General features: G+C 42.6%; 1 long non-coding RNA gene across 1 annotated transcript; it reads left to right on the top strand.

Annotated features, from left to right (window-relative positions):
* The first annotated feature begins 13,394 nt into the window (after positions 1-13,394).
* On the top strand, positions 13,395-96,693 carry LOC142740406 (uncharacterized). Its single transcript, XR_012880647.1, has 4 exons — positions 13,395-13,776; positions 16,932-17,022; positions 17,385-17,460; positions 96,261-96,693. It is a non-coding gene; the product is annotated as an uncharacterized LOC142740406 (long non-coding RNA).
* Positions 96,694-124,277: the final 27,584 nt, after the last annotated feature.

The following is a 124,277-nucleotide window of genomic DNA, read 5'->3' as shown; positions in this document are numbered from 1 at the left end:
GTGATGTGTGTATTATGTTCGTGTGTGTTCGTGTTATACTTTCAGCTTAGCACTGTATCTAATCCTCCTACATTGTGCATTCGCTCAGAAAATAGCGGCACACAGTGTAGGAGGTTTGAAGATGCAACCCCCTCCTTCTCCCGGCACTAGCCAGAATAAGGGAGGGGGGATTGTGTGAGGACACTAGAGAGTGTGTGTCTACCCCAAATTTGCAGCATAAAGCAATGAGGTTGCTTTACCACATTGACCATGCTGCAATTTTGGGAACTGCTCCCTTTAGTGCCCAGCATATCGAAATTTTATAAATTAGAATCTAATTTATAATATTTCCTGACTTGTGAAACAATTAAAAAAATTAAAATAATGTGTAATCACTCAAATAATAATTGTTTAACTAAAAAAAATAATTTCTAGCGACACATTCCCTTTAAGTTTAAACCTAGCACTATTATTATGGCAGTGTAGCCTTATAGTAATGTAGTATTATTATTATAGTAATGTAGTATTATTATAGTAGTTCAAATAACGAATTCATTAACAATAATTTTGTATTGTATCAAATTTGAAAGTAATGCGGCCCGTCATCTTCACATTTTTTCTATATGTGGCCCACTTACCCGGCCGTGTTTGAGACCCCTGCTCTATACTACACCACACAGGAGAGCTGACTGATCCTCTATACTACACCACACAGGAGAACTGACAGCACCTCTATACTACACCACACAGGGGAGCAGACAGATCTTCTATACTACACCACACAGGAGAGCTGACTGATCCTCTATACTACACCACACAGGAAAACTGACAGCACCTCTATACTACACCACACAGGAGAGCTGACTGATCCTCTATACTACACCACACAGGAGAACTGACAGCACCTCTATACTACACCACACAGGGGAGCAGACAGATCTTCTATACTACACCACACAGGAGAGCTGACAGCTCTTCTATACTACACCACACAGGAGAGCTGACACATCCTCTATAATACACCACACAGGAGAGCTGACACATCCTCTATACTACACCACACAGGAGAGCTGACACATCCTCTATACTACACCACAGAGGAGAGCTGACACATCCTCTATACTACACCACACAGGAGAGCTGACAGCTCTTCTATACTACACCACACAGGAGAGCTGACACATCCTCTATAATACACCACACAGGAGAGCTGACACATCCTCTATACTACACCACACAGGAGAGCTGACACATCCTCTATACTACATCACAGAGGAGAGCTGACACATCCTCTATACTACACCACACAGGAGAGCTGACAGAACCTCTATACTACACCACACAGAAGAGCTGATAGATCCTCTATACTACACCACACAGGAGAGCTGATTGATCCTCTATACTACACCACACAGGAGAGCTGACAGATCCTCTATACTACACCATACAGGAGAGCTGACAGATCCTCTATACTACACCATACAGGAGAGCTTACTTATCCTCTATACTACACCACACAGGAGAGCTGACAGCTCCTCTATACTACACCACACAGGGGAGCTGACAGATCCTCTATACTACACCACACAGGAGAGCTGAGATGTCCCCTATACCACACCACACAGGAGAATTGAGAGATCCTCTATACTACACCACACAGGATAACTGACAGATCCTCTGTACTACACCACACAGGAGAGCTGACAGATCCTCTATACTACACCACACAAGAGAGCTGACAGCTCCTCTATACTACACCACACAGGAGAGCGGACAGTTCTTCCATACTACACCACACAGGAGAGCTGACAGCTCCTCTATACTACACCACACAGGAGAGCAGACAGATCATCTATACTACATCACACAGAAGAGCAGACAGCTCCTCTATACTACACAACACAGGAGAACTGACAGATCCTGTTTACTACACCACACTGAAGAGCTGACAGATCATCTATACTACACCACACAGGAGAGTGGACAGATCCACTATACTACACCACACAGGAGAGCGGACAGCTCTTTTATACTATACCACACAGGAGAACTGACAGATCCTCTACACTACACCACACAAGAGAGCTGACAGATCCTCTATACTACAACACACAGGAGAGCTGACACATCCTCTATACTACACCACACAGGGGAGCTGACAGATCCTCTATACTACAACACACAGGAGAGCTGACACATCCTCTATACTACACCACACAGGAGAGCTGACAGATCCTCTATACTACTCCACACAAGAGAGCTGACACATCCTCTATACTACACCACACAGGAGAGCTGACAGATCCTCTATACTACACCTCATAGGAGAGCTGACAGATCCTCTATACTACACCACACAGGAGAGCTGACAGATCCTCTATACTACACCACACAGGAGAGCTGACACATCCTCTATATTACACCACACAGGAGAGCTGACAGAACCTCTATACTACACAACACAGAAGAGCTGACAGATCCTCTATACTACACCACACAGGAGAGCTGAGAGATCCTCTATACTACACCATACAGGAGAGCTGACACATCCTCTATAATACACCACACAGGAGAGCTGACACATCCTCTATACTACACCACACAGGAGAGCTGACAGAACCTCTATACTACACAACACAGAAGAGCTGACAGATCCTCTATACTACACCACACAGGAGAGCTGAGAGATCCTCTATACTACACCATACAGGAGAGCTGACACATCCTCTATAATACACCACACAGGAGAGCTGACACATCCTCTATACTACACCACACAGGAGAGCTGACAGGGGGGAGCTAGCTGTATATGTTTTTATTATGCTTTTGCCAACATCAATTGGAGCTGTATGTATGTAGTGAGCTCCCCTTAATGTAGGGGGATCTTGTATTTTTTTTTATGTAACTTTTGACTGTGTGAAGGGTAGTAGGTGATTTTGAGCTCTGTAACAGAAAAAAAAGAGCTCCGACCCCTTATGAAGCAATATAATGAAATTAAACAGCATACATACTGCAGGCAGTATATCTATCGTCAACCTGCTGGCACTGTTTATTAAATAATTCTAATGACACTCTAAATAGCAGCGCTTAAGCTTTTGTTATGGTGTGGGGCCTATACTTGAGGGTAGGGTTTACATTAAAAAAAAGACCACAACTCTAATGCAGTCTCTCTGAAAATGGTTATTAAAAGCACTCATACTACTAAGTATGACTTAGGCCGAATTCAGACAAATGTAGAGTACGTCCATGTGACGGCCATTAAAACAACGGCCGTCAAACGGACACATGTATTTCAATGGGGCTGTGCACATGGCTGTTGTTTCAACGGGCCGTGTGAAGTATGTCACGATCCGTGGGTATATGGACCCACTGGGCCACACCGCCGAGTAGCAGCTGGCCCAACAACAGTGTAACAAGTCAATATAAAGTCCAAGCACAAGGGTACCTGTAATAGTACAGACAGTAGCAACGGCTTAGGTATAGATGGGACCTTGGCGGCAGGTAATGCAAAACATGGCGGATGACACCACACGTGGTGTAAGTCAGCAGTCGTTTTAGACGGCACAACACGACTCCAACACTAGAGATGGCACAGGAACAGATACAGTACGGGATACGGGATACACATAACAGGGCACGGGAACACAAGGAACAGGATACGACTAAGGGACCATTTGCAAGACTAACATAAGAATACAAACAACGCTCAGGCAAGGATTGAAAGGGTAGAGCCCCTTTTGTAGTCCAGAGTGATTAATTCTAATTTGTAACATTATTCATGTGGAAGTGAGTGCTGGCGTCTCCTGGGGAGGAGATGCAAGCCAGTACTCACAGATCCATTGCCGCGGCCATCGAGGGGTGAGTCAGAACGTCGGTCCCCGGCTGTGGACGTTACAGTAGCCCCTCTCTTATGCCCCCTCTTCGTGGGACCAGAGCGAGAGAGGAATTTCTAAATCAGGGTAGGAGCATGTGGTTCTTCTCTGGCTCCCAGGACCTCTCCTCTGAACCAAAACCCTTCCAATCCACCAAATAAAAAGTTCTTCTTCCTACTTTCTTGAAGTCCAGTATCTCCTTTACCTCGAACGGAAGAACAGCTGGGAGCAACTGCAGGGCTAGGAGTTTTAGAAACATGAAAAGAGTTGGGGATTTTGAGGGTAGGAGGCAGCCAAAGCTTATAGGAAACAGGGTTAATCTTTTGCATTATCTCAAAGGTCCGAGGGACCTGGGAGCAAATTTGTATGAAGGCACCTTCAGACGGATATTCCTTGAGGACAGCCAGACTTTGGTATCCGGAATATACTGAAATGTGATCGACTGACAGCAGAATAGAGGACCGGGTCTGCTGCCAGGTTTGTAGAAAGTCCCCAAATGCAGAGTCAGCTGCGGGTACCTGAGATGTAGCCGACACAGGAAGAGGGATTCTAGGATGTTGACCGTACACAATGTAGAATGGTGTGGAAGTGGTGGACTCACTTGTGTGGTTGTTATACGAGAATTCGGCCCAGGGAAGAAGCTGTACCCAGTCATCATCCTGCATGGAGATGAAGTGGCAGAGATAATTCTCCATGAACTGGTTAATCCTCTCAACTTGACCATTGGACTGGGGGTGATAGTCTGAGGAAAAGCCCAATTTCATCCAGGAGTTTACAGGGGGCTCTCCAGAATTTTGAGGTGAACTGAACCCCCTGATCAGAGAAGATGTGAAGGGGCAAGCCATGCAAGCAGAAGATGTGCTGAATAAAGAGATTTGCCACTCGAGGTGCAGAAGGGAGGCTGGTCAGCGGAATAAAATGTGCCATCTTCGAGAGCCGGTCCACCACCACCCAGACAGTGTTACATCCTGCTGAGGAAGGAAGATCAGTGACAAAGTCCATTGCAATATGCTGCCAGGGAACATTGGGTACAGGCAGAGGTTGGAGCAGGCTGGCAGGCTTGGTGTGGGCCACCTTGTTAGAACACACACAGTGCAGAAAGAGACAAAGTCCATAATATCTTTGGGCAGCGTCGGCCACCAGAAATGATGAGCTGTCAGGTCTCGAGTCTTACGAACACCAGCCAGTTTGGAGCTGTGTCCCCAGCGGATAATTCTTCTCCATTCTGCCAATCGAACAAAAGTCCTCCCCGGAGGGATGTCTCTAACTTGCAAAGGATTGTCAGTGACAATGCCAGACGGGTCTGTGATACATTAAGGGGGCTCCACAATGTCCTCTGTTTCAAACGACCTGGACAGGGCATCAGTCCTCACATTTTTGTCATCGGGACTGTAGTGGAGCACAAATTGGAAACGGGTGAAGAACAGCAACCACCTGGCTTGACGGGGGTTTAGCTGTTGAGCCGACTGGAGATAAGTGATAAGTAATAAGTGGTTCTTGTGATCGGTGTATATCAGGATGGGGTGATCTGCATCCTCTAGCAGATGTCTCCACTCCTCCAGAGTCAATTTGATGGTCAGTAACTCCAGATACCCAATAGAGTAATTGCGCTCTGCGAAAGAAAAAAGTCTGGAGTAATAGCCACATACTACTGCCTTTCCTTTGAGGCTTCTCTGGAACAGAAGCTTCAATAGAAGAAGCAGCCACTTCCAACGAGAACTTCCGAGACACGTCAGGATGATGGAGGATCGAGGCTGAAGTGAAGGCATTCTTGAGGCTATTAAATGCTGATTCTGCCTCTGAGGTCCGCACCTTGGTGTTCATACCTTTCTTAGTAAGGGCAGAAATGGGGGCCGTCAGTGAAGAGAAAATTTGCGATAAACTGCCGGTAGAAGTTAGCGAACCCCAAAAATCGCTGTATGGCCCGCAGGCCCTGAGGACGTGTCCACTCCAGGATGGACTTTACTTTCTCAGGATCCATCTTGAGACCCTGATCCGAGATAATGTAGCCCAAGAAGGGCAAAGAATTTTTTTCAAAAGTACATTTCCCCAATTTGTTATATACAGCCAATTCTCCCTTAATCGCAGCAGGACGGACATGCCTCTGATGTGTCGTCGGATCTGGGGAGAAGATCAAAATGTCATCAAGATAGACTACAACACAGACATAGAGGGGATCTCGGAAGATATTATTGACAAATTCTTGGAAGACCGCCGGAGCGTTACACAGGCCGTAGGGCATCACCAGGTATTCATAGTGCCCGTCTCGAGTGTTAAAGAGGCTCTGTCACCAGATTTTGCAACCCCTATCTGCTATTGCAGCAGATAGGCGCTGCAATGTAGATTACAGTAACGTTTTTATTTTTAAAAAACGAGCATTTTTGGACAAGTTATGACCATTTTTGTAGTTATGCAAATGAGGCTTGCAAAAGTCCAAGTGGGTGTGTTTAAAAGTAAAAGTCCAAGTGGGCGTGTATTATGTGCGTACATCGGGGCGTTTTTAATACTTTCACTAGCTGGGCGCTCTGATGAGAAGTAACATCCTCTTCTCTTCAGAACGCCCAGCTTGTGACAGTGCAGATCTGTGACGTCACTCACAGGTCCTGCATCGTGACGGCCACATCGGCACCAGAGGCTACAGTTGATTCTGCAGCAGCATCGGCATTAGCAGGTAAGTCGATCTTACCTGCAAACGCTGATGCTGCTGCAGAATCAACTGTAGCCTCTGGTGCCGATGTGGCCGTCACGATGCAGGACCTGTGAGTGACGTCACAGATCTGCACTGTCACAAGCTGGGCGTTCTGAAGAGAAGAGGATGTTACTTCTCATCAGAGCGCCCAGCTAGTGAAAGTATTAAAAACGCCCCGATGTACGCACATAATACACGCCCACTTGGACTTTTACTTTTAAACACACCCACTTGGACTTTTGCAAGCCTCATTTGCATAACTACAAAAATGGTCATAACTTGGCCAAAAATGCTCGTTTTTTAAAAATAAAAACGTTACTGTAATCTACATTGCAGCGCCTATCTGCTGCAATAGCAGATAGGGGTTGCAAAATCTGGTGACAGAGCCTCTTTAAATGCCATCTTCCACTCGTCACCTTGACGGATTCAGATAAGGTTGTAGGCCCCACACAAGTGTAGTTTAGAGAAGATGTTGGCTCCTTGTATGCGATCAAATTATTCTGAGATCAGTTGCAGAGGGTATTTGTGTAGTGTCCCACAGGAGCACTACTATGAAAACTATGTTTGTCTTCATGTGTTGTGTTATGCTGCCATCTACAGGTTCAGAAATGTTATGACATTGTGTTTCAGCCTATGCGGAGTGGTTTTCTATAATGTAAGAGAAGCTGGGAGGAGTTAATTAGGGAGTGGTTAGAGTGAGTGAGGGCAGTGGTGAGCTAGGAGTGGATGCAGCAGGAAGCACAGGGAAGGTGCTCCTGAGTTCAGCCATTTTCGGATTACAGAGAAAGACAGGCCTAAAGAGATTTATTGGAATAACAGCTCAAGGAGCCAGAAGAGTCCAGAAAGAGAGACTGTGAGTAGAGAGATAATAGCACTCCTGCATTTAGCATTGGGCTACACTGATTGAGCTGAATTTGGATGACATATTTGTATTGTACAATCTCCATCTTGAAAAGTAAAAGTGTGCTGCGAGCTCTCCTGATTAACTGCCACCACCGTCTCCTGTCTTCTATTTGCACTCTACACCAAGGGCACCCCAAATAACACCAGACAGGAGTCAGCCACCAAGGGAGTGCCCCGGGGGAAACAACAGTCATCATCATCATCTTGTGCAACCCCCTCATCACTGTGTGTGTGTGTCCCTGGGAGGTGGGAAGGCCTGCAAGGCAAAATACCACCGTGACACAAGACAGAGAGCCCAGTATCCACCATTTTGGGTTCCTGCATTCCCCGCCACCCACGGGCCACCACATATAATTTTGGCATCACGAACAGGATATCTATGGCCTCTGTGCCTTATGAACTAAGTCAGCGCTGATGCGCCACAGCCGGAGCAGAGTTACAGACATTTCGCTACAGCCGGAATAAAAGTTTCCCGCCAAGTCGCCGCCATATTTGAAGTGGCAAGGAGCTGCGCAACAGAACCCGCGAAAACAGCGGAGCAGCTAAGAGAAAGCTGGTGAGTGCCTGAATAGGCCAGTAAATGAGATTTAAAGTAAAAAGTGGCAGTTAACAGTGTAGAGACACCGGAAAAGATATCCGGAAAAGAGGCTTAGTGCATAGCCTGAAATTGAACACCCGTTGCTAAGGGTTACTGTAGGACTTATTGCAGAAAATGTCTGATGACGGAGATAACGGCTCTCCAAGCCCCAGTGGGTCACCTCCAACTGCGCAAGTGATGCCACTCACTATGCCCTATTACTTTGGAGCACCATGGCTTCCTCGCTACAAAGGCGAAGTTCATTCCCTGAGGGAATTCAAAGAGAAGATGCTGTCCATGTTCCGTTTGTATCCTGTCTCAACAGACCAGAGGGTTGAGATATTGATAGGACAACTAGAGGGCGCAGCATTAAGAGAAGTGAAATCCTGGCCCAGAACAGAGAAAAAAACAGTGGAACAGATACTGGACCGATTGCGTGCCACATTTGAAGTAAGGACTGTGGCAGAGCTCAAGATGAGATTCTTTGGAAAGAAGCAGCAGCCCGGTGAGTCATTGAGAGACTTTGCTTTATCCCTGCAGGAGGCCCAGCGGGCAATTATGCAAGTAGAACCCTTAGAGGCTGCTGAGGCTGACAAGGCCTTAAGGGAGCAGTTTGTTGAAGGAGCTGCATCTGAAGCTCTTAAAAGTCAGCTCAGAATGTTGGCCTCCCAGAACCCAAGCTGTATCTTCTTGGACTTTAAAGAGCTCGCAATTAGAATCCTGGGGACTGAAGCCGCAGCGGTTCAAGCCAAAGTTTTCCCCTATTCCATAGAGACTCCTACGGAGTCGCAAGTAGATCATCCTACAGCAGCGGGAAGTCAAGTTGCACTAGCTCAGTGTGCTCACATGCAAGCTCAAGATCCAGTTGGTGAACTGAGGGACCAAATTGCTGTCCTCACCAAGAGCCTCAGTAAAATGTGCCAGAAAATGGAAGATATGGAGCAACGCCAGAAAGAAAGCCGCCGCTACTCCAGTAACAGGTTCAGTAACCGATCAGAAGGGGGAAGTTACCGGAATTGGGGTAGACGCTCTTCTGACAGATTTGATACCACCGGAAGACCCATTTGTCGTAGGTGTCAAAGAGCTGGCCATATTGAAAGAGAATGTCGTCAGTTAAACGACAATCCCCCGAGGCAGAGGACCGCCCCTTGGGAGGAAGACCAATAGGTCCCACAACACCAGAATGGATTCCCCGGTACATTGGGCAGTGTCCAGTGATTACGATCCACCTAAATGGGATCCCACTGTCGGCCTTACTGGACACTGGCTCTCAAGTCACCACTCTGCAGAGAAGTTGGTTTGAGAAGTACTGGGACCTCGACCAGCTGATACAACCCCCAGACACGTGGCTTAACATTGTAGCCAGTAATGGACAATCGATACCCCATCGGGGCTACTGGGAACCCACGATCCAGATGGGAGAAACTGAACTGCCCCAGCAAGGCGTAATTGTAGTGAACGTCTGGGATGATGACTTTCCACCAGTGGTGCTGGGCATGAATGTTCTCAGGAATTGCTATGAAGAGATGCTAGATGCCCTACACCGAGCACTTTCTACAGTCCCTGTCTCCAATCAAAATGCAATTCAGCATGCTATCCGTCTCTTGTATGCCCAACAGAGGTTCACGAATGAAAAGGGTGAGATCTGCCGTGCCCGCATCATGGACTCACAACCAGTGACTCTGGAACCAGAGACGGAAACCATTCTGTGGTGTCGAGCTCGTCCAGGTTTGCAAGGTCAAGATTACCAGGCCCTTGTGGAACCTCTTCTTCTGGAAGATCATCCGACCGTGCTAGCAGCCAGAAGTCTAGTGACTGTTTCTAATGGGAGGGTACCTATTCGCCTCCTGAACATTGGTGATACGGCTGTGGTACTGAGTAAATACCGTCCAGTTGCTAAGCTCTCACAGGTCTTCTTCCAAGATGTCTGGAGCCCTGAGACTACAGTGTTCCAGCAAGCTACCCAGAATCAAGTTACCCCTGAGATGACAACAAAACCCTGGTGGACCGAGATCCATGTTGGCGATGCTAATACTACCGAAGAGGAGATCGAAGGAGCCCTGATGGTGGCCAAAGACAATCAACAAGCCTTCAGTAAACATCCTATGGATTTTGGGAAGGCTACTATCATTGAGCACACCATCCCTACAGGCGTCCATCCACCCATCAAAGAAAGGTACCGTCCCCTTCCACCAGCCATGTACCAGCCAGTGAAGAAAATGATTCGGGAGATGAAGGACGCAGATGTGATTCGGGAGAGCTACAGTCCATGGGCTGCACCCCTAGTCCTGGTGAAAAAGAAGGATGGCAACATTAGATTCTGCGTGGACTACCGCAAAATCAATAATATCACTCACAAGGATACGTATCCCCTGCCACGCATTGAAGAATCCCTGACTGCTTTGGGGTCTGCTGCCTACTTCTCAACTCTGGATTTGACCAGCGGGTATTGGCAGGTACCTATGGCTCCCGAAGATAGGGAAAAGACTGCTTTCACTACTCCCATGGGGTTGTTCGAGTTTAATTGTGAGCCCTTTGGGCTATGCAATGCCCCAGGAACCTTCCAGAGGCTGATGGAACGCTGCCTGGGTCACCAAAACTTCGAGACCGTCGTCTTGTACCTGGACGACGTAATCATCTACTCAAAGACTTATGAGGAACACCTACAGCACCTGGCAGAAGTCCTCAAAACCCTCATCAAATATGGCCTGAAAGTGAAACCCTCCAAGTGTCATCTCCTGAAGCCGGAAGTCCATTACTTAGGCCATGTCATGAGTGCAGAAGGAGTGGTTCCTGATCCAGGCAAAGTAGCAGCAGTAAAGAGCTGGCCAGCCCCTACCACAGTCAAGGAGGTGAGAAGTTTCTTGGGATTTGCAGGGTATTATAGACGGTTCATCCCACACTTTGCCCAGATTGCAGAACCCCTCCAGGGATTGTTAAGAGGTCACTCCAAGGAAGCTATGAAGAGAAGGATCCCGATTGAGTGGGCTGAAGCCCATGAAGCCGCTTTCCAGAAGCTGAAGCAGCTGTTAACCGAACCACCTATCCTGGGATATCCTGACTACAACCAACCCTTTAGGCTGTATACTGATGCCAGCCAGAAGGGATTGGGGGCCGTCCTGTCGCAGGTACAGGACCAGAAAGAGAGAGTCATCGCTTATGCCAGCAGAGGTCTTCCAGGCGCTGAACGGAACGACCAGAATTATAGTTCCTTTAAGCTGGAATTCCTGGCCCTTGTGTGGGCAGTGACCGAAAAATTTAAAGATTACCTGGCTGCAACACCCTTCATCGTCTTCACGGATAATAATCCGCTGGCCCACTTGGATACAGCGCGACTGGGAGCTCTTGAGCAGCGATGGGCATCCAGACTGGCGAATTATCAGTTTGTGATCAAGTACCGGACTGGTGCGTCCAACGTGAATGCCGATGCCTTATCCCGTTTGCCTGTGGGTGAAGAACCGGTCCGATGTAATGATGAATGGGAAGAGGTAGAGATGCCTACATTCTATGCCCAGTTTGCAACCCAGAATTCGGTGATCGCTCAGAGGAAGCGAAACGAACATCCGCAACCAAATGTTCCTGACTGCTCCCAAGATTCCAGACAGTGGGCTAGATTCCAACGGGAGAGTAGAAACCTACAGGAATTGCAGACTTCCCTTCTTCAGAAGAGGACTCCGGACCGAATACGTAGAGGTCAAGCTGATCAGGAATTAATTTGTCTATGGAGACTGAGGAATCGACTTTTCGTGTCCAGAGGTCTACTACAGAGGACTGCCCTGGATCCAGTAACGGGTGAGCGTCTACATCAAATTGTGGTACCCCGGCGAGATTCCAAATCCATCTTGGAAGCCTACCATGACAGATCGGGACACTTTGGGGTTCATAAAATGGAAGATACCATACGCCGACGATTTTACTGGATTGGCATGAGAGACGACATAGAGAAGTGGTGCCGAGAATGTCCCACCTGTGCTCAGAGCCGAGGAGAGCGTCATGACCAGAGAGCCCCACTTCACCCCATCATCAGTCATAGACCGCTGGAACTGGTAGCCATTGACCATGTCAAGTTTGAACCAAGCCGCACTGGGTATGCTTATGCTATAACTATAATTGACCACTATACGAAGTTCGTGGTAGCTATGCCAGTGAAAGACCTGACTGCCAAGACCACCGCTGCCATCTTTTGGAAGAATTTCGTACTCCCCTATGGCTGTCCGGACAAGATCCTGACTGATCGTGGTTCCGCATTTGAGTCTCAACTGTTCCACGAGTTGTGTTCCCTCTATGGCTGTCAGAAGCTGAGAACTACCGCTTATCATCCACAAGGTAATGGCTTATGTGAAAAGATGAACCAGACTCTTATTGGGATGTTAAGAACTGTTCCGTCCCAGAAGAGGGCTGATTGGCCGACTCTCCTGCCAGAATTGGTGTACCTGTATAACAACACTGTGCACTGCTCCACAGGGTACACTCCTTACTATCTCCTGTTTGGCCGTCAGGGCAAATTGCCTTCGGACTTGGCCATGGATGTCGAAGTTCCAGATACTATCAACCCCCTGCCAAACACAGAGTGGGTGAGTGATCACCAGCGTCGCCTGGCTGAAGCCAACGAGATTGTGGAAAGACGGATGGAAGATGCTCGTCAAAGGCAACAAGCAGGTTTTGATCAAAAGGCCGAAGCAGAACCCTTCCAAATTGGAGACCGTGTGTGGCTGAAAAACAACCATCGTTCAAGTAAGTTGGACAGCAAGTGGCAGAAAGAACCATACACAATTAAGTCCATCCCGCACCCTGGGACTGATGTCTATGAGATTGTGCGCGAAGGCCGAGATTCCCAAGTCGTCCACCGTAATCGTCTCAAGCTCTGCCTAAAGGAAGAGGTACCAGCAGAACCACAGACAACTGAGAAATCTCCTGCAGCTGAACCGCTACCGCCAACAACTAGTATGTCCCCTCTTGATTGGCTGTTCCAACCTTGGCTGTCTATTTTTGTTCCAAGAACTGTTCTTGATCCCGGCGAAGACCAAGTGACCTCGTCATCCGAGTTCCGGCCTGGTCCAGAGGAATCCAGGGACCCTGAAATTGCTATAGAGGAGCCCCTGAGGAGATCTGATAGAGCTACCCGAGGTAAGATGCCAGCTCGATATCAAGATTGAACTGTTGAATCTGAGACTTCATTTTTGGATTATCCTTCACCAGAGACATTGTATTGTTTGCATCCCAATTGGGTAACAAGCCCTTCATTTTCCCCAGTTCATATGACAAGGACTCTTGGACATTTTCCCTGTTCAGCATTATATCCTCATATTCCTCAGAGACTGTATGGACTCTTAGTTTATTATTGCAATTGTGATTAACCTTTGTTTTAGGTTAACCTGCCGCCTGGAGAGTCGGACGCCGAGGACGGCTTTATTTAAAGAGGGGGTGTATGTAGTGTCCCACAGGAGCACTACTATGAAAACTATGTTTGTCTTCATGTGTTGTGTTATGCTGCCATCTACAGGTTCAGAAATGTTATGACATTGTGTTTCAGCCTATGCGGAGTGGTTTTCTATAATGTAACAGAAGCTGGGAGGAGTTAATTAGGGAGTGGTTAGAGTGAGTGAGGGCAGTGGTGAGCTAGGAGTGGATGCAGCAGGAAGCACAGTGAAGGTGCTCCTGAGTTCAGCCATTTTCGGATTACAGAGAAAGACAGGCCTAAAGAGATTTATTGGAATAACAGCTCAAGGAGCCAGAAGAGTCCAGAAAGAGAGACTGTGAGTAGAGAGATAATAGCACTCCTGCATTTAGCATTGGGCTACACTGATTGAGCTGAATTTGGATGACATATTTGTATTGTACAATCTCCATCTTGAAAAGTAAAAGTGTGCTGCGAGCTCTCCTGATTAACTGCCACCACCGTCTCCTGTCTTCTATTTGCACTCTACACCAAGGGCACCCCAAATAACACCAGACAGGAGTCAGCCACCAAGGGAGTGCCCCGGGGGAAACAACAGTCATCATCATCATCTTGTGCAACCCCCTCATCACTGTGTGTGTGTGTCCCTGGGAGGTGGGAAGGCCTGCAAGGCAAAATACCACCGTGACACAAGACAGAGAGCCCAGTATCCACCATTTTGGGTTCCTGCATTCCCCGCCACCCACGGGCCACCACATTTGTTTTTGACCGAAGATCTGGTTGAGACCACGGTAGTCAATGCAGGGTCGAAGAGATCTGTCTCGTTTCTTTATGAAGAAGAACCCTGCGCTGGCCAGGGAGGAGGATTTTCGTATGAATCCCCTCGCCATATTCTCCTTGATATAGGCTGACATGGACTGAGTCTCTGGCAAGGAGAGGGGATATATGCGTCCGTGAGGAGGTGAAGCATCAGGACCAGTTCAATCGGGCAGTCATACGCTCCGGTGTGGGGGAAGCATCTCAGCCTCCTTCTTGCCAAAGATGTCCACAAACTGCGCAAAATGAGTAGGTAGTCCTGTCAACAACTGAGGCATAGGAGGCAGAGCAGGATGAACCTGTAACAGGCAGTAGTGGAGACACTTGGAGCCCCACTGGAGAACCTCTACTTCTAGTCCAGGACCGGGGCATGAAGCCTGAGCCAGGGCAGGCCCAGCAACACTGGATTGATGGTTTTGGGCAAGACGAGAAATGTAATCTGCTCGGTATGAAGAGCTCCCACTTGGAGCTTCAGTGGCTTGGTCTCGAACATGATGGGATCAGGCAGAGGAAGACTGTACACCGAGGCAACAGCCAGGGGTGTCTCCAAGGGAGCCGTTGGCAACTGGAGCTAATCCACTAGGTCCTGTTGGATGAAGTTTGCCATGGACCTGGAGTCTAGGTAGGCAGAGACCCTGTGAAACTTCTCACCAGACACTATGGTCACAGGAATGGACAATTTGGGAGAGAGTCTTTTGTTTAGCGCCGTTCCGCCTTGGTTTGTCTCTCCAAACAAACCTAGGCACTTGAGTTTTTGGGTTTTTGGGGGCACAGACGCACTTAATACCCTCTAAGGCCGCAATACAGACAGAATCCCGAAGTGCGTCTGCGTTGTTTCTCTTGGGCACACAATTTGAGGCGGTCTACTTGCCTAGGCTCCTCAGGTGGAGCAGCTGATGAGGGCAACAGTGGTTGCTAGAATGTAGGAGCCAGCCTAGGAAGTCTTCTGGCCCAGCAAAACTCTTGAGACCGTTCCTGAATCCTCATATAAATCCGGGTAGCTAGAAGAATAAGGTCATCTACGGTAGAAGGCAGATCTCAAGTGGCAAGCTCGTCTTTGATAACAGTGGACAGACCTGCGAGAATGTGGCCACTAAGGCATCATTGTTCCAGGTCAGTTCTGACGCCAGGGTACGGAACTGAATGGTGTACTCGCCCACAGAGGTGTCCCCTTGGCGCAGGGTCGGCAGGGATGCAGCTGCTGAAGAGACTCGTCCAGGTTCCTCAAATACTGTGTGGAAAGTTTGTAGGAAACACTATAAGTCACGGGTCTCTGATACCTGATGTTCCCAGATGGGATTTGCCCATGCCAGGGCCTTGCCAGTAAGGAGAGACTATGAATGCGATCCTTGCGCCTCCGGAAGGAAATGCTCTGGCATGTAGACTAAAGTGGATATGGCACTGGTTCAGAAATCCCCTGCAGGTCCTCGCGCAATAAGTGGTATTATGGAGCGTATTCTCATCTAGAATGGAATCATTGCTTCAAGGAAATAATACATTGCTTTACATGGGCACCATACGACAGCATATGGTGCCGGATAGGAGGGTTAGTGAAGTAGAACGGGGTAGGGGTCATGTATCATTTTAAAAATCACAAAGCAGCGCTCTGTCAATTGGATGCTATGCTCGCTGCAATAAAGAATAAAACTAAATATAAAGACTCAGCAGGTTAAGTGACAAGTTAGGTGCCACTGGCAAGTGTCTGAGCACCTCTAATATATAGTTATATTATAGCAAGCTTCATTACATCATTGAAAGACTCTAAGAAACAGAAGCCATTGCGCCACAAAAGTTTAGGATATAATTGCAAATTTTATTGGGACATACAACATAAAATGACATATATATAAAATTTAAAGGGATCTAAAAGAAACAGTGTGGTTGCTTCAAATTGGTTAAATCCAGAGTGTCCTGCATAAAGGGTTTCCAAGCAGCTGTGCAAGCCTTACAAAGACCAACGATACGTGTCTAAATCATATCGCATAGGCATGTACGCAACTATATGTAAAAATGAAGGTACAATGTAAAGGGAGACAGAAGGTTAGAACGTATAACCATATGTTTCTAAGTGTCCAACCTCAAAGGGTTGCGTAACCAAATATGCCGTAAACAATTGATCAAAGAAAGAAAGTCAGAGTCAGGCAGGCACAGCAAAGAAGGAGTTGAACATCCAAAACATTCATGAAACAGAGGGAATCTGTTAATGCACGGTAGGCATTAGAGCAGGCTTACCCATGGAGATGAATGTGAAGATAGCCCCACACTGCAGCCTGATATGGTAGCGCCCCGACGCACGTTTCGCCAATCTAGCTTCCTCAGGGGGTAGTGTATTAAGAGTTGGCATTGTCTAGTTTATATATGACTGGGTGAGTAGTGTCAATTCTGTTCCAGTGTCTGTCCTCTGTTCCGGTCCCTCGGCGCATGCGCGAGAGTCCGACATGAGTCGCGAGATCCCCGCTGTCCGTCGTCACGTCCGCACTGTGCCTGCGTGCCCCCAAGGACGCGTGTCCATGGAGACAGGGCAGGCGCAGCGCGAGCGTGGAGAAGACAGACAGCCGGGCGAGGCTCCCAGACTCACCAACACATGCGCGACGCCGGCACAGGAGGATATTGAAGTGAGTGTAGCAGAAGCATTTACTTTCGGGCCTTATCAGGGATAAAGAGCTAACGAATGCTATATTGTATCCCCTATTACAGAAAGTGAATGGGTGAAGAAAAGAGCAGGGAAAAGAAGAGAAAGGAAGAAAAGGAAGGGGGGGAAAAAAACAACAAGACAAGAAATAATGAGGTAAGTGAAAACAACCATAATAAACACTCCACATTCGTTATTACAGTCACATAGATGTGTTATTAATACAGTAATGAAGTGGGAAAACGTTACATTATAATACAATAGAGCTAATACTCATAAACGGATAATAACCATGGACTTATGAGTTGTATATACATATTAAAATACTGACAAAAAACATGTGAAATAAAGATAACATAGTCAGCATGTATCGAGGATGCAAGCGAAAAAATGCTTGCAATAAGTGACATTCGCAAGAGCATAGGAGGATGTTCAAATGAGTGTGGCAAGAGCAATTACTTTCAGGTCTTATTGTGAATAAAAAGCTAACAAATGCCATATTATATCCCCTATTGCAGAAAGTGAATGGGTGAGAAGAAAGGGACGAAAGAAAAAGAAGAAAACAACAAAAAAAGAAGAAGAAGAAGTGATGGGGTAAGTAAAAGTAACCGTGAATAAACGTAAATAAACGCTCCACATTTGTTATTACAGTCACATAAATGTGTTATTAATACAGTGATAAAGTGAAAAGGCTTTACATTATAATACAATCGAGCTTGTACTCATAAGGAATTATGACCATAAAATTATGAGTTATATATACATGTTAAAATATTCACAAAACACATGTGAGTAAGGATAACATGATTAACATGTATCGAGGACGCAAGCAAAAAAATGCATGCGATAAATGACATTCACAAATAATAATCAATATTAAAGGATCATACAAATATAAGACCGTAAAGAGGGGGGGACAATGACAGAATGTTACGTCATACTCGATAACAAGAAGACCATTGTTTAAAAATAAAAACAAACAAAAATAAAAATAATAAGTATAATGAGTTACTTCTTGTCCTTGATAGTTGGTCACTGTGTCCAGCATGTAATCGGGGAATATGTCAGAGGAACAGCGAAATAAAGTCACCCAGTGATCTAAACATGACAATGCGAGAAAAACAGGCATTATTAACAAATAATAACATTTAAAATTAAAGGGAATATTAATAAAAAAGAGAGACCTTTCCTAAATAGATAAGGCAATATTCAGACAAAGAGGAATTGTTATAAATAAGCCGAAAAGCTCAGGTTCTCATTAAGACCCTGAGGGGTCATGGTACCCAATGTGACGATCCACCTGCACTCTTTTTGTGCAAGTGTCCTCTTGACATCTCCACCTCTGACACCGCGATGTATTAGATCAATACCACGTACACGGAAAGTTTTGGGGTCACATCCGTGTTTTAACTTAAAATGTCTGGGGATAGTTTTTAAAATCGTCAGATCATCTATATCTTTTGCTGCAGATATGTCACGTACATGTTCCCGGACCCGTAATCTTAATTGCCTAGAGGTTAAACCCACATACGCCTTGGGGCAGTCGCATGTAGCATAATATATCACGTGAGTAGTGCTGCAGGAAATATACTGCAGAATTTTGAAACGTCTATCTGTCTTGACAGAGTCAAAGGTTGTAACACGTAATATATTAGGACATGCCACACAGTCGCCGCAGGGGAAACACCCCTGAGCAGGGCCTCTGGCCGAGAAAGGGTTTTCTCGTTTGGGAACGTAGTGACGTAGTGACTCTGTACCAGTATGTCTCTTAGGTTCCTACTTCTTCTCTCTGTCATTTGGGGATGAGGAGATAGGGCTGGGGTTAGTGTTGGCTCTAATTGCAAAATAGACCAATGTTTCTGCAATATATCTCTCATGATCTGCCATTGGTTATTATGAGTAGAAATGAACCTAATCACCCCTCTCCCTAAAGCGTTCTTTTAAATCCTGTGCTTGGTTTTCAAACCTAGTATCTGAGGAACAGATCCGCCTCATCCTCAGAAACTGACCAACCGGGACAGCTTTAACTGTGGAGTAGGTGTGTGTGTTGATGTCGCATGTAAAAGGCAATTGACCAAAGTCTCTTTCCTAAAGACGTCGGTCTGTAGTCTCCCTTCATTATCTGCCTCAATAGACACATCTAGAAAGTCCACTTTTTGCCTGTCATGGACAAACGTCAGCTTTATGTTCCAAGTATTTATATTCAGATTATGCATAAAGGTGACGAGTTGTATTTCTGTACCCTGCCAGATGATGAACACGTCATCAATGTAACGTAACCAGCACTGCACATGGTTCGCGGCGTAGGCGCCGTCACCATGCACAACCTGCCTCTACCAGAGGCCCAGAAACAGGTTGGCATATGACGGCGCACACGCCGCCCCCATGGCAGTGCCTTGTTTTTGGACATAAAAAGTATCCTTAAAGACAAACAGGTTGTGAGTCAAAATGAACTCCAACAGCTCAATTATCAAATCGCACAGCTGGCTGTCCCGGTTGCTCATCCCGAGGAAAAAGCGGACCGCCTCAATACCATCCTGGTGTCTGATGCAAGTATAAAGCGACTCCACGTCTGCTGTGTCCAGTAGCATGTCCTCCTCAAAAGATATTCCGTCAATTCTCTTGAGTACCTCCGTGGTGTCCCTGACATATGATGGCAGGCACTCCACTAGAGGTTTCAAATAAAAATCGATGAACTTGCACACTGGTTCACACAGACCTCCAATCCCTGACACTATCGGTCGGCCTGGGGGTCCCTAACGTTTTTATGAACTTTAGGGAGGAGATAAAAGGTTGGGGTCTTAGGAAATTCAACTATGAGACCATCTAGTGTTTTTTTTAGGGATAATCCCTTTTTCGAACGCCCTATTTAAGATTTTTACTAACTCCACAGAAAAGGAGCCTAGGGGGTTGTGACTCAGTTTGTGATATGTTTCTATGTTACGTAATTGGCGGTAGGCTTCTTTTTCGTATTGTTTGACTGGCCAGATCACAATGTTGCCCCCCTTGTCCGCTGCTTTGAAAACCACATCCTCAAGTGATTGCAAGGACTTCAATGCCGCACGTTGTACAGCTGTGAGATTGTCATATTTCTTGTTGATGGAGATTTGTTTAAAATCCTCCATCACAAGTTTTGTAAAAATTTCAACTTGTGGACACAGGGACAAGGGGGGGGGGGGATCTTTTGTATCTGGGAACCCACCTTGCTCTGAGGGAATTTGTTCCCGCAGAAGTTCCTCCAGGGCCGACAGGGTTTCTTGTTCTAGGGGGCTATACAAGCCCATATGGCTGTCACCCCTCCCATGGAGTTTTCGCAGTACCAACTTCCGTGAGAACAGAAACAGGTCTTTTACCGCTGTGAAAAAAATCGAATGAGTTACTTGGGGAGAATGTGAGTCCCTTACTCAGAATATCGCATTGCGTGTCAGAGAGGATGTGTGCCGATAGATTAATTACCTCTAAGTTCCTTGATTTTTTTCCCCCAGAGTAGGGAGATGGTGTCTTTCGTTTGGTTGCTTGCCTTTCCCTATTTCTCCGAGGGAGGCTTAGATCTTGTCCAGGTGCTGTGTCCCCATTCCACCTTATTTCTGTTCGTTCATCATTAGAGGCTTGGGAAGAAATAGACCCCGATCTGGATCGAAATCCAGAACGTGATCTACCATTCCTCCACTTGTAGACCCTACCTTGTAAGTAGTCATTGTTATCCCTCTGAAATTTCTTAGTTTTAGTAGAGCAAATCTCTTTTTCCCACTTTTTGAATTCTATCTCCAAATCACTATTCAACCTTTCCAAAGCCTCATTCGAGAGGTCTTTTTTCAGGGTCACATTTATATCATCTACTTCTTTCTCTATTATCCTCAACGATGCATTATTGGACTGGATCAAGAGCTCCATATAGCCCCGTGAGCAGGTGGTGGAAAGCTGCTCCCATTTGTCTATAAAGGTCTCTTCCTCGCTAGGGAAGGTGGGGAATACCTGAATCCTCAAGCCTCTCGGGATAAATCCCTTAATCCCTGTTTCTTAGAGTCTTTCAAAGAATAAAACATACAGATATTAGTACGAGCACCAGTCGGATATATATATATATATATATATATATATATATGAAATAGTAAAAAAGTAAGTTGTAATATCATAATCAAACTGAACCCACTGGGAGTGTGGTAAGGAGAATTGTCCCTGACATTGCACAGAAATCTGCGGATGAGCAACCTCTTCATAGATTTTACTGCAGTAAATATTGTCACTGCTTTCTATACCCAACACAAAAATCCCTGAAGGCAATAAAGCGTCATAGCACTACAGGCAAAATTATTCCTGCCCTTTACATAGTCGATACAAGTGAGATAATGTGGTCGCGGTGTCGAATTATAACACAAATGATGTTATCTCATTCACGCCTCAAGCTTAAAGGTGAAATTACATATGAGAAAAAAAAAAGAAGTAACATCCGAGTTTTTTTTTAGCCCGATCCAACACAATAGACTATTAATGTAGACACATGAAGCGACGCTCTCCTCACATATGTCTAGGTCTTTAGGGGACAGTATTATAGTGGTTATATTCTTGTATATAGGAGCAGTATTATAGTAGTTATATTCTTGTACATAGGGGGCAGTATTATAGTAGTTATATTCTTGTATACAGTGAAGGAAATAAGTATTTGATCCCTTGCTGATTTTGTAAGTTTGCCCACTGTCAAAGACATGAACAGTCTAGAATTTTTAGGCTAGGTTGATTTTACCAGTGAGAGATAGATTATATAAAAAAAAAAAATGAAAATCACATTGTCAAAATTCTATATATTTATTTGCATTGTGCACAGAGAAATAAGTATTTGATCCCTTTGGCAAACAAGACTTAATACTTGGTGGCAAAACCCTTGTTGGCAAGCACAGCAGTCAGACGTTTTTAGTAGTTGATGATGAGGTTCGCACACATGTTAGATGGAATTTTGGCCCACTCCTCTTTTCAGATCATCTGTAAATCATTAAGATTTCGAGGCTGTCGCTTGGCAACTCGGATCTTCAGCTCCCTCCATAAGTTTTCGATGGGATTAAGGTCTGGAGACTGGCTAGGCCACTCCATGACCTTAATGTGCTTCTCTTTGAGCCACTCCTTTGTTGCCTTGGCTGTATGTTTCGGGTCATTGTCGTGCTGGAAGACCCAGCCACGAGCCATTTTTAATGTCCTGGTGGAGGGAAGGAGGTTGTCACTCAGGATTTGACGGTACATGGCTCCATCCATTCTCCCATTGATGCGGTGAAGTAGTCCTGTGCCCTTAGCAGAGAAACACCCCCAAAACATAATGTTTCCACCTCCATGCTTGACAGTGGGGACGGTGTTCTTTGGGTCATAGGCAGCATTTCTCTTCCTCCAAACACGGCGAGTTGAGTTAATGCCAAAGAGCTCAATTTTAGTCTCATCTGACCACAAAACCTTCTCCCAATCACTCTCAGAATCATCCAGATGTTCATTTGCAAACTTCAGACGGGCCTGTACATGTGCCTTCTTGAGCAGGGGGACCTTGCGGGCACTGCAGAATTTTAATCCAATACGGCGTAATGTGTTACCAATGGTTTTCTTGGTGACTGTGGTCCCAGCTGCCTTGAGATCATTTACAAGTTCCCCCCGTGTAGTTTTCGGCTGAGCTAACACCTTCCTCAGGATCAAGGATACCCCACGAGGTGAGATTTTGCATGGAGCCCCAGATCGATGTCGAGTGACAGTCATTTTGTATGTCTTCCATTTTCTCTTCCATTTTCTTACTATTGCACCAACAGTTGTTTCCTTCTCACCCAGCGTCTTACTTATGGTTTTGTAGCCCATTCCAGCCTTGTGCAGGTCTATGATCTTGTCCCTGACATCCTTAGAAAGCTCTTTGGTCTTGCACATGTTAGAGTCAGATTGCACATGTTAGAGTCAGATTGATTAATTGAGTCTGTGGACAGGAGTCTTTTATACAGGTGACCATTTAAGACAGCTGTCTTTAATGCAGGCACCAAGTTGATTTGGAGCGTGTAACTGGTCTGGAGGAGGCTGAACTCTTAATGGGTGGTAGGGGATCAAATACTTATTTCTCTGTGCACAATGCAAATAAATATATATAATTTTGACTATGTGATTTTCTTTTTTTTTTTTTAATATAATCTATCTCTCACTGGTAAAATTAACCTAGCCTAAAAATTCTAGACTGTTCATGTCTTTGACAGTGGGCAAACTTACAAAATCAGCAAGGGATCAAATACTTATTTCCTGCACTGTATATGGGCAGTATTATAGTAGTTATATTCTTGTATATAGGGGCAGTATTATAGTAGTCATATTCTTGTATATAGGGGCAGTATTATAGTAGTTATATTCCTGTACATAGGGAGCAGAATTATAGTGGTTATATTCTTGTATATAGTGGGTAGTATTATAGTAGATATATTCTTGTATATAGGGGCAGTATTATAGTAGTTATATTCTTGTATATAGGGGCAGTATTATAGTAGTTATATTCTTGTATATAGGGGCAGTATTATAGTAGTTATATTCTTGTATATAGGGAGCAGTATTATAGTAGTTATATTCTTGTATATAGGGGTAGTATTATAGTAGTTATATTCTTGTATATAGGGGCAGTATTATAGCAGTTATAGTCTTGTACATAGGAGGCAGTATTATAGTAGTTATATTCTTGTATATAGGGGCAGTATTATAGTAGTTATATTCTTGTATATAGGGGCAGTATTATAGTAGTTATATTCTTGTATATAGAGGTAGTATTATAGTAGTTATATTCTTGTATATAGGGGCAGTATTATAGCAGTTATAGTCTTGTACATAGGAGGCAGTATTATAGTAGTTATATTCTTGTATATAGGAGCAGTATTATAGTAGTTATATTCTTGTATATAGGGGCAGTATTATAGTAGTTATATTCTTGTACATAGGGAGCAGTATTATAGTAGTTATATTCTTGTATATAGGGGCAGTATTATAGCAGTTATAGTCTTGTACATAGGAGGCAGTATTATAGTAGTTATATTCTTGTATATAGGAGCAGTATTATAGTAATTATATTCTTGTACATAGGAGCAGTATTATAGTAGTTATATTCTTGTATATAGGGGGCAGTATTATAGTAGTTATATTCTTGTATATAGGGAGCAGTATTGTAGTAGTTATATTCTTGTATATAGGGACAGTATTATAGTAGTTATATTCTTGTATATAGGGGGCAGTATTATAGTAGTTATATTCTTGTATATAGGAGGGAGTATTATAGTAGTTATATTCTTGCATATAGGAGCAGTATTATAGTAGTTATATTCTTGTATATAGGGGCAGTATTATAGTAGTTATATTCTTGTATATAGGAGCAGTATTATGGTAATTATATTCTAGTATATAGGTACAGTATTATAGTAGTTATATTCTTGTATATAGGGAGCAGTATTATAGTAGTTATATTCTTGTATATAGGGGTAGTATTATAGTAGTTATATTCTTGTATATAGGGGCAGTATTATAGCAGTTATAGTCTTGTACATAGGAGGCAGTATTATAGTAGTTATATTCTTGTATATAGGGGCAGTATTATAGTAGTTATATTCTTGTATATAGGGGCAGTATTATAGTAGTTATATTCTTGTATATAGAGGTAGTATTATAGTAGTTATATTCTTGTATATAGGGGCAGTATTATAGCAGTTATAGTCTTGTACATAGGAGGCTGTATTATAGTAGTTATATTCTTGTATATAGGAGCAGTATTATAGTAGTTATATTCTTGTATATAGGGGCAGTATTATAGTAGTTATATTCTTGTACATAGGGAGCAGTATTATAGTAGTTATATTCTTGTATATAGGGGCAGTATTATAGCAGTTATAGTCTTGTACATAGGAGGCAGTATTATAGTAGTTATATTCTTGTACATAGGGGGCAGTATTATAGTAGTTATATTCTTGTATATAGGGGCAGTGGTATAGTAGTTATATTCTTGTATATAGGGAGCAGTATTATAGTAGTTATATTCTTGTATATAGGAGCAGTATTATAGTAGTTATATTCTTGTATATAGGGGCAGTATTATAGTAATTATATTCTTGTACATAGGAGCAGTATTATAGTAGTTATATTCTTGTATATAGGGGGCAGTATTATAGTAGTTATATTCTTGTATATAGGGAGCAGTATTGTAGTAGTTATATTCCTGTATATAGGGACAGTATTATAGTAGTTATATTCTTGTATATAGGGGGCAGTATTATAGTAGTTATATTCTTGTATATAGGAGGGAGTATTATAGTAGTTATATTCTTGTATATAGGAGCAGTATTATAGTAGTTATATTCTTGTATATAGGGGCAGTATTATAGTAGTTATATTCTTGTATATAGGAGCAGTATTATGGTAATTATATTCTTGTATATAGGTACAGTATTATAGCAGTTATATTCTTGTACATGGGGGCAGACTCGTAGTATTTTGCACTAATAGAGTAAAGCCATTCATCTTGGCTTTTCAACAGCTGAATGATCCTGTCTTTGTGATTCTTTCATTTGGATTTTACAGAATTACAGCTTGTGTTGTTTGCATTTTCTAAAAATAAGCTTTGCTGATAGAAACTGTCAGAGTTTTCTTTTATATATATTTTTTTCTTTCTATTTAGAAGAGACTTTATGTTATTTCTTATGCAGAATAAATATGATGTTTTGGATAAAAGCCCTGCACCGAGCAGTTTTGTAATGGAAATGTTTTTGTAATGTTGTTGTTCCTAAAGGTAATTTACTTCTGCTCAGAAACTGTTTGGTTCACAAAAATAGTTCTTCTGAGTCTATTCTGCTCAATGTATTATTGTAGCCTTTTTTTTCTTAATGATTGTAGATTATCTATTACAACACCTTTTATACGCAACTCTTCTGTATTGTCTGCAGAAGCAACAATATCTTCCCTGGCTTCATTACATCTGAAAATTACTCAATCACTAAAATTCTCTCTCTCTCTCTCTCTCTCTCTCTCTCTCTCTCTCTCTCTCTCTATATATATGTATATATATATATATATATATATATAGCAGACAAAAAATGGCGACAGCACCCTGCGAACACTAATGCCACCTAAACCACTAAATATAAATAAATATGCACTAAAGCTAAATCTACTTACAAATAGGGAGGTTCTTAGTGCACATTTTGATCAAAAAGTGTTAGCCCACCTGCCACGACAAGGCGACCTCTGTAAGGTGGGAACCTACGCTGCACATACACCCAGAACTGGGACTAAGCCTACATATATACCTGGGGATGGTAGGATCCAGCATTGAACTGATTAAAATCACCCAGGGCAGAATGGGAGGAGTGCAAGAACAACAAGTGGAGGCAGTCACTAACCCCACATATATGGATCACATAAACACAACAAAAAGTTGAACAGCACATTCCAACTAAATGATACAAAATGTATGCAGGTGCAAGAACACCTGTGACTGCAGAAATACAGCAGACAAAAAATGGCGACAGTATATATATGTATACACACACACACACACATCTATATATATATATATATATGGGTATGTCAACTGGCTTAAAAAATTTGAGTTTCTGCTGTGTGAAACGGGGCATGGCTTAAATGTCCTGCTTTTTGTTTTTTCCTTATTGGTAAGTAAGATTTATGTATTGATCTGTACATTAATCATTACTGGGTTTTTATCCATCTGTTACATGGACTCAGTGCACTAAATTAATTGCCATCACAAAAGGGGAGTAAAGGAGGGTGGGGCACCTGTTTTCGACAAAATGCCAGACTATCCATGCCATTGCTAGGGTAGGAAATGGTAGCCACAGCAGAAGCAGTTAAGTTAGGGGCAGAGTAGACCATTGTGGGTTAGTATTTGTCTACAGCTCCATTACCGAGACAGAGGGCCAAAAAATAATGGAGTGGGTCACAAGTTCGGGGCACTTGCAAGACGCAATTGATTCTGTAACCTACTTTTATAGCCAACAATCTCAGCTTAGCACCTCCTCATGCCTTATAAATACTTTACACCACGGAGTAAGTTTTTCCTCTGCAACATCATCACTTATGTCCAAATTTGCTGCTGACAACGCTAAACTACTAAGAGGTGGAGGAGAAGTAGGTGATAGTGTAGCAAAGGAGGACCCATGCTAACCCAGAAGGTTGACCAGAAGACTCAACAATTGGAAAGTGATAGTTACATGGTTACATCACAATATCTGGTGTCAGAGTTCCATAGTCTCACTGCTCTTACAGTAAAGAATCTCTGGCTACGATGATGGGGAAAACTTTTTTGTGCTAGACATAGAGATTGTCCCCTTGTCATGGCTACAGGCCTAAGTATAAAAATATCTTTAGAAAGATCTGTATACTGTCCATTCATATATTATATTTATACATATTAATTAGATCACCCTTTGCTGTACTTTTCCCAAACTGAATAACTCCATTTTGATAATTTTTCTTGGTACTGCAATTAACCCATTCCTTTACGCACCTTGGTCATCCTCCTTTGACTCTTGTGCAGCTATATCCTTATAATGTAAAGGTAGTGGTACCTGTCGCCTCCTCAGGACTTTTAAAGAGGACCTCTCACCTCTCCTGTTTTAGCAAATAATTGTATTCCCCATGAAATAACAATTCTGGAGCATCTTTTCTCCCACTAGTCTTGAGGGGAGTGGCGAACTAAGTGCTCACAAATGTGCGATAAATGAGTGTGAGTGTTAGTGTAGTGCTAAGGTGTGAATGGTAAAAAAGAAATGTGTATGTATGAAAGTGTCAGAACTGTGTGATAATGTAATAAAAATAAATAAGTGTGATGAATAGGGTTCAGTGCTGTGAATAGTACATGGGGTGTCAGTACTATGTGTAATACGTGGAGGGATAATGTGCTAGTCGTAAGGCATAGCATACTTTGCCGTGGGAGTGGCTATCACTATTTAACCCCTTCGCGCCATTTCACGTACAGTTACGTGATGGGAGATGGTCTTTTCGCGCATCTCCACGTAACTGTACGTGAAACAGATGGAGCTGGCTCAGGAGCTGAGCCAGCGACATCACCGCCGGGTGACAGCTGTACGTTATAGCTGGCACCCTGAGGTATCGGCCAGGACCGGAGCTAGCCTCCGATCCGACCGATTAACCCCTCACATGCGTTCAATAGAGATCGCAGCATGTGAGGAGTTTATAGCCACCGGCACCCCAGCAACGTGATCGCTGGGTTGCCGGTGGCTGCAAAGGCGATCGGAGGGCTAATACTTACCTCCCTGTCTGCCAGTAACGAAATCCTCCTATGCCCCGTCGTCGGTGGGGCCCAGAAGGCTTCCGGTACCATCGGCAAGATGGCGCCGGCTCAGCTTCCGGCTCAGAAGCTGAGCCGGCGTCATCAGCAGTGGGTGTCCGCTGTATGTTACAGAAGACACCCCGATCTATCGGCAGGAACCGGAGCTTGCTCCGATTCCTGCCATTAACCCCTTCAATGCAGCGATTCAATGCAATCGCTGCATCAAAGTGGTTTCTATGAAATCGGCAGCCCTGCCATACGATGGCAAGGCTGGTGACTGTTACTATGGCAACAGGATGCCTAACAATGGCTTCCTATCTGCCATTACGTTAGCCGATTAGGCCCCGCCCGGAGGCGGAGCCTGATCGGCTTGCTGTCAGTGAACAACTGACAGTTCTAATACATTGCACTACATAGGTAGTGCAATGTATTAGAACATCAAACAAACAGTTGGAACTTCAAGTCCCTTAGTGGGACTAAAGAAAAGTGTAAAAAAAAAAGTGTAAAAAAAGTAAAAATAAAAGTTGTAAAAAATACAATAAAAGTTTCAAATAATATCACAAAACACAATCGCCCTTTTTCCCTTATCAAGTTATTTATTATTGAAAAAAATTATAAAGCCATACATTTTTGATATCGCTGCAACCGTAACGACCTTAACTATAAAAATATTATGTTATTTATTCCGCACAGTGAACGGCGTAAAAATAAAAACTAAAAAATACTGACATAATTGCTATTTTTTGGTCACTTTGTCTTCCAAAAATTGAAAAAAAAAGTGATCAAAAAGTCGCATGTACCTAAAAATGTTACCTATAAAAACTATAACTCATTTCGCTAAAAACAAGCCCTTATACAGCTCAGTCGACGAAAAATGTAAAACCGTTATGGCTCTCACAACTTGGCGACAGAAAAAATCCATTCTCTTTACAAAAGTTATTTTATTGTGCAAAAAGTTGTAAAACATAAAAAAGTGCTATAAATTAGGTATCGCCGGAATCGGACGGACCCGCAGAATAAAGTTAACATGTAATTTATAATGCGTGGTGAATGCTGTATAAAAAGAACTAACAAAATATGTCAGAATTGCTGTTTTTTGGTCACCTTGCCTCCCAAAAAAAAAAGGATAACAAGTGATCAAAAAGTCACATGTACCCCAAAATGGTACCAATAAAAACTACAGCTCGTCACACAAAAAAAAACAGCCCTCATACCACTACGTCTATGAAAAAATAAAATTAGTCAAGGCACCAATAAGCCAGGAAATAAAAATATGCAGTTGTGCCGGCCCGAGGGGAACGTTTCTTCTGTTAATTCTGTAAAATGAGGGAACCAGGAAGGGGAGGGCCCAAACATATCTGCTGGAAGTGAGGGTGCCCGTATTATACCAGGACAGCACTTTCCCAGCAAAATTCCCCAAACTTCAAAGGTGCCGAGTGTGGACCAAAAGGGGAATAAGTCAAGACCATTTATTAGTGCGACAGCGGCCTGTGCAGAAAGGATTGTGTCACAGCGTAACACACATCTATGGATTATTGTATTGTTTTTTTTTTACCCCACTATACCACCTGACTATGCCCCTTATATACTCCGCCCGCCTTACATGTAACCCCACGTTATAAACTGAAACACCAGTTAGACTCAAAACAAAACTACTACATGCAAAATCCACGCTCCAAAAGCCAAATGGCGCTACCTCCCTTCTGAACCCTACAGTGTGCCCAAACAGCAGTTTACTTCCACAGATATGGCATCGCCATACATGGTAGAACCCTTTTAACAATTTTTGGGGTGTGTGTCTCCAGTGGCACAAGCTGGGCGCCACATATTGGCATTTCTATTGAAAAACCATTTTCACTCTGGCAGAAATTGGTGTGCACTCGATGTTGCAATCACCTGTGGGGTTAATATGCTCACTACACCCCTAGGTGAATACGTTGAGGGGTGTAGTTTCCAAAATGGGGTCACTTCTGGGGGGTTTCCACTGTTTTGGTCCCACAGGGACTTTGCAAATGCGACATAGTGACCAGAAACCAATCCAGCAAAATCTGTACTCCAAAAGCCAAATGGCGCTCCTTCCCTTCTGAGCCCTACTCTGTGCCCAAACAGCAGTTTATGACCACATATGTGGTATTGCCGTACACAAGAGAAGTTGCTTTACAAGTGTTGGGGTGCTTTTTTTCATTTATTTGTTGAGAATATGAAACAGTTTCATCTAAAACTACGTCTTATTGAAGAAAAAGGATTTTTTTTTATTTTCACTGCCCAATTCTAATAAAATCTATGAAACACCTGTGGGGTCAAAATGCTCACTACACACCTAGATGAATTCCCTGAGGGGTGTAGTTTTGTGAATGGAGTCACTTTTGGGTAGTTTCCACTGTACTGGTACCTTAGGAGCTTTGCAAAAGTGACATGGTGTCAAGAAACCAATCCATCAAAATCTGTGCTCCAAAAGCCAAATGGCACTCCTTCTCTTCTGATCCTTGCCGCAGTGGCGTAACTACCGCCGTAGCAGCAATAGCGGCTGCTACGGGGCCCGCGGCATGAGGGGGCCCGTGTCACCCGCCGGCACGGGCCCCCACCATTGCCGGAGGCTCCGCTAGCAGCCGCTATGGCTGCTACAGCGGGACGCCACTGAACACTATGGCAGAGCAGGGAGGTATCTCCCCGCTCTGCCATTAAACAAAAGACATGTATCCCCTATCCACAGGATAGGGGATACATGTGAGATCGCTGGCAGCGATAGGGAGAACAGGGGACTAAAAGTACCCTGAAGTTCTCCATCACAAACCTCGGACTTCCGGGGTCTGTGTCGGCAGCTCCGTAGAAATGAATGGAGCGCCGGTCGCGCTTGTGCGCAATGCGTGACCAGCGCTCCTTTCATTTTTAGTGAGCTGCGCAGACGCCGGAAGTCCGAGGTTAGTCATGGAGAACTTGGGAGACTTTCGGTCCCCCGTTCTCCCTATCGCTGCCAGCGATCACACATGTATCCCCTATCCTGTGGATAGGGGATACATGTCTTTTGTCGGAAAACGCTGTAGGTCGCATTTTTTTGGGAGGGGGGACGCTGTATGGCGTTCCCTACAGGGGGGACGACACACGCTGTAGGGAACGCCATACAGCCCCCCCTGTAGGGAACGCCATACAGAGCCCCCCCCTGTAGGGAACGCCATACAGCGGCCCCTGTAGGGAACGCCATACAGAGCCCTCCCCCTGTAGGGAACGCCATACAGAGCCCCCCTGTAGAGAACGGCATACAGCCCCCCCTGTAGATAACGCCATATAGACCCCCCTGTAGATAACGCCATACAATCCCCCCTGTAGATAACGCCATACAATCCCCCCCCTGTAGATAACGCCATACAGTCCCCCCTGTAGATAACGCCATACAGTCCCCCCTGTAGATAACGGCATACAGCCCCCTCTGTAGATAACGCCATACAGCCTCCTCGCTAAATTTTGGTGTTTTTCACAATTAAATACTTAATGTATCGAGCAAATTTTGCCAGTAACATAAAGTCCAATGTGTCACGAGAAAACAATCTCAGAATCGCTTGGATAGGTAAAAGCATTTCGGAGTTATTACAACATAAAGTGACACGTCAGATTTGAAAAAACAGGCTGTGTCCTTAAGGGGTTAATGCACCCTCCTTCTGCAGCATTTTTGACCTGTCTGCGTCCTGCTGGGAAACGGTTTTTCACCCACCCACTTAGTAAGTATGGCCTTTTTGTGGTTTTGAAGTTATCCATGTCCAATTTTTTCTGCTGGTGTTTTAAAATTATGACTGAAAAGTTCTAGTTAGGGACTCGCAAAGCACTGGGGACCCTTGACGTTGGGTTGCGACCTTTGTGTATTTTGCCCAAAATAACAACTAATACCCCATGTTTCATGGATATTTTTACTATGTATACTACTTTTTTTCAGGACGCAGCCAGGTCTTATATGCTGGGAGGGCATAATGTGCTGGTGTTTGGTTTGGCATGCAGAGCAGCCCGCTTTAACTAACAGTAGCGGCGTTACAAATAGGCTGTGATTCGGCAAGATATGCTATGCCTGACGACCAGCACATTATCCCTCCACGTATTACACATAGCACCGACACCCCACGTACTATTCACCCTGATCATCACATTTATTTATTTTTTATTTACATTATCACACAGTTCTGACACTTCTATACCATACACATTTCTTTTATACCATACATTCACACCCTAGCACTACACTAAGGGCTTATTCAGACGAACGTGATATACGTCCGTGCAGCGCGCGTGATTTTCTCGCGCCTCGCACGGACCTATATTAGTCTATGGGGCAGTGCAGACAGTCCATGATTTTTACGCAGCGTATGTCCACTGCGTAAAACTCACGACATGTCCATTCTTTGTGCATTTTTCGCGCATCACGCATCCATTGAAGTCAATGGGTGCGTGAAAATCACGCGCACCACACAGAAGCACTTCGGTGCGAACAGCGTGATTCGCGCAACAGCAGTGAAAAGTATGAATGAAAACAGAAAAGCACCACGTGCTTTTCTGTTTACAAACATACAAACAGAGTGTCATAATGATGCGAAAAAGCACGCAGCCGCGCATCATATGGTGATGACACACGGAGCTGTTAAGTGCCTTTTGCGCACGCAAAATGCCACGTTTTTTGCGTGCTCAAAACGCACATGCTCGTGTGAATCCGGCCTAACACTGACACTCATTTATCACACACTTGTGAGCACTTATTTTCACACCCCCTCAAGACTAGTGGGAGTGGCTATCACTATTTAATGCACTCTCCTTCTGCAGCATTTTTGACCTGTCTGCGTCCTGCTGGGAACGGGTTTTCACCCACCCATTTAGTAAGTATGGCCTTTTTTGTGGTTTTGATTGAAAAGCTTGTCGACAAATACCCCCAAATAGTTTAGCTGAGCTCCTTGATGGCAGGGGGATGCTTTGTCTTTCTTATATCAGATTACAGTACTTTCCAGAATGTAGTTCACTAGAGCACGTTGTGTGCAGACATTGAGATTACAGCTCTGAAGCATGCAGAATTATGAATACATTTCTGGACTTAGGAACATGCCACATTTTCTACAGACATCACATATTCAGACTCTTAAAAGTTGCCCTTACCATCCAAGTTGTGAAGACTTTCGATTTTCTCATTGACAGCAATGAGCATTTTGCCATTGCCAAATGTAAATATTGGATTTGGCATTGTGGCAGTATTTGCATAAACCGCAATAATACCCAACGGATCTGGTTAAGAGAAATGACTCATGAACTATTATACTGGAAGGACTGTGTGTGGCAGAGGTACAGGTAGGGGAAGAGCTGGCGTGGCATGTGACGCCAATTTTGGGTGTCAGGTTGGGTGCCACTAAGTCTTGGCCAGGGTATTTAAATACAGATTTAGAGCAGTGAAATTAATCTTTTCCCTCGGTGAAGAAAGGCACCTCAAGGGTGAACTTAACCTCTATGTGGAGGGGCTGGTGCTCATGTTGTCATCTATATCAAGGGAACACCGAGTCACCGAATCACCATATAATCTATAAGATAGTACAAAATTGATAAATTCTGAGTACTGATAAAACCTGCCACTCTCTGAAGTATTTGCCCCTCACCACTCATGAGCTATAACTTTACAACAGAAAAGCAAAGTTGTTTTCGTCATTGCTATCATTTTGTTCTAGGCTAGAAGCTGATGTGTCTAAATCATGTTCCACATTTAAATCTATATCTCCTGATGTTTTCCTCGCCGTAGATTGTGCGTCCTGCCACAATTATACCCATTATGAAGCGAGTTCTATAAAAGCTCAAAATTGCAGTATTTGCTTCTCAATCCGAGATCTATACCAAATTCATCGATTCCGTCCCGAGCTCCTGAAACGTTGAATAAGAGAGGAACATTTTTGTAAGTACCATTAGTCCCTGGTAACGCCATAGGATGCAAGGTTTCTATTCAGGATGATTTCAAGGCTTTGCGAGTTAAAAGCTGTCATGTTTGTCCAGCGCATCGCTCACACCAGTTCGTAACAATGCTTCGTGTTCAGCTTCCTGAGAATTAAAGTGCACCTGGAGAGCAAATGAATTTTGTCAAAGGTAAATTTGTTCCCATAAGTTCCCCTGTGTCACTTATCGTGAGCCGTACAAAGCTGTCTGATTATATAACATACATTACAATGACTATGGTCACAGCTACATCCGCTCAAGATAAGTAACTACACCATTCCTCTAGAGAGCAGCTATCCAAGTGTGATTATGACAGGGCCACTTGATACAACATTGTGTGCTGAATTTGATTAACTAATTACTTCCTCTAGTTCTTTTTAAAAAAAAAATTGGACCAAGAGCAACACGTATGGTAGGACCCCCTCACGTTCTGTAAACACACATATACACAGATACATATGCAAGTTTAACTTTAATGTTTATACCCAAATTATGCCAAATGTTTCCAAATAATGCTCATAAAATACAGACATTCAGTGCCTAAATAATACCTCCATACAATGCCTAAATAATACTTCCATACAATGCCTAAATAATACCTCCATACAATGCCTAAATAATACCTCCATACAGTGCCTAAATCATACCTCCATACAGTGCGTAAATACCTCCATACAGTGCCTAAATATTACCTCCATACATTGCCTAAATAATACTTCCATACATTGCCTAAATAATACCTACATACAATGCCTAAATCATACTTCCATACATTGCCTAAATACTTCCATACATTGCCTAAATAATACTTCCGTACAGTGCCTAAATCAGAGGTCTCAAGCACGCAGCCCGCGGGCCGCATGCGGCCCCTGGGGCTGTCATCTGCGGCCCGCGGGACACAGAGCCGCTAGTATCGGCTCTGCTCTGAGACTCTGGAATTCCCTGACCTCGCTGTCCACATGTGAACAGCGATGTCTGGGGCATCCCCAGAGTCGGAGTCCCGTGCAGAGCGCTAGTACAGGCTCCACTCCGGGACTCTGTGGAATTCCCTGACATCGCATCCATATATGGACAGTGTGTCAGGGTCTTCCCCAGAGCGGAGTCCCGAGCAGAGCGCTAGTACAGGCACCGCTCCGGGACTCTGAGGAATTCCCTGACATCGCTGTCCATATATGGACAGTGTGTCAGGGTCTTCCCCAGAGCGGAGTCCCGAGCAGAGCGCTAGTACAGGCTCCACTCCGGGACTCTGTGAAATTCCCTGACATCGCTGTCCATATATGGACAGTGTGTCAGGGTCTTCCCCAGAGTGGAGTCCTGAGCAGAGCGCTAGTAGAGGCTCTGCTCCGGGACTCTGTGGAATTCCCTGACATCACTGTCCATACATCAACAATGATGTCAGGGGCTTCCCCAGAGCAGGAGTCCCAGTGATGTCAGGACCACAGCTGGAGTCCCAGGAAGAGCCTACTTGCGCTCTGCCCGGGACTCCAGCTCTGGGGTTGTCCCTGACATCTCTGTCCATATATAAACAGTGTTGTCAGGAGCAGAGCTGGAATCCCAGGCAGACAGCCCCTGACATCACTGTGGCAGCATCTGCGGAGGGCACTGTGGCAGCATCTGCGGAGGGCACTGTGGCAGCATATGCGGAGGGCACTGTGGCAGCATCTGCGGAGGGCACTGTGGCAGCATCTTCGGAGGGCACTGTGGCAGTATCTACAGAGGGCACTGTGGCAGTATCTACAGAGGGCACTGTGGCAGCATCTACAGAGGGCACTGTGGCAGCATCTACAGAGGGCACTGTGGCACTATCTAAAAAGGGGCTGCCCAATCTTGACATGTGTGTCTGCAAACGCTGCCAACTGAGCCGCTGGACTGCATTTAGCGACACAAACTGGAAAACTGGATTGTTGAAATAAGCACGTGGAGAAATATCTCAAACTTTAAACCTAGCGGTATTATTATAGTAATGTAGTATTATTATTATAGTAATGTAGTGTTATAGTAGTTCAAATAAGTAATTTATTAACAAAAATTTGTGTTGTATCAAATTTGAAAGTAATGCGGCCCGTCAACTTCCCATTTTTTCTATATGCGGCCCACTTACCCGGCCGAGTTTGAGACCCCTGGCCTAAATAATACTTCAATACATTGCTTAAATAATACCTCCATACAGTGCCATATACTTCCATACAGTATACATTATAGTGGCCACATATCACTGCCATATATTTCCCACACAACACTGCCATTCATAGGCCAAATAAAACTTCCATTCAGTATCAAAATAATACTACCATAAAATGGTACATGGGCAGTGGCGTAACTACCACTGTAGCAGCCCTAGCGTCTGCTACGGGGCCCGCAGCATGAGGGGGCCCGTGCCACCCGCCGGCACGAGCCGCTATGGCTGCTACAGCGCGACGCCACTGAAGGGCAACAAGAGAAACTGTCAGGTGATCGTGCATCACTGACAGCTGAGAACCTCACACTACGAGAGGCTCTGGATCACGTCAGCGGCTCATATCACTCACACAGCCCGGGAACTTCATTCTCTTGCTGCTTGTCGCTCCTCCCGTCTCCGGCAGTGTGGAGGATTTGACATTGACTCAGTGGCTGCAGCACGGCGGCGACGACACTGATAACTAAGTCAGTGCGTTCCTCGTGCTCACAGCTGCTACACCTCCTATACAAGGGAGCAGCTTAATTTGACATGACCTAAAACTCTCTAACTCAATGTCACTTTGTGTCTATAATAACAGACACAAATAAGGGTCTAAGCAGGTTTCAACTAATATAAAAGGGAGACATTCAGACATTGATACGATCTTCCCGTGCAACCTGCACTGATACTCTTGGCAGAAATATTTATTGGTTGTTTTACACTAATTCACTGCCAGATAGCAACATTGAATAACACACAATTTATGAGGCAAATTGTGTCCTTTAATAGTGTAGAATTGGGGGTCATCTGCACTACAATACAATTGGACCTGCGTTGGATAATTTTAAATATTCATAATATTTGTTTAGAAATAAAGTTGTTTTTTTTCAATTGTTCAATTGAATCACAAGTCTTTCCCTTCTTTCCCCTTCCACAATTAATACTTGTTCCTACAAAAGACATGCATCGCCTATCCACGGGAGAGGGGATACATGTGGGATCGCTGGGACGCCCAGCGATAAGGAGAACAGGGGACCGAAAGTCCCTTGAAGTTCTCCATGACAGACCTCGGACTTCCGGGGTCTGTGTCGGCAGCTTCATAGAAATGACTTGTGCACCGGTCACGCTTGTGCGCATGCATGCAAAGGAGCTTTCATTTTTATTGAACTGCGCAGACGCCGGAAGTCTGAGGTTTGTCATGGAAGAACTTCGGGGGACTTTCGGTCCCCCGGTCTCCTTATCGCTGCCATCGATCACACATGTATCCCCTATCCTGTGGATAGGGGATGCATGTCTTTTGTAGGACAAACTATAGGCCGTTTTTTTGGGGACTGCATGGCATTACCTACAGGGGGGTTTAGGGCTGTATGGCGTTATCTACAGGGGGGCTGTATGGCGTTATATACAGGGGGAGGGCTGTATGGCATTATCTACAGGGGAGGGCTGTATGGCGCTATCTACAGGGGGGCTGTATGGCGTTATCTACAGGGGGGCTGTATGATGTTATCTACAAGGGGCTGTATGGTGCTATCTATAGGGGGCGCTGTGTGGCGGAATCTATAGGGAGGCACTATCTACAAGGGGGGGGGGGGTTGTGTGATACCCAGGGGAGGGGGGGCCCCAGTCAAAAGTTTGCTATGGGGCCCAGTCTTTCCTAGTTACGTCCCTGTACATGGGTTAATGCTTTAGTCCCTGGTGGTCTAGGGCAATGAGGGAGTAACTTCTTAATCGCCTTTCCAGACTCCATAACAGGAAGCTGAGAGAAGTCAGCCGGTCCCAAACTAATCACATTCAGCAGAGCAGGAAACATAAAAGACTACTCCACACTCAAATTGCTCCTGGAGATCCAGTTGTCACCCTGGGAAATTGTGACCCTGCTCCTCCTGCGCTGTAACCTGATGCCTGTCAAACTGCCTATTCCACGTGACCATTTTCCTATAACTACGTTGCTGCCAGCACACATTTTCTATTTAACCCCTAACAGTAACATTAAAATGAGAAAAACCTTCTCGAAAATGCTAATTTATTTCAGCGTAGACTTTCAATTTTGTCTTAAAAGCAATTGTTTTAAATAAACGGAATATTTTATCCGATTTGAACCCCTTGAGCATACAGCCAGTTTTGGCCTTGTGGACACAGCCGATTTTTTTCAAATCTGACATGTGTCACTTTATGTGGTAATAACTTTGGAATGCTTTTACCTATCCAAGCGATTCTGGGATTGTTTTCTCATGACACATTGTACTTTATGTTAGTGGAAAAATTGGACCAAGAGCAACAAGTATGGTAGGACCCCCTCACGTTCTGTAAACACACATATACACAGATACATATGCAAGTTTAACTTGAATGTTTATACCCGAATTATGCCAAATGTTTCCAAACAATGGTCATAAAATACAGACATTCAGTGCCTAAATAATACCTCCATGCAGAGCCTAAATATCACCTCAATACAATGCCTAAATAATACTTCCATACAGTGCCTAAATAATATCTTCATACAGTGCCTAAATAATACCCTCATACAGTGCCTAAATAATACCTCCATACAGAGCCTAAATAATACCCTCATACAGTGCATACATAATAATTCCATACAGTGCCTAAATCATACCCTCATATAGTGCCCAAATACTTCCATACAGTACCTAAGTAATATCTCAATACAGGCATAAATAATATTTCCATACAGTGCCTATATATCACCTCCATACAGTGCCTAAATAATACCTGCACACAGTGTCTAAATAATACTTCAATACAGTGCCTACATAATACCTCCATACAGTGCCTAAATAATACCTGCATAAAGTGCCTAAATCATACCTCCATACAGTGCCTAAATACCTCCTTATAGTGCCTAAATATCACCTCCATACATTGCCTAAATAATACTTGTATACAGTGCCTAAATATCACCTCCATACAGTGCCTAAATATTACCTCCATACATTGCCTAAATAATACTTCCATACATTGCCTAAATATCACCTCCATAGAGTGCCTAAATAATACCTGCATAAAGTGCCTAAATCATACCTCCATACAGTGCCTAAATACCTCCTTACAGTGCCTAAATATCACCTCCATACATTGCCTAAATAATACTTGTATACAGTGCCTAAATATCACCTCCATACAGTGCCTAAATATTACCTCCATACATTGCCTAAATAATACCTCCATACAGAGCCTAAATAATACCCTCATACAGTGCATACATAATAATTCCATACAGTGCCTAAATCATACCCTCATATAGTGCCCAAATACTTCCATACAGTACCTAAGTAATATCTCAATACAGGCATAAATAATATTTCCATACGGTGCCTATATATTACCTTCATAAAGTGCCTAAATAATACCTGCACACAGTGTCTAAATAATACTTCAATACAGTGCCTACATAATACCTCCATATGGTGTCTAAATAATACCTCCACACAGTGCCTAAATAATACCTCCACACAGTGCCTAAATAATACCTCCATACAGTTCCTAAATAATACCTGCATAAAGTGCCTAAATCATACCTCCATACAGTGCCTAAATAACTCCTTACAGTGCCTAAATATCACCTCCATACATTGCCTAAATAATACTTGTATACAGTGCCTAAATATCACCTCCATACAGTGCCTAAATATCACCTCCATACATTGCCTAAATAATACTTCCATACATTGCCTAAATAATACTTCCATACATTGCCTAAATAATACTTCCATACATTGCCTAAATAATACTTCCATACAGTGCCTAAATAATACTTCCATACAGTGCCTAAATATCACCTCCATACAGTGCCTAAATATCACCTCCATACATTGCCTAAATAATACTTCCATACATTGCCTAAATAATACTTCCATACATTGCCTAAATAATACTTCCATACATTGCCTAAATAATACTTCCATACATTGCCTAAATAATACTTCCATACAGTGCCTAAATAATACTTCCATACATTGCCTAAATAATACTTCCATACATTGCTTAAATAATACCTCCATACAGTGCCATATACTTCCATACAGTATACATTATAGTGGCCACATATCACTGCCATATATTTCCCACACAACACTGCCATTCATAGGCCAAATAAAACTTCCATTCAGTGTCCAAATAATACTACCATAAAATGGTACATGGGTTAATGCTTTAGTCCCTGGTGGTCTAAGGCAATGAGGGAGTAACTTCTTAATCGCCTTTCCAGGCTCCATAACAGGAAGGTGGTAATAATAACGTTTAAAAAAAATACAAGGACATAGAAAAATATTTTATTGAAATAAAAAGACACACGCAACCCTCATTAACCATTTTATTGAGAATCAAAAAACTGCTGTTATTGAAGTAGTCCTCGAATCCGACATAGTCCAACCACCGAACCTGTAAAATAACAAACACACAAAAATAATTAGTAACACATAAAAAAGCAAAACGATTCTTATACTTACCTTTCCTGGGTCGAGCACTGGAACCGCAATGTCAGCGAGCTGGTCCCTATATCTAATCCTATCATGTGTGATACTGTCTGTTGAGCTAATGTATCTAATCCTATCATGTGTGATACTGTCTGTTGAGCTAATGTATCTAATCCTATAATGTGTGATACTGTCTGTTGAGCTAATGTATCTAATCCTATAAAGTGTGATACTGTTTGTTGAGACACTGTATCTAATCCTACCATGTGTGATACTGTCTGCTGTGCCACTGTATCTAATCCTAACCATAGTTTATAGGGTCGTAGTGCTATAGATTTGCTATTTCCTATACACACACACACACACACACACACACACACACACACACACACACACACACACACACACACACACACACACACACACACACACACACACACACACATATGTTCAGGAGCATAGTGTATGGTACTATTATATTCAGGAGCACAGTGTATAGTACTATTATATTCAGGAGCACAGTGTATAGTACTATTATATTCAGTAGTACAGTGTATAGTGCTATTATATTCAGGAGCATAGTGTATGGTACTATTATATTCAGGAGTACAGGTTATAGTACTATTATATTCAGGGGCACAGTGTATAGTACTATTATATTCAGGAGTACAGTGTATAGTACTATTATATTCAGGAGCACAGTGTATAGTACTATTATATTCAGGAGCGCAGTGTATAGTACTATTATATTCAGGAGTACAGTGTATAGTACTATTATGTTCAGGAGTACAGTGTATAGTACTATTATATTCAGGAGTACAGTGTATAGTACTATTATATACAGGAGTACAGTGTATAGTACTATTATATACAGGAGTACAGTGTATAGTACTATTATATACAGGAGTACAGTGTATAGTACTATTATATTCAGGAGCGCAGTGTATAGTACTATTATATTCAGGAGTACAGTGTATAGTACTATTATATTCAGGAGTACAGTGTATAGTACTATTATATTCAGGAGTACAATGTATAGTACTATTATATTCAGGAGTACAGTGTATAGTACTATTATATACAGGAGTACAGTGTATAGTACTATTATATACAGGAGTACAGTGTATAGTACTATTATATTCAGGAGTACAGTGTATGGTACTATTATATTCAGGAGTACAGGTTATAGTACTATTATATTCAGGGGCACAGTGTATAGTACTATTATATTCAGGAGCACAGTGTATAGTACTATTATATTCAGGAGCACAGTGTATGGTACTATTATATTCAGGAGCACAGTGTATAGTACTATTATATTCAGGAGTACAGTGTATAGTACTATTATATTCAGGAGCACAGTGTATAGTACTATTATATTCAGGAGTACAGTGTATAGTACTATTATATTCAGGAGTGCAGTGTATAGTACTATTATATTCAGGAGTGCAGTGTATAGTACTATTATATTCAGGAGCGCAGTGTATAGTACTATTATATTCAGGAGCACAGTGTATAGTACTATTATATTCAGGAGCACAGTGTATAGTACTATTATATTCAGGAGTACAGTGTATAGTACTATTATATTCAGGAGTACAGTGTATAGTACTATTATATTCAGGAGCGCAGTGTATAGTACTATTATATTCAGGAGCACAATGTATAGTACTATTATATTCAGGAGTACAGTGTATAGTACTATTATATTCAGGAGTACATTGTATAGTACTATTATATTCAGGAGCACAGTGTATAGTACTATTATATTCAGGGGCACAGTGTATAGTACTATTATATTCAGGAGCACAGTGTATAGTACTATTATATTCAGGGGCACAGTGTATAGTACTATTATATTCAGGAGCACAGTGTATAGTACTATTATATTCAGGGGCACAGTGTATAGTACTATTATATTCAGGAGCACAGTGTATAGTACTATTATATTCAGGAGTGCAGTGTATAGTACTATTATATTCAGGAGTACAGTGTATAGTACTATTATATTCAGGAGCACAGTGTATAGTACTATTATATTCAGGGGCACAGTGTATAGTACTATTATATTCAGGAGCACAGTGTATAGTACTATTATATTCAGGAGTACAGTGTATAGTACTATTATATTCAGGAGTACATTGTATAGTACTATTATATTCAGGAGTACAGTGTATAGTACTATTATATTCAGGAGTACATTGTATAGTACTATTATATTCAGGAGCGCAGTGTATGGTACTATTATATTCAGGGGCACAGTGTATAGTACTATTATATTCAGGAGCACAGTGTATAGTACTATTATATTCAGGAGCACAGTGTATAGTACTATTATATTCAGGGGCACAGTGTATAGTACTATTATATTCAGGAGCACAGTGTATAGTACTATTATATTCAGGAGCACAGTGTATAGTACTATTATATTCAGGAGTGCAGTGTATAGTACTATTATATTCAGGAGCACAGTGTATAGTACCATTATATTCAGGAGTACAGTGTATAGTACTATTATATTCAGGGCACAGTGTACAGTACTATTATATTCAGGAGTACAGTGTACAGTACTATTATATTCAGGAGTACAGCGTATAGTACTATTATATTCAGGGGCACAGTGTATAGTACTATTATATTCAGGAGTACAGTGTATAGTACTATTATATTCAGGAGTACAGTGTATAGTACTATTATATTCAGGGGCACAGTGTATAGTACTATTATATTCAGGGGCGCAGTGTATGGTACTATTATATTCAGGAGTACAGTGTATAGTACTATTATATTCAGGAGTGCAGTGTATAGTACTATTATATTCAGGAGCACAGTGTATGGTACTATTATATTCAGGAGTACAGCGTATAGTACTATTATATTCAGGAGTACAGTGTACAGGGTGGGCCATTTATATGGATACACCTAAATAAAATGGGAATGGTTGGTGATATTAACTTCCTGTTTGTGGCACATTAGTATATGGGAGGGGGGAAACTTTTCAAGCTGGGTGTTGACCATGGCGGCCATTTTGAAGTCGGCCATTTTCTATCCAACTTTAGTTTTTTCAATGGGAAGAGGGTCATGTGACACATGAAACTTATCGAGAATTTCACAAGAAAAACAATGGTGTGCTTGGTTTTAACGTTACTTTATTCTTTCATGAGTTATTTATGTCATTATGGGTGTCATGTCCGAGCATTCCTAGATGAACAGTTTCCTGGAAAGTGGATTGGTCGTCGTGGGCCAGTTGAATGGCCCCCTAGGTCTCCCGATCTGACCCCCTTAGACTTTTATCTTTGGGGTCATCTGAAGGCAATTGTCTATGCTGTGAAGATACGAGATGTGCAGCAACTGAAACTACGGATACTGGAAGCCTGTGCTAGCATTTCTTCTGCGGTGTTGCTATCAGTGTGTGAAGAGTGGGAGAAGAGGGTTGCATTGACAATCCAACACAATGGGCAGCACTTTGAACACATTTTATAAGTGGTCAGAAACTTGTAAATAACTCATGAAAGAATAAAGTAACATTAAAACCAAGCACACCATTGTTTTTTTTGGTGAAATTCTCGATAAGTTTGATGTGTCACATGACCCTCTTCCCATTGAAAAAACTAAAGTTGGATACAAAATGGCCGACTTCAAAATGGCCGCCATGGTCAACACCCAGCTTGAAAAGTTTCTCCCCTCCCATATACTAATGTGCCACAAACAGGAAGTTAATATCACCAACCATTCCCATTTTATTTAGGTGTATCCATATAAATGGCCCACCCTGTATAATATTATATTCAGGAGCACAGTGTATAGTACTATTATATTCAGGAGTACAGTGTATAGTACTATTATATTCAGGAGCACAGTGTATAGTACTATTATATTCAGGAGTACAGTGTATAGTACTATTATATTCAGGAGCGCAGTGTATAGTACTATTATATTCAGGAGTACAGTGTATAGTACTATTATATTCAGGAGCGCAGTGTATAGTACTATTATATTCAGGAGTACAGTGTATAGTACTATTATATTCAGGAGTACAGTGTATAGTACTATTATATTCAGGAGTACAGTGTATAGTACTATTATATTCAGGAGCGCAGTGTATAGTACTATTATATTCAGGAGTACAGTGTATAGTACTATTATATTCAGGGGCGCAGTGTATAGTACTATTATATTCAGGAGTACAGTGTATAGTACTATTATATTCAGGAGTACAGTGTATAGTACTATTATATTCAGGAGTACAGTGTATAATACTATTATATTCAGGAGCACAGTGTATAGTACTATTATATTCAGGAGTGCAGTGTATAGTACTATTATATTCAGGAGCACAGTGTATGGTACTATTATATTCAGGAGTACAGTGTATAGTACTATTATATTCAGGAGTACAGTGTATAGTACTATTATATTCAGGAGCACAGTGTATAGTACTATTATATTCAGGAGTACAGTGTATAGTACTATTATATTCAGGAGTACAGTGTATGGTACTATTATATTCAGGAGCACAGTGTATAGTACTATTATATTCAGGAGTACAGTGTATAGTACTATTATATTCAGGAGCACAGTGTATAGTACTATTATATTCAGGAGTACAGTGTATAGTACTATTATATTCAGGAGTACAGCGTATAGTACTATTATATTCAGGAGCACAGTGTATAGTACTATTATATTCAGGGGCGCAGTGTATAATACTATTATATTCAGGGGCACAGTGTATAGTACTATTATATTCAGGAGTACAGTGTATAGTACTATTATATTCAGGAGTACAGTGTATAGTACTATTATATTCAGGAGTACAGTGTATAGTACTATTATATTCAGGAGCACAGTGTATAGTATTATTATATTCAGGAGCACAGTGTATAGTACTATTATATTCAGGAGTACAGTGTATAATACTATTATATTCAGGAGTACAGTGTATAGTACTATTATATTCAGGAGTGCAGTGTATAGTACTATTATATTCAGGAGCACAGTGTATAGTACTATTATATTCAGGAGCACAGTGTATAGTACTATTATATTCAGGAGTGCAGTGTATAGTACTATTATATTCAGGAGCACAGTGTATAGTACTATTATATTCAGGAGCGCAGTGTATAGTACTATTATATTCAGGGGTGCAGTGTATAATACTATTATATTCAGGGGCACAGTGTATAGTACTATTATATTCAGGAGTACAGTGTATAGTACTATCATATTCAGCGGCACAGTGTATAGTATTATTATATTCAGGAGCACAGTGTATAGTACTATTATATTCAGGAGTACAGTGTATAGTACTATTATATTCAGGAGCGCAGTGTATAGTACTATTATATTCAGGAGTACAGTGTATAGTACTATTATATTCAGGAGTACAGCGTATAGTGCTATTATATTCAGGAGTACAGTGTATAATACTATTATATTCAGGAGTACAGTGTATGGTATTATTATATTCAGGAGTATAGTGTATGGTACTATTATATTCAGGAGCGCAGTGTATAGTACTATTATATTCAGGAGCACAGTGTATAGTACTATTATATTCAGGAGTACAGTGTATAATACTATTATATTCAGGAGTACAGTGTATAGTACTATTATATTCAGGAGTGCAGTGTATAGTACTATTATATTCAGGAGCACAGTGTATAGTACTATTATATTCAGGAGCACAGTGTATAGTACTATTATATTCAGGAGTGCAGTGTATAGTACTATTATATTCAGGAGCACAGTGTATAGTACTATTATATTCAGGAGCGCAGTGTATAGTACTATTATATTCAGGGGTGCAGTGTATAATACTATTATATTCAGGGGCACAGTGTATAGTACTATTATATTCAGGAGTACAGTGTATAGTACTATTATATTCAGGAGTACAGTGTATAGTACTATTATATTCAGGAGCGCAGTGTATAGTACTATTATATTCAGGAGTACAGTGTATAGTACTATTATATTCAGGAGTACAGCGTATAGTACTATTATATTCAGGAGTACAGTGTATAGTACTATTATATTCAGGGCACAGTGTACAGTACTATTATATTCAGGAGTACAGTGTACAGTACTATTATATTCAGGAGTACAGCGTATAGTACTATTATATTCAGGGGCACAGTGTATAGTACTATTATATTCAGGAGTACAGTGTATAGTACTATTATATTCAGGAGTACAGTGTATAGTACTATTATATTCAGGGGCACAGTGTATAGTACTATTATATTCAGGGGCGCAGTGTATGGTACTATTATATTCAGGAGTACAGTGTATAGTACTATTATATTCAGGAGTGCAGTGTATAGTACTATTATATTCAGGAGCACAGTGTATGGTACTATTATATTCAGGAGTACAGCGTATAGTACTATTATATTCAGGAGTACAGCGTATAGTACTATTATATTCAGGAGCACAGTGTACAGGGTGGGCCATTTATATGGATACACCTAAATAAAATGGGAATGGTTGGTGATATTAACTTCCTGTTTGTGGCACATTAGTATATGGGAGGGGGGAAACTTTTCAAGCTGGGTGTTGACCATGGCGGCCATTTTGAAGTCGGCCATTTTCTATCCAACTTTAGTTTTTTCAATGGGAAGAGGGTCATGTGACACATGAAACTTATCGAGAATTTCACAAGAAAAACAATGGTGTGCTTGGTTTTAACGTTACTTTATTCTTTCATGAGTTATTTATGTCATTATGGGTGTCATGTCCGAGCATTCCTAGATGAACAGTTTCCTGGAAAGTGGATTGGTCGTCGTGGGCCAGTTGAATGGCCCCCTAGGTCTCCCGATCTGACCCCCTTAGACTTTTATCTTTGGGGTCATCTGAAGGCAATTGTCTATGCTGTGAAGATACGAGATGTGCAGCAACTGAAACTACGGATACTGGAAGCCTGTGCTAGCATTTCTTCTGCGGTGTTGCTATCAGTGTGTGAAGAGTGGGAGAAGAGGGTTGCATTGACAATCCAACACAATGGGCAGCACTTTGAACACATTTTATAAGTGGTCAGAAACTTGTAAATAACTCATGAAAGAATAAAGTAACATTAAAACCAAGCACACCATTGTTTTTTTTGGTGAAATTCTCGATAAGTTTGATGTGTCACATGACCCTCTTCCCATTGAAAAAACTAAAGTTGGATACAAAATGGCCGACTTCAAAATGGCCGCCATGGTCAACACCCAGCTTGAAAAGTTTCTCCCCTCCCATATACTAATGTGCCACAAACAGGAAGTTAATATCACCAACCATTCCCATTTTATTTAGGTGTATCCATATAAATGGCCCACCCTGTATAATATTATATTCAGGAGCACAGTGTATAGTACTATTATATTCAGGAGTACAGTGTATAGTACTATTATATTCAGGAGCACAGTGTATAGTACTATTATATTCAGGAGTACAGTGTATAGTACTATTATATTCAGGAGCGCAGTGTATAGTACTATTATATTCAGGAGTACAGTGTATAGTACTATTATATTCAGGAGCGCAGTGTATAGTACTATTATATTCAGGAGTACAGTGTATAGTACTATTATATTCTGGAGTACAGTGTATAGTACTATTATATTCAGGAGCACAGTGTATAGTACTATTATATTCAGGAGTACAGTGTATAGTACTATTATATTCAGGAGTACAGTGTATAATACTATTATATTCAGGAGCACAGTGTATAGTACTATTATATTCAGGAGTGCAGTGTATAGTACTATTATATTCAGGAGCACAGTGTATGGTACTATTATATTCAGGAGTACAGTGTATAGTACTATTATATTCAGGAGTACAGTGTATAGTACTATTATATTCAGGAGCACAGTGTATAGTACTATTATATTCAGGAGTACAGTGTATAGTACTATTATATTCAGGAGTACAGTGTATGGTACTATTATATTCAGGAGCACAGTGTATAGTACTATTATATTCAGGAGTACAGTGTATAGTACTATTATATTCAGGAGCACAGTGTATAGTACTATTATATTCAGGAGTACAGTGTATAGTACTATTATATTCAGGAGTACAGCGTATAGTACTATTATATTCAGGAGCACAGTGTATAGTACTATTATATTCAGGGGCGCAGTGTATAATACTATTATATTCAGGGGCACAGTGTATAGTACTATTATATTCAGGAGTACAGTGTATAGTACTATCATATTCAGCGGCACAGTGTATAGTATTATTATATTCAGGAGCACAGTGTATAGTACTATTATATTCAGGAGTACAGTGTATAATACTATTATATTCAGGAGTACAGTGTATAGTACTATTATATTCAGGAGTGCAGTGTATAGTACTATTATATTCAGGAGCACAGTGTATAGTACTATTATATTCAGGAGCACAGTGTATAGTACTATTATATTCAGGAGTGCAGTGTATAGTACTATTATATTCAGGAGCACAGTGTATAGTACTATTATATTCAGGAGCGCAGTGTATAGTACTATTATATTCAGGGGTGCAGTGTATAATACTATTATATTCAGGGGCACAGTGTATAGTACTATTATATTCAGGAGTACAGTGTATAGTACTATCATATTCAGCGGCACAGTGTATAGTATTATTATATTCAGGAGCACAGTGTATAGTACTATTATATTCAGGAGTACAGTGTATAGTACTATTATATTCAGGAGCGCAGTGTATAGTACTATTATATTCAGGAGTACAGTGTATAGTACTATTATATTCAGGAGTACAGCGTATAGTGCTATTATATTCAGGAGTACAGTGTATAATACTATTATATTCAGGAGTACAGTGTATGGTATTATTATATTCAGGAGTATAGTGTATGGTACTATTATATTCAGGAGCGCAGTGTATAGTACTATTATATTCAGGAGCACAGTGTATAGTACTATTATATTCAGGAGTACAGTGTATAATACTATTATATTCAGGAGTACAGTGTATAGTACTATTATATTCAGGAGTGCAGTGTATAGTACTATTATATTCAGGAGCACAGTGTATAGTACTATTATATTCAGGAGCACAGTGTATAGTACTATTATATTCAGGAGTGCAGTGTATAGTACTATTATATTCAGGAGCACAGTGTATAGTACTATTATATTCAGGAGCGCAGTGTATAGTACTATTATATTCAGGGGTGCAGTGTATAATACTATTATATTCAGGGGCACAGTGTATAGTACTATTATATTCAGGAGTACAGTGTATAGTACTATCATATTCAGCGGCACAGTGTATAGTATTATTATATTCAGGAGCACAGTGTATAGTACTATTATATTCAGGAGTACAGTGTATAGTACTATTATATTCAGGAGCGCAGTGTATAGTACTATTATATTCAGGAGTACAGTGTATAGTACTATTATATTCAGGAGTACAGCGTATAGTGCTATTATATTCAGGAGTACAGTGTATAATACTATTATATTCAGGAGTACAGTGTATGGTACTATTATATTCAGGAGTATAGTGTATGGTACTATTATATTCAGGAGCGCAGTGTATAGTACTATTATATTCAGGAGTACAGTGTATAGTACTATTATATTCAGGAGCACAGTGTATGGTACTATTATATTCAGGAGCACAGTGTATAGTACTATTATATTCAGGAGTACAGTGTATAGTACTATTATATTCAGGAGCACAGTGTATAGTACTATTATATTCAGGAGTGCAGTGTATAGTACTATTATATTCAGGAGCGCAGTGTATAGTACTATTATATTCAGGAGCACAGTGTATAGTACTATTATATTCAGGAGCACAGTGTATAGTACTATTATATTAAGGAGTACAGTGTATAGTACTATTATATTCAGGGGCACAGTGTATAGTACTATTATATTCAGGAGCACAGTGTATAGTACTATTATATTCAGGAGTGCAGTGTACAGTACTATTATATTCAGGAGTACAGTGTATAGTACTATTATATTCAGGAGCACAGTGTATAGTACTATTATATTCAGGGGCACAGTGTATAGTACTATTATATTCAGGAGCACAGTGTATAGTACTATTATATTCAGGAGTACATTGTATAGTACTATTATATTCAGGAGCGCAGTGTATGGTACTATTATATTCAGGAGCACAGTGTATAGTACTATTATATTCAGGAGCACAATGTATAGTACTATTATATTCAGGAGCGTAGTGTATAGTACTATTATATCCAGGAGCACAGTGTATAGTACTATTATATTCAGGAGTACAGTGTATAATACTGTTATATTCAGGAGTGCAGTGTATAGTAATATTATATTCAGGAGCGCAGTGTATAGTACTATTATATTCAGGAGTACAGTGTATAGTACTATTATATTCAGGAGCACAGTGTATAGTACTATTATATTCAGGAGCACAGTGTATAGTACTATTATATTCAGGGGCACAGTGTATAGTACTATTATATTCAGGAGCACAGTGTATAGTACTATTATATTCAGGAGTGCAGTGTACAGTACTATTATATTCAGGAGTACAGTGTATAGTACTATTATATTCAGGGCACAGTGTACAGTACTATTATATTCAGGAGTACAGTGTACAGTACTATTATATTCAGGAGTACAGCGTATAGTACTATTATATTCAGGGGCACAGTGTATAGTACTATTATATTCAGGAGTACAGTGTATAGTACTATTATATTCAGGAGTACAGTGTATAGTACTATTATATTCAGGGGCACAGTGTATAGTACTATTATATTCAGGGGCGCAGTGTATGGTACTATTATATTCAGGAGTACAGTGTATAGTACTATTATATTCAGGAGTGCAGTGTACAGTACTATTATATTCAGGAGTACAGTGTATAGTACTATTATATTCAGGAGCACAGTGTATAGTACTATTATATTCAGGGGCACAGTGTATAGTACTATTATATTCAGGAGCACAGTGTATAGTACTATTATATTCAGGAGTACATTGTATAGTACTATTATATTCAGGAGCGCAGTGTATGGTACTATTATATTCAGGAGCACAGTGTATAGTACTATTATATTCAGGAGCACAATGTATAGTACTATTATATTCAGGAGCGTAGTGTATAGTACTATTATATCCAGGAGCACAGTGTATAGTACTATTATATTCAGGAGTACAGTGTATAATACTGTTATATTCAGGAGTGCAGTGTATAGTAATATTATATTCAGGAGCGCAGTGTATAGTACTATTATATTCAGGAGTACAGTGTATAGTACTATTATATTCAGGAGCACAGTGTATAGTACTATTATATTCAGGAGCACAGTGTATAGTACTATTATATTCAGGGGCACAGTGTATAGTACTATTATATTCAGGAGCACAGTGTATAGTACTATTATATTCAGGGGCACAGTGTATAGTACTATTATATTCAGGAGCACAGTGTATAGTACTATTATATTCAGGAGTGCAGTGTATAGTACTATTATATTCAGGAGCACAGTGTATAGTACTATTATATTCAGGAGTACAGTGTATAGTACTATTATATTCAGGAGCACAGTGTATAGTACTATTATATTCAGGAGCACAGTGTATAGTACTATTATATTCAGGAGCACAGTGTATAGTACTATTATATTCAGGAATACAGTGTATAGTACTATTATATTCAGGGGCACAGTGTATAGTACTATTATATTCAGGAGCACAGTGTATAGTACTATTATATTCAGGAGTGCAGTGTATAGTACTATTATATTCAGGAGTGCAGTGTATAGTACTATTATATTCAGGAGCACAGTGTATAGTACTATTATATTCAGGAGTACAGTGTATAGTACTATTATATTCAGGAGTGCAGTGTATAGTACTATTATATTCAGGAGCACAGTGTATAGTACTATTATATTCAGGAGTACAGTGTATAGTACTATTATATTCAGGAGCACAGTGTATAGTACTATTATATTCAGGAGCACAGTGTATAGTACTATTATATTCAGGAGCACAGTGTATAGTACTATTATATTCAGGAGCACAGTGTATAGTACTATTATATTCAGGAGCACAGTGTATAGTACTATTATATTCAGGAATACAGTGTATAGTACTATTATATTCAGGGGCACAGTGTATAGTACTATTATATTCAGGAGCACAGTGTATAGTACTATTATATTCAGGAGTGCAGTGTATAGTACTATTATATTCAGGAGCACAGTGTATAGTACTATTATATTCAGGAGTACAGTGTATAGTACTATTATATTCAGGAGCACAGTGTATAGTACTATTATATTCAGGAGAACAGTGTATAGTACTATTATATTCAGGAGTACAGTGTATAGTACTATTATATTCAGGAGTACAGTGTATAGTACTATTATATTCAGGAGCACAGTGTATAGTACTATTATATTCAGGAGCACAGTGTATAGTACTATTATATTCAGGAGCACAGTGTATAGTACTATTATATTCAGGGCACAGTGTACAGTACTATTATATTCAGGAGTACAGTGTACAGTACTATTATATTCAGGAGTACAGCGTATAGTACTATTATATTCAGGGGCACAGTGTATAGTACTATTATATTCAGGAGTACAGTGTATAGTACTATTATATTCAGGAGTACAGTGTATAGTACTATTATATTCAGGGGCACAGTGTATAGTACTATTATATTCAGGGGCGCAGTGTATGGTACTATTATATTCAGGAGTACAGTGTATAGTACTATTATATTCAGGAGTGCAGTGTATAGTACTATTATATTCAGGAGCACAGTGTATGGTACTATTATATTCAGGAGTACAGCGTATAGTACTATTATATTCAGGAGTACAGCGTATAGTACTATTATATTCAGGAGCACAGTGTACAGGGTGGGCCATTTATATGGATACACCTAAATAAAATGGGAATGGTTGGTGATATTAACTTCCTGTTTGTGGCACATTAGTATATGGGAGGGGGGAAACTTTTCAAGCTGGGTGTTGACCATGGCGGCCATTTTGAAGTCGGACATTTTCTATCCAACTTTAGTTTTTTCAATGGGAAGAGGGTCATGTGACACATGAAACTTATCGAGAATTTCACAAGAAAAACAATGGTGTGCTTGGTTTTAACGTTACTTTATTCTTTCATGAGTTATTTATGTCATTATGGGTGTCATGTCCGAGCATTCCTAGATGAACAGTTTCCTGGAAAGTGGATTGGTCGTCGTGGGCCAGTTGAATGGCCCCCTAGGTCTCCCGATCTGACCCCCTTAGACTTTTATCTTTGGGGTCATCTGAAGGCAATTGTCTATGCTGTGAAGATACGAGATGTGCAGCAACTGAAACTACGGATACTGGAAGCCTGTGCTAGCATTTCTTCTGCGGTGTTGCTATCAGTGTGTGAAGAGTGGGAGAAGAGGGTTGCACTGACAATCCAACACAATGGGCAGCACTTTGAACACATTTTATAAGTGGTCAGAAACTTGTAAATAACTCATGAAAGAATAAAGTAACATTAAAACCAAGCACACCATTGTTTTTTTTGGTGAAATTCTCGATAAGTTTGATGTGTCACATGACCCTCTTCCCATTGAAAAAACTAAAGTTGGATACAAAATGGCCGACTTCAAAATGGCCGCCATGGTCAACACCCAGCTTGAAAAGTTTCCCCCCTCCCATATACTAATGTGCCACAAACAGGAAGTTAATATCACCAACCATTCCCATTTTATTTAGGTGTATCCATATAAATGGCCCACCCTGTATAATATTATATTCAGGAGCACAGTGTATAGTGCTATTATATTCAGGAGTACAGTGTATAGTACTATTATATTCAGGAGCGCAGTGTATAGTACTATTATATTCAGGAGTACAGTGTATAGTACTATTATATTCAGGAGTACAGTGTATAGTACTATTATATTCAGGAGTACAGTGTATAGTACTATTATATTCAGGAACACAGTGTATAGTACTATTATATTCAGGGGCACAGTGTATAGTACTATTATATTCAGGAGCACAGTGTATAGTACTATTATATTCAGGAGTGCAGTGTATAGTACTATTATATTCAGGAGCACAGTGTATAGTACTATTATATTCAGGAGTACAGTGTATAGTACTATTATATTCAGGAGCACAGTGTATAGTACTATTATATTCAGGAGCACAGTGTATAGTACTATTATATTCAGGAGCACAGTGTATAGTACTATTATATTCAGGAGCACAGTGTATAGTACTATTATATTCAGGAGCACAGTGTATAGTACTATTATATTCAGGAATACAGTGTATAGTACTATTATATTCAGGGGCACAGTGTATAGTACTATTATATTCAGGAGCACAGTGTATAGTACTATTATATTCAGGAGTGCAGTGTATAGTACTATTATATTCAGGAGCACAGTGTATAGTACTATTATATTCAGGAGTACAGTGTATAGTACTATTATATTCAGGAGCACAGTGTATAGTACTATTATATTCAGGAGAACAGTGTATAGTACTATTATATTCAGGAGTACAGTGTATAGTACTATTATATTCAGGAGTACAGTGTATAGTACTATTATATTCAGGAGCACAGTGTATAGTACTATTATATTCAGGAGCACAGTGTATAGTACTATTATATTCAGGAGCACAGTGTATAGTACTATTATATTCAGGGCACAGTGTACAGTACTATTATATTCAGGAGTACAGTGTACAGTACTATTATATTCAGGAGTACAGCGTATAGTACTATTATATTCAGGGGCACAGTGTATAGTACTATTATATTCAGGAGTACAGTGTATAGTACTATTATATTCAGGAGTACAGTGTATAGTACTATTATATTCAGGGGCACAGTGTATAGTACTATTATATTCAGGGGCGCAGTGTATGGTACTATTATATTCAGGAGTACAGTGTATAGTACTATTATATTCAGGAGTGCAGTGTATAGTACTATTATATTCAGGAGCACAGTGTATGGTACTATTATATTCAGGAGTACAGTGTATAGTACTATTATATTCAGGAGTACAGCGTATAGTACTATTATATTCAGGAGTACAGCGTATAGTACTATTATATTCAGGAGCACAGTGTACAGGGTGGGCCATTTATATGGATACACCTAAATAAAATGGGAATGGTTGGTGATATTAACTTCCTGTTTGTGGCACATTAGTATATGGGAGGGGGGAAACTTTTCAAGCTGGGTGTTGACCATGGCGGCCATTTTGAAGTCGGACATTTTCTATCCAACTTTAGTTTTTTCAATGGGAAGAGGGTCATGTGACACATGAAACTTATCGAGAATTTCACAAGAAAAACAATGGTGTGCTTGGTTTTAACGTTACTTTATTCTTTCATGAGTTATTTATGTCATTATGGGTGTCATGTCCGAGCATTCCTAGATGAACAGTTTCCTGGAAAGTGGATTGGTCGTCGTGGGCCAGTTGAATGGCCCCCTAGGTCTCCCGATCTGACCCCCTTAGACTTTTATCTTTGGGGTCATCTGAAGGCAATTGTCTATGCTGTGAAGATACGAGATGTGCAGCAACTGAAACTACGGATACTGGAAGCCTGTGCTAGCATTTCTTCTGCGGTGTTGCTATCAGTGTGTGAAGAGTGGGAGAAGAGGGTTGCACTGACAATCCAACACAATGGGCAGCACTTTGAACACATTTTATAAGTGGTCAGAAACTTGTAAATAACTCATGAAAGAATAAAGTAACATTAAAACCAAGCACACCATTGTTTTTTTTGGTGAAATTCTCGATAAGTTTGATGTGTCACATGACCCTCTTCCCATTGAAAAAACTAAAGTTGGATACAAAATGGCCGACTTCAAAATGGCCGCCATGGTCAACACCCAGCTTGAAAAGTTTCCCCCCTCCCATATACTAATGTGCCACAAACAGGAAGTTAATATCACCAACCATTCCCATTTTATTTAGGTGTATCCATATAAATGGCCCACCCTGTATAATATTATATTCAGGAGCACAGTGTATAGTGCTATTATATTCAGGAGTACAGTGTATAGTACTATTATATTCAGGAGCGCAGTGTATAGTACTATTATATTCAGGAGTACAGTGTATAGTACTATTATATTCAGGAGTACAGTGTATAGTACTATTATATTCAGGAGTACAGTGTATAGTACTATTATATTCAGGAACACAGTGTATAATACTATAATATTTAGGAGTACAGTGTATAGTACTATTATATTCAGGGGCGCAGTGTATAGTACTATTATATTCAGGAGCACAGTGTATAGTACTATTATATTTAGGAGTACAGTGTATAGTACTATTATACTCAGGAGCGCAGTGTATAGTACTATTATATTCAGGAGTACAGTGTATAGTACTATTATATTCAGGAGTACAGTGTATAGTACTATTATATTCAGGAGTACAGTGTATAGTACTATTATATTCAGGAGTACAGTGTATAGTACTATTATATTCAGGAGTACAGTGTATAGTACTATTATATTCAGGAGTACAGTGTATAGTACTATTATATTCAGGAGTACAGTGTATAGTACTATTATATTCAGGAGTACAGTGTATAGTACTATTATATTCAGGAGCGCAGTGTATAGTACTATTATATTCAGGAGTACAGTGTATAGTACTATTATATCAGGAGCACAGTGTATAGTACTATTATATTCAGGAGCACAGTGTATAGTACTATTATATTCAGGAGTACAGTGTATAGTACTATTATATTCAGAAGTACAGTGTATAGTACTATTATATTCAGGAGTACAGTGTATAGTACTATTATATTCAGGATTACAGTGTATAGTACTATTATATTCAGGAGTACAGCGTATAGTACTATTATATTCAGGAGCACAGTGTATAGTACTATTATATGCAAGAGTACAGTGTATAGTACTATTATATTCAGGAGTACAGTGTATAGTACTATTATATTCAGGAGCACAGTGTATAGTACTATTATATTCAGGAGCACAGTGTATAGTACTATTATATTCAGGAGTACAGTGTATAGTACTATTATATACAGGAGCACAGTGTATAGTACTATTATATTCAGGAGCACAGTGTATAGTACTATTATATTCAGGTGCACAGTGTATAGTACTATTATATTCAGGAGCACAGTGTATAGTACTATTATATTCAGGAGTACAGTGTATAATACTATTATATTCAGGAGTACAGTGTATAGTACTATTATATACAGGAGCACAGTGTATAGTACTATTATATTCAGGAGTACAGTGTATAGTATTATTATATTCAGGAGTACAGTGTATAGTACTATTATATTCAGGAGCGCAGTGTATAGTACTATTATATTCAGGAGCACAGTGTATAGTACTATTATATTCAGGAGCACAGTGTATAGTACTATTATATTCAGGAGCACAGCGTATAATACTAATATATTCAGGACCACAGTGTATAGTACTATTATATTCAGGAGCACAATGTATAGTACTATTATATTCAGGAGCACAGTGTATAGTACTATTATATTCAGGAGTACAGTGTATAGCACTATTATATTCAGGAGCACAGTGTATAGTACTATTATATTCAGGGGCACAGTGTATAGTACTATTATATTCACGAGCACAGTGTATAGTACTATTATATTCAGGAGCACAGTGTATAGTACTATTATATTCAGGAGTACAGTGTATAGTACTATTATATTCAGGAGCGCAGTGTATAGTACTATTATATTCAGGAGTACAGTGTATAGTACTATTATATTCAGGAGTACAGTGTATAGTACTATTATATTCAGGAGTACAGTGTATAGTACTATTATATTCAGGAGCGCAGTGTATAGTACTATTATATTCAGGAGCGCAGTGTATAGTACTATTATATTCAGGAGTACAGTGTATAGTACTATTATATTCAGGAGCACAGTGTATAGTACTATTATATTCAGGAGTACAGTGTATAGTACTATTATATTCAGGAGTACAGTGTATAGTACTATTATATTCAGGAGCGCAGTGTATAATACTATTATATTCAGGAGCGCAGTGTATAGTGCTATTATATTCAGGAGTACAGTGTATAACACTATTATATTCAGGAGTACAGTGTATAGTACTATTATATTCAGGAGTACAGTGTATAGTACTATTATATTCAGGAGTACAGTGTATAGTACTATTATATTCAGGGGCACAGTGTATAGTACTATTATATTCAGGCGTACAGTGTATAATGCTATTATATTCAGGTGCGCAGTGTATAATACTATTATATTCAGGAGCACAGTGTATAGTACTATTATATTCAAGAGTACAGTGTATAGTACTATTATATTCAGGAGTACAGTGTATAGTACTATTATATTCAGGAGCGCAGTGTATAGTACTATTATATTCAGGAGCACAGTGTATAGTACTATTATATTAAGGAGTACAGTGTATAGTACTATTATATTCAGGAGTACAGTGTATAGTACTATTATATACAGGAGTACAGTGTATAGTACTATTATATTCAGGAGTACAGTGTATAGTACTATTATATTCAGGAGCACAGTGTATAGTACTATTATATACAGGAGTACAGTGTATAATACTATTATATTCAGGAGTACAGTGTATAGTACTATTATATTCAGGAGTACAGTGTATAGTACTATTATATTCAGGAGTACAGTGTATAACACTATTATATTCAGGAGCACAGTGTATAACACTATTATATTCAGGAGTGCAGTGTATAGTACTATTATATTCAGGAACACAGTGTATAGTACTATTAAATTCAGGGGCACAGTGTATAACACTATTATATTCAGGAGCACAGTGTATATTACTATTATATACAGGAGTACAGTGTATAATACTATTATATTCAGGAGTACAGTGTATAGTACTATTATATTCAGGAGCACAGTGTATAGTACTATTATATTCAGGAGTACAGTGTATAGTACTATTATATTCAGGAGTACAGTGTATAGTACTATTATATTCAGGAGCGCAGTGTATAGTACTATTATATTCAGGAGCGCAGTGTATAGTACTATTATATTCAGGAGAACAGTGTATAGTACTATTATATTCAGGAGTACAGTGTATAGTACTATTATATTCAGGAGTACAGTGTATAGTACTATTATATTCAGGAGAGCAGTGTATAATACTATTATATTCAGGAGCGCAGTGTATAGTGCTATTATATACAGAAGCGCAGTGTATAGTGCTATTATATTCAGGAGTACAGTGTATAACACTATTATATTCAGGAGCACAGTGTATAGTACTATTATATTCAGGAGTGCAGTGTATAGTACTATTATATTCAGGAGTACAGTGTATAATACTATTATATTCAGGAGTACAGTGTATAGTACTATTATATTCAGGAGTACAGTGTATAATACTATTATATTCAGGAGCGCAGTGTATAGTACTATTATATTCAGGAGTACAGTGTATAGTACTATTATATTCAGGAGCGCAGTGTATAGTACTATTATATTCAGGAGCACAGTGTATAGTACTATTATATTCCGGAGTACAGTGTATAGTACTATTATATTCAGGAGCACAGTGTATAGTACTATTATATACAGGAGTACGGTGTATAGTAATATTATATTCAGGAGTACAGTGTATAGTACTATTATATTCAGGAACACAGTGTGTAGTACTATTATATTCAGGAGTACAGTGTATAGTACTATTATATTCAGGTGCACAGTGTATAGTACTATTATATTCAGGAGTACAGTGTATAGTAGTATTATATTCAGGAGCGCAGTGTATAGTACTATTATATTCAGGAGCACAGTGTATAGTACTATTATATTCCGGAGTACAGTGTATAGTACTATTATATTCAGGAGCACAGTGTATAGTACTATTATATACAGGAGTACGGTGTATAGTAATATTATATTCAGGAGTACAGTGTATAGTACTATTATATTCAGGAGCACAGTGTATAGTACTATTATATACAGGAGTACGGTGTATAGTAATATTATATTCAGGAGTACAGTGTATAGTATTATTATATTCAGGAGCACAGTGTATAGTACTATTATATTCAGGAGTACAGTGTATAGTACTATTATATTCAGGTGCACAGTGTATAGTACTATTATATTCAGGAGCACAGTGTATAGTACTATTATATACAGGAGTACGGTGTATAGTAATATTATATTCAGGAGTACAGTGTATAGTACTATTATATTCAGGAGCACAGTGTATAGTACTATTATATTCAGGAGTACAGTGTATAGTACTATTATATTCAGGTGCACAGTGTATAGTACAATTATATTCAGGAGTACAGTGTATAGTAGTATTATATTTAGGAGCACAGTGTATAGTACTATTATATTCAGGAGCACAGTGTATAGTACTATTATATTCAGGAGCGCAGTGTATAATACTATTATATTCAGGAGCGCAGTGTATAGTGCTATTATATTCAGGAGTACAGTGTATAACACTATTATATTCAGGAGTACAGTGTATAGTACTATTATATTCAGGAGTACAGTGTATAGTACTATTATATTCAGGAGTACAGTGTATAGTACTATTATATTCAGGGGCACAGTGTATAGTACTATTATATTCAGGCGTACAGTGTATAATGCTATTATATTCAGGTGCGCAGTGTATAATACTATTATATTCAGGAGCACAGTGTATAGTACTATTATATTCAAGAGTACAGTGTATAGTACTATTATATTCAGGAGTACAGTGTATAGTACTATTATATTCAGGAGCGCAGTGTATAGTACTATTATATTCAGGAGCACAGTGTATAGTACTATTATATTAAGGAGTACAGTGTATAGTACTATTATATTCAGGAGTACAGTGTATAGTACTATTATATACAGGAGTACAGTGTATAGTACTATTATATTCAGGAGTACAGTGTATAGTACTATTATATTCAGGAGCACAGTGTATAGTACTATTATATACAGGAGTACAGTGTATAATACTATTATATTCAGGAGTACAGTGTATAGTACTATTATATTCAGGAGTACAGTGTATAGTACTATTATATTCAGGAGTACAGTGTATAACACTATTATATTCAGGAGCACAGTGTATAACACTATTATATTCAGGAGTGCAGTGTATAGTACTATTATATTCAGGAACACAGTGTATAGTACTATTAAATTCAGGGGCACAGTGTATAACACTATTATATTCAGGAGCACAGTGTATATTACTATTATATACAGGAGTACAGTGTATAATACTATTATATTCAGGAGTACAGTGTATAGTACTATTATATTCAGGAGCACAGTGTATAGTACTATTATATTCAGGAGTACAGTGTATAGTACTATTATATTCAGGAGTACAGTGTATAGTACTATTATATTCAGGAGCGCAGTGTATAGTACTATTATATTCAGGAGCGCAGTGTATAGTACTATTATATTCAGGAGAACAGTGTATAGTACTATTATATTCAGGAGTACAGTGTATAGTACTATTATATTCAGGAGTACAGTGTATAGTACTATTATATTCAGGAGAGCAGTGTATAATACTATTATATTCAGGAGCGCAGTGTATAGTGCTATTATATACAGAAGCGCAGTGTATAGTGCTATTATATTCAGGAGTACAGTGTATAACACTATTATATTCAGGAGCACAGTGTATAGTACTATTATATTCAGGAGTGCAGTGTATAGTACTATTATATTCAGGAGTACAGTGTATAATACTATTATATTCAGGAGTACAGTGTATAGTACTATTATATTCAGGAGTACAGTGTATAATACTATTATATTCAGGAGCGCAGTGTATAGTACTATTATATTCAGGAGTACAGTGTATAGTACTATTATATTCAGGAGCGCAGTGTATAGTACTATTATATTCAGGAGCACAGTGTATAGTACTATTATATTCCGGAGTACAGTGTATAGTACTATTATATTCAGGAGCACAGTGTATAGTACTATTATATACAGGAGTACGGTGTATAGTAATATTATATTCAGGAGTACAGTGTATAGTACTATTATATTCAGGAACACAGTGTGTAGTACTATTATATTCAGGAGTACAGTGTATAGTACTATTATATTCAGGTGCACAGTGTATAGTACTATTATATTCAGGAGTACAGTGTATAGTAGTATTATATTCAGGAGCGCAGTGTATAGTACTATTATATTCAGGAGCACAGTGTATAGTACTATTATATTCCGGAGTACAGTGTATAGTACTATTATATTCAGGAGCACAGTGTATAGTACTATTATATACAGGAGTACGGTGTATAGTAATATTATATTCAGGAGTACAGTGTATAGTACTATTATATTCAGGAGCACAGTGTATAGTACTATTATATACAGGAGTACGGTGTATAGTAATATTATATTCAGGAGTACAGTGTATAGTATTATTATATTCAGGAGCACAGTGTATAGTACTATTATATTCAGGAGTACAGTGTATAGTACTATTATATTCAGGTGCACAGTGTATAGTACTATTATATTCAGGAGCACAGTGTATAGTACTATTATATACAGGAGTACGGTGTATAGTAATATTATATTCAGGAGTACAGTGTATAGTACTATTATATTCAGGAGCACAGTGTATAGTACTATTATATTCAGGAGTACAGTGTATAGTACTATTATATTCAGGTGCACAGTGTATAGTACAATTATATTCAGGAGTACAGTGTATAGTAGTATTATATTTAGGAGCACAGTGTATAGTACTATTATATTCAGGAGCACAGTGTATAGTACTATTATATTCAGGAGCACAGTGTATAGTACTATTATATTCAGGAGCACAGTGTATAGTACTATTATATTCAGGAGCGCAGTGTATAGTACTATTATATTCAGGAGCACAGTGTATAGTACTATTATATTAAGGAGTACAGTGTATAGTACTATTATATTCAGGAGTACAGTGTATAGTACTATTATATACAGGAGTACAGTGTATAGTACTATTATATTCAGGAGTACAATGTATAGTACTATTATATTCAGGAGCACAGTGTATAGTACTATTATATACAGGAGTACAGTGTATAATACTATTATATTCAGGAGTACAGTGTATAGTACTATTATATTCAGGAGTACAGTGTATAGTACTATTATATTCAGGAGTACAGTGTATAACACTATTATATTCAGGAGCACAGTGTATAACACTATTATATTCAGGAGTGCAGTGTATAGTACTATTATATACAGGAGTACGGTGTATAGTAATATTATATTCAGGAGTACAGTGTATAGTACTATTATATTCAGGAGCACAGTGTATAGTACTATTATATTCAGGAGTACAGTGTATAGTACTATTATATTCAGGTGCACAGTGTATAGTACAATTATATTCAGGAGTACAGTGTATAGTAGTATTATATTTAGGAGCACAGTGTATAGTACTATTATATTCAGGAGCACAGTGTATAGTACTATTATATTCAGGAGCACAGTGTATAGTACTATTATATTCAGGAGCACAGTGTATAGTACTATTATATTCAGGAGCGCAGTGTATAGTACTATTATATTCAGGAGCACAGTGTATAGTACTATTATATTAAGGAGTACAGTGTATAGTACTATTATATTCAGGAGTACAGTGTATAGTACTATTATATACAGGAGTACAGTGTATAGTACTATTATATTCAGGAGTACAGTGTATAGTACTATTATATTCAGGAGCACAGTGTATAGTACTATTATATACAGGAGTACAGTGTATAATACTATTATATTCAGGAGTACAGTGTATAGTACTATTATATTCAGGAGTACAGTGTATAGTACTATTATATTCAGGAGTACAGTGTATAACACTATTATATTCAGGAGCACAGTGTATAACACTATTATATTCAGGAGTGCAGTGTATAGTACTATTATATTCAGGAACACAGTGTATAGTACTATTAAATTCAGGGGCACAGTGTATAACACTATTATATTCAGGAGCACAGTGTATATTACTATTATATACAGGAGTACAGTGTATAATACTATTATATTCAGGAGTACAGTGTATAGTACTATTATATTCAGGAGCACAGTGTATAGTACTATTATATTCAGGAGTACAGTGTATAGTACTATTATATTCAGGAGTACAGTGTATAGTACTATTATATTCAGGAGTACAGCGTATAGTACTATTATATTCAGGAGCGCAGCGTATAGTACTATTATATTCAGGAGCACAGTGTATGGTACTATTATATTCAGGAGCACAGTGTACAGTACTATTATATTCAGGAGTACAGTGTATAGTACTATTATATTCAGGAGCGCAGTGTATAGTACTATTATATTCAGGAGCGCAGTGTATAGTACTATTATATTCAGGAGAACAGTGTATAGTACTATTATATTCAGGAGTACAGTGTATAGTACTATTATATTCAGGAGTACAGTGTATAGTACTATTATATTCAGGAGAGCAGTGTATAATACTATTATATTCAGGAGCGCAGTGTATAGTGCTATTATATTCAGGAGCGCAGTGTATAGTGCTATTATATTCAGGAGTACAGTGTATAACACTATTATATTCAGGAGCACAGTGTATAGTACTATTATATTCAGGAGCGCAGTGTATAGTACTATTATATTCAGGAGTACAGTGTATAATACTATTATATTCAGGAGTACAGTGTATAGTACTATTATATTCAGGAGTACAGTGTATAATACTATTATATTCAGGAGCGCAGTGTATAGTACTATTATATTCAGGAGTACAGTGTATAGTACTATTATATTCAGGAGCGCAGTGTATAGTACTATTATATTCAGGAGCACAGTGTATAGTACTATTATATTCCGGAGTACAGTGTATAGTACTATTATATTCAGGAGCACAGTGTATAGTACTATTATATACAGGAGTACGGTGTATAGTAATATTATATTCAGGAGTACAGTGTATAGTACTATTATATTCAGGAACACAGTGTGTAGTACTATTATATTCAGGAGTACAGTGTATAGTACTATTATATTCAGGTGCACAGTGTATAGTACTATTATATTCAGGAGTACAGTGTATAGTAGTATTATATTCAGGAGCGCAGTGTATAGTACTATTATATTCAGGAGCACAGTGTATAGTACTATTATATTCCGGAGTACAGTGTATAGTACTATTATATTCAGGAGCACAGTGTATAGTACTATTATATTCAGGAGTACGGTGTATAGTAATATTATATTCAGGAGTACAGTGTATAGTACTATTATATTCAGGAGCACAGTGTATAGTACTATTATATACAGGAGTACGGTGTATAGTAATATTATATTCAGGAGTACAGTGTATAGTATTATTATATTCAGGAGCACAGTGTATAGTACTATTATATTCAGGAGTACAGTGTATAGTACTATTATATTCAGGTGCACAGTGTATAGTACTATTATATTCAGGAGCACAGTGTATAGTACTATTATATACAGGAGTACGGTGTATAGTAATATTATATTCAGGAGTACAGTGTATAGTACTATTATATTCAGGAGCACAGTGTATAGTACTATTATATTCAGGAGTACAGTGTATAGTACTATTATATTCAGGAGTACAGCGTATAGTACTATTATATTCAGGAGCGCAGCGTATAGTACTATTATATTCAGGAGCACAGTGTATGGTACTATTATATTCAGGAGCACAGTGTACAGTACTATTATATTCAGGAGTACAGTGTATAGTACTATTATATTCAGGAGCGCAGTGTATAGTACTATTATATTCAGGAGCGCAGTGTATAGTACTATTATATTCAGGAGAACAGTGTATAGTACTATTATATTCAGGAGTACAGTGTATAGTACTATTATATTCAGGAGTACAGTGTATAGTACTATTATATTCAGGAGAGCAGTGTATAATACTATTATATTCAGGAGCGCAGTGTATAGTGCTATTATATTCAGGAGCGCAGTGTATAGTGCTATTATATTCAGGAGTACAGTGTATAACACTATTATATTCAGGAGCACAGTGTATAGTACTATTATATTCAGGAGCGCAGTGTATAGTACTATTATATTCAGGAGTACAGTGTATAATACTATTATATTCAGGAGTACAGTGTATAGTACTATTATATTCAGGAGTACAGTGTATAATACTATTATATTCAGGAGCGCAGTGTATAGTACTATTATATTCAGGAGTACAGTGTATAGTACTATTATATTCAGGAGCGCAGTGTATAGTACTATTATATTCAGGAGCACAGTGTATAGTACTATTATATTCCGGAGTACAGTGTATAGTACTATTATATTCAGCAGCACAGTGTATAGTACTATTATATACAGGAGTACGGTGTATAGTAATATTATATTCAGGAGTACAGTGTATAGTACTATTATATTCAGGAACACAGTGTGTAGTACTATTATATTCAGGAGTACAGTGTATAGTACTATTATATTCAGGTGCACAGTGTATAGTACTATTATATTCAGGAGTACAGTGTATAGTAGTATTATATTCAGGAGCGCAGTGTATAGTACTATTATATTCAGGAGCACAGTGTATAGTACTATTATATTCCGGAGTACAGTGTATAGTACTATTATATTCAGGAGCACAGTGTATAGTACTATTATATTCAGGAGTACGGTGTATAGTAATATTATATTCAGGAGTACAGTGTATAGTACTATTATATTCAGGAGCACAGTGTATAGTACTATTATATACAGGAGTACGGTGTATAGTAATATTATATTCAGGAGTACAGTGTATAGTATTATTATATTCAGGAGCACAGTGTATAGTACTATTATATTCAGGAGTACAGTGTATAGTACTATTATATTCAGGTGCACAGTGTATAGTACTATTATATTCAGGAGCACAGTGTATAGTACTATTATATACAGGAGTACGGTGTATAGTAATATTATATTCAGGAGTACAGTGTATAGTACTATTATATTCAGGAGCACAGTGTATAGTACTATTATATTCAGGAGTACAGTGTATAGTACTATTATATTCAGGTGCACAGTGTATAGTACAATTATATTCAGGAGTACAGTGTATAGTAGTATTATATTTAGGAGCACAGTGTATAGTACTATTATATTCAGGAGCACAGTGTATAGTACTATTATATTCAGGAGCACAGTGTATAGTACTATTATATTCAGGAGCACAGTGTATAGTACTATTTTATTCAGGTGCACAGTGTATAGTACTATTATATTCAGGAGCACAGTGTATAGTATTATTATATTCAGGAGCACAGTGTATAGTACTATTATATTCAGGAGTACAGTGTATAGCACTATTATATTCAGGAGCACAGTGTATAGTACTATTATATTCAGGGGCACAGTGTATAGTGCTATTATATTCAGGAGTACAGCGTATAGTACTATTATATTCAGGAGTACAGTGTATAGTGCTATTATATTCAGGAGCACAGTGTATAGTACTATTATATTCAGGAGCACAGTGTATAGTACTATTATATTCAGGAGTGCAGTGTATAGTACTATTATATTCAGGAGCACAGTGTATAGTTGTAATGGCAGGAAGGAGGTGAAGGGAAAGTGAGCCCTAATCTACCCACCGCCCTGTCCCTGCCTACTTGCAACGACCCGCCCTAGGCGACGGGGTACAACTGGGCGGCGGTCCCTACGCTGTCTAAGTGCATGGGAGAACAAACAGGGAACACGCAAGGGAAGGGGCAGTAGCCCACGGAACGCCGCGAGGAAACGGAGCGGTGAATGAGTTGTCAGGACCAGGATGAAGTGGAGTATACCCAAGTGAGCACGGAGGAGGAAGCAAGCCGGAGGCAAAGCAAAGCGGGTTAAGCAGAACAGCAGCAAGGCAGAAGCACGGCAGAAGCAGGCTGGAGCAAGCAGCAGTGGGGCCAGGAATCCAAAAGAATTACAAGCACTGAGGAGGAGAACACGGCAGGTAATAAAGGACAGGGGGCGGAGCTAACTCCGACTGACCAGGGCGCGATAGGCTCTCCCACTCCTGAGCCTGCCACCCTGGTTGGTGGGAGATGGTGTCAGTCGAACAGGTCTGGCCTCAGGTGTGGATTGATTAATCCCAGGAGTATACCTAGACGTAGTACCTGGCAGATCCCTAACAGTACTCCCCCTTTTATGAGGGGCCACCGGACCCTTACTAAGAGGACCCGGTTTAGTAGGGAAGAGAAGGTGGAATCTCCTGATCAATACCCCAGCGTGAACATCACGGGCAGGTACCCAAGTCCTCTCCTCCGGCCCGTACCCTCTCCAATGGACCAGGCACTGGAGGGAGCCCTGGACCATCCTACTGTCCATAATCTTGGCCACCTCGAATTCCACCCCCTCAGGGGTGAGAACGGGAACAGGAGGTTTCCTCGAGGGGGACCAGGATGGGGAGCAGCGTTTAAGGAGGGAGGCATGGAAGACGTCATGTATGCGAAAGGATGGGGGCAACTCCAGACGGAAGGATACAGGGTTGAGGACTTCAATGATCTTATAAGGCCCAATAAATCGGGGAGCAAACTTCCTGGACGGGACCTTAAGGCGCAAGTTCCTGGACGACAACCAGACCAAATCCCAGACGACAAACCGGGGGTTAGCAGAACGTCTACTATCCGCCTGAATCTTTTGTGCGCTCTGGGACGCCTCTAGGTTCTTCTGAACCTGGGCCCAGACAGTGCACAGTTCCCAATGAACATCCTCTACCTCAGGATTATTGGAACAACCAGGGGAAATGGAGGAGAACCTTGGGTTAAACCCGAAATTACAGAAAAACGGGGAGACCCCTGACGAGTTACTGACCCGGTTATTCAGGGAAAATTCAGCAAGGGGAAGGAATGAGACCCAATCGAATTGACAGTCAGAGATGAAACACCTTAAATATTGTTCCAGGGACTGGTTAGTCCTCTCCGTTTGGCCATTAGTTTCGGGATGGAAGGCGGAGGAGAAGGACAGATCAATCTCCAACTTTTTACAAAAGGCTCTCCAAAATAAGGAAACAAATTGTACCCCTCTGTCAGAAACGATATTGACTGGGGCCCCATGGAGAGGCAGGATGTGTTTCACAAACAAAGAAGCTAACATCTTGGCGTTAGGTAGCTTCTTAAGGGGCACAAAGTGGCACATCTTGCTGAAGCGGTCTACTACCACCCACACCACCGACTTGCCCTGAGATGGAGGCAAATCGGTGATAAAATCCATGGAGATATGGGTCCAAGGTCTCTGGGGAATGGGCAAGGAACGTAGTAGGCCTGCAGGTCGGGACCTAGGGGTTTTGGACCTAGCGCAAACCTCACAAGCGGCGACGTAAGCCCTAACGTCTTTAGGCAACCCAGGCCACCAATAGTTTCTGGTAATGAGGTGTTTGGTGCCCAAGATGCCAGGATGACCAGATAGAGCGGAGTCATGGTTTTCCCTGAGTACCCTTAGCCGGTATTGCAGGGGAACAAACAGTTTGTCCCCAGGGACGTTCCCGGGAGCTGCACCCTGATCAGCTGCGATATCAGAAGCTAAATCAGAATCCGTGGCAGAAACGATTATACCAGGGGGTAAAATACAAGCAGGATCCTTCTCGGAAGGAGGATTGGCCATGAAACTACGTGACAGGGCATCAGCCTTAATATTCTTGGACCCCGCCCTATAGGTAACCAAGAAATTAAATCTGGTAAAGAATAGTGCCCACCGAGCTTGTCTAGGATTAAGCCTCCGGGCCGATTCTACGAAAACCAGATTCTTGTGATCCGTAAGGACGGTTACCTGGTGTCTGGCCCCCTCCAGGAAGTGCCGCCACTCTTCAAAAGCCCATTTAATGGCTAGAAGTTCGCGGTTGCCAATATCATAGTTACTCTCCGTGGGCGAAAACTTCCTAGAGAAGTAAGCACAGGGGCGGAGATGGGTGAGGGAGCTGGAACCCTGGGACAGGACGGCCCCCACTCCCACCTCTGATGCGTCAACCTCCACAATAAATGGCTCCTCTTGGTTGGGCTGAATCAGCACGGGGGCCGAGATAAAGCACTTCTTGAGGGTCTCAAAGGCCTGGACGGCCTAGGGGGCCAATGGAGGACATCAGCACCCTTGCGAGTAAGGTCCGTAAGAGGCTTAGCGACGACCGAGAAGTTGGCAATAAATCTCCTGTAATAGTTGCGAACCCTAAAAAACACTGTAACGCCTTAAGGGAGGCAGGTTGGACCCATTCCGCCACAGCCTGAACCTTGGCAGGGTCCATGCAGAATTCATGAGGAGTGAGGATTTGCCCTAAAAATGGTATCTCCTGTACCCCAAAGACACATTTTTCAGTCTTAGCAAACAGATTATTCTCCCGAAGGACCTGGAGCACCTTCCTGACATGCTCCACGTGGGAGGACCAGTCCTTGGAAAACACCAGTATGTCATCAAGGTACACAACAAGAAAATGACCCAGGTAATCTCTCAGGATTTCATTAATAAAATTCTGGAAGACAGCAGGGGCATTACACAACCCAAAGGGCATGACCAGGTATTCAAAATGACCCTCGGGTGTGTTGAACGCAGTTTTCCACTCATCCCCCTCTTTGATGCGGATAAGGTTATATGCCCCCCGTAGATCGAACTTAGAAAACCATTGGGCTCCCTGAACCTGATTAAAAAGATCCGGAATCAAAGGAAGTGGGTACTGGTTCCTTACGGTGACCTTATTCAGGTTACGATAATCAATGCACGGCCTAAGACCACCATCCTTCTTCCCCACAAAGAAGAAGCCAGCACCTACAGGAGAAGTCGAGGGGCGAATGAAACCCTTGGCCAGGCATTCTTGGATATACACCCTCATAGCTTCACGTTCAGGACATGAAAGATTAAATATCCTACCCTTAGGAAGCTTGGCACCGGGCACCAAATCGATGGCGCAATCGTAATCTCTATGGGGGGGCAACACCTCGGAGGCCTCCTTAGAAAACACATCTGCGAAGTCCTGAACAAACTCAGCAAGCGTGTTTACCTCCTCCCGGGGAGAAATAGAGTTAACAGAAAGACATGACATAAGACATTCACTACCCCATTTGGTGAGATCCCCAGTATTCCAATCAAACGTGGGATTATGCAGCTGCAACCAGGGAAGGCCTAAAACCAAATCGGACGATAATCCCTGCATCACCAGTACAGAGCACTGCTCCAAATGCATGGAGCCAACCAGGAGTTCAAAAACAGGAGTATGCTGAGTAAAATAACCATTAGCAAGGGGAGTTGAGTCAATACCTACTACAGGGATAGGATAAGGTAAATCAATAAAAGGCATTTTTAGAGACATAGCAAATTCCACAGACATGATATTAGCAGATGAGCCAGAATCCACGAAGGCACTGCCGGTAGCAGACCGGCCAGCAAACGAGACCTGAAAGGGAAGCAAAATTTTATTGCGTTTCACATTAACGGGAAATACCTGTGCGCCCAAGTGACCTCCCCGATGATCACTTAGGCGCGGAAGTTTTCCGGCTTTTTATTCTTGCACCTGGGACAGGTGTTCAGAAGATGCTTGTCGTCCCCACAGTAGAAGCAGAGACCATTCATTCTGCGAAACTCCCTACGTTGTCGAGGGGACATGGAGGCCCCGAGTTGCATAGGTACCTCCGAGTCCTCCGTGGAGGGGCGAGGAGACGGGACCTCGGGGGGGATCGCAGAAAAGTCAGAGGGGAGCACATTGAAGCGTTCAAGCTGACGTTCCCTGAGACGTCGGTCAAGTCGTACTGCTAGGGCCATAACCTGGTCAAGGGAGTCAGAAGAGGGGTAGCTAACCAGCAGATCCTTCAGGGCGTCAGATAATCCTAACCTAAACTGGCACCTTAGGGCCGGATCGTTCCACCGAGAAGCTACGCACCACTTTCTAAAATCAGAACAGTACTCCTCAACCGGTCTCCTACCCTGACGTAAGGTCACCAGCTGACTCTCGGCTAAAGCAGTCCTGTCAGTCTCGTCGTAAATGAGTCCGAGGGCAGAGAAAAAGCGATCAACAGAGGAAAGTTCAGGGGCGTCAGGAGCCAAGGAGAAGGCCCACTCTTGGGGCCCTTCCTGGAGTCGGGATATGATGATACCCACCCGCTGGTTCTCGGAACCTGAGGAGTGGGGTTTAAGGCGGAAATACAGTCTGCAACTCTCCCGGAAGGAGAGAAACGTCTTACGGTCCCCTGAGAACCGGTCAGGTAACTTGAGGTCGGGTTCTAGAGGTGAGGTGAGCGGAACTACTACGGCAGCGTCACCCTGGTTGACCCTCTGGGCCAGGGCCTGGACCTGTAGGGAGAGGCCCTGCATCTGCTGGGTCAGGGTCTCAAGGGGGTCCATGATAGCGTCAGCGTAGGGGAAATGGTAGACTAGGTAAGGGGCTTGTAATTATGTAATGGCAGGAAGGAGGTGAAGGGAAAGTGAGCCCTAATCTACCCACCGCCCTGTCCCTGCCTACTTGCAACGACCCGCCCTAGGCGACGGGGTACAACTGGGCGGCGGTCCCTACGCTGTCTAAGTGCATGGGAGAACACACAGGGAACACGCAGGGGAAGGGGCAGTAGCCCACGGAACGCCGCGAGGAAACGGAGCGGTGAATGAGTTGTCAGGACCAGGATGAAGTGGCGTATACCCAAGTGAGCACGGAGGAGGAAGCAAGCCGGAGGCAAAGCAAAGCGGGTTAAGCAGAACAGCAGCAAGGCAGAAGCACGGCAGAAGCAGGCTGGAGCAAGCAGCAGTGGGGCCAGGAATCCAAAAGAATTACAAGCACTGAGGAGGAGAACACGGCAGGTAATAAAGGACAGGGGGCGGAGCTAACTCCGACTGACCAGGCCGCGATAGGCTCTCCCACTCCTGAGCCTGCCACCCTGGTTGGTGGGAGATGGTGTCAGTCGAACAGGTCTGGCCTCAGGTGTGGATTGATTAATCCCAGGAGTATACCTAGACGTAGTACCTGGCAGATCCCTAACAATAGTACTATTATATTCAGGAGCGCAGTGTATAGTACTTTTATATTCAGGAGCACAGTGTATAGTACTATTATATTCAGGAGTACAGTGTATAGTACTATTATATTCAGGAGTGCAGTGTATAGTGCTATTATATTCAGGAGTACAGTGTATAGTGCTATTATATTCAGGAGCACAGTGTATAGTACTATTATATTCAGGAGTACAGTGTATAGTACTATTATATTCAGGAGTACAGTGTATAGTACTATTATATTCAGGAGTACAGTGTATAGTACTATTATATTCAGGAGTACAGTGTATAGTACTATTATATTCAGGAGTACAGTGTATAGTACTATTATATTCAGGAGTACAGTGTATAGTACTATTATATTCAGGAGTACAGTGTATAGTACTATTATATTCAGGAGTACAGTGTATAGTACTATTATACAATATTCACGGGCCGTTAAAAAATACGGCTGTGTGAATACACCCATAGAACATCATTGTTCTGAAAACGGCCGTGCGACGGATGTTCAAAAAACATCCATCACACGGCCATTTTTAACTGTCGTGTGAATGTAGCCTAACAGTAAACTCTATAACATTTTGTGGTATCTTTTAGTTTTGTTTTTCTTATAACGTCCTTAACAGTCTAATTCCCAGGACGCTATCGCTAGGACGCCCTGTTCACACTGAGTTTTTTTGGCGATGTTAATTGACACGAAAACCACGTTGGAAACCGTTAAAATGGGAGGCAGATTTTTTCCCCGCGAGCTGAAAAAGACGCCCTCTGGAAAAAGAAGCGTCATGCCCTTTCTTCAGGTGTTTCCATCTCTGACCTCCCATTAACGCAGCAAGTTTTCTGGCGTCAGGTCAAAATCTGCCTCAAAATTCCTAAAGGAATTTTTCTGCTTGCAAAAAACTCTATAACAGAAAAATGTATTGATACATAAAAATTGTGGGTATATATATATTAAAATTAATCTGTTACAATAAACTGTACTGAAACAGTGAACTATATAATTTAACTACATTTTTCCAATTTTAATTTTTTTATATATATTTTTTTTTTATTTGATTTTTATAAAACGTCCTTAACTATTCATAGCAAACTATCCCTATCTACCTATATAATTATACCTAACTAATCCCTAATAATCGAATCCTGTATGTTATCCCTAAATTCACTATCAGTAAAATTTCTACCTCTCTCTCTCCCTCTCGATTGCTCTCTCTATCCATCTATCTATCTATCTATCTATCTATCTATCTATCTATCTATCTATCTATCTATCTATCTATCTATCTATCTATCTATCTATCTATCTATCTATCCATCCATCCATCCATCCATCCATCCATCCATCCATCCATCCATCCATCCATCCATCCATCCATCCATCCATCCATCCATCCATCCATCCATCCATCTATCTATCTATCTATCTATCATTTTTTATTTTTTTGAAGAAAAAAAAAACAGAAGCTCCCACAATCTGATGGAAGCAGGGAAGGTTTAATTTGAGGTGCTGGGCATCTGTGAAAGGGTTAATTGGGGGTAAGCGGCAGGTGAGTACTGTCACTGGGCACGTCTTACCTCCTCACTTTCACTGTCACTCTGAGGAGATCAGACGCTGCAACAATGTTTACAGCCCAGTGTTTGTTGTCATGAGCTGTGATTGGTCAGTCTTCTGTGCCTGACTAATCACAGCGATCGCCGACAAGGGTCCGCTGTGATTGGTCCCCTGCCATGTTACCGTGCCAATCAACGGTCATAAACAATTCTGTCACCTTGTCCTTTGACAGGGTGACAGTTGTTAGCCAGGACGCACCAGTACATCTCGGGGCATTAGGGTATGTTCACACGCAAAGTCAAACACGGCTGAAAATTACACAGCTGTTTTCAGAGAAAATAGCATCTGTTTTTCAGCCATTTTTGAAGTTGAAAACGTTTTTTCAGGCGTTATTTCTAGACGTTTTTGGAGCTGTTTTTCCATTGACACAATGAAAAACAGCTCCAAAAACGGCTCAAGAAGTGACACGCTCCTTCTTTTTACAGGGTGTTTTTTTACGCAACATTTTTTAAGACGGCTGCGTAAAATAACGCTCCGTCTGAACGAAGCGCACTTTTTCCCTTTGAATTCAATGGGCAGATGTTTGTAGGCATTTAGCTAACGTTTTATCAGGTATATTTGAGGCATTTTCTAAACAGTTAAGGGGTTTTAAGTTGATTTATATTATTTTTTTGGACATTTTAATATACAGCTTCTATGTATCCTGTATACATAGAAGCTGTATCGTTCCATCATAGCTGATTCCGTCAGGTCAGCAGGACTGACAGCTTGGCTGAAAGCAGACAAGCAGGATCCAGCTATTAATGATAATATCTAAGTTTATGAAAAGGTTGACTTTCTCAATAAAGTTATAAAGTGATGAGAACTTAGTAAAGAAACATTGCCATAAACATTTGGTGACTTCATTGTATTCTTTCCAGGTCTTATCCCCGTTAGGACCCAGCCTGTTTTGGCCTTGTGGACACAGATGATTTTTTCAAATCTCACGTGTGTTACTTTATGTGGTAATAACTCTGGAACGCTTTTACCTATCCAAGCGATTCTGAGATTGTTTTCTCGTAACATATTGTACTTTAGGTTAGTGAAAAAATTTGGTCGATAAATTCAATATTAATTTGTGAAAAACGTCACATTTTAGCAAAAATTTGCATTTTTCTAAATTTAAATGTATTTGCTTGTAAAACAGATAGTAATACCACACAAAATAGTTACTAGTTCACATTTCCCATATGTCTACTTTATGTTTGCATCATTTTTTTTCACGTACTTTTATTTTTCTAGGACGTTTCGAGGCTTAGAACTTTAGCAGCAATTTCTCATATTTTCAATAAAATTTCAATAGGCCATTTTTTCAGGGACCAGTTCAGTTCTGAAGTGGCTTTGAGGGCCTTATATATTAGAAAGTCCCCATAAATCACCCCATTTTGAAAACTGCACCCCTCAAGGTATTCAAAACCACATTCAGAAAGTATTTGAACCCTTTAGGCGTTTCACAGGAATTAAGGCAAAGTAGAGGTGAAATTTACAAATTTCATTTTTTTTGCCAAAATTCATTTGTAATAAAAAAAAATCTGTACCACAGAAGGTTTTACCAGAGAAATACAACTCAATATTTATTGCCCAGATTCTGCAGATTTTAGAAATATCCAACATGTGGCCCTAGTCTCCTAATGGACTGAAGCACCGGCCGCAGAAGCAAAGGAGCACCTAGAGGATTTTGGGGCCTCCTTTTTTTAGGAATATATTTTTGGCACCATGTCAGGTTTGAGGAGGTCTTGTGGTACCTAAACAGTCGAAACCCCCAAAAAGTGACCCCATTTTGAAAACTACACCCCTCAAGGCATTTTTCTAGGGGTATAGTTAGCAATTTGATCCCACAGTTTTTTTTTGCAGAATTTAGTGGAATTAGTCTGTTCTGATGAAAATCACCTATTTTTCTGTGGAAAGATAGAATTTTTTCATTTTTACAAGGAATAAAGGAGAAAAAGCACCTCAACATTTGTAAAGCAATTTCTCCCGATTACGGCAATACCCCATATGTGGTCATAAACTGATGTTTGGACCCACAGCAGGGCTCAGGAGGGAACGAGGGCCTTTTGGATTTTGGAGCGCAGATTTTGCTGGATTGGTTTTCAGTGCCAAAACAGTGGAAACCCCCCAAAAGTGACCCTATTTTGGAATCTACACCCCTCAAGGAATTTTTCTAGGGGTATGGTGAGCATTTTGGCCCCTCAGGATCTTTTTTAGAGCTAAGGTGACCAAGAAACAGCGATTTTGGCGCTTTAAATTCTTTATTTATTACAGCGTTCACCATGCGCAATAAATTAAGTTTTAATTTATTCTGCCGGTTGGTACGATTACGCCGATACCATATGTGTATAGTTTTTTTTAAAGTTTTGCAGCGTTTGCACAATAAAATTACGTTTCTATAAAATAATTTATTTTCTGAGACACGTTATTCTGAGCCGTAACTTTTTTATTTTTTCATCAAAAAAGCGGTGGGAGGTCTTGTTTTTTGCGGGACGGGTTGTAGTTTTTATTGGTATCATTTTGGGGTAAATGCGACTTTTTGATCACTTTTTATTCTATATCTTGGGAGGGGTGGTGACCAAAAATTAGCGATGCTGACAGTTTTCCGTTTATTTTGTTTGCGGCGTTCGCCGTGCGGAAAAATGAATATTATAGTTTCATAGTTTGGGTCGTTACGAACACGGTGATACCAAATATGTGTACTTTTTTTTAACGTTTTCATTTTTTCCCTATAATAAATGACTTATTATAGGAAAACAAAACCTTTTATTTTTAGACTTTTATAAAACATTTTTATAAACTTTTTTTTTACTTTTTACACTTTATATTTTTGTTTATTAACTTTTTTTTTACTTTTTACACTTTCTTTTTTTGACCTGCAGCTCTGATCGCTGCTAGAATACATTACACTACCTAGGTAGTGTAACATTATTCCAACTGTCAGTGTGACAGTTGGCTGTTCCTCATAGGCTGACATACATGGCAGACTTGGGGGCCGTTGTCTAGCCCCCGGGTGCCATCACAAGCATCAGAAGCCCCCACGATTGCATGGGGGCTGCTGATGCGCTACAAACCCGCTACATGCGAGCCCCGCATGTAACGGGTTAATTGCCGAAATCAGCGGCGATGAGCCGCTGGTCGGCAACACTGGAGTGTCAGCTGTCGTGGACAGCTGATCTCCAAGTTCCCGATGCACACTGTCGCTGACAGTGTGCCATCGGGAACGACACAGTGACTTTCTGTCACTCTGACAGGAAGCCTATTAGGACCAGCCGAAGGTTGGTCCTGATGGGCTTCCGTCCATGGCAGACCCGGAAGCCATTGTTTGGCTTCCGTTTGCCATAGTAACTATCGGCAAACCCCGCGATTTCGGACCGGGGTCTGCCGATATGTTAGAAACCCCCAAAATTCGGCGATTGCACCCGATCGCCGAATTTAAGGGGTTAAATCGCCGAAATCAGCGGCAAAGGACCGCTGGCCGGCAAGAGGGGAGTGTCAGCTGTCGGCGACAGCTGACCTCCTGGTTCCCGGTGCACACTGTCGCCGACAGTGTGCACCGGGAAAAACTCAGTAACTGTACGTCCTCGTGCGGGAAGTAACCTCCCGCAACGACGGACAGTTACGTCCTGGTGCGGGTAGGGGTTAAACAAGTCACCGGAGAGTCGGCAGGTAGCTGTAGACAACATCAGGGAGCACCCATGGTAAGTATATGCAGTTTTTAATTTTTCATTGCAGTATTTTCGCAGTTGACATTCTGGCCGAAGAACTGCACCACAATTTGGTGCGGTTTTTCGGACGAAATTCTCCGCGGAAACCGGGGCGGATACGATGTACCTTTACGCAACGTATCTGCCCTGTGTCATCTTACCCTTAAAGTGTATCTGAACTTTTAAAAAACTTTTGACATGTCATAGTGAGCTGTCAGAAGGTTGATCGGACTGAGATCCCCTTCGATCGCTAAAACTAAACTTGTCTGAGTTGGAATAGAAATTGCTTCTGTTTAGAACCCTGTATGAAAAAACGCATGGAAATACTATGTATTGGTGTGGAGAGCTTTACTAACACATTTTGGCATTCCTGTATTGGCCATTTTTTATAGTATTTCCAGAAATGACAACTTAATAAAAACGAATGTAACCAAAGAGTAAAGAAAACATACAATAAAAGCTCCTGCAAGAAAGATGTTAAAATAGGAGACATGAAAGTTCACGTAGTAGATGTCATTATATCGTCACCCTTACATTCAGAATCCTTATGATTTTATATGACAAGAAAATAGTCTGTAATCATTTTGTTCTTTCTCTATTATGTATTTTTTTAACTTTACTACTAAAACTATTTTTGTGTGTATTTGTAGAGGTCACCGCATCAAGACACTTTCATTTTTTAAACATAAATTTTCCACCTTTTAATTTTTTAAATGATGCAATTTATATTCTTAGACTCCTGCACTACACCGCGTTCCAAATTATTATGCAAATGTTATTTTTCACTGATTTTCCTAACTAGTCGATGCAAATGACAGTCAGTATAATCTTCAAGCCATCAACAGTTGGAGCATAATGCAAATTTTATTGAACAAATCTCCTAATGATAACAGGTTTTTTTTTAGAAGTAAAAAAACTCAAAATGCTTCACATTATTATGCACAACAGAGATTAAAATATTTTAAATGTTGTAAAGAGAACTAAAATGGTAATTTGTTGAATTTGCAGCATCAGGAGGTCATATTTACAGAAATCAAAAGCTCTTTCAATAAAAAAAACTTAACAGGCCAAGTTACATGTTAACATAGGACCCCTTCTCTGATATCACCTTCACAATTCTTGCATCCATTGAATTTGTGAGTATTTGGACAGTTTCTGCTTGAATATCTTTGCAGGATTTCAGAATAGCCTCCCAGAGGTTCTGTTTTGATGTGAACTGCCTCCCACCCTCATAGATATTTTGCTTGAGGATGCTCCAAAGGTTCTCAATAGGGTTGAGGTCAGGGGAACATGGGGGCCAGGCCATGAGTTTCTCTCCTTTTATGCCCATAGCAGCCAATGACACAGAGGTATTCTTTGTAGCATGAGATGGTGCATTGTCATGCATGAAGATAATTTTGCTATGGAAGGCACGGTTCTTCTTTTTGTACCAGGGAAGAAAGTGGTCAGTCATAAACTCTACGTACTTCGCAGAGGTAATTTTCACACCATCAGGGACCCTAAAGGGGCCTACCAGCTCTCTCCCCGTGATTTCAGCCCAAAACATAACTCCGCCACCTCCTTGCCGACGTCGCAGCCTTGTTGGGACATGGTGGCCATTCACCAACAATCCACGACTCCATCCATCTGGACCATCCAGGGTTGCACGGCACTCATCAGTAAACAACACGGTTTGAAAATTAGTCTTCATGTATTTCTGAGCCCACTGCAACCGTTTCTGCTTGTGAGCATTGTTTAGGGGTGGCCGAATAATAGCTTTATGCACACTTGCAAACCTCTGGAGGATCCTACACCTTGAGGTTCGCGGGACTCCAGAGGCACCAGCGGCTTCAAATACCTGTTTGCTGCTTTGCAATGGCATTTTAGCAGCTGCTCTCCTAATCCTATTAATTTGTCTGGCAGAAACCTTCCTCATTATGCCTTTATCTGAACGAACCCGTCTGTGTTCTGAATCAGCCACAAATCTTTTCAGAGTACGATGATCACGCTTAAGTTTTCTTGAAATATCCAATGTTTTCATACTTTGTCCAAGGTATTGCACTATTTCACGCTTTTCTGCAGCAGAGAGATCCTTTTTCTTTTCCATATTGCTTGAAACCTGTGGCCTGCTTAATAATGTGGAACGTCCTTCTTAAGTAGTTTTCCTTTGATTGGGCATACCTGGCAAGCTAATTATCACAGGTGTCTGAAATTGATTACAATGATCCAAAGAGCCCTAAGACACAATACCATCCATGAGTTTAATTGAAAAACGAATAATTAAATGTTTATGACACTTAAATCCAATGTGCATAATAATTTGGAACACGGTGTAAAGCTAAACCAGATGGTCAATGTCATATAGGGGACATTTAGATAGATATATATGAGATAGATCGATAGATAAATACAGCGGAGTAATGGTCGCAGGGGGAGTAATTGTTGCGGACCGGTGGGGAAGGGAATCCTCACAGACTGCCACATCAGGCTCTGGCACTGTGCCGTAGCGCATATATTGTCCTAACGTCTAACGTCCTATGCGCCAATTCGCCGAGGCCTGAAGTGGCATTTTATGGGGATTCGAGGCTGGTTCTGAAGAAAATTCAGGTGTGGTGGGCCCTGAAGCAAAGTCAGGGGTGGTAAGTAAATGTTTTGTTTTTTAATGTCTAGGCTCTGATTTAGCGGTGGGCAGCATTGGGCCCCAAACTTCTAGTTTCGCCTCTGGATGGGTAAATAGATAGATAAATAGATATGACTTAGATAGATAGATATGACTTAGATACATAGATATGAGATGGGTGGGTAGATCAGAGGCGTAGCTAGGTTCTCCTGCACCCGGGGAAAAGATTAAATTTGGTGCCCCCGAACTTCTTTCCCGACATCTCCTTCACCCTCGCCATGTTTGATTTCTCTACCAATCAATGAGGTGTAATTTTTTTTCCACATTTTTTTTATGTAACTCTAGCATAAAAGCATTTCTATATTTTACAAGCAATATAGTTCTATATACAACACCAGAACCAAGCTAAGTACACATATACAACACCAGAACCAAGCTCAGTACATATATACAACACCAGAACCAAGCTCAGTACATAAATACAGCACCAGTACCAAGCTCAGTACATATATACAACACCAGAACAAAGCCCAATATATATATATACAGCACCAGAATAAAACTCAGTACATAAATACAGCACCAGAACCAAGCTCAAAATACATACAGCACCAGAACCAAGCTCAGTACATATATACAGCCCCAGAACAAAGCTCAGTACATATATACAACACCAGAACAAAGCTCATTACATATATACAGCATCAGATCAAGATCAGTACATATATACAGTGCCAGAACCAAGCTCAGTACATATATACAGTGGCAGAACAATGCTCAATACATAAATACAACACCAGCACAAATACAGCTCAATTTAGTGCAACCCCTGCCGTATAGGTTGCACTAAATTGTATACAGCTCCCAGCATGGTCCAAACAATGGTAAGGATATGCTGGGAGTTGCTGTTTCACAAGAAAAAATCATATCACCCATCATCTCGCTGCAGATCATACAAGGACTACAGTGCTGATTAGAGGCAGAATAAACATTTACATAAAGTGACTCACAGGTGACGATCTCAGATTCTAGATATTTTTCTCTTTTCTTCTCCATCTGGTCCAAACCTCTATGATGACTTCTCCCGGCCACAGCTCATTTCTGCAGTTTGCAACTTAGATGTCTTCAGCTTCTCAGTTTTCAAACATTTCTGCACCTATAAAAAAAATAAAGTTCTCATGGTGCCAGACACTGTGCCCCTAAATATAATAGTAAAATACACTGTAACTCTAATTATAATAGCACCATACACTGTCCCTAATCATAATAGAACCATACACTTTGTCACCGATTATAATAGTGCCATACACTGTGCCCCCCCACACACACACACCATGCCCCCTGTAGATAGTGCCCCCATAGAGCCCCTGTAGATAGTACCAAGCATATAGCCCCCTGTAGATAGTGTCCCACATATAGCCACCCCTGTAGATAGTGCCCACATGTAGCCACCCCTGTAGATAATGCCCTACATATAGCCCCCCTTTATACAGTGCCCCACATATGGCCCCTTCTGAAAATAGTGCCCCACTTGTAGTCCCCTGTAGATAGTGCCCCACATATCGCCCCCCCTTAGGATAGTGCTCCACATATAGCCCACCCCTGTATATACTGTCCAACATATAGCCCACCCCTGTAGATAGTGCCCTACATATATCTCTCCCTATAAATAGTTGTAATGTCAGGATAGGGAGACAGACAGGTGAGCCCTAATCTACCCGCCACTCAGTCCCTACCTACTTGCACAGCCCGTCCTAGGCAACGGCGAACAACTGAGCGACGGTCCCTACGCTCAATAAGTGCACGACAGACAAACAAGACAAGGGTACACAAAAGCAAAGAGAAGTGGGGCAGTTGCCCACGGCAACACCGTGAGCAACAGAGTAGTGGACGAGCCGAGTCAAACCAGGAGAGTACGTGGTAACAAAAGCAGAGCAGGAGAATAGTCAGTCAAGCAAGGGTCAATATGAAGCAGAGGTCAATGGTAACAGCAGGAACAGCAGAGCCAGGAAACAAGAGAATCACAGGCAAAGGACAAGCAGCAAATGAAGGTATAAGTAGACCAAGGGCAGGAGCTAAAACTGTCTGGCCAGGCTGTGATAGGCTCTCCCACTCCTCAGCTTACCAGCCTGAGTGGTAGCAGATCGAGTCACTCTAGCAGACCTAGGAACAGATGCAGGCTGATTAACCACGGGCGTCGACACAGAAGCTGTGTCAGGCAAATCCTTTACAATAGTGCTCCACATATAGCCCACCCCTGTATATAGTGCCTTACATATAGCTCCCCCTATAGTACACATATATAGCCCACCCATGTATATAGCCCATCCCTGTAGATATAGCCCACCCCTGTATATAGTGTCAAACATATAGCCAACCCGGTAGATAGTGCCCTGCATATATCTCCCCCTATAAATAGTGCTCCACATATAGCCCACCCCTGTATATAGCCCACCCCTGTATATAGTGCCTCACATACAGTATAGCTCCCACTATAGTGCTCCACATATAGCCCACCCGTGTATATAGTGCCTCACATATAGCTCCCCCTATAGGGCTCCACATATAGCCCACCCCTATATATAGCCCCCCCCCCCTGTAGATAGAGCCCCCTGTAGATAATGTGACTCACATTTTTATTAGGATAAAAAAACAAACTTTACATACTCACCCTAATCCCGTTCCCGTGCCATCCGGTGGCAATGCAGACCTGTTCTCTTCTGAGCAGGTGTGCTGGGGTTGAACGACGTAAGAGGCGCGATGACGTGATCTCACCGCTTGAGTCGTTGAAAGGCGCTGATTGACAGGGCAAGTCATTCTGCCCAGTCAATCAGCGCCTTTCATAGATGCAAGCAGCGCGATGCAAGCAGCGCTTAAATTGTTGAAAGGCGCTGAATGGCCGGGCATGGAACGTACCCGGCCATTCATCGCCTATAGAGCAGGAGGTGGTGGCAGTGGCTGGTTTCAGTGGTGCCGCCGCCCCCCCATAAGAGGCAACAGGCCCCCGTCATGGACGGTGTGGCACTGGCGACCCTCCACCTTCCCTCTTAGTTGCATCCGGGGCACATGCCCCGCCTGCCCCCCCTAGCTACGCCCCTGGGGTAGATAGATATGACTTATATGAGATAGATACATATAAGATAGATGAATAGACAGACAGCAAAGCTTGCAAGTGAGCTGTTGAAAACAGTGTCAACCTATTGTGTATGTTCTAACGGCCAGCATGAAAACTGGAATATTGTAAGATTTTTTAAAGAAAAAAAAATAGAATTTACAAAAAAAATTATAATACAAACTTGATTTTAAATAATTTCATTTTCTCATGATACATTTCCCTTTAACTCTTTTTGTGAGGCACTGAGGGTATGTTCACACGCTTAATAAAAAACATCTGAAAATACGGAGCTGTTTTCGCTGCGTATTTTACGGCCGTTTTTGGAGCTGTTTTTGTATGAAGTCAATGAAAAACAACTCCAAAAACGGCTCAAGAAGTGACATGCACTTTTTCGCAAGCCTTTTTTTTCAAAAAACGCTCCGGCGGAACAGAACGCTGTTTTTTTCCATTAAAATCAATAAGCAGATGTTTGGAAGCGTTCTGCTTCCGATCTTTCCGCCGTTTTTACAACAGTTAAAGCTAAATTGTAATGAAACAAGACACAATGTCATCGTCTCTTGCGCTAATTACATCCTTATGAAAACATATTTTAGAACATTTTGTAACAGACAAAGACCATAGTTGGGTAATAATTAGCTATTAGAATCCACTATCATGCAAATGAACAACACATTAAAGTTATCAAGTGGGTGATTATCATGCAGATCAAGATGTCCAAAAATTAGTGAAGGAAAAATGACGTCAAAATGTGCATTTCGCTGTTCCAGTGTATTTTTAGTTGGAAATTGTGCTACTAATTATTCATCTTCTAGCTAGAATTATCTTTTTGAAAAATCTATTTTTGACCAGACAGCCAAGAGTCTAGGTTGGCGATAAAACCCCCAATCTACCACTGCTGCCGGTGTCCTACTCACAGGCTAGGAAGCTGAGCTATGAAGAACTATTTCATGGGCTCCTCATTCAGTAGGGCTTCTTAAGACATCCTGTGCTCAGGGCCATATTATGGGCCCAATACCCCAGGGCCTTTGCCATCTATGGGCCTCCACCCCCATCCTCAGTGTTATCCACAGTAGAGTTTATTTACCACCCTTATAGCTTGGCTAGAACCTGATCACTTATTTGGGAAATTCATAGCACTATTACTAAGGCAGTGTATGGCGGTATTATTAAGTACTGTATTACATTTTATTTGGGCACTATGCAAATCTTTTATTTGGACAGCGTATGATTGTATTATTTGGGCACTGCATTGTACTGTTATTTGTAAAAAAAATTGTGAGTTGTGATTTTTTTTATATTTTTTTAGCTGTATCATTTTATCTTTCACCTGTAGCTGTTTTTTTTTGTTAGGTAGTCCTCCTACCCTCCAAAACAGGCAGTGGCGTAACTACTGCTGCAGCAGCCCCATATCTCCCAACCGTCCCGGATTCGGTGGGACAGTCCCGGTTTTTCACCGATGTCACTGGCGGTCTGAGCAATGTCCCGCCCTGCCCCGAACCCTCCCTGTTGCCAGCCACGTCCCCCTGCAAGGACGCTGTCTGCACAGCATTCTGCCTGGAAAGAGGGAGCAGACACACTGGAGCGGTGCACTGCAGAGGAAAAGAAGCCACAGGACAGTGGTATGTACACAGTTTAAACAATATAGTGCCTGGGAACACTAGCGTTTCTAAAATCATAAAATAAATGACATTATTTTATGATTTTAGAAACTCTTGTCTCCAGGGACATTCTTTTTGCGGCTCCCGCAAATCCTCTCGCGCCCCCCTCGTGGCCCCCCCCTCAAGAACTGCTGTAACTTCTCCCTCTCTTGCCAGGAGAGAGAGAATAGTAATGGTGGTAATAAAAAAAATCTATCTATCTATCTATCTATCTATCTATCTATCTATCTATCTATCTGTCTGTCTGTCTGTCTGTCTGTCTGTCTGTCTATCTATCTATCTATCTCATATCTATCTATCTATCTATCTATCTATCTATCTATCTATCTATCTATCTATCTATCTATCTATCTATCTATCTATCTATCTATCTATCTATCTATTATCTAGGTCTACTCTCGCCTTATCCGCTATCTCTCTGCTAACTCCATTCTAGACACCTTACAATCTGGTTTCCGCACTCTACACTCCACAGAAACTGCCCTTACTAATGTCTCAAATGATCTCTTGGCGGCTAAATCTAACGGCAAATCCTCTCTCCTGATTCTTATGGTTCTCTCTGCTGCCTTTGACACTGTAGACCACAAACTCCTACTTAACATGCTCCACTCTATTGGCCTCCAGGACGCGGCTCTCTCTTGGTTTTCCTCCTAGCTCTCTGACCGCTTGTTCAGTGTGTCATTTGCTTGTTCCACTTCTTCTTCTTCGCCTCTTCCCCTTGCTATCGGGGTTCCTCAGGGATCAGTCCTAGGTTTGCTTCTCTTTTCTCTCTACACAGCTGCTATTGGACAAACCATCAGCAGATTTGGCTTCCAGTACCATCTCTACGCTGATGACACCCAATTATATGCCTCTTCCCATGACATCACCCCTGCTCTAATACAAAACACCAGTGATTGTCTGTCCGCTGTCTCTAACATCATGTCCTCTCTCTATCTGAAACGGAATCTTTCTAAAACTGAGCTCCTTGTGTTCCCACCATCTACTAACCTCCCTAAACCTGATGTCTCCATCTCTGTGTGTGGCACTATCCTAACTCCTAAGCAGCACGCCCGCTGTCCCTATCATAATTCCTAAGCAGCACGCCCGCTGTCTCTATCATAACTCCTAGACAGCACGCCCGCTGTCTCTACCATAACTCCTAAGCAGCACGCCCGCTGTCTCTATCATAACTCCTAGAAAGCACGCCCGCTGTCTCTATCATAACTCCTAAGCAGCATGCCCGCTGTCTCTATCATAACTCCTAGAAAGCACGCCCGCTGTCTCTACCATAACTCCTAAGCAGCACGCCCGCTGTCTCTATCATAACTCCTAGACAGCACGCCCACTGTCTCTATCATAACTCCTAAGCAGCACGCCCGCTGTCTCTATCATAAATCCTAGACAGCACGCCCGCTGTCTCTATCATAACTCCTAGGCAGCACACCCGCTGTCTCTATCATAACTCCTAGGCAGCACACCCGCTGTCTCTATCATAACTCCTAAGCAGCACGCCCGCTGTCTCTATCATAACTCCTAGACAGCACGCCCGCTGTCTCTATCATAACTCCTAGGCAGCACACCCGCTGTCTCTATCATAACTCATAGGCAGCACACCCGCTGTCTCTATCATAACTCCTAAGCAGCACACCCGCTGTCTCTATCATAACTCCTAAGCAGCACGCCCGCTGTCTCTGGGTTATTTTTGACTCAGATCTTTCCTTTACTCCTCACATTCATTCACTTTCACGCTCCTGTCATTTTCACCTCAAAAACATCTCCAGAATCCGCTCTTTTCTTACGGAGGAAACCGCCAAATCTCTCATTGTTGCTCTGATTCACTCTCGTCTTGACTACTGTAACTCATTACTAATCCGTCTTCCCCTCACCAAACTCTCCCCTCTCCAATCTATCCTCAATGCAGCAGCCAGGCTCATATTTATGACCAACCGCTGCACCAACGCCTCTAATCTGTGCCAGTGACTGCACTGGTTGCCCATCCCCTTCAGAATAAAATTCAAACTTATTACTCTCACCCACAAAGCTCTCCCCAGTGCTGCACCTCCTTACATCTCCTCCCTCATCTCTCTCTACCACCCTACCCGTGTTCTACTTTCTGCCAACAACCTTAGATAAAAATCCTCCATAATCCGAACCTCCCACTCCCATCTCCAAGATTTCTCTCGTGCTGCACCCGTCCTCTGGAATGCGCTACCCCAGACAATCAGACTAATTCCAAATATCCACAGTTTTAAACGTGCCCTGAAAACACATCTATTTAGATCGGCCTATAACATTCCCTAATCTGACTCCTTTCCATGGCCCTCCTTCTAGATTAGTCATCAGAATTAGATTCTCTCACACTCCTTCTCTTCATGTCAGTCATACACGGAGACTGGCTGGTGACCGGCTCATGCAGCTTTATGTTACCACCGCATGTGTATAAAAATGGCTGGACTATTGTACAGAACAAACACTATTACACTTTGTGTCTCCTTTATTTCCTCATAGATTGTAAGCTCTTGCGAGCAGGGTCCTCACTCCTCAGGTTTGATTTGTTTCATGTTCCCTCTAAATTGCAAAGTACTGCGTAATATGTTGGCGCTATATAAATAAAGATTATTATTATTATTATTATTATTATCTATCTCATAACTCCCAAACATCCCGGATTCAGCCGGACAGTCCTGGATTCCGGGCATTGTGTCCCGCTGTCCCGGGCGGCCGGGGGTATCTCCCGCTGTCAAACTAATTCTGAAGCAGGGAACAGCCAGCTCCCTGCTTCAGAATTAGTTCATAGCGGAGGAGCATGGGGAGCTTCTCCGCTCACCGAGGGTTCTCCGGACACATCGCTATTTTAAGCGCTGTGCTCGGGGAAGCCCTTGACGGTACTGTCCATTTATGAGCGGAAATCCCGGCTAGAGTCGGCAACGGGGATTCCGCTCAAGTATTTAGCCACTGACGTCACTGTCCATATATGGACAGTACCGTCAAGGGCTTCACCGAGCACAGCGCTTAAAGTAGCGCTGTGTCCGGGGAGTCATCGGCGAGCGGAGGAGCTCTCTCCGCTCTCAACTAATTCTGAAGCAGGGAGCTAATAGTTTCCTGCTTCAGAATTTGTGGCTACTTCTTGAGCGGAATCCCCGTTACCGATGATCTGGCAGGGGATTCCGCTCCTAGAGGAAACCCTGAGGTTACTGTCCATATATGGACAGTGACGTCAGTGGCTCCTCCTAGAGCGGAATCCCCGGCCAGAGTCGGCAACGGGGATTCGCTCAAGGAGTAGCCACTGACGTCACTGTCCATATATAGACAGTGACATCAGGGCTTCTTTCTAGTAACGAAATCCCCGGCCTATGCTCTGGCTGGGGATTCCACTCCTAGAGGGAGTCCCAATGACGCTATCTATAGGGTGGGGGTAGCTCTATCTACAGGGGGGTGGCACTATCAACATGGAAACTGTGGCCCTATATAGGGGCTCGATCTAAATGGGCACTGTGGCACTATCGAGAGAGCATTGGCACTTTATATATGGGCACTGGCACTAGGGGCAGCTTTGGGGGTATTATACTGTATAAGGGCAGATAGGGGGGCATTATACTGTATGGTGGCAGCTATGGGGTATTATACTGTATGGTGGCAGCTAGAGGGCTGTATGGCACTATCTACAGGGGGGCTATATGGCACTATTTACAGGGGGCTGTATGGCACTATCTACAGTGGGGGCTGTATGACACTCTATGTGGGGGAGGGATGGCGGGTGCTATCTACAGAGGGGGCTGTGTGGCAGTCTCTACAGGTTGTGCTGTATTGTACTATACAGCGCGGGCTGTATGGCACTATCTTCAGGGGGGCTGTATGGCACTATCTACAGGGGGAGGTGGGGGCACTATCTTCGAGGGGGCTGTATGGCACTGTCTACAAGGGTGGAGGGGGCACTATCTACAAGGGGTGGTGTTACAGTGTCTACAGGGGGGCTGTAAGGCACAATCTACAGGGGGGCTATGTGGCAGAATCTACAATGGGGCACTATTTACAAGGGGGACTGTGTGTGGCACCTAGGGGAGAGCTATGTGGCCCAGTCTTTTATAGTTACGCCCCTGAAAACAGGGAATGGGCCCCAAATAAAGATAATATTTTGCTCAGGTGCCTATACAGACCTTGATTCATCGCTGCCTGTAAAATGGTAGGAACAATTTTTTAATTCATGAACAAAGTTAAGGTACTATTACACAGCCATGGGCCGCGTAAACGAGTGCCAATCAATGAGACAGCTCGTTGATCGGCACTCGTTTGCTCATATCACATGGAGCAAGGATTGCTTTTGTATAGGGACGAGCGCTCGTTACTTAGATCGCCCGTCCCTATACTGATTATACAGAGAGATGTCGACAACGCATCTCCTTGATTACACAGAGAGATGTGCTGCCGACACAGATGATTTTTAATTCTGCATGAAAGAGCAGATCAGCCGTTTGCTCATTCATCGGCTGATCGTTGCTCATATTACACAGGGCAATGATCAGGAACAAGTGGTCATATGAAAGCTTATTTGCCCTATCATTGGCCCGTGTAATAGGGCCTTTAGTCTGAGGGCCAAATAAAAATAAATGTTTAAGTTCTTATGAAGTCTCCTTGTCCCTACCATGTCACAGGCAAAAACAGGATAGCACAGCAGCTCTAAAGTGTGAGGATCCCTCCAAACAATTCACTGTATCTCAATTTCCTGGACACCATTGAACATGTCGTGGTCAAGGAGGGGAAAGTTAATATTGGGATTCATGGCAGCCATACTTGAACCTTAAGGTTTGGAGCTAAAGTTTCTAAGCTTCTGAAGAAAGTTTATGAAACTATTTTGAAGAACGACATTAAGTGCCTTGGTTATATAGGTTTTAAATAAATAATTTAAAGTGCGACTGTGGATTGGTGTGGTTAAATAATGTGTATCACTTCTGGCAAAAAACAAAAATTCAGCATTTGACCAGAGACACGTATCTCTACATGGCCTCATGGGGTGGTGAATAAACCACTGGGTCCCTCATGTTTCAGGGCCCGGAATCAACTATTACCTCTGCATCTCTTATGGCTACTTCCTTGAAACCCTTCGCTACCTCAGACCACCAGGTAAGCATGTATTAACCTCTCCACTACCCTAGAGGTTAATGTCAGGGGTTAATATCAGAGGTGCTGACATTAAACCCACCACTAGTCCAGACCATTAGACAAGCAGGTGTTAAACATTTTTTTGCTGGACTATCTTGCAAACCAGAAAGGTTGTTTACATAAGACTGACTCAATTATCCCATTAAAGACCAGCCATGGAAATATCTGTCCTGAGCGGGTGTTAGTTTCCGCATCAATAGATATATGGGTCACTGGAATCTTGTGGGTACTGCCCAGTGTACCTACAGGATCAGTGGCAGAAAGGCGGCTGTTATACAACTCAATCACGGGATGCCGATGGGTTACCACGGCAGCCGGGGGCTTAATGACGGCCTCAAGGTCTGCTATAGGTATCTGCCTACTAGGCTATGATTGTCATTGTAACTTTGAGAATGTTTTAAAAAACTAAGTATATAATAAAAAAACTTTATTCATAAATTTGTTGTTTTTTAAAAAGGTTCACTTAGGTTCACTTCAAAAAACAAGCCGTCGTATGGCGAATTCAGTGAAAAAAGAACAATATTATGGCTCTTGGAATGCAGCGACACAAAAATGACTTTTTTCCCTATAAAACATGTTTTTATTGTACAAAAGTCATAAAACAGAAAAAGAACCCCAATACTTTCTTGACATCGCTGTATTCGTACCTACGTGTAGAATAAAATTAACGTGTTATTTTAATAACAAGATAAACGGCGTAAAAAATAAGCAAAAAACAGTGGCAGAATTGCTGTTTTTTTCCTTCCTATTAAAAAAACGAATAAAAGCTAATCAATAAATTATAATATAATATAATAAATAATATATCCCAAAATGTTGCCATTGAAATATAGCACTCGTTCCACAAAAACAAACACTCATACAGCTACATCAACAGAAAAGTAAAAAAATGATGGCTCTTAGAATGCGAGGATAAAAAAAAGAAAAAAAAAAAAGTTTAGTCAATAAGGCCAAAACAGGCCTGATCGTTAAGGGGTTAATAGCCTTGAAAAAGTTGTGTCTTGAAGAAAGCAGCCACTTAAAATGTACAAAATATGCAACAACAGAAAATAAAAGTAAGCACAAATCCTTTACAATGTTATGGTATGGAACACATATAAACACTATGGGGTAATTTATTACCTTCTTTCTACATTAGGTTTCCCGCATAGAAAAGTCGCAGAAGGACCCAAAAGTCAGAGCAAACTGTGACTTTTGGCCTTCTGCTCCACCCTTGCCGCTTTTGTGGAAAGTTGGCAAGACCACCGGGACCCGACAAATTTATTATAATTTACGCCACGAAACTGGCGTAAATTGTAGTGGAAATCTAGGCCAGCTCCTAGCTGCTGTAAATTTCCCTGTTTGGGTGTAGAAAGGCAGGGGCCCCTTCCTTGCCTTCCCCCGACCTGACTACCACCCCTTTCCATTGAAACTTTAATTAATAAAAAAAATAAAAACTAATATTACTTAGAAAAAAATTATACTCACGGCTCCTCTACTTCCCTAGGGTTCCCTCATCACTTCACCGCAGTTCATACAACAAAGTGACGCTGGGCAGGGTCAGGACATTGCATGCGACACAGCACTGATGACTTTGAAGAGCTGCCCTGCATATAAGATACCGACTCTGCTCGGCGTAGGGTCCTTGTATAAGCGCCACTGGAATAATGAAGGAGCCGGGGGGAGAGCGGCGACGTAATTATGACCTTTGGGGTTTTTTTGGCCGAAGGAGGGGAATGTATGGCCCACGGCCCGGCTGAAAGGGGCAATGCATTTATTAAGAGGCTTTTGTCTCTTAATAAATGTGTCGGAGTTTACTCCAACGTTTTAGTTTATTAAGACTGGCGAATGAAAAGCCAGTCTTAATAAATTCTCCCCTATACGGTGGTGGATTTTTCGGACTGGATTGTTCCTTTAAGTTTAAAGTATATACATATATATATACATTGTATACACACCTACAATCCATATGTTTAGGACAGTTGAATTTAGCCAGAAATAATTGTATTCTTGGCCGATTTAGAAGAATCTAGATGCAGAATAGTTTATAATTATATTCTTCTGCATTTAATTAGATTACGCTGGCATGGAGCTCATCCAGAACGGTTCTAGGCATAATGTCACTGAGTGATTACATTAACGCTGAATGATAACAAGGAAACAAAGGCCAGAAGTTTTTAGGAAGATTGCAGTCAACCATATGTTCCCCATTGTCATCATATTATGCAACTTGTTATGAATTTTAATTTTCATTTCTGATAAAGTTTTATAATTAACATTTTTTCCAAGCAAATGAAAAGTAAAGTCTAAAGAAGTTGCACGGTTCGGCGCATGGTTACTTGAATGTTTCAGTCTACTCTTAAAGTTAATAATGGTTATCTTTTCAACATTATAAACTGCCCCGTCCACATGTACCCGAATAATGTTGCCTTTTTTTTTGCATTATTACTTTTTTTGTAGTAAGAATATGCACTTGGCAGGGGACTGTATCAACAACCCATGAAGCAGCAAGGTGACCAACATCCCTGTACTTACATTTGAGTGTAACGTAGTGGTCACCATTCTCAAATACAGCGAAACCTCTTTGAGCCAACCACAACAAAATTGCACAGAAAAATACTTTTTTTAAGGGGATGGTCCTCTCAAAGAAAAAAGTACACAGAATGCAATTTAAAGTGTGTAATGCATGTCACGATCCATGTGTATGTGGAGCCACTAGGTCACACCGCCGTAGCGGAGTCGCAGCTGGCCAAACAACAGTCCTAGTAAAATAGTACCTTTAATAGTCCAGACCGTAATGGAGGCTCGGCACAGATGAACTTGTAGATAACAGACGTGGTGTATATCAGCAGGCGTGACCGGTGGTACAACATGACTCCGACAGGTTAAAGTACAGAAACAGATATAGCACGGGATACAGGATACAAGTAGCAGGGCACGGGAACAATGGGAACAGGATAACTCTAAGGGACCATTTGCTAAGACTAACATGGGTAAACACAACAACGCTCAGGCAATGAGTGAAAGGGCAGAGCCCTTTTTATAGTCCAGTGTGATCATGGGCTAATCACAGATCTTACTCATGTGTGTGCACTGGCCCTTTAAGGCCAGACGCGAGCACGTGCGCACCCTACGGGAACCAGTGCAGCAATGCGGAAGTGAGTGCTGGCGTCTCTCAGGAGGGAGATGCCGCCCCACACTCACTCGTCCATAGCTGTGGCCATCGGGGGGCAGGTAAGAATGACGGTCCACAGCTGTGGACGTTACAATGCAGTCAACAAACATGTAGCGCTCTCATTCTTCGACCCCATCATGGCTCTCCTCATTCCTAGTCCCCAGCTTGGCTTTTCTCTCATTCCTAATCTCTAGCATGGCTCCCCTCTCAATTATAGTCCCCAGAACGGCTCCCCTCCAAATCCTAATACCTTACATGGCCCCCCTCTGATTCCTAGTCCCAAGCATAGCTCCCTCCTCTCATTACTAGTCCCCAGCATGGCTCCCGCTCTAAATCTTGTTACCCAGCATAGTTCCCCTCTTGGTCCCCAGCATGGATCCCCTCTCTTTCCTGGTCCCCATTAGGGCTTCCACTCTCATTTAGCATGGCTCCCTCTCGTATTCATATACAGTAGAGTACAACAGCATTGTTCCCCTCATTTTAAGATCCCAGTCAGGATCGACTCTCCTCATCCCCCCTCATTGCTAACCTTGACACTCCAGTGGCAGTCTGTAGCTTCCCTTTCTCAGCAATCCCATGGCTATTCAGTGAAGCATGGCGTGTGCTACACCCTACCGTTCCCTGATGGCCTCCCTTCTCCTCCCTTCCTTCCTATGACACTCCGTGGTGCTGGAAAATGCTCATGCTCTCTTTGCCCCAATGATGCGGTGCAATGTTAGCCAATTCTATCCCTTCATGTGCCTCCTGCTCTCTCCGGTCCAGTGATGCAGTGTGGCCACCATCCTTATCCAGATAATTTACAATGCATAGTAACCAAACCGAAAAAGCAACATGAATCTATATGCCCCAATACAAAATGAATAAAGTACATATGAAGTTCAATGGGTTGATTCAAGGGTGTTAAACCCTAGCAGCATCATAACTCAATATATAAGACCAAAAGAGAACAAATGAATGCTGAGAGACGAAAAAGTAATGAAAAATACAAAAAATACTTTATTAACATCAAATAAGTCATACAATAATAAAAAATCCATAGACCAACAGTTAAAACACGGAAGCTCAACTGGGAATTGCCCAAAATATACACAGAGGGTTAAGTAAGAGGAGTGTGGAACCCCTAATAGAAATGGTATATAGATTGTATACGGTGATATCAAATATAATCAGCTTGAATAAGCAAAAAATATAGACCTATTTGAGTGTATACAACAACACAAGGTGTATATAGTGTGTACCCAAAAATAATAACCCAAAGGTTCAACCAGTATATAATATTTGAATCAGGATACAAGCAATACTGGGCACCACACATATATTAGGCATGCAGGATAATTAAACATGCATAGAGACAAATAAGGGGGGTATGTTTACACGAATAAAAGAAACATAGTATGAAAATCTAACATACCCATGGTGGAGAAACGGGACAGTTCACAGCTGAGATCCACCCCAACGCGCGTTTCGTCGCAAATGCCTTCGTCTGGGGGTGGTGTTAGGTTGGAGTCAGGGACTACTTGTATAGGGACAGACCAATGGACAGAGATGATTGCACCTGATGTAGATGCTAGATAATAAGGTTATCTGCCCTGTATACTTACAGGTCGCTGTCTCCTGGACGGCAGAGAGGCCGCGCCCACGACGGCATCAGCAGCGACGAGCCGGAGCCGGAAACACGTCACCGCGTCAGGAAGACCCGGTCACGTGGATCAAGCAACCAGACACGCCACAAGAGACGAAGATGGGGGCCGGACACCAAGCACCAATGAGAGAGCGACACAGGGAGAAGAAACAGCGCTTGGTAGCGCTGATGGGAAGCTAATGGAATATGATAAGTAGACAGCGATCTGAACCCATGAGATACACCAGTGACATAATAAATAGGTAGTATGTGTCATCAACTCATGTATATAAATAAATACATACGGTAATAATGTAGCATGGATCGTCATTTATACCTACACCCTATATATAGCCATCAATAACTTTAATAAAAGCAATGTACTTAGACGGTGAGTGGAGGTAAAATGAGTGAATCTCAATATACGGACGTGCATACAAAAAAATGATGAAAGACAAGTGAATATATATGTGTATGGGAACTAATAAAAAATAATAAAGAAAGAGTGTGTGTGAACAATGAAAAACAACAAGTCCGGAAATACCAGACAAATAAAGTAATAAAATGAGTACAATATGTGATACATTGATGAAGAGGAGTGTGAAAATAACACACAAATGAGTATGGGAAAATACAAAGTGCAAAATATGAATATTTCGCAGAGAAAGTTTACTGGTTTGGACCAGAAGAGAGGTCCTGGGAGCCAGAAGAGAATCTCAACGCTCCTACCTTCATTAAGAGGTTTCTCTCTCGTTCTGGTCCCAAGAGGAGGGGCGTAAGGGGGGGATACTGTAGCGTCCATGGTCGCTGACCACAAACTCCTTCCATCCAGTCGACGCCCTTCTCCCCAGAGATGTCTGCATATACGGCCGTCCTGTTCCACAGTGACCACAAGGGTGAACTTGCGTGCTTAGTCGAGACTTAAGAAGCCAGAGCGCACGCATGTGGGAGATTGAGCTGATTGCTCCCAGAGCACCCTGGGCTATGGGAAGGTCTCAGCCCCTTCCTCCCACGCCTGAGCGTTGTTGTCGTATCCTAAGTTTATCTTGCTAATGGTCCCCCAGTGTTTCCTGCTACCAGTGTTTCCTGTATCCTGATCTAGTGCCGTGCTGAGCTGTTGCCGTGTTGTGCTGTATACCACGTCTGTCCTGCTACTCCACGCCTGACGTCTACCTGCTGCCTAGTCCCAGCCAAGCCTGCCTTGTTACTGTCCGAGCTGCCAAAGGTACCCTATATGAACTATAGACTCTGACCTGCGCCCTGTTGGCCAGCTGCCATACCGCCGAGGCTGTATGGCCCAGTGGGTCCACGAACCCTACGTGACACTGGTCATGAAGAGTATAGATAGATGACATTACTAATGTTGGCTTGGCGTTAAAGAGCTTGGGAAGGGATTGGATATAATCCTAGAACACATCAGAGAATCAGACACAAGTTTTAAGAGCAATCGGGGCACTTACAATTCGTAGCTTATTTATTTTGACCAAATTTTAGTGGGCACATATAGTACTATGTCTCTGTATCTCCATGAAAATCATGTAGGTAAATTTAGTACTGCCTCCCTGTCTTTCCCTGTAAATAATGTATACACAGATAATACTGCCTTCCTACCCCGTAAATAATGTATACACAGATAGTTCTGCTTTCTTATCTCTCCCTGTATATAACATATACACAGATAGTACCACCTCCCTGTCTCTCCCTGTAAATCATGTAGGGAAAGATAATACTGCCTCCCTCTCTCCCCTAGATAATGATTCAGATACAGATAGTACTACCTCCTTGACTTTCCCTGTTAATATTGTATGCACAGAAAGTATTACCTTTATCTTCCTGTAAATAACTGTTTTTTATTTCCCTATAATTCACGTAGATGGTACTGTTTCCCTGTCTCTCTATGTAAATGTCGGCACATATAGTACTGTCTCCCTGACTCTCCCAGTAAATAATGTATACACAGATAGTACTGCATCTTTGTCTCTAACTGTAAATAATGTATACACAGATATAACTGTCTCCATGACTCTTCCTGTAAATAATGCAGGTCTTGCCTCCCTGTCTTTTCCCTGTATATAATGTGTACTTATGTACTTAGTACTGCCTCCGTCTCTCCCTGTAAATAATATATACAGAGATGGTACTGTCTCCCTGACTTTCCTTGTAAATTATGTAGGTACAGATAGTAGCGCCTACCTGACTCTCACTGTAACTGACATAGACACAGATAGCATCCTCTCACAGTTTCTTCCTGTAAGTAATGTAGTCATAAATAGTACTACCCTTTACATATCTCTAAATGATATAGACATAGATAGTACTGCTTCTTTGTCTTTCCCTGTAAATCATGAAGGCACAAATAATACTTCTACCCTTTCTCTATATATAAATGTAGGCACATAAAGTACTACCTCCCTGTGTCTCCCTGTAAACCATATAGGTACATATAGTACTTCCTCCCTGTTTCGCCATGTATATGTTGTAAGCCAAGATAGTACTGTCCAGAGGCGTAACTTGAAGCTCCTGGGCCCCGATACAAAATCTGTAATAGAGAACCACACCTACCATGGGTCATTTCTGATACTGGTGCCTTCTTAGTACTATACTAACATTTTGGACTCCTTCAGGCAGCAGAGCTCGGGTACAACTGCTACCTCTGCACCGTCTATAGCCCCTGGTATTGCCTCCCTGTTTTTTCCCTGTAAACAATAAAGCCCCAGATAGTCCTACCTCCTAGTCTTCTCCTGTAAATGATGTAGCCACAGATAGTACTGGCTCCCTGCCTTTCCCCGCAAATCATGTTGGTACAGATAGTTCTGCCTCCTTGTCTCTTTCTGTAAATAATGTAGACACAGATTGTACAGTAAGGGCCGGAAACAGGCTGCAGGCCATAGGGGTAGGCCGGCATGACCAGGGGGACAGGAAGGTAAGGGTATAACATTTGTAATAGGAGGAGTAGTAAAGGAGTTAGAGGCAAAGAGTAGGGATGGCTTCAAGGGACAAGGTCAGGGTCTATATAGGGACGAGCAAGGGGTGCTGACGGCCATTAACGGGCAGTCAGCACAGGAATTGTCCCGTCCTCCCTCCCTGTTTTTGATATATGCTGAATTTTCTTAGTATGGCTATGCTTTGCTCTTTCTTTTCACTTTTCACAGGTACATGGCTGGTGGTGGTTTGTCGAAGATGGAGTCACAGTGGCTGGGCGGATCGCAGGGTCCTTGGAGTTGGTGGTAAATTGGTGTAGGAGGATTCATCGTGGGTATAGTCCCTCCCAAATTATACAATTTGTCAGTAGTCTGGCTTATTTTGGGCTCCTGCTGGGTGGTGTCCCGGGGAGTGGTTTACACTCATGGCAAGCCAACTGCGGTTATAGCGGTGCTCCTGAGCCTGTGGGGAAACGGCTGGGAGTAAACATATATATGGTGGGCATTTTGGCACCAGAGTTTTGTAGCTCCAAGGACTCCCTTTTCTCATTGTGTTTTTTATTGATGAAAATAATGGTTGTTTTATGTACTTTTGTTAATAAACTGGCTGCTGTGGCCAATTTTATCCAACCCAATGTCTCGGAGTGTTTACTGGAAGGGGTGAGTTGAGTTGGGATAATAAAGGGGATAGGCCATAGTAACAGGAATAGGATATCAACATACAGACTGGACGAACTATGGAATACAATGGTCATGCTTCTCTGTAAATTATTTAAGCAGATATATTATTGGGTCCTTTTCTCTCCGGGTGTCTGTCTCAGATAGCCGTAATACAGTTGCATTTTAAGGTCTGTATTATGGTCGCAACACCCAGAGTTACAGAGTTCTACTGATCCAGACTTAGATTACCCAAGGAGATTTTATGGCATGGCCATCTGAAAACCATCCTAAGGGTCAGTTCACATGTTGCGTAAATACTGCGGTTTTTCCACAACGGAAATCGTTGCGGAAAATCCGCAGCAAATACAATAGCAGCAAAATGGATGAGAGAAAACAAATCTCATCCACACGCTGCGTAAATACAGAGTGGAAACAACACTCAGAAATTGACCTGCGGTACGGAATTTTATTTTGCAGCATGTCAATTGTATTTGCGTAAACGCTGCTTATTTGTTGCAGATTTTCCCCATTGAATTCAATGTGGAGGTAAAACCCGCAACAAATAGCAGTTGTTGCGATTTTGTGGCGGGTTCGCAGCGATTCAGCCACAAAAAACGCAACTCAGAAAAAAATAAATCACATACTTCCTCCCTCCAGCGCAGCCTCCTGGGATAACATTTCATCCCATGTGGGGGCTGCAGCGGTCTCCTGGGAGGAAACGTCAGCCAGATACGTGCTGCAGTTTTCCGCAGCGGACATTCCGACCGAAAAACTGCACCACAGTTCACCACATGGTATCATCTATGCAAAGAAAGTCAGTTTGTCTTATCTGACTTTTATGTTTGCATGGCCCACTGGGTATTTCATCATTGATTTTTTTTTTCATCGGAATTCCATACAACAAAGGTTGCCTAACCCTGGTCTTGGTACACAGGATGTTTGGCCTTATTTGCCTAAGTTGCCAATGTTGCTTTAAATCCCAAGAATTTCTACATTTGGTGAAGGGTGAAGTGGGCAGGGCAGACTTTACCCTTCTCCTTGTCCAGAAAGTTAAAGGTTCTAAATGGTCCAGCAATAGCTAAAAGACTGTTAAGCCTTGAAGAACTGGCAGTGGTTTAGATATGAATCGTGTTCCAAAATGTGACACAGGTAAGGAAGGTGGAGCTCTCTGGTGGAGAAAAGATTCCTTACCAAAACTTTTTGTGGGCTTGAAGCAAAGTTAGCAGACTAAAATCTGGTCTAGATCAGGGGTGGTCGTCTCAAAGTAGTCGTCTTTCGATACGTTTTTTCGAAGGATTTCACAGCATGGTTAGTGTTCTGAAATTCATTTTAAATTCTTGGCTACTTGCCTTGCTGGGGTTGCTTGACTATTTTTCAGCTTCTGAGAAAACAAATTACGCGAGGCTTTCAGGATTATTATTTTTTGCCTGGTTTTCATCAGTCCAATTAGGATTACATTTTCATGGAAAGCGAAGAAACACTCCGTTGTGTTCTTTAATTTTAATAAAGCAGCCACCTTTATCTGTTACCCAACAAAGAACTTATTATATTGATCACAGCGTCACTGCAATTGCAGTTTAAAAGAGTTTAAAAGTTTAAAACAGAATAAGAGGAAATTAAAAAAGGGAAAAATGTATGATTTATTCAAAATACATTCTTCTAAGGCCTTCATGTTAGGGAGTCGTGGAAGTCCATTGTCTTTCATGCTACATACATGGTTCTATGATAGGATATTGACCAATTGGTAAAACCACAGCGTCGTAAACGGCGAAGTAAACCGTTTCTATAATGGTAAGAGTGGATGTGGTCACATGTTATAGTCAGGCCACGGCATTGTCCACTGTCTTTGATAGGATATTGACCAATTGGTAAAACCACAGCGTCGTAAACGGCGAAGTAAACCGTTTCTATAATGGTAAGAGTGGATGTGGTCACATGTTATAGTCAGGCCACGGCATTGTCCACTGTCTTTGGTAGGTTTGTGTTAAGATCACTATATGCATATGTATATGCCCAGTCCCCTTTTGGAGCGGCTCTCAGTGGTGTCCCTGAACAGTTTTGGCCGTGCTCTGAGATTTCAGTTACTGTGAAACTCAGACACAACTAAGCAAATCTCCTATAATTGAACAAAGAATAAGAAATGGAAATTGGTATGTATCCATGCTCACAGACTCCGCAGATGTGATCTTTTGGGTGGATTAGCATTTTAATAGTGAATTATTTACATAGCCATTAAACTCTTTAATTTAAAGGCTACATTCATCTTTGTAACCAAATTTATTTATTGTCCTTCATAAATGTAAAAAGAAGTGAATTGGTCTTTATAAAAAATGTCCCATTGTTTTGTTTTTCCTATACAGAACTTTGTCTCCATGGTAACAGACAACAAACAAACCCTGTGTAGTCTGATCCTGCCGTCATACTTCCTTCAAATTCTACTCCCATCTGTCCCCTTTTTCTTGATAACTTATATTTGATTAGCAAGTAAGTAAGGGACAGATGGAAAAGTGTATGACTGCAAGATCAGACTACACAGGATCTGTTTGTTCTGTTACCATGGAGACCCATAGGTTTGTATAGGAGCTGTATACGCAAAACTTTAGGACATTGTTAATCTAGACAATTTGCAAAGTTATTTGGTTTTTCATTTTAGATGCAATAGTAAAAATGGTTGTGAATGTGTACACATAGCCATTAAAGGGGTATTCCAGCCTCCATAATTTTTCACTTATCCACTTGAAAGGTGAAAAATGCTAGATAGGTGAGGGTCCCACCAATCTAGAATTTTTCACCGATCCAGCAGACAGGTAAAAAACTCCTTTAAGCTCAAACAGTGTTATTTAGTAATTCCTTGAACATCCATTTCCCCTGTCCCAAATTTAATTCTACGTTGTGCTCAGGCAACGGGAAAAGGCCAATACAGTTGTACTCAGGCATCTGTAGAATCTGCTGGGTAAGCCTCTTATGAGTGTCTGTGGCTTCTCTTGTATCCTCTCCCATTAACACAAACTGATGGAAGATTAAATTATCCTCAGGCCTAGTGTTCCTGGGCAAAGCATACATTCTTCCTGCAGCACGGGAGGCAGGGCCGGTGTCAGCACCCAGCAAACCCGGGCAAGTGCCGGGACCCACTACTCTTGGCGGGGCCCACTCGTCCGCCGAATGCTGACGCTGCCGTCATGGCTCCTTCAGGAGGGGAATCCCTGGCCAGAGTGTTGCTGACGGGATTCTGCTTCTAGAGGGAGCGCCTGTTTAGAAGGCAGCCCCCCCATGCCCAGTGGCCCTGCTAGCAACGCCACATTCAATAGTATTTGTGTCCTTAGGACGCAGATACTATAGAAAGCTATGGCAGAGCAGGGAGGTAGCTCACTACTCTGCCATTTACTAGGCTACAGACTCCCAGGCAGAGTGCTAGTAGCACTCTGCCCGGGACTTTTGCTCTGGGGTTGCCCCTTACATCACTGGACAGGGATGTCAGGAGCAGAGCTGTTGTCCCAGACAGAGCACTAATAGCTCTCGGCCCGGGACTCCGTCTCTCGGGTTGCCCCTGTTTTCACTGTCCATATATGAACAGTGATGGCTGTCCATATATGGACAGTGATGCCAAGAGGAGAAAAGGAGTCCCAGGCAGAGCGCTAGAAGTGGCTCTGCTCCGGTACTCCGTCTCTGGGGAAGCCACTGACATGACTGTCCATATATGGACAGTGATTTCAGGGGCTCCTCCTGAAGCGGATTTCCCGGCAAGAGCGTCGGCAATGCTCTAGTTGGGGATTCCACTCCTAGAGGGAGCCCCAAAGGCGCTACCCACAGGGAGTGGGGCTGTGTGGCACTACCTGGGAGGGGTGCTGTGCGGCACTACCTGGGTGGGGGGCTGTGTGGCCTACAGTGGGCACTAAATTTATGGGGATAGAAACTGGGCCTAACTTCTATATGGGGGCACAAAGTGACGTTTTCTGTGATTTTACTGCCGCCGTGAGTTCCCCCACTAAGTCTGTGTTGCCCAAGGGCCCACATAAAACTGGAGCCGGCCCTAACGGGAGGAGTCGCAAGACAGCAACTGCTGATCAAGGCCGAATTCAGATGAACGCGGGGGAAACTCGGACGCGAAAAACCCCCTGTGCAGGTCCCATTTTCACGGATCTTCATAGACCTCAGTTTATTGAGGGATCCGTGAAAATGGAACAAAATAGGACATAAACAACTGCCGGGTGAATGGCCCTATTGAAATACATGTGTCTGTGTGATGGCCGTTGTTTTAACGGCCATCCCATGGACGTATACTACGGTCGTCTGAATTTGGCTTAAGGCCCCCTCGGCACACGGCCATAGCCGATTAAGGGGCACGGACCGCCGTGGACTGTCACCCACATTTGTGGGCCGTCTTCCCATTATAAAGTATAGGAGCATTGTCCCTAAAATAAAAAAATAGGACATGTCCTATTTTTTGTGGATGCTTTCTACGGCCCGGAAACCTACCCTTAAATATAAGGGAAGGTGTCCGTGGGCAATTGAAATGAATGGATCCGTACTTCGGATCAAAATTACAGTAGTGTGCTATGCATGGCGCCTTACTCTATTGTTTCTTTCACCTCTATGTGTGGTAAAAAAACAGAAAATATAACTAAAGGCCAACCTTTATTTATCTGTTGTTCCCATATGTGAAAAAGGAGAGCTGCAAGAAGTACCATCCCTGTCAGAAACAAATGTGAAAAAGTAAAAGTGAAAACCATATTTAAATAAAAATATAAATAAAAATAATAATAATAAAATGAAACATAATATGTGGCAATTTTGTTGCGCAATACTACAGACCAGACTGTTTTTTTATCTGGTGTGCAGAGTGTAAAAACTATTTTAATAAAAGTATAAAAAAAAATTCAAAAACGAATATAAGTAATTTAATAAAGCTAGTGCTACATTTTTTGGGAGAATTTTTGGGACAGAATCATTCATAGGAGTCACTCTAAATGCAACTGTCCCAACTGATCATTATTAGATGCAAAAAATATTTATTTCTCATAAAAATTCTAACAAATCAAAAATATGTAATAGTATAAAAATGAAAAGAAATAAAGAAACAACAAAAAAAAATGAATACATTTTTAAAAACAAATTTTCTGATAATGCAGGGGTGCCTCTAGAACCTGCCAGGATGCCCACTATATATGCCCAATCGTAGGGCAATAATAAAGTGTGAACAGAGCCTAACGCATATTTTTAATGCCATCTCTTAACCTGAGCCTGTGTGGCCATCACCGCAGGTCCAGCATATTCCAATATTCACAAAATATTTCCAATCATCACAGACTTTTCAGGAGTGATTGAAGCTCACAACATCTCATCACAACACACCACAGGATATACAGAATGTTGTTGTGCATTGCTAGACATCTAGAGGCTTTTGTTTTTTTTAAATTAGACGATTTTGTCTGGGTGTGACGAGTGATTTGGGACAGCATTCAGGTTTTTTTCCTGCCTGCACCTTTTTTTTTTTTATCTTTGACATCATATCAGGTTAGGAGCTGCATGGCAAAACTAAACCTACCTACATTATTATAATATACACTAAGGGTCCTTTTACATCAACCCATTTTGGCCGTAACAACGAGTGCCGATCGGCTGTTGATCGGCTCTCGTTTGCTCCTTTTACAAGGTGCTATGCACTGGCGTAGCTATAGGGGTCGCAGCAGACGCAATTGCGACCGGGCCCCGAAGCCAGGGGGGCCCACGGCCCCCCGCACCACATCAATAAAAAGTTACTATAGTAACAGACTGTACTTACCTTCCTGGTTCCGGATCGCAGCGGAGGTCCTGACGTCAAGCGCTGTGCGCAGCGCATGACGTCACAGCGCTATGCGCACAGCGCACAGCATCGAGAGGACAGAACTTCCGCCGCGGCTGAAGAGGAAGGTAAGATTAGTAGCCCTGACTGGCGGGGTCTGACTCCCGGGACCCGCCAATCAGCTGTTTTGAAGGGGCCGCAGCACTCGTACGAGAGCTGCTCCCCTTCATTCCAGTCACACTGTGAATCGGTGTCGGCGATTCACAGTGTGAGCGAGTAGTGAAATGAAGGGGAAGCAGCTCTCGTACGAGTGCTGCACCTCCTTCAAAACAGCTGATTGGCGGGTCCAGGGAGACGGACCCCGACACATCAGCTATTGATAGCCTACCCTGAGGATAGGCCATCAATGTTTAGGGACTGCACAACCCCTAAGCCTACCATGTAGCAGGCTTAGGTGGCCCATGAGACAGGATCACAGATTGTGTGATCCTATCTGCTGGGCCCTGTATCTAAGCCAATCACATAGTAGGCTTAGATACACGGCCCATGCGTGATCCTGTCTGCTGGGCCCTGTATCTAAGCCAATCACATGGTAGGCTTAGATACATGGCCCATGCGTGTTCCTGTCTGCTGGGCCCTGTATCTAAGCCAATCACATAGTAGGCTTAGATACATGGCCCATGCGTGATCCTGTCTGATGGGCCCTGTATCTAAGCCTACCACACTGTAGGTTTAGATACAGGGCCCCAGCACACAGTAATCTTATACTGTATAAGATTACTGTCTGCTGGACCCTGTATCTAAGCCTACCTTGTGGTAGGCTTAGATACAGGGTCCCACAGACAGTATCACACATGGGCCCTGTATCTAAGCCTAACACATGTGTTACTAATCGGTTTTTTTTTGTGTGTTTTCTTACAGGTTCGGTCGTTGGACTACGGCGGATTCCAGGACTACTTCGATGACGGCTTTTTTTTTATTATCAATAAAATGGTTAATGAGGGCTGTGTGGGTTTTTTTTTAATTTCAATAAAATATTTTTTATATGTCTTTGTTTTTTTTTTAAACTTTATTACTACCGCCTTAGTAATGGCCGCCGGCTGATTGACAGCATCCAGTGCTAAGGCGGGGCTTAGTGTTCGCCGATGCAGAGGCTAAGGGTATGTTCACACGGCCAAATTTCAGACGTATACGAGGCGTATTATGCCTCGTTTTACGTCTGAAAATATGGCTACAATACGTCGGCAAACATCTGCCCATTCATTTGAATGGGTTTGCCGACGTACTGTGCAGACGACCTGTTATTTACGAGTCGTCGTTTGACAGCTGTCAAACGACGACCCGTAAATTTACTGCCTCGGCAAAGAAGTGCAGGGCACTTCTTTGCCACGTAATTTGAGCCGTTCTTCATTGAAATCAATGAAGCACGGCTCAAGGTTTACGAGCGTCTCAGACGCCTCGTAAATTACGAGGAGGAGCTTTTACGTGTGAAACGAGGCAGCTGTTAACAGTCTGTCTTTTCACACGTAACTGCCTCTCAGCGTGTGAACATACCCTAACACTAACCACCATTATTACCCCGGTACCCACCGCCGGGTACCATCCAGTACCTGACCATCTGTAGTGATGGTCGGCCACTGGGGCGGCCGCAGGCTGGTAGTATCAGGAGGGGAAAGGCCAGATACAGTGGCCCTTCCCACCCTGGTAATGCTGCCTGCTGCTGCTTTATTGTATCTTGCTGGTTATGAAAAATGGGGGGGACCCCACGTCATTTAAAAAAAATATAAAATAAAAAATAATTGGAGAGAACGATGACGGGTCCCCCCCCCCAATTTTCATAACCAGCCAGATACAACACAGCAGCAGCAGGCAGCATTACCAGGGTGGTAGGTGCCACTGTTTTTGGCCTTCCCCAGCCTAATACTACCAGCCTGCGGCCTGCCCGTCACTACAGATGGTCGGGTACTGGTTCGTACCCGGCTCTTCCCAGTACTCCTGGTGGCGGTGGGTACCGGGGTAATAATGGGGGTTAGTGTTAGCCTCTGCACCGGCTAACATTAAGCCCCGCCTTAGTAATGGAGGTTGTCAATCATCCAGCAGCCATTACTAAGGCGGTGATAATAAAGTTTAAAAAGATACAAGCACATAGAAAAAATATTTTATTGAAATAAAAAAACACAACCCTCATTAACCATTTTATTGAGAATAAAAAAACGCTGTCATTGAAGTCCTCGAATCCGAAGTCCAACAACCGAACCTGTAAAAAAAACACAAACACACAAAAATAATCAGTAACACATAAAGAAGCAAAATTATTATTCTTACCTATCCTGGGTCCAGCGCCGGAGCCGCAATGTCAGCGTGCTGGGCCATGTATCTAATCCTATCATGTGTGATACTGTCTGCTGAGCTGTGTATCTAATCCAATCATGTGTGATACTGTCTGCTGGGCCCTGTATCTAATCCTATCATGTGTAATATTGTCTGCTGAGCCACTGTATCTATTCCTATCATGTGTGATGCTGTCTGCTGGGCCCCATATCTAATCCAATCATGTGTGATACTGTCTGCTTGGCCCCATATCTAATCCAATCATGTGTGATACTGTCTGCTGGGCCCTATATCTAATCCTATCATGTGTGATACTGTCTGCTGAGCCACTGTATCTAATCCTATCATGTGTGATACTGCCTTCTGAGCCACTGTATCTAATCCTATCATGTGTGATACTGTCTGCTGAGCCACTGTATCTAATCCTATCATGTGTGATACTGTCTGCTGAGCCACTGTATCTAATCCTATCATGTGTGATACTGCCTTCTGAGCCACTGTATCTAATCCTATCATGTGTGATACTGTCTGCTGAGCCACTGTATCTAATCCTATCATGTGTGATACTGTCTGCTGGGTCCTATATCTAATCCAATCATGTGTGATACTGTCTGCTGAGCCACTGTATCTAATCCTATCATGTGTGATACTGTCTGCTGAGCCACTGTATCTAATCCTATCATGTGTGATACTGCCTTCTGAGCCACTGTATCTAATCCTATCATGTGTGATACTGTCTGCTGAGCCACTGTATCTAATCCTATCATGTGTGATACTGTCTGCTGGGCCCTATATCTAATCCAATCATGTGTGATACTGCCTTCTGAGCCACTGTATCTAATCTTATTATGTGTGATACTGTCTGCTGAGCCACTGTATCTAATCCTATCATGTGTGATACTGTCTGCTGAGTCATTGTATCTAATCCTATCATGTGTGATACTGTCTGCTGGGCCACTGCATCTAATCCTATCATGTGTGATACTGTCTGCTCAGCCATTGTATCTAATCCTATCATGTGTGATACTGTCTGCTGAGCCACTGTATCTAATCCTATCATGTGTGATACTGTCTGCTGAGCCACTGTATCTAATCCTATCATGTGTGATACTGCCTTCTGAGCCACTGTATCTAATCCTATTATGTGTGATACTGTCTGCTGAGCCACTGTATCTAAACCTATCATGTGTGATACTGTCTGCTGGGCCACTGCATCTAATCCTATCATGTGTGATACTGTCTGCTCAGCCACTGTATCTAATCCTATTATGTGTGATACTGTCTGCTCAGCCACTGTATCTAATCCTATCATGTGTGATACTGTCTGCTCAGCCACTGTATCTAATCCTATCATGTGTGATACTGTCTGCTGGGCCACTGTATCTAATCCTATCATGTGTGATACTGTCTGCTCAGCCACTGTATATAATCCTATCATGTGTGATACTGTCTGCTGAGCCACTGTATCTAATCCTATCATGTGTGATACTGTCTGCTGAGCCACTGTATCTAATCCTATCCATAGTTGATAGGGTCGTAGTGCTATAGATATGCTATGCTGTCTCCTATACACACATTTTTTTGGGGGGCGGACACACATGTATTGGGGCTATTTCCCCTGACATTTTAAGCCCTGAGGGTATGTTCACACGGCAGCGTCCGTTACGGCTGAGATTACAGAGCTGTTTTCAGGAGAAAACAGCACCGTAATTTCAGCCGTAATGTCATGTGCAGGCGTCTTTCGCTGCGTCCATTACGGTCGTAATTGGAGCTGTTTTTCCATGGAGTCCATGGAAAACGGCTCCATTTATGTCTGAAGAAGTGACAGGCACTTCTTTGACGCGGGCGTCTTTTTTACGCGCCGCCTTTTGACAGCGGCGCTTAAAAAAAATGACCGTCGGCACAGAACATCGTAAGACCCATTCAAATGAATGGGCAGATGTTTGCCAACGCTTTTGAGCCGCATTTTCGGACGTAATTCAATGCTAAAACGCCCGAATTACGTCCGTAAATAGGGGGTGTGAACCCAGCCTTAGCCTGTTGTGTCACTTAGGAGACCCAGCGATGCAGCTGAAAGCTGCGGACCATTGGCCATGAGGAGTTTGCGGGGGGGGGGGGGGCCCAATAAGAACTTTTGCATCGGGGCCCATGAGCCTTTAGCTACGCCCCTGGAGCTATGTATGGGGACGAGCACATACCTCCCAACTTTCAAGTATCGCAAAGAGAGGTAAAATGTTTTCCTTTTAAGCCATGCCTCTGACAGGGAATTCCGCTCCTCTATATGGACAGTGACATCAAGGGCTTCCCAGGGCTCAGTGCTTAAAGTAGCGCTGTTCTCTGGGGAGTCCTCTCTATTAATGCTGAAGCAGGGAGCTAACGTTTCCCTGCATCAGCATTGGGTTCAACTGTATCTGCGTCCTGAGGACGCAGAGACAATTGACAGCGTGATTCTGCAACATACCACTGACCGCTCAGGACAGCGGGACACCGCCCGAAATCTGGGACTGTCCCGCTGAATCCGGGACATTTGGTAGGTATGGACGAGCGCTCGTTACTCCGATCGCTCATCCTCAAACATTCTATTATGTCGGCAGCATATCTCCCTGTTTACACAGGGGGATGTGCTGCCGACAATGATAAGATTTTCTGCTGCAGAAATAATACAATCAGCCGATGGATTACAAATGACACTATGTGGTCAAATCGAGGTTTATTGCCACGATTATCGTGAAAACGTGATTTGACCGCATCATGTAAATAGGCCCATAGGCCTTAGGCAGAGCTGTGTGCACTGAGGCTGTACAGGGACTCTGTGCACTCCCACAGAGTCCCTGCACAGTTCTGTATTAGGCCTAATTCACACAAGCGTGTTAAACGTCCGTGGGACGCCCGTTGAAACAGCGGCCGCCCCACGGACCTATGTAATTGAATGTGGCCGTTCACACAGCCGTTGTTTCAACGCCTGTGCGCACACAACTATCGTGTATAGGCTATGGTGGATTTACCTTGCTCCTACAATTAAATCAACCAACACCGACTGAACCTTTAACGTGGGTTGACCTGGGGGTCGGCCACAGCATTATTTACTATTTTGTTATCCAATATTTTCACAATAAACAGATTACCGCTTACACCCGTATGCCAGCCCGCCTAAGGCAGGTCATGTAGGTCCCTTCTTATATAACAAAATACCACCTGCTGTGACATGAGCTTCAAAAACGAACAAATTGCATCAAAACCACAAACTTAACAAAATCCTTATCACAAACTTGGATACGATTAACAAAATGACCATGAATGAGGTACGTTCCGTACAAAATATATACACCGAGTTTCAAAGACAACTTGTAAAATGTATACCAAAATTATACTCCTTTTTTTTTATTTATTTTTTATTATCATCATTCTTGTCTTTTTTTTTTTCTTATTTTTATTTTTTTGCATAACCAAAGTTTCTCATGTCTGTTCAAACCATTTATTTTTATTTTTTTTAATTGGTTTAACAAACAACTAGGGAGGGCGGGTGGGACAAGTAACGGCTGGAAGAGCAAGATGTCTGCCGGCCCTTGGCTTATAAAGCCCAGCAGGGGAGGGTGGGCAAGACCGCCCACAATACTGCCCTCAAAACGCCCACTGGGGCGGCGGTGCTTACTATCCATGTGAGGCCCATGCCCCTCCCTGCCTAACTCGGACGGAATCTGGCCCTAGCCCAAAACTAGCCCTCTTTAACCCCTTTCCGTGCCACACAGTCATGGGCCCAGCGGCTAATAAGCCTGAGGGCCTCCAAGACTGTGCGCACACAACTATCGTGTATAGGCTAGGGTGGATTTACCTTGCTCCTACAATTAAATCAACCAACACCGACTGAACCTTTAACGTGGGTTGACCAGGGGGTCGGCCACAGCTTTATTTACTATTTTGTTATCCAATATTTTCACAATAAACAGATTACCGCTTACACCCGTATGCCAGCCCGCCTAAGGCAGGGCATGTAGGTCCCTTCTTATATAACAAAATACTGCCACGAGGAGGATGCGCATCCTCAACTGCACATACCTCCTTCCCCACGACCCCCGGTCAGCCTGAACAAAACCTCCTCCATCCCATCCTGGAACCCTGACAAAAAAATGTCCAACCCAATATCAGTGAGGTGCACCCCGTCCTGCAGCAGTAAACACCTATTATCCCCTTCTAACATCCTATGCCTTATAACTACATCACCCCCGGCTCTGACATACCTGGAGACCCTGGTGTTTAACAGGCGCCTCCCCCTCTCAATGGCATTAAGATCACGTGCGTCTTGCCACTCCGCACGGGGAATCACCTCTGACCAAACCAATACCAACTGAGCGAAGAATGACGTGAACCTTTCTAAATCTGATTGAATCAATGCTATCAGTTCCCCTAGACGGACAGAACAAAGGTTGTTCCCCCCAACATGGATCACTAGCACCGTCAGCGTTGTTCGCTGTCTGCTGATGGCCACCACCTCCGGCAGTACCTCCAGCCACCTCAGGCCACGAATTCCTCTCCAGTGAATATCAGCTCCCAACACGCCCAGTGAGAGACCGCCTGGTCTTATAGAAGCCCGTCTTTCCGCCCAAAAAACATATGAGTGGCCACGGATCTATATTGCGGGGCGAGAACCTGTAATCAAGAAACAGCATTAATGCAAAACCTAATCCGGACGAATATAACCAGCAAAACATTCAGATCGCCAACGCCCAATGCGGCGGACCTCTCCGTCTGGTAGGCCCAATTCACTAGCCGTAGTAGCAGCCCCGATGCAAAATGAATGAGTCCCAAACTCCTTCGGGGGCAAACCCTCCCTGGATAGAGTGGACCTAAAAACCGCCGAAAACTGGAACCTGGTGAGGGGTTTGCCATCTAAATGGGATAGGAATTGTGAACCGGACAAGCGAGCCTGGGAGTACTGAGCAATAGTTTGAACTGGGCAGGCCGGCCCGGGTACGGGACGCAGGGATACCCAACAGCCTTTGCCCAAGACATCCGTCTTGGATTTCCGTATACGGAAACGGATGCTGGAGCTGGATAAGACCACATCGTCAACTAGTAGACCCCCAGGGCGGGTGGCTGACATGGCCACCAATTCGGAAATGCGTAGGGCACCGAAAAAGGCCAAGACAAAAGCCGCTTTAAATAAAGAAACTTCAAACGGGGAAGAACAAACACCGGCTAATTCCAGCAATCATTTTAGTAGAATGGGGTAAGAGACAGGCCGTCTGGATTCCCGTCTAACTGCCGATTTCTTCCATCCCTTCAACACCTGGGCTATGAAAAAAGATTTAGTAACAACCGGCCAAGAACGCAACTTAAATGAAAAAGCCAGGCTGGTCAGCCGTCGATGCGCAACTGCTCCCGAAACCCCCCTCTCTAACAATTTTGATAAATAAGCCAATACATAAATTCTGAGGGTAGCCTCATCGGGTCCCAGGGCCCGCTCGCCAACAACATCCAGCCACTCGTTCCACGCCTTACCGTATGCCGCCCAAGAAGACGGTGCGAGAGACGACCTTACGAGAGGGACCAGTTGAGATCCAGCATCCTCCACAATGTATCCGGGCAGCTGGCCTGCGGGCAAAGTGAACGGAAAACCTGCCAATTAAAACACGACAAAGCATCAGCGACTTTATTTTGCACACCAGGAATATGGCGAGCCCTAAATTGAATGTTGTGTTGCAGGCATCTTAACACCAGACGCTGGATCAGCACAATAACAGGGGGGGGGGGGGGGGAAGAAATCAGGTGGTTAACAGCATGGACGACACTGGAATTATCAGACCAAAACACTACCGACAATTTAGCCAACACTCCCCCCCACAGTTCAATGGCAACTATAATGGGAAACATTTCAATGAGCGTCAAATTTTTACACCAGCCGCGGTCACGCCAGGACTGAGGCCAGGGGGCAGCGCACCATGCACGGCCCAGTATGGCCCCGAAACCCGCGTAGCCTGCCGCGTCCATAAACAATTGAATCTCGTGGTTGGACACCGGCGGGGCCATCCAGCACGTGCGCCCGTTATAATCGCATACGAAATTCAACCACACCTGGAAATCACTCCTAAGAGCTGCCGTAATGCGCACGTAGTGCGTGGGGGACCGAACACCGGCCATGGCTAAGGACAAACGGCGTGAAAATATACGACCCATCGGCATCACTCTGCTCGCAAACACCAACAGACCCAATAACGATTGGACCTGCCGGAGCTGTAGCTTCTTTGCAACCATTGCCGCGGACAAATGCGACCTTAGTTTAACAAACTTATCCACTGGCAAACGGAACACCATTTCCACAGAATCAATCTCGATTCCTAGAAAAGATAACACCGTTGTCGGGCCTTCGGTTTTTTCCTCCGAGAGGGGAACGCCAAAACGGACAGCCAAACAACGGAAAGAGTCAAGTAAAAATTTACAACGCGTGGACGTTGAGGGCCCTACGAAAAGAAAATCGTCCAAGTAGTGTGTAGTGGTAGGAGAACACGTTAACTCCCTCAAAACCCACTCTAAGAAAGAACTAAAAACTTCTAAATAGTAACAAAAAATGGAGCAACCCATGGGTAAACACATATCATAGCAAAATTGACCATCCACCTGGCAGCCAAGCAAATGGAAACAATCAGGGTGAACAGGTAACAAACGAAATGCTGATTCCACATCGGATTTAGCCATAAGGGCTCCCTGTCCGGCCTGGCGGACTAAATCGACCGCCTTATCAAACGAGACATACGAAACGGCAGACAGGTCCTTATTTATCCCGTCGTTAACTGAACTTCCTTTTGGGTATGACAGGTGGTGGATTAAGCAGAATTTTCCAGGCTCTTTTTTGGGAACTACGACTAAGGGGGATACCCGCAGGTTGGGAAATGGCAATTCCGAAAAGGGGCCGGCCATCCGGCCCAGCTCCTACACTTTTCTCAACTTATCTCTGATTACCGCTGGGAATTCCCTCGCCGATTTCAAATTGCCCGACACCGACGTTGCCGGGTTGGGAACAAAAGTGATAAAGAAGCCAAATGTGAAACCTGTTCTAAGCAGGGCGGCTTCCCCCATCTTGAGGTACCGATCTAGCCCTGGTGACATCTCTAATACGCGTATTGGGGTCCTTAGCCCTGGTCGTATTATTGGGACCTGCGCGCTTCGACGGTTGCAACGTAAGGCTGGGTGGGCGGCACCACAGAAAGAGCACTCGTGTTTAAACTTACATGTTGCATAGAATTTGCAATGGCCTTCGTTGAATAGCCAGCATGAGCCCGTACGCTTAACGGTGTGGGCCCCAACCCCAGTGGAAGAACCGCCAAACGCTGGTGGGGAAGGGGCCGCTGGCTGAAAGGGGCGCTGGGACATCATAAGCCTTAACCAAACGTCCGTGACCTTGGTGTCCCAGCCCACTTCCGATTTTTGCGCCATTCGCCTACGAAACTCTTCGTCGTAACGCCACCAAGCCGAACCCCCATGTGACTTATAAGCGCTAAAAACCGTGTCTAGGTATACAAAAAGCTGGAAGGATTTCTCGGGGCAATTCTGGGAGGCCACACAACCTAAGACTGCAAAAGCTTGCAGCCAATTATTAAAAGTTCTCGCCATCTTCGGCTTCGCCGAAACCTCCCTTTCAAAACGTTGTTCCTTGTCGACAGTCGCCGAATCCACTGATACCAGGGACCAAATATCAACGTAGTCATTTCGCGCTATTTTTTCCCTGGTATCATCCGACAAGTGAGCACCAAGTAGGGGCATACCACAAAAATAAGTATCCCTGAAGGCGGGCAAGAAAGGGCCTGCCATAGACGTAGACACCTCCACCAATGTTTTCCCAGCCTCAGCTTGCGAGGCCTGGGGGGTTGGGGCAACTGGCCTGCCCGCCAACAGGGACCGCAACACATTAACTATATCAACATCAGATGTAACCCCTGAACCCCAAGCACGAAGACAATCATACTCACCGTGACCAGATGCCGATGCCGGGACCAAGGCCGTCGAAGGTGGCGGGGGAGGAACAGGTGCAGAAGATGCTACTGGTACCTCCACCGTCCTTGAACTCGTCGCCCGCCGACGGTTGGATGAGCGTGTGCTATGGCGGTGTCCGTCATGGCTGCCCCTTGGACTGCCGTTGCGAGACGACCCAGTGTGAGAGCTCAACGATTCGTAACTTGACGATGATCTCCTGTGTCGCTGACGACGTCTGTGCGAACGTTGAGATGAGCGGCGTCTGGATGACCGCCGAGAACGGGAACGGCGAGTCCGGTTGGTGCCCCTGGAGCTAACAGACGAAGCCCGCTCAACGTTTTCCGTTAGCTCATAACCTGAATCCAAGACCGGAGGAACTACCAGGGCAGTAACGGATGGATACTGAGGAGGTGGTGGTGCCTGTTGCCTCGCCCTCGGCGGATCCTGTTCACATTGGAAAAAATCCTCCTCACTATCGCCCAGGGAACAATCATCCCCATCAGTCAGTGGGGGAGGTCAAGTTTCATGCCCTCTCCAGCGACAGTACCTGGGGGGGATGTGCTGCGGGGCCGCACCCCTTGTGCTGCTACGTACGCCCATCCTGAGTGTTGATGGAAGGGGAGCCCCCCTTTGTGACCCCACAGAGCCCGACGCTGCCGTAGTACATGGAGCTGCAGTGGAGGCAGATGTGCTCCTTGGGGTCGCTGGACGAGGCCTGGCCCTTCCCAGACCGGTGGGAGACGTTAAGCCTGGAGACGGGGGGATCACGTCCTCATCCAGCCCGCCTCGCGAGGGTTGCGTCGCGGTGCAGGACTGCGCATGCGCGACCTGTCTGGCAGAATCGGGGAAGACTCGTTGGTTGCCGGAGGGGGAGAGCCGCACTGGCGGCCTGGAGCGGCGCGCAGAGCGCCGAGCAGGAAGTGGACACGGTAAGGGGGACTCCGGCGCCACAGTCTTGTTTAAGAGAGACTGCAGCCATACAGAACCCTCTTCCTGAAGACGGAGGCGGATTGACTCCTCAAGCTCTTGCCGGTTCATGATTGTAAACAGGTAAGTGTACTCACTGTGACACTGTATGTTACTGCGTACAAGTAACGGCCGGAAGAGGAAGATGTCTGCCGGCCCTTGGCTTATAAAGCCCAGCAGGGGAGGGTGAGCAAGACCGCCCACAATACTGCCCTCAAAACGCCCACTGGGGCGGGTGCTTACTATCCATGTGAGGTCCACGCCCCTCCCTGCCTAACTCGGACGGGATCTGGCCCTAGCCCAAAAATAGCCCTCTTTAACCCCTTTCCGTGCCACACAGTCATGGGCCCAGCGGCTAATAAGTCTGAGGGCCTCCAAGGACTGTGTGAAGGGTCCGTGGGAATATAGGACATGTCCTATCTTTTCACGCATCACGCATCCCTCCATAGACTCTGATCTATGGGGGATGCGAGACATCGTGTCCCGCAGCACCGAGCACGGATGCACCTCGGACGTGAAAAACTGCAGTTTTCCACTTCCCAGATGCGTCATGCTTGTGTAAATAAGGCCTTATAGAGTGATTCTCTCCTAGAAGTAATGCTTATAATATCTCCGTAATACACTTCTATAGTAGTAGATACTATTTTTTTCCTTCAGAGGAACATGAACATCGCTTGGAAATCTCTTGCAAATCGCTTATTAAGGTTTCTATTTCTCTATAGGAAAAGGTCTTACCACAAAAAGTCTAGGTGTCTAAGGCCGAGTTCCCACATAGTGTAAACGCTGCGGAAATGTCGCAAAATAATTCTGTGCAGAAATTCCGCAGCATTTACTGAAAAGCAACAATGTGGATGAGATTTAAAAAATCTCATGCCCACGCTGCGGAAAAAAACCTCAGAGAAAATGTTCATAAATCGACTTGCAGTGCGGAATTTAAATCCGGGGCATATCAATTTATGCTGCATTTCCGTTGCGGGTCTTCCCCATTGAAATCAACCTGCAACAAATAGCCAATTGTTGCGACTTTCAGGGGAATCGCAGCGAAATCCGCAGCAAAAATCGCAACTCAGAAAAGAAAACCTTATACTTACCACCAGGGTGTTGTCATAGCGATGCTTTCTTCTGTTCTTCTTCCAGGCCGGCCTCCTGGGATAACGTTTCATCCCATGTGACCGTTGCAAATTTGGTAAATTTAATAGGCAATGGTCAATATTAATTATTACTCACCTCTTCTTGCTCCTGGCTCCTCCGCTGCAGGCCGGCTCCCATTTCTACTCCGGGCTGCGCCACACATGACGTCCTGACGCTCAGGGCCGCCATCAGGGGGGTACTGGGGATACTGCAGTGAGGGGCCCGGGCATAAATTTTAAAAAAAGGGGCCCGCACTCTGCCGCTGGAATTAATATACTCACGGCAGTGTGGCTCTTACGATTTCATTACGGTGAAAGGAACAGGTCCCATCATGAAGCCGGGGCCCGTTCATTACATCAGAATAACCGTAAGGGCCCGCTGGAGAGTGAGATGTGCCCGCCCCTCCTCCTCCACAACAGCGTGACAGCGTGTGGGGAGGAGACAAGGGGTGGAGACATCACAGCAGCGGGAGTTATGAGCTCAGCCTCGGAGGATACGTCCAGCAGCAGCAGCAGCAGTCGTCGTCTTCAGTGAGTACTAAGTTATGTCTGTGTCCGGCTGCTGCTGCCCGGAGCCTCCTCAAAAAATCTCCTCCTGCCCCCATAGAAAGTAAATATCTTACCCACGTCTGTATTATGTGAACACTGCAGCATAGGATTGTATTAGCTCTGCGGCTCTTATCTCCCGTCCTGTGTAACATGTGACAATAAACCTGTCTTCTCCCTCTGTTTTACACAGGACAGGAGAAAAGAGCCGTTGTAGAGCTGATAGTGATACAATCCTATGCTGCAGTGTAAACTAATACAGACTTTTGCTTTCTATGGGGAGGGGGTAGAGTTAGATGATAATGGGGGCAGGGAGATGATAATGGGGGCAGGGAGATGATAATGGGGGCAGGGAGATGATAATGGGGGCAGGGAGCTGATAATGGGGGCAGGGAGATGATAATGGGGGCAGGGAGATGATAATGGGGCAGGGAGATGATAATGGGAGCAGGGAGATGATAATGGGGGCAGGGAGATGATAATGGGGGCAGGGAGATGATAATGGGGCAGGGAGATTGCATTGGGTAGGGAGGGAAATTATGCTAGAGTGGGAAGGAGATAATAATGGAGGGAGGATGGCACTTGAGTAGGGATGCACGATGCATCAAAACTTTGATACGGTTTCGATACCGTGCACCCCAAACGGTTCGATACCGTTATTTCATGTATTTCGATACTAAGCTGTGCGGCCGCACAGCTCAATATTGTAATACATGAATGTATGAGAGTGTGGTGGCCCGTGGGTGGCGGGGAATGCAGGAACCCAAAATGGTGGATACTGGGCTCTCTGTCTTGTGTCACGGTGGTATTTTGCCTTGCAGGCCTTCCCACCTCCCAGGGACACACACACACAGTGATGAGGGGGTTGCACAAGATGATGATGATGACTGTTGTTTCCCCCGGGGCACTCCCTTGGTGGCTGACTCCTGTCTGGTGTTATTTGGGGTGCCCTTGGTGTAGAGTGCAAATAGAAGACAGGAGACGGTGGTGGCAGTTAATCAGGAGAGCTTGCAGCACACTTTTACTTTTCAAGATGGAGATTGTACAATACAAATATGTCATCCAAATTCAGCTCAATCAGTGTAGCCCAATACTAAATGCAGGAGTGCTATTATCTCTCTACTCACAGTCTCTCTTTCTGGACTCTTCTGGCTCCTTGAGCTGTTATTCCAATAAATCTCTTTAGGCCTGTCTTTCTCTGTAATCCGCAAATGGCTGAACTCAGGAGCACCTTCCCTGTGCTTCCTGCTGCATCCCCTCCTAGCTCACCACTCTCTCCACTCCCTAATTAACTCCTCCCAGCTTCTGTTACATTATAGAAAAACACTCCGCATAGGCTGAAACACAATGTCATAACATTTCTGAACCTGTAGATGGCAGCATAACACAACACATGAAGACAAACATAGTTTTCATAGTAGTGCTCCTGTGGGACACTACATACACCCCCTCTTTAAATAAAGCCGTCCTCGGCGTCCGACTCTCCAGGCGGCAGGTTAACCTAAAACAAAGGTTAATCACAATTGCAATAATAAACTAAGAGTCCATACAGTCTCTGAGGAATATGAGGATATAATGCTGAACAGGGAAAATGTCCAAGAGTCCTTGTCATATGAACTGGGGAAAATGAAGGGCTTGTTACCCAATTGGGATGTAAACAATACAATGTCTCTGGTGAAGGATAATCCAAAAATGAAGTCTCAGATTCAACAGTTCAATCTTGATATCGAGCTGGCATCTTACCTCGGGTAGCTCTATCAGATCTCCTCAGGGGCTCCTCTATAACAATTTCAGGGTCCCTGGATTCCTCTGGACCAGGCCGGAACTCGGATGACGAGGTCACTTGGTCTTCGCCGGGATCAAGAACAGTTCTAGGAACAAAAATAGACAGCCAAGGTTGGAACAGCCAATCAAGAGGGGACATACTAGTTGTTGGCGGTAGCAGTTCAGCTGCAGGAGATTTCTCAGTTGTCTGTGGTTCTGCTGGTACCTCTTCCTTTAGGCAGAGCTTGAGACGATTACGGTGGACGACTTGGGAATCTCGGCCTTCGCGCACAATCTCATAGACATCAGTCCCAGGGTGCGGGATGGACTTAATTGTGTATGGTTCTTTCTGCCACTTGCTGTCCAACTTACTTGAACGATGGTTGTTTTTCAGCCACACACGGTCTCCAATTTGGAAGGGTTCTGCTTCGGCCTTTTGATCAAAACCTGCTTGTTGCCTTTGACGAGCATCTTCCATCCGTCTTTCCACAATCTCGTTGGCTTCAGCCAGGCGACGCTGGTGATCACTCACCCACTCTGTGTTTGGCAGGGGGTTGATAGTATCTGGAACTTCGACATCCATGGCCAAGTCCGAAGGCAATTTGCCCTGACGGCCAAACAGGAGATAGTAAGGAGTGTACCCTGTGGAGCAGTGCACAGTGTTGTTATACAGGTACACCAATTCTGGCAGGAGAGTCGGCCAATCAGCCCTCTTCTGGGACGGAACAGTTCTTAACATCCCAATAAGAGTCTGGTTCATCTTTTCACATAAGCCATTACCTTGTGGATGATAAGCGGTAGTTCTCAGCTTCTGACAGCCATAGAGGGAACACAACTCGTGGAACAGTTGAGACTCAAATGCGGAACCACGATCAGTCAGGATCTTGTCCGGACAGCCATAGGGGAGTACGAAATTCTTCCAAAAGATGGCAGCGGTGGTCTTGGCAGTCAGGTCTTTCACTGGCATAGCTACCACGAACTTCGTATAGTGGTCAATTATAGTTATAGCATAAGTATACCCAGTGCGGCTTGGTTCAAACTTGACATGGTCAATGGCTACCAGTTCCAGCGGTCTATGACTGATGATGGGGTGAAGTGGGGCTCTCTGGTCATGACGCTCTCCTCGGCTCTGAGCACAGGTGGGACATTCTCGGCACCACTTCTCTATGTCGTCTCTCATGCCAATCCAGTAAAATCGTCGGCGTATGGTATCTTCCGTTTTATGAACCCCAAAGTGTCCCGATCTGTCATGGTAGGCTTCCAAGATGGATTTGGAATCTCGCCGGGGTACCACAATTTGATGTAGACGCTCACCCGTTACTGGATCCAGGGCAGTCCTCTGTAGTAGACCTCTGGACACGAAAAGTCGATTCCTCAGTCTCCATAGACAAATTAATTCCTGATCAGCTTGACCTCTACGTATTCGGTCCGGAGTCCTCTTCTGAAGAAGGGAAGTCTGCAATTCCTGTAGGTTTCTACTCTCCCGTTGGAATCTAGCCCACTGTCTGGAATCTTGGGAGCAGTCAGGAACATTTGGTTGCGGATGTTCGTTTCGCTTCCTCTGAGCGATCACCGAATTCTGGGTTGCAAACTGAGCATAGAATGTAGGCATCTCTACCTCTTCCCATTCATCATTACATCGGACCAGTTCTTCACCCACAGGCAAACGGGATAAGGCATCGGCATTCACGTTGGACGCACCAGTCCGGTACTTGATCACAAACTGATAATTCGCCAGTCTGGATGCCCATCGCTGTTCAAGAGCTCCCAGTCGCGCTGTATCCAAGTGGGCCAGCGGATTATTATCCGTAAAGACGATGAAGGGTGTTGCAGCCAGGTAATCTTTAAATTTTTCGGTCACTGCCCACACAAGGGCCAGGAATTCCAGCTTAAAGGAACTATAATTCTGGTCGTTCCGTTCAGCGCCTCGAAGACCTCTGCTGGCATAAGCGATGACTCTCTCTTTCTGGTCCTGTACCTGCGACAGGACGGCCCCCAATCCCTTCTGGCTGGCATCAGTATACAGCCTAAAGGGTTGGTTGTAGTCAGGATATCCCAGGATAGGTGGTTCGGTTAACAGCTGCTTCAGCTTCTGGAAAGCGGCTTCATGGGCTTCAGCCCACTCAATCGGGATCCTTCTCTTCATAGCTTCTTTGGAGTGACCTCTTAACAATCCCTGGAGGGGTTCTGCAATCTGGGCAAAGTGTGGGATGAACCGTCTATAATACCCTGCAAATCCCAAGAAACTTCTCACCTCCTTGACTGTGGTAGGGGCTGGCCAGCTCTTTACTGCTGCTACTTTGCCTGGATCAGGAACCACTCCTTCTGCACTCACGACATGGCCTAAGTAATGGACTTCCGGCTTCAGGAGATGACACTTGGAGGGTTTCACTTTCAGGCCATATTTGATGAGGGTTTTGAGGACTTCTGCCAGGTGCTGTAGGTGTTCCTCATAAGTCTTTGAGTAGATGATTACGTCGTCCAGGTACAAGAGGACGGTCTCGAAGTTTTGGTGACCCAGGCAGCGTTCCATCAGCCTCTGGAAGGTTCCCGGGGCATTGCATAGCCCAAAGGGCATACAATTAAACTCGAACAACCCCATGGGAGTAGTGAAAGCAGTCTTTTCCCTATCTTCGGGAGCCATAGGTACCTGCCAATACCCGCTGGTCAAATCCAGAGTTGAGAAGTAGGCAGCAGACCCCAAAGCAGTCAGGGATTCTTCAATGCGTGGCAGGGGATACGCATCTTTGTGAGTGATATTATTGATTTTGCGGTAGTCCACGCAGAATCTAATGTTGCCATCCTTCTTTTTCACCAGGACTAGGGGTGCAGCCCATGGACTGTAGCTCTCCCGAATCACATCTGCGTCCTTCATCTCCCGAATCATTTTCTTCACTGGCTGGTACATGGCTGGTGGAAGGGGACGGTACCTTTCTTTGATGGGTGGATGGACGCCTGTAGGGATGGTGTGCTCAATGATAGTAGCCTTCCCAAAATCCATAGGATGTTTACTGAAGGCTTGTTGATTGTCTTTGGCCACCATCAGGGCTCCTTCGATCTCCTCTTCGGTAGTATTAGCGTCGCCAACATGGATCTCGGTCCACCAGGGTTTTGTTGTCATCTCAGGGGTAACTTGATTCTGGGTAGCTTGCTGGAACACTGTAGTCTCAGGGCTCCAGACATCTTGGAAGAAGACCTGTGAGAGCTTAGCAACTGGACGGTATTTACTCAGTACCACAGCCGTATCACCAATGTTCAGGAGGCGAATAGGTACCCTCCCATTAGAAACAGTCACTAGACTTCTGGCTGCTAGCACGGTCGGATGATCTTCCAGAAGAAGAGGTTCCACAAGGGCCTGGTAATCTTGACCTTGCAAACCTGGACGAGCTCGACACCACAGAATGGTTTCCGTCTCTGGTTCCAGAGTCACTGGTTGTGAGTCCATGATGCGGGCACGGCAGATCTCACCCTTTTCATTCGTGAACCTCTGTTGGGCATTCAAGAGACGGATAGCATGCTGAATTGCATTTTGATTGGAGACAGGGACTGTAGAAAGTGCTCGGTGTAGGGCATCTAGCATCTCTTCATAGCAATTCCTAAGAACATTCATGCCCAGCACCACTGGTGGAAAGTCATCATCCCAGACGTTCACTACAATTACGCCTTGCTGGGGCAGTTCAGTTTCTCCCATCTGGATCGTGGGTTCCCAGTAGCCCCGATGGGGTATCGATTGTCCATTACTGGCTACAATGTTAAGCCACGTGTCTGGGGGTTGTATCAGCTGGTCGAGGTCCCAGTACTTCTCAAACCAACTTCTCTGCAGAGTGGTGACTTGAGAGCCAGTGTCCAGTAAGGCCGACAGTGGGATCCCATTTAGGTGGATCGTAATCACTGGACACTGCCCAATGTACCGGGGAATCCATTCTGGTGT

The sequence above is a fragment of the Rhinoderma darwinii genome, chromosome 2 (assembly GCF_050947455.1).
Source record: "Rhinoderma darwinii isolate aRhiDar2 chromosome 2, aRhiDar2.hap1, whole genome shotgun sequence".
In the NCBI taxonomy this organism is placed as follows: Eukaryota; Metazoa; Chordata; class Amphibia; order Anura; family Rhinodermatidae; genus Rhinoderma; species Rhinoderma darwinii.
This window is presented reverse-complemented; position numbering and strand designations above follow the sequence as displayed.